The sequence below is a fragment of the Chiloscyllium punctatum genome, chromosome 14 (genome assembly GCF_047496795.1).
Source record: "Chiloscyllium punctatum isolate Juve2018m chromosome 14, sChiPun1.3, whole genome shotgun sequence".
Lineage (NCBI taxonomy): Eukaryota > Metazoa > Chordata > Chondrichthyes > Orectolobiformes > Hemiscylliidae > Chiloscyllium > Chiloscyllium punctatum.
In genome coordinates, this window is record NC_092752.1 from 10,888,267 (window position 1) to 11,010,162 (window position 121,896).

The 121,896-nt window shown below is 41.0% G+C and overlaps 1 protein-coding gene and 1 non-coding gene across 3 annotated transcripts; both read right to left on the reverse strand.

The window, feature by feature from the left end:
* Nucleotides 1-38,676: 38,676 nt before the first annotated feature.
* LOC140485800 (U8 small nucleolar RNA) lies at nucleotides 38,677-38,804 on the reverse strand. Its single transcript, XR_011962463.1, has one exon. It is a non-coding gene; the product is annotated as a U8 small nucleolar RNA (small nucleolar RNA).
* A 12,573-nt stretch (nucleotides 38,805-51,377) lies between these two features.
* LOC140485590 (multimerin-1-like) lies at nucleotides 51,378-116,192 on the reverse strand. Of its 2 annotated transcripts, XM_072583867.1 has the most exons (8): nucleotides 115,815-116,192; nucleotides 104,671-104,790; nucleotides 90,608-90,714; nucleotides 81,717-81,812; nucleotides 80,482-80,655; nucleotides 73,285-75,351; nucleotides 59,132-59,278; nucleotides 51,378-54,756 (listed from the first exon to the last, which is right to left on the reverse strand). In XM_072583867.1, the coding sequence occupies exons 1-8, from the start codon at nucleotides 116,123-116,125 to the stop codon at nucleotides 54,335-54,337; spliced, it is 3,444 nt and encodes a 1,147-aa protein (XP_072439968.1). In that variant the 5' UTR covers nucleotides 116,126-116,192; the 3' UTR covers nucleotides 51,378-54,334. The 2 variants fall into 2 exon arrangements, with proteins under 2 accessions (XP_072439968.1, XP_072439969.1); XM_072583868.1 differs by lacking the exon at nucleotides 80,482-80,655.
* Between the last annotated feature and the right edge of the window lie 5,704 nt (nucleotides 116,193-121,896).

The window sequence follows — 121,896 nt, forward strand, 5'->3', positions numbered from 1 at the left end:
GAGATAAAGTTTGTTTTAGGAATTTCCCTGTATGGTAAGAGGCACAGTCGATGCGAGGTCATGCCCAGTGATGTGTGAAGTTCGATTATTGTGATGGTACTGAACAAGCATGTGGACCATATGAAAACTGCAAACTCGCGGTGCAGGAGTAAAATGTGCCCAGCTCTTGACTGCCTTTCTGACTGTTCCAGAACCTGTGAGTTCTCCATCTCTGTCAAGCATTAAAGATACCTTGGAGCCTGAGATAGACACAGTGGATGTTGCTACCTTGACAACTTTACCTCCTAAAGAAGAGAATGTATTTCTTCCGTGATGTTGCACGCCATCCGTGTCAGAAGCAGAGTTGGAGAAACCTGACCTGGTGCTAAAACACCCCAGGAGGAGCTACAAAAAAACAAGCTTGCTTATGTCCTCGGATTAAGGGGAGAGAGATATAATGATTGCAATGAGGTCAGCCAGGTGAACCTCGCAGAACACGAGTTCACTGATTGGGGCTGTTAATCTGGTCTACTCAGGGAGTCCCGGCTGATAGATACCAAGAGTCAAAAAGTGTGGCACTGGAAAAGCACAGCTGGTCAGGCAGCATTCGAGGAGCAGGAGGTTTGAAATTTTGAGCATAAGCTCTTCATCAGGAATGTTTGCAATCCCGATGAAGAGGTTATGCTGAAAACGTTCATTCTCCTGCTCTTTGAATGCTGCCCGACTGGCTGTGTTTTTCCAGTGTCACACTTTTTGACTCTGATCTCCAACTCTGCAGTCCTTACTTTCTCCCTGACAGATAGCAACAGGAGTGTCAGCCATCCTGTTCATTCTGAAACCTAGCTCTGCGGGAGAGTTGGATCATTGTCAAGGAATCTCCACGTTTAAATAAAGGTGACTTGCTGAGGGGATACTGGCTTCTGTGCAGTTCTTTCAGGTACCTCTTAAGGATGCGCCACCTATCACAACATGGCATGTGCACAGCAACAAGGGGATCCATCTTAAGAATTTTGAATTTTGAAAGGATGTGCGAAGTTTGGAAATGGTCAAGCCAAAATCTTTATTCGTAATAGTTTTGATAATTAAAAGGACCATGTATAGTTGGTTCTGTATGACTTCAGACTGTCCGCATTGGAATTTCAAAGTTCCCCCATATGTTTTAAAGTCTGCTGCAGGTATGCTTAGAGTATTAATTTTATTGATCAATCACCGTTGCAATAAACAGTTATATATGTGTTTTTCCAGTTCTTTTTGCATATATTGTATATGGGATTGTTATCTCAGTTGGCTGGGTGGTTGGTTTACTCTGCAGAATAATGTCAACAGTATTGGTTCAATTCTTGCACCAGCTGAGATTACCATGAAGGTCCTGTCTTCTTAAACTCGCCCTTGCCTGAGGCATGGTGACCCTCACTTAAACCCACTACTTGTCATCTCTTTCTAATGTGAGAACATCCCTATGGTGTTCTGGGGCTATGGTGACTTAATGTTTCTTCACTGTCGTGCTGTGCAATGAAATAGAAAAGCACAGCAGGTCAGGCAGCATCCAAGGAGCAGGAAAATCGACGTTTTGGGCATAAGCCCTTCATTTGGAATGTTGTCTCATTCCAAATGAAGGGCTTATGCCTGAAAACGTCAATTCTCCTGCTCCTCAGATGCTGCCTGACCTATTGTGCTTTTCCAGCACCACACTCTTGACTCTGATCTCTAGCATCTGCAGTCCTCACTTTCTCTCTGTGCAATGGAATAGTTAATGTTCCTGATTGAATGTTGGGGAATGGGCAAGCTTACAGTGAAGAGGATGCTGATTTAATTTACTCAGAATCAGGGAAGTCTAGCTTTCCTTACAAAGACATGTTTATTTATCAAGAAACATTTTACTTTTAAATAATATTGGAGCGTTTCCACTTGGGGCAAGATTGGGAATTCACAATTCAATTGAAATATGTAACCTCAAACAAAAAAGCCTGTATGAACAAACACATTGGAGGGGAGGTGGCATCATAGAATTTAGTTAGTTTTATTTGGCTAAAGTATTTAATTAATGTATTTATGAATGGTTACCTGCCTCAGTTATGTTATAAAGATACAAATAGGTTAAACCAAAAAAAACCATTTTATTAAACAAGTCCAACATTCCATTTGGAGGAACCTGATTTTAAATCAATGAAAGAGTTATGCTCAGGAATAAAGTGGATCCATTAAATACTTTCATTAATTACAACAATCAGTAAGTTAACTATTTTGACAGGTACAGGTCTTTAACATGTGTGTTAGAACCTATCTGCCAAATTAAACAAACTCAATTTGAAGACTCTCTGTGAACATGCAAAAAACATTCTGGTCATTTTGATTTGGAGCTTTGGCCAGTGGGCAAGATTGGCTTCTGTTAAAATCTTTTTGTAACCAGCACTAAAAATCGCAGAAACTCAATTGTGGATAGACATGATGTACACCATGGCAGGCAGTAAAAGTGTGAGAGATTCCCTGTCAGCCATGTGATGGAAAAAGGCATTGAAATCTCTATCATCACAATCCATATCTCCAGATTAAGCATGCATACTGAAGTTCATACTGCAACCGCTACTTAGACTTCCTGACTGATGATCAACACATGACCAACTTCTGCTTGAGTTTTTGTGATTTCTTTGCATTGGTTTGCCTAATTTCACCAAAATCACACTGATAAATCGAGAAGAAAATCTACCCCGTCCATGGAGATTGTTCACATATTTCAGCCAGTTCTTAAACCATCCATGGTATTTCCAAATCAAAGTCTCTTTAAATCCATTGAACACCTGTGCCACATGATTGGCTTCAAAATGAAGTCAGTGGCCAAATTAGTTATCAATGTGTAGTAGACGATTGGTTATTCCATCTTCATTAAGTGCCACTCGACATGGATTGTTAAAAATGCATTTGAATTGACAGGCAGGATTTTTAGTTCATAAACTTCAAACTATTTTAGATGTCAGGAAGCATTTCTTTTCAACGTGTGATGTGTGGTTTCACTTCCAATATTTGAAGGCAAGTTAGATGATTAATCATTTGTTGTGTGGAATTAGACAACATTTTAATTTGTCCCACACTGTGCTATTTAGGCCCAGTGTAGATCAAAGTCAAAAAGCATGGTGCTGGAAAAGCACAGCCTGTCAGATAGCATCAGAAGAGCAGGACAGTCGATGTTTCAAGCAGAAGCTCTTCATCAGGAATAGCTTCCTGATGAAGAGCTTATACTTGAAACGTCGACCCTCCTGCTCCTCTGATGTTGCCTGACCAGCTGTGCTTTTCCAGCACCACACATTTTGACTCTGATCTCTAGCATCTGCAGTCTTCACTTTCTCCTTCCAGTGTGGGTCAACTCTGTGACTTCATTGTAAGGTTGCTCCAGGTTCCCAAAGATCTTATGCATCAAGTACCTGAGTCTGGCCATGATCACTATGTATGGATGATAGGCAGGATATTGACAATATGTTTCTTAGTCACTGTGTTCTCCTCAAAGTTGTTTTGCAGTGACACTGTTTTCACAATGTACTAGATGACATGCTATTTAAGCTTCTATCTGTACTCACACTGGTTGTTTATAAGCTTAGATCTTTGTAAAACAGATACTTACTGAGAGAAGTTTAATTCCAGCACTCTTCACCACTTTCTGGATGTCCTAAACAGGTTTCAAATAGATGAACTAATTCCAAAGTGTGTGTTTAGAATATCAAATCTGTGAGGAAGATGTTTGGGCATTTTGAATTTAAAATTCTGATGGGAAATAACATTAAATCTTTCAGACTGTATGTTACACCACTCTTACACTTAGGAAATTGAAATGAAGTGCTTACTCATGCATCCTTCTCACACTTCAGTGGTTGGATTGGCACTTCATACTACTTCCATTATTTCTTTCTAAAGTCTAACACTTGCTGTAAAACTGTTAATGATGGTGCTTACTGAATCAAATCTCAAACATGCTGCACAGTTGTAGAGAAGCAAAACCTGGTGACGTTCAATGCTTCAGGACGTTGCAAAATTATTTCAGACGCAACGAAATATTTTCAAAGCGTAGCCATTGTTAATATGCAAGAACCCATTTTTTTCATAGCAATGAAATATATTACCAGAACGCCTATGCTAGGTTTCGGTTGAGGACTAAATAGAGAAAGCTGGGAAAACGCGGTCTCCTGCAAATTGTACAGAGCTTTTACAATTACCCAAGAAAGTAACCAGGGATAAAGAGAAAGTGCTGGAGAAACTCAACAGGTCTTAGATTAGATTAGATTACTTACAGTGTGGAAACAGGCCCTTCGGCCCAACAAGTCCACACCGCCCCGCCGAAGCGCAACCCACCCATACCCCTGCATTTACCCCTTACCTAACACTACGGGCAATTTAGCATGGCCAATTCACCTGACCTGCACATCTTTGGACTGTGGGGGGAAACCGGAGCACCCGGAGGAAACCCACGCAGACACGGGGAGAACGTGCAAACTCCACACAGTTAGTCGCCTGAGGCGGGAATTGAACCCGGGTCTCTGGCGCTGTGAGGCAGCAGTGCTAACCACTGTGCCACTGTGCCGCCGTCTGGCAGCATCTGTGGAGAGTGAAACAGAGTTAATATTTTGAGTCCAATATGACCATCATACAGAATGGGTTTTCCAGCATCCGCAGTATTCTGCTTTTATTTGAGGGCAGCTAGGAGCTTGTAAAGGTCTCATCTGAAAGATGGCATTTCTGACAATGTTGCACTCTCTGCTGGAGGGTTGTTTTTCAGATTGGAGGCCTGTGACTAGTGGAGTGCCACAAGGATCGGTGCTGGGTCCACTACTTTTTGTCTATTATATAAATGATTTGGATGTGAGCATAAGAGGTACAGTTAGTAAGTTTGCAGATGACACCAAAATTGGAGGTGTAGTGGACAGTAAAGAAGGTTACCTCAGATTACAACAGGATCTTGGTCAGATGGGCCAATGGGCTGAGAAGTGGCAGATGGAATTTAATTTAGGTAAATGCAAGGTGCTGCATTTTGAGCAAGCAAATCTTAGCAGGACTTATACACTTAATGGTAAGGTCCTATGGAGTGTTGCTGAACAAAGAGACCTTAGAGTGCAGGTTCATAGCTCATTGAAAGTGGAGTCAGGTCGATAGGATAGTGAAGAAGATGTTTGGTATGCTTTCCTTTTTGGTCAGAGTATTGAGTACAGGAGTTTTGCCTTGTACCTGGAGGAGAGATACTGAGCGGTAAAAGATGTGTTATTTACCACTGAATTCCCAGCATCTGACCTAATCTACTGTATATAGCTTATCTAGTTCAGTTTCTGATCAATGGTAATCCCAAGTTTTGATCGTTGGGGATTTACTGTTGACAATGACAATGAACATGAAGGACAGATGATTCGGTTTTCTCTTGTTTGAGATGATTCATTGATTGGTTCTTATGCAACTTGAATTTTAAAAAAATTATGTGTGGCCTTAATGAGAGGCACCAAGCCGAGACCTACTGTGATGGGAGAGGGAAACTACGGTCAAAGTTGCCTGTGACCATTCTTACACACCTCCTGTTGTCTGAGTCAACAACAAGGGCAGAGACTGGAGTGAAGTGCCTAATGGTCATTCGGTTAGATCTTAGAATGAACGCACCACATCATATAAAAAAAGGGGATAATATTCGAAGGGAATTATGCAAGATAATACAATTTACGGGATAATGTATATTCATTTCTATAAAAATTAACATCCACCATTTGAAGAACGAGGAATTCCATTGTAATGTTGTTTGTTGCTGAAGTTATAGAGGGAGACATGTTGTTGACTATTTCAATCACTGTACAATATAAAGAGGATGTGCACGCTACCTTTCGTATTCTCTGGACAATAGCTTCATGTTGTTCTTCAGGGGGAAGTTCTGTGCAGGAGATTTGGTTACCCAGCAGGTTTTAAGCACACAGGTAATAACAGAAAGTAATTGAGGAACACTGATGAGAGTAATTAACTTTCTTAACATTATGTATTAAATCTGGCAGTATGTGGTTTTTCAGGTAATATATGTCCCCATTAATTCAAAGTAAGCCACAAAATGATAAGCATTCAGAGGAGAAATGTCTTTAAGCAAATTACAATAATTATGTAAAACTGCATGAATAAGTGATGAATTCTGAAATAGATAATGTTTGAAAACATGCATATATCTCTATTTGTACTCTTCAATGAGCTCACAGACGCATTATTATTGTTAGTTTAAGAGTGTATGCCTTCAGATTTAGCATCACTTTGGCATTTGCTAAAATATAACTGGGGCATCATACTTTGAAATGTTGTGGAAAGAAATACAGCAAGGTCTGGACAAAGGGAAGGTGGTGAGCTCAGCTCAGAGGAAGACGAAATCTTCCCAAATAACAACAACTTAACATTTATAAAGCATCTTTAACATGGTGAAACTTCCCAAGGCACTTCACTTCACAGTGGGTGTAATTGGATATATAATCATTTCTACAATCAGTAAAGATCTGTCATGGGAAATATAATTAGCCTTCCTTTAGGCAGGAGTGTGCAGTTTCAATTTACATAGCTTTTACATATTTAAAATGATTGTCTGGGTCATAGCTAAAAAATAAGAAGTGCCCATTTCAAACAGGAATAGGGAAAAAATGTTTCCTCTCAGAAGTCTGTTTTTGATTTAACTTGTGTATTATGCACCATCACACCCCACATATTTTTTTTAGATACCAAATATATATTATTTTCCTTGTAAGATTATTATTTCATTGACAGATTTAGATGAAGGTCATGTCCAGAGAGGCAGAGCAAAGCAGAAAGAACTGAATTAACTCAGCATCTGTGTAGACAGAAGTAGAGTTAACATTTTGAGCCTGATATAACTCTTCCTCAGAGCTACAGAGAAAGAAAGATCCGGTGAATCAAAAAAAAGTAATAGTGAGCTGACCATAGCTTGAATTTTAAAAGCCTATAGATTATAGAAAGGAGGAAATCTTGAGGAAGACAAAAGAGTTTGTCAGTTTTGCCTATCACAATCACAATCTAAAGTTATGACAGCCAAACTAGACACTGTTCTGCTTGATGTTGAAGTAAGGTGTGAGCAAGTTCATCTGTCTTTTCAAAGCTGCTCTTTTCATTAATTATTCTCACAATGAATCTCTAATTGAATCCATGTTAGGAATAAAATGAAAACAATAGGTAATGACACATAAAAGAATCTGGGGATTTATTGACAGTCTCTGCTTTATTAAGACTCAGTTGAAAGTTTCTCCCATTTATGTGCCTTATTGCCATATCAATTGATACCTGAAACCAACAACAACATTTGTTATTCTCAGTCTAAAAAAAACTCTGTTGATGCAAAGTCCTCAGCATTTTTGCTGGCATTAGTTCCAGATTTCCACACTGTTTCGTGTGAAAACATGCTTCTCGCCAGGTGAGTAGTTTTGCCCTCCAGTACTTGATCTGCCTTGATCACCTCAACCTACAGGGGGCAAACTTTTCCACAAAGGACAGGTGATTTGGAATACTTGAAACATTCCGTGGCACCGAGGCCAGGCCCATCCTTTGTAACACCAGGGCCAGGTGTAGTGATTCACAGATGCTACCGGCCAGAAACATACTGTCATACACTCCAGCAGGTAATTGAGTGCCATACAGGTGAATACAACATGACTGGTAAGCCACCACTTCCAAACATTTCACCCTTCTCAAAAACTCAAGGGCTTAAGTCAGCTCATCAAAGGATAACAGCTGGTCCAGGGTCTCCCATCTGCTGACTCCTCAGACCTCCATGACAAAGGACAAGAAAGACTGGGAGGGCCATATTGTCTGTGGCTTCATGTCATACAGTCTGGTATAAAAGGAGTTGGTGATCCTCAGGAAGTCAAACAAAGATGACGTGACCGAACGATCCTCTTCCTTCAAGCTGCTGATCATAGTGCTCTCCCTGTGCACATTCTGGTAGAAGAAATGCGAGCACATCTCATCCTGTTCCGTGGAACGGACTCTAGATTGGAAGGCCATCTTGGAAACCTCCAAGGCAAAGAGCAAGGCTTGCTGACTCTTCACCTTCTGAAATTCATCCTTGACACTGACACCTGTGATCTGCAGTGGCAGAAGATCCCATATTCTTTTCTGGAGTTTGGACAGTTTTCCCTGTCTCTCTCTTGCCTTCTGAACTCCTTTGAGGATAAATAATCTCTTGATGATCCCTTTGACTGTTCCCACAGGGGTCAAAATCCTGGAACTATTTCAGAACATTGTAGGCATACCCTACCACCATCATATGAGTTGTTCAAGAAGGCAGCTCACCACCATGACCTTTACGAATGAGCAATAAATCTGGCCCACCCAGTGGTGCCCACATTCCATCAACTATTATCAGAAAAAATAAGAATTTGCTGAACTGGCTCAGCAAACAACGACATGTAAGTTGTGGATGTCGGTTTGCTCGCTGAGCTGGAAGGTTCATTTTCAGATGTTTCATCGCTGTACTAGTTAACATCTTCAGTGAGCCTCCGAATGAAGCTCAGCGAGTAAACTTACATCCAGAACCTCAACGTGAGCCACAAGTCTTCTCAAAACCCGCTAACATGGAAGTTATGTCATGACTCACTGGGTGCACTGGAATTCAAGCCCTACTGTTCCCAGAAAATTTCAAATATTGAAAAGACTTAACTATCTATCCATAGAAATGGCAGGACAGGTTAATAGGGTAGTTAATCAGTCCTGCCATGTATTATAAAAGCAGGGAAGTAATGTTCAAGCTATATAGAACTTTGGTTAGGCCACAGTTGGAGTACAGTGTTCAGTCTGATGTCACAGGAAGAATGTGATTGCATTGGATGAGGCACAGAGAAAATTCACTACGATGTTGCCCGGGGTGAAATATTTTAGCTATGAAGAGAGGATGGATAAGTTCGGGTTTTTTGGAGCTGGGAAGGTTCGGGGGATCTCACGGAGGTGTACAAGATTATTAGGGGCATAGACAGAGAAAATAGAAAACAGCTGTTCCCCTGAAGGGTCAGTAACAAAGGGGCACAATTTTAAAGTGAAAGACAGGAGATTTAGAGCAGATATGAGGAAAATCTTTTTCATCCAGAGAGTGGTAGGGTCTGCAATACATTGTCTGGGAGGGTCATTGAATTGGAAACCTAACAGCCTTTAAAGCATTTGTTGAGCACTTAAAGTGCCTTAGCATTCAGGGTTATGCACCTAGTGCGAGAAGATGGGATTAGTGTAGGTAGCAGAGTTTTTTGGTGCTACAGATTTGATGAGCCAAAGGGCCTCTTCTGTGCTGTGTGATTCTATGATTGTATAATTCGAGAGATATCTGATATCTGCTTCTGCTGTATTGAGCCAACACAAAGCTGTTGCCAGTCAACTCAGGAACCAATCTGGAAGATGGTTTTATGTTGACTATGTTTTATTCATTCCTGAAGTCTGCCTGCAGCACATAGATGCAGTGGTTGAAGAAGGCAGCCTCACCACTACCTGCTCAAGAGCAACTGGGGACAGGCAATCAGAAACACACACAGACACACACACACAAGCATACACATACACACATACACACACACACAAACATACACATACACATACATACACAAACATACACATACACACACAAACATACACACACACCCCACTCCTGATTTAAAAGACTATCAAAAATCACACTTTGACGAGCATCCTCCCCCACTATATGAACTATAGATAAAGTTCTAATAGTCTTACAAGCCTGTAAGACTGTTCCCTCATCAGAGGGATGACTGGTGATGGTTTAACCTGACGATCACCATGTCTCAGGAAAGGGGAGAGGTTGAGAAGGTGGCCCTTTCAGATAACCTCAGCCAGAGTAAGAATTCAACACATTGTGTTGGCATCACTCACCAGCCATTCAGCCAATTGAGCTAACTGACCCACATTGCATATACCACCTACAATGAGATCTGGTAAATGATTTTTCTTAATTGCAGTATCTTCTTTCACAGTCCAGTGAATGCCAATGTTGAAAATTGCTCAGGTATTTTGTTCTGTTCACAAAGCATATCAAGCCAGTCACTTATCACCTTCTCAGTGTACGCTCAAACATTAACAAAGTGATGGAAGATGTCAGCACCAGTATTTCATCAATGACATTCCCTCCATCACAAGGTCAGAAGTGGAGCTGTTTGCTAACATTGCACAATGCCTAGTACCATTTATAATTCCTCAGACACTGAAGAAGCCCATTTCCACATGCAGCATGACCAGTCCAGACTCAAGCTGATAAGTGGCAAGTAACATTTGTGGCACATAAGTACCAATCAATGGCCATCTCATATGAGAGGATCTAAGCATCTGCCTTTGACACTCAATGGCATTACCATCACTGGACACCAACTTTCATGGAGTTCACCATTGACCTAAAACTGAACTGGACGAGTGATTTAAACGGTGTGCCTATAACAGAAGTCAGAGGCCAAGAGTTCAGCAGCTCATTATTAAACCTTTGGTTCCTCAAACCCTGTCCACCATCTACAAGGTACAAGTCAGGAGATTAATAGAATGCTCCACACTTGCCTGGATGATTTAGCTCCCACAACATTCAAGAAACCTGACAGCATCAACTCTAATGACATCTTTTAAAGAAGGTGATTCAGGTATTTCTACAAAACTTGAAACAAATCTATTCTTTTCCAGACATTCAAAACTTAGGTCTTCCAAGGAATATGAAGTACGACGCTTCTTCATTACAATATCCCAACCTTAAAACACCAGGAAAACACCTAAATCTTTGATACTCCTCCTTTGAGTGACAAATGTTAGGGGCAATTTTAAACATTAAATTTTAAATGTTGAAACAAAATCTCTCTTTGTATTCTCACATCTGTCTTTATGCGGAGTGTTTGTCAAATTTCCTTCTTTTTGTTTAAGAAACAATGACAGTGTAATTTCCCTGCACCTTCTATTCACAGGTTCTGTTATTTTGCCAAGACTGCAACAATAATATGGTGAAATAAAACCAGAAGTAAGGTTACTTTCACACACTAATGGAGACACACGAATGGACACAGCAATGGAGATGGGGGGAGAGTGGAGCAAGGAGGTGAAATTGTTTGCAACACAAGCACACTTACAAATATGCAAAAAATGTAAATGTCGAATCGGAATGGATAAAGATATCATTCAATTAGTAACAACTTAACTTCAAATGCCTGTGGGACACTAGTTTAACAATGCCCTTACTTTTAAGCTGAAATCCAAAGATCTAACATTGGAGTTAGCAGTTTGAACTTCCTGTTATATGGATGAGTTGTTTGGCTAGCCAGAACTTGAAGAGTTGTAGCCAGTTTCATCTCTTTAAAATCCCTTATAACATTCTTATGAGGAAGTTTCTGTGAAATGTGGCTTATGTTTCACTGTTTTGACAAAAGGATTGTTTTACTTGCAAAGTGTACAAAACAGGTTGGTGACTTCTCCCTTTCCTTTGTAGCCTAACATTAAAGGTGTTGAATATTGTCAGTCAAACTTGTTTGGAGCAGTTCTGACCCCTTAACTGTCTGTTATTATCGTGTTGTCTCATCAAAAAGGCAACTAAATTCATTACTGTGGGAGTCATGTGACCAAGCCTCCTGTGAGATGAGAAAAAGTAATCACTGAAACCAAGGCTTGCATTGTAGTTAACCAGCTATCTCTGGCCCATTCCAGGGGTTAAGTAGAAAGTCATTAACACATTTTCTTGTATGATGGATATAACTTGCAAACTTATGGTATATTTTATTCTTCTTCTTGGAGACAATCACCTCTGTGACAGATTTTTGTTCAATGACTTGTGTTCCAAATTCATTAGTAAGTAGGACAACCAGAAATTCAGGATTTCAGACAGCATCTGTTGAGAGAGTAGTAGAGTTAACAATTCAAGTCCAGTGATTCTTTCTGAACACCTTCTGTTTGTGTTTCAGATTTCCAGTATCTGCAATTCTTTGTTTTTATATTTCCATTAATTGGTACCTGGGTGTTGATTACTGGGCAGATGGCTTTCACAGCTATCTTTATTGTGATTTTCACTGTGTTTTTAAAACAGTCACAAGATACCTACATGCATTAGCAATGGATTTTATTCTGTTTGTGAGACAAGATTAGTGTAGAGTCAGCCTATCTGATTGATCCTGAGGCTTATTAGGATGAATCTTCTATTTGACGTGGCGTCAAGTTTATGATTAATGGGATACTGTTAGTACACCAGAGTATGCCTAAGAGTTGGAGAGCCTATGTGAAGGGAAACTTTGACTCAATTTGCATGTAGAAACCTTGTCATGAAAGTATTTAAGTGGAATTCCTGTGGAATGCTAACAGTTGTGTTGATTATGAAGAAAAAGTTATGAGGTGTCTTGCAACATAAGAACAATAGGATTAATGGGGGAAAAAATCAATCTTTGCTAAAGAAAAACATTATTCATGACATTTAGAAAGATAGCCTATGAAGACAAATGAGTCATAGATTTCACTGCTGGTGCGTGATTACATGTTTAAGGTCGACTCAGTTTTGTAAAATTGGGTGGAAATGTTCTCTCTGTTAGTAGAACATGAATCCACAGTTCATAATAGAAGCAGAGAATCTTTTAGTGACTTATAACAAAAGCATAGTTCCTCTGTAAAGACAAACTGTTTACATCAGTAAAGAGGAAGTAACAGCAATGTAGCTGCTGCTGTAGGCAATCAATAGTTACTCAAGAGGATTGGCAATGGGACACAAACTAGGAATAACTGATATGGGTAAAATAAAGGATTGAATGCAATCAAACAAAGGAGACCATCAGAGGGGAAAATTGGTGAAAAGTCAGGACTGTGATTATTGATTACTACCAGCCCTTAACATTAGACAGAGGAGGTGAAGTAACAAAACACAGCCTATAGTCAGGTAATGTAGCACAGCTTGATTTAAAATCCAGCTTTAGGTGGAAAATAATCCATTTGAATCATTTCTATTCATGGTTTACGATTAGGATCCTTTTGCATATCAGATTATTTTTCCATAGGATATCATGTGCCCAGTAAACGTTTCAATATTTTGTAATTAACATTATGAAGTTATCACATTAGTAGATTCTGTCACAAACTCTCATTCACTTGACCGGCATCTCCAAATCATTACCTGACTTTGAGTCACAGAACCAAGCTCCAATCACCTTGTTCACTCTCTGTCTAACAAGACAAAACAGTGCACAGTTGAAACCCCATTGAGGTCATTCAAACTTGCCCCATAACACAATTCAGCTGTTAGCTGTGCGCTCGATGGTTCTAAATCCATTTTTAAATTTTCATCTTTGTTTTCAGTATGTATCATGGCCTTCCCTTCCTATCTCTCATCTCATGCAGTTGTATAACCGTCTGAGATATTTGCACTCCTCCAATTCTAGTCCCTTATGCAACCCTGGTTTTGAACGCTCTGTAAACGACAGTCATGCTTTGATTTTCTGAGGACCTAAGGTCTGGAATTGCCTCTCTAACCCTCCCAACCTCTCTCTATTGCCCTTTCTTCTATTTGAAAACTACCTTAGGTATTTGACCAACTATGGTAATGCCATCTCATGTGACTTGCTGCCAATTTTTTCTCTGAAATGCTGCTGTCAAGTGCCTTGGTATATTATAAAGTAACAATGATGCCACATATATTCAAATTGTTGTTTGTGCTGGTATTGGCATTTAAGTTACTCAGAAGACAGCTTTGACGATAAAAATTAATTGTTCATCTCCAACCCTAAAATACATAAGTCAATTATAAGCATTTTAAAAATTCTTTAAAAAAAAGTGAAATGGGGATTGCCAGCACAACCAGCATTTATTGCCTGTCTCTCATAGTACTTGAACTGAATGGCTTGCTTCAGATTTATGGAATGGAATCTTCCCAGCCCCTGAAAGGTGTTGGCAAGCCAGTTAGGAAAAGGTGGCGAGCTCAGAAGCCATGAAAGAAGAAGTCTGATTCTGCAACTAAGTTTTGAACAGCTAGCAAGCAGCAAGAGGTCTATTTGGTTGAATTTGCATGCCAATAGTACCTTATCCATTTGGTTGATTTGCATTTTACCATTTTCCCATGTGCTGGAGAGAAGACAATTCCTGACAGAAAGGTCATAGCAACCCCAAAGGTCATAGCAATCCCTAGCAACCCCAAATCTCTGCTTGCTCCTTCCAGCCTCTACCTTTAGCAACAGTCCCTAACATCTCAGAGCATGCTCCATGGGAAGCAACACTCCTCACTAACTCCACACACCCCCAACCCCCCCATCCAACATGTACCGACCTCTCCACATCCTTAGGGTTCACTTGAGGACCTGTGGGGGATCTTGTAACCCTCAACCCACAAATGTACTAAAGCTGTTACCAATGCAACCTGTTCCAGCTCATACCACTTCACCTCATTTGTTTGAAGGCCTTCCAATATGTGATACTTCCACATTGAACAATGAGACGTTATACCACACTGGGCATTAGGGCAATAATAGCACTTAATTAGAGTGCTAATGTGGGATGAGACTAAGGACAAGTGACTGTTTAGCTTGGTTCTTGTAGCTGCAGTCACGATGACCAGCGATTGGATAAAGTAGCAATACATTAATGTATTTGTGAGGAAATGACAGCTGTGCCACCTAACATTCTCTTGAAGTTGTGCTAAGTTTTTACGCACCGCATCAGCACAGTGATCATGGCATTGACTTCTGGTTCCATGAGTCAGTGTCGCCCATGGGACTCAGAGGCCTGTGTAGCCAGAAAGAAAAGGAGAAGGGACACTAGTGCAACCATTGTCCCCTCAAAAACATTTATATTTTGTTCTCCTCTCACAATATGCACTGACAAGGGAAGTTCGTGGCTGACAGTGTTTGACCTGATGCACAACTGGATGGACACCTCCACTGTTGCTGAGTGCAAAATAGAACGAGCCAAGGGTCCATAGAGGTGAGATGCATATCTAATAAGATGAGCTGCAGGGAATACCGGAAGTAAACTTGCTAAGGCTCACATAATCCCCAAAATTGACAGTTGGTTTCTGATAAAATTCAGTACATGGTTTCCTCCTCAGCCTATTGTAAATTGGCACCAGATTATCTGGCACACATTTTAAATTAAAGCAGTTTATTATTGAATTACTGAAAGGAAGGAGGCTCCAATTAGCTGGAAGCAAAAGAAGTTAAATTAAATTTTGGACTGAAAAGAAATTGCTCATTTATATTCTATTAAAGAAATTATATCCAATTTGGCTCTACCTGGGAGTAGCATGTGTAACTGCCAGCATATAAAATAATCAACATTGTCACGATGAAGTATAGATTTTCAGACCATTTTATTTGAACAGCGAGTGGTTGTTGTTGAAAAGGCTTAACTTTAATTTAGTTTGATTGCTTGAAATAAAATGGCGCAAGGTGCAGCACAGGGAAGACTGAGCATAATTAGATGGTTTTAAAACTTGACCTTCAAAAGGGTCACAGTACATCATGAATTTTGCACTGGTTTCACACTAATGCATCATCTTATGCTGGTGAGGGGTGAGAAATGACAAAATAAGTTCACCAAATCTGCTGAGACCAATTGTCAGAAAGCCCATGTAAAAACATGGGCAAATTTGCCAAAATTGCTTTGCAGTTTTTGCCAGCTGTGTTAGGCTTGCACATGAACATAGCTTAAAGCAACACAAAGGCAATTTATGGGGAACTCAACACATTGGGAATCATTAATATCAGAAATAGACATACAACAAGGCCCGTCTGTTTTAATGGAGAAGCTGTTTACTAAAATCCTATTTCATTGATCATCCCTCTCCCCAGATATCTTAATTTGTTTTTGATGTGTTTATATAACCTTGGTTTAAATGTTGTGTTTGTTACAGCATTAATAATCAAATCCAACAATCAATAGAAATAATCTTTCACTATTCACCTTCTCAGAGTCTTATAAACTATTGAATATCTTCCTTAGATTCCCCTTAACCTTTTCTGCTAAATCAAACATGGGCTATTTTTGTTCATGCTCTTAACTCCTCTGCCAAGCTGCTTCCAAGTAAATCTATGTTGTATTATTCCGTGGTCCCAAAATTCAACTTAAAATGAGATGTCACTAACTTCAGACAATGCTGCAAAAGTGCTATAATCAGCGCTTCATATACAAAACATGAAAGTCTATAAATTTTTAATTTATCTATACTTCCACTTTTAAATAATTGTGTGCCTATACACCTATACCCTCAATGCAGATTATTAAGCCTAAGGTGATGTTATGTTTACATATCTATGTACTATATGGAGAACTCCAAGACATTGAGCTGTTTGGACATTTTCAACATTAAAAAAGATTTTGTTTATCAAAGGTCAAAGGAGCCAACAGGTTTCTTGGAAATGATGTCTAACATAAGCAGTTCTACAATGTCATCCGTAAATTTCCATGCTGTTTGCCATGCACAACCACTTCACCCTGTTAGAGACTCCTGTAATTTGAAACCAGCAGCAAATTTTGTTACAAATCCCTCTAATTAATGTCTAAATTGTCAAAAATAAATTAGGTTCCGATGCTGCTTAGTCACAAGATACTTCTTACTGACTTGAGAATTACTATCCCTCAATAGATGTTGCCATCTAATGTCAACAGAAACCACATATTCGGCATGTGTTCTGGCAAGCATATATTAAAAAAAAGAAAGATTTACATTTATATAGCATTGTTCACCATTCCTGAACCAAGTACTTTACTGTTGAAGCATTGTTGTAATATTAACTGTTAATAGAACATAGAACATAGAACATTACAGCGCAGTACAGGCCCTTCGGCCCTCGATGTTGCGCCGCCCTGTCATACTAATCTGAAGCCCATCCCACCTACACTATTCCATGTACGTCCATTTGCCTGTCCAATGACGACTTAAATGCACTTAAACTTGGCGACTCTACTACCGATGCAGGCAAAGCATTCCTTACCCTTACTACTCTCTGAGTAAATTATAATAAAATAATTTTGGAACTGTGCCATATCCACAACATTTTTATGCTCGTTGAATTGAATAAATTAATCAAGCTCAATTTTCTCTGTAGAATCAAGTTTAACAATGCTTGATCAGTCGATAGCTTAAAGCTCAATGATATGATCCTTCATTACAGGTTCCAACACTTCTGCTCCAAACGGTAAACAAACTGCTCTATAATTACCAGAGCTCATCTATTGTAAAAGACTGTTAAAAGTGACTTGAAATAAAAGCATGTGCTACTTTCTCTGCAGTTCTGGAGGGAAAAAAAGTACAACTTTCTTTTTTCAGAAAATTAAAATAAAACGGAGCAGATTTAGGACTGAGTTGAGGAGGAACTTTTTCACCCAGAGGGTCGTGAATCTGTGGAATTCCCTGCCCAGTGAAGCAGTTGAGGCTACTTTATTGAATGTTTTTAAGGCAAAGATAGCTGGATTTTTGAACAGTAAAGGAATTAAAGGTTATGGTGAGCAGGCACATAGGTGGAGCTGAGTCCACGAAAAGTTCAGCCATGAGCTTATTGAATGGCGGAGCAGGCTCAGTGGGTCAGATGGTCTATTCCTGCTCCTATTTCTTATGTTCTTCTGCTCTTAAACAAGAATCCAGTTTCTGCCACAGACAGAAGTGAATGCAAACTGTAAAATTGATTTTCAGTCATTATTGTTTTGGAGGATTGACATGTGAAGTCAAGAAAATATTTTAATTGATTAGCTTTGAAAATTATTTCAATTTTCTCTCTTTGGAGGATTATGTTTTAGGACAGTACAAAATCAGTGTCAAAAATTGTATCTTTTGCCCCTATTATAATAATGTAATTCAGAACAGGATTCAGACAAAAATGTGACTGATGGCTAACCACCTCTGACAATTGACCTAGTTGTATGACATGATGGACCGAAAGGCCTCTTTTTCATGCTTTAAAACTCTATGACTTTATTACAGTGGCCAAGGCTCCAGCCTTGTTCTATTCTCAATTGCTCTTGACTAAACTCCCCTCCCCCACACCTTCCACCTCTACTTTGATTGATGAATAGATGCAGCCCTCACAATGAAGTGAAAATATGCTGGCTGTTATCTCAAATGGAAATCAAAGGGTCTTTTCTATGTCTATGTCTTTTAAAGTAATGCACTACAACTCCAAGGCTATCTTTTAACTGAATTTGAATTTATTTAAGGAATCATTTGATGTTGGAACTGAAGAAAGGTGAAAAATGAATTTGAGCACAAGGCCTGAATGAAATGTAATGGATGTTAGTCACACTTTACGAAGTTAGCAGGGGATCACATGTGATGTTATAACAGAACGTCAATTATTTTGATTTCTGTCTCTCGGCTGTCACCTCTCTCCCTATACTGATCAATAATCCCAATGGGAACAGATACTTCCATTGCATGAATTTTTAATTATAAACCAACATCTATAGAATTATTCACAACTATAAGGAGCCTAGTTGCTTACTTTTGCATTGGATATTTTTGAAAGCAACTGCACTCTTTGCATTAGGCAGTAAAACAGCAGCATACTGTGATGTCATCAGGAATATTTGTTAGTAATTTTCTCCTTTTTCTCCCCTGAAGGTGCTGACTCCAATTGCAGTAGACTTTCTTGGTTAAGAGGAACTCATCTTCTGCTTCATACAAGATCCTTCACAATGAAAATGTGCTGATTATCCAGTGGCTGAAGCCATTACAAGCAAGTCCAGTCCAAATGTCAAAGCAAATCTTTCCAGCAATATTTCAATTGGAGTGCTAGTTCCTAGGACAGGAGATGTCAATCGTGATCAATTTGCATGTGCCTTTTCTCAGAAAGGAGAAGACTTGTGGGGAAGAATTGCTGGTTAGTTGGAAGTCCCCAGGAGCATTCTCAAAGCATTTACATTATATTAAGCAAAAGGAAAGTTGCCATAGCAATAGAGTCATAGAGTCATGCAGCATGGAAATAGATCCTTTCGTCCAACCAGTCCATGTCGAACATAATCCCAAACTAAACTGGTTCCACTTGCCTGCTCCTGCCATTTCCTATTCATGTATTTATCCGAATGTTTTTTTAAATATTGCAAATGTATTCAAATCTACCACTTCCTCTTAACCTCCTACACTCCAGTGAAATATGTCCCAGTCTGAATGAATAGGCTGGGGCTGTTTTTCGGAGGCTGAGGAGTGGTCTTGTAGAGGTTTATAAAATCATGACGAGCATGAATAGGATAAATAGACAAGGTCTTTTCCCTGGGGTGTGGGAGTCTAGAACTAGAGGGCATAGGTTTAGGGTGAGATGGGAAAAATATAAAAATGACCTAAGGGGCAACGTTTTCACACAGAGGGTGGTGCATGTATGGAATAAGCTGCCAGAGGAAGTGATGGAGGCTGGTATAATTGCAGCATTTAAAAGGCATCTGGATGGGTATATGAATAGGAAGGGTTGAGAGTAAAATGGGCCAAGTACTACAATTGGGACTAGATTAGGTTAGGATGTCTGGTCTGCATGGACAAGTTGGACCGAAGGATCTGTTTCTGTGCTGTAAATTTCTATGACTGTCCAGCCTTTCTTTATAACTCAAACCTTCCATACCTGGCAACATCCTGGTAAATCTCTTCTGAACCCTCACTGGCTTAATAATACCCTTCCTAAAGCTGGGTGACCAGAACTGGACGCAGTATTACAGAAGAGACCTCCTACTAGACCAAAATGCTATTTTTTCATTAGAAAGAGATGTCTGGTGGTGGTTTCACCGCACCCCAGGTGAAAGGAGAGTTTGAGAAGGCCGGTTCTTCGTGGAAACCTCAGCCAGTCTGGGAATTAAACCTATGCTGTTCGCCAGCCATTCAGACAACTGAGCTGTATACTCTACACGCAACCAGTGTTAAATTCACAATTAGTTTATCTCATTTGTTTCCGGCAATACCCAGATGGTGAGAGGTGAAGATATGATGGAGGTGTCAATCATTAAACTGTGGAAGTAATTTAAGGAATTTTCTAGTGTTTTCAGTTAATCACCAAGTGTCACTTTAGTTTTGTGCATACGGGTTCAGTGCTCCACCTAGTGGTAAGGTAGAGCACTGCTTGTTTCATTGTAAGGCAATCAAGAACAGAAATCTGATAGATATTTCAATTTCCAAGTTTAACGATGAAGAGCAGGCAGTTTAAATTGGATTTTAGTCAGGGCATTTTCCCTGACTGGGGTGCCCAGTGCCGGTTAGTCAAGCAGAGTAAGCATGACCTCATGAACAGGAATTCATGCCTGACAAATTTACTAGGATTTTTTGAGAATGTTGCAAGCAGGAGGGATAAAGGGGAACTAGTAGATGTAAGGTATTCCACATAAAGGTAATGCACATAAGGCTATTACATGTAACTAGAGGAATGCCACAGGGATCAGTACTGGGGTCACAATTATTTACAACGTAGATTAATGACTTGGATGAAACAAGTGAAGATCTGAGTGCCAAGTTTGTGAATGACACAGAAATAGATATGAAGTGGTGAACAGTATCACAAAGAACCTGCAGAGGAATAGAGACCGGTTAAGTAAGTGGGCAAAAACTTGACAGGTGGAATATGATGTGGAAAATGTGAGGTTATGCACGTTACAAGGAATAATGGAGGAACTAAATATTATTTAAATGGAAAAAACTGCAGAAAGTCATAGAACAGAGGGATTTGGGGTCCTTATGCATAAATTGCAAGAAGCAAGTTTAAAATTCAATGATTAATAGGGATGGTATTTCGCATGTTGCCTTTCATTTTAGAGTGAGTGGAGAATGAAAGTTGAGAGGTTTTGCTAAAACTATACATGGTAGTAGTTAGACCATACCTGGAATATTGTGAACAGTTTTGGACCCCTTACCTAAGGAAAGATAAATTGGCATCAACCATAGTTCAGAGACCTTCACTTCATCCTTGGTATGGTGTTAGTTTCTTACGAGGAGACGTTGAGTAGGTTGGATGTTCTCATTGGAGTTTAGAAAAATGAGAGACAACCCTACTGAAACATACAAGATTCTTAGGGGGCTTGCCAGTGTTGCTGCTGAGAGGTTGTTTCATTTGTGGGAGACTGTAGGACCAAAAGACATAATCCCAGAGTTATGGTTGCCTATATAAAACAGCAATCTGGAGAAATTTCTTCTTTAAGAGGGTTGTAGAGTCTGGGACATTAGTATATTTATGGCTGAGATACACAGATTTTTAGTCAGTAAAGGAATCAAGGGTTATGGGGAAAATCCAGGAAAGTGGAGGTGAAGATTATCAGATCAGATATGATCCCACTGAACAACCGAGCAGATTTGATGACCAAATGGCTTACGTCTGCTCCTATGTCTTACTGTCTAATAGTTTGATAGGGGACAAAGACTCAGAATACAAGGTAGACCATAGGGGACTGAGATGAGAAGGAATCTTTTTCAATCAGCTGTAGTTTGGTGGGAAAGGGATGCTGAATGTTTGGAATTCACTCCTCCACTGGACTGTAGAGGCTTAGTCATGGAGTAATATTCAAGACTGCGATCAACAGATTTCTAGCTATTGAAAATATCAAGAGTAATGGGGTAAGTGTACAAAAGCAGCATTGAGGTCAAAGATCAACTACAATCTACTTGAATGGCAGAAGGCCATTAATGGGTCAAATGGCCTTTTATTTCCCATGGTCCCATATTCCAATCACCTTCCTGGCTGAAGCCATCAAACCTCACAAATCTGGGATAAATAATGGGCTTTCTGTCATTAGTACCACAACAAGGAGTGAGCTTGCCCACAATGTTGGCCTTTTGTTGGTGGAAGCTCACTGGATAATGTCCTCAAATCTGATAGAAAGAGTTGGGGATTCAATCCACTCTTCAGAGACTTGAGCTTAACACCCAGGTTGGTGCTTCGGTGCAGTACCATGGATGTGCAGCACGGTTTGAGGTATTATCATTCAGATGAGTTTTTTTAAGCTGAGGACCCATCAATCTTCTTGGCCGGTCATACATGATCCCAATTGTTTCAGAGATCAAGGGTGTGCTCCCTGGTGCCCTGGCCTACAGATCACTCAACCAATGTCACAAAAGACAGAATCTGGATAACTCCATATTTCTGCTGTGGAATCTTACTGTGCTCAATTGGGTTGCTGTATTTCTAACATTATAACCATAACTACACTTCAAAAAATATTTGATTGGCTGTGCTGCACTTTGAGATACTTTGAGAATGTGAAGCAGCTGTACAAATATAAATCTTTCTGAAGTTTCTAGGGAACTGCAGGACTTCTGATAGATAAGTCATTGAGAATGCAGCAGTATGGTATGGTGATTCCACAATCCAGAATAACGTACTGCATCATTATCCATTCAGATGTGAGGGATCCTAAAGTCACTTTATAAAAGCCCCAATTCATGACTATATCCTAAATGGTTTCATCTGCCTTCAATATGCTGCACCTGCCCTCTCAAATGATAGTAACTATGTCATAGCCTTGTCTTTCAAGATGTTAATGGTTAATGAAATGGAATCTGAAAGGGTATTATTAGCAGGTTGTTTCCTATTCTAACCATGGGCCATACACTTGGTGTGGCGACAGTGATTATTACTCTACAGGGCATAGCTTAACACCTAAGGGATCATAAAGACACTGGATCACTCTGCATCTCTGTAAAAACAATGACTGCAGATGCTGGAAACCAGATTCTGGATTAGTGGTGCTGGAAGAGCACAGCAGTTCAGGCAGCATCCAAGTAGCTTCGAAATCGACGTTTCGGGCAAAAGCCCTTCATCAGGAATAAAGGCAGTGAGCCTGAAGGTGGAGAGATAAGCTAGAGGAGAGTGGGGTTGGGGAGAAAGTAGCATAGAGTTCAATGGGTGAGTGGGGGAGGGGATGAAGGTGATAGGTTAAGAAGGAGAGGGTGGAGTGGATAGGTGGAAAAGAAGATAGGCAGGTAGGACAAGTCATGGGGACAGTTACTGAGCTGGAAGTTTAGAACTAGGGTGAGGTGGGGGAAGGGGAAATGAGGAAACTGTTGAAGTCCACATTGATGCCTTGGGGTTGAAGTGTTCCGAGGCGGAAGATGAGGCGTTCTTCCTCCAGGCGTCTGGTGGTGAGGGAGCAGCGGTGAAGGAGGCCCAGGACCTCCATGTCCTCGGCAGAGTGGGAGGGGGAGTTGAAATGTTGGGCCACGGGGCGGTGTGGTTGATTGGTGCGGGTGTCCCAGAGATGTTCCCTAAAGCGCTCTGCAAGGAGGTGCCCAGTCTCCCCAGTGTAGAGGAGACCGCATCGGGAGCAACGGATACAATAAATGATATTAGTGGATGTGCAAGTAAAACTTTGATGGATGTGGAAGGCTCCTTTAGGGCCTTGGATAGAGGTGAGGGGGTGTGGGCACAGGTTTTACAGTTCCAGCGGTGGCAGGGGAATGTGCCAGGATTGGAGGGTGGGTTCATTGGGGGCGTGGACCTGACCAGGTAGTCGCGGAGGGAACGGTATTTGCGGAAGGCGGAAAGGGGTGGGGAGGGAATATATATCCCTGGTAGTGGGGTCTGTTTGGAGGTGGCGGAAATGTCGGCGGATGATTTGGTTTATGCGAAGGTTGGTAGGGTGGAAGGTGAGCATCAGGGGTGTTCTGTCCTTGTTACGGTTGGAGGGGTGGGGTCTGAGGGCAGAGGTGCGGGATGTAGACGAGATGCGTTGGAGGGCATCTTTAACCACGTGGGAAGGGAATTTGCGGTCTCTAAAGAAGGAGGCCATCTGGTGTGTTCTGTGATGGAACTGGTCCTCCTGGGAGCAGATCCGGCGGAGGCGTAGGAATTGGGAATACGGGATGGCATTTTTGCAAGAGATAGGGTGGGAAGAGGTGTAATCCAGGTAGCTGTGGGAGTCGGTGGGTTTGGAAAGAATGTCAGTGTCAAGTCGGTCGTCACTAATGGAGATGGAGAGGTCCAGGAAGGGGAAGGAGGTGTCAGAGATGGTCCAGGTAAATTTAAGGTCAGGGTGGAATGTGTTGGTGAAGTAGGTGAATTGCTCAACCTCCTCGCGGGAACACGAGGTGACGCCAATGCAGTCATCAATGTAACGGAGGAAGAGATAGGGAGTGGTGCCGGTGTAACTACGGAAGATCAACTGCTCTACGTAGCCAACAAAGAGACAGGCATAGCTGGGGCCCATACGTGTGCCCATGGCTACCCCTTTGGTCTGGAGGAAGTGGGAGGATTCAAAGGAGAAATTGTTAAGGGTGAGGACCAGTTCGGCCAAACGAATGAGAGTGTTGGTGGAAAGGTACTGTTGGGGATGTCTGGAGGGGAAAAAACCGAGGGCTTGGAGGCCCTGGTCATGGCGGATGGAGGTGTAGAGGTATTGGATATCCATGGTGAAGATGAGGTGTTGGGGGCCGGGGAAACGGAAGTCTTGGAGGAGGTGGAGGGCGTGGGTGGTGTCTTGAACGTATGTAGGGAGTTCCTGGACTAGAGGGGATAGGACAGTGTCGAGGTAGGTAGAGATGAGTTCAGTGGGGCAGGAGCATGCTGAGACAATGGGTCGGCCAGGGTGGTCAGGCTTGTGGATCTTGGGAAGGAGGTAGAACCGGGCAGTGCGGGGTTCCCGGACTATGAGGTTGGAAGCTGTGGGTGGGAGTTCTCCTGAGGTGATGAGGTTCTGTATAGTCTGGGAGATGATGGTTTGGTGATGGGGGGTGGGATCATGGTCGAGGGGGCAGTAGGAAGAGGTGTCCTCGAGTTGACATTTGGCTTCAGCGGTGTAGAGGTCAGTGCGCCAGACTACCACTGCGCCCCCTTTATCTGCTGGCTTGATGAAGTTGGGAGGTTGGGATTGGAGCAGAGGGATTGGAGGGCTGCGCGTTGTGAGGGTGAGAGGTTGGAGTGGGGGAGGGAGGTAGACAGGTTGAGGCGGTTAATGTCCCGGCGGCAGTTGGAAATGAAGAGGTCGAGGGTAGGTAATAGGCCAGCGCGGGGTGTCCAGGTGGATGCAGTGTGTTGGAGGTGGGCGAAGGGGTCCTCGGAAGGTGGGCGGGAGACCTGATTGTGAAAGTAAGCTCGGAGGCGGAGGCAACGGAAGAATTGTTCGACGTCACGGCGTGTATTAAATTCATTGATGCGTGGACGGAGGGGGATGAAGGTGAATCCTTTGCTGAGGACTGATCGTTCGTCCTCAGTGAGGGCGAGGTCTGGGGGGATAGTGAAAACTCGGCAGGGCTGGGAGCTGGGATCTGGTGTGCGTGTAGAGCTGGGAGTGGGGGCGGAACCTGTAACTGGAGTGGGTGTGATGATGGGGTGAATGGGGGTGGAGTTTTGAGCAGGGGTAGTGTTCCCCTTGGGGTTCTGGGGGGTGGGGATAGTGACAGTGGGGTCTGTGGGGGGCATGTCAGCAGAATGCAGGTGAGTGGCGCTGGTGGGGGTGGAAGTGGTGGTGACCACGGCAGTAGGGGTGGTGGAAGTCTCTGAGCATGTGGCATCAGCGATGATGTGAAGGGCAGAAGTGATGTCAGATGTGATGCATGAGGAATTGTGAGGGGTAGAAGTGGTTGTGGGAGTGGCCATGATGGGGGCAGAAGTGATGTCATCAATCAGCGTGGGGGTGGTAGCTGCATCAGCCGCATGGCTAATGGTGGAATAGGTCCCGAGGCCAGGGGAATGTTCTGGAATGTTTGAGGAGCGCTGGTTTTGGAGGTGGGTGGATAAAAGTTTGTTGTACTTACAGTTTTTGATGTTTGAGATGGAATTGAAATACTGTTTGTTGAGAGTATGAATTCTCCTGAGGATGTAGTACAGAGTGGGTCCTTTGCAATTCTGAGAGAGTGTGGTCCTCAGCTGAGGCAGGGCTGACTGTAGAGAGGTTAGGTGCCGGCGCATTGCTGCAAGCGTGGAGCGGAGGATCTTGAAGGAGAACTGTTGCTGGTGTTTTTGAATCTGTAGTCTGTACTATTTGTCCTGTTCAACCCCAAGGCATCAATGTGGACTTCAACAGTTTCCTCATTTCCCCTTCCCCCACCTCACCCTAGTTCTAAACTTCCAGCTCAGTAACTGTCCCCATGACTTGTCCGGACTTGTCCTACCTGCCTATCTTCTTTTCCACCTATCCACTCCACCCTCTCCTTCTTGGCCTATCACCTTCATCCCCTCCCCCACTCACCCATTGAACTCTATGCTACTTTCTCCCCACCCCCACCCTCCTCTAGCTTATCTCTCCACCTTCAGGCTCACTGCCTTTATTCCTGATGAAGGGCTTTTGCCCGAAACGTCGATTTCGAAGCTACTTGGATGCTGCCTGAACTGCTGTGCTCTTCCAGCACCACTAATCCACTCTCCATCTCTGTATGCTTTCAAACCATCTTTGATATGTGATATATTTACAAATTCTACCGCTCAATTGTCCATAGTCTCATGGATGCAATCATCAATGCTATATAACATTCAGGAACATTGGCCCAGCAAGTTATTGCAAATCTGTTAAAGCTGTCCATCTAATAAGTGGATGTGGTTTGAGATGTAAAATAATGGAGTATTTTGTGAAATGCAATCCTTTTCATTGCAGGTGTATGAGCACGGTGCAGCTCAGGTTTCAAAGGAGGGAAAGCAATTGCTTACTACAGCACAGTTTGTAACAGGACAAGTCATGGGGTGCAGTTTGCTGCTTTTAAAAGTAAGTGTTAAAGGCTGCTGTGTGGAAATCTGGCGAATTACATATTTCAGTGAGAATTGCTTTAGTTAAGAGATTGCTACCTGAGGGATTTCTCAGTGGGTTTCCTCAGTTTAATTGTTTGTGAAATAATCCTGTTTGTAAACAGAAGGGCTGAACACTGGAAAATTAATGCTATAAATTCAACTCCATTTTCTCAGAAATTGTTCGAAAACTTCACCTCTCACATGCCTGCTGCCAACCCTCACCTACAATCACCCTGTTTCCTGAAGGCCGAATAAAATCTTCGCTTTACTTAAATGTTTGCTTTCACTTGACTTGAATTTTCTCCCAAGGTCTCCACTACTGATGTATAGTTCCAACAGTGATTAGATTAGATTACAGTGTGGAAACAGGCTCTTCGGCCCAACAAGTCCACACCGACCCGTCGAAGCGCAACCCACCCATACCCCTACATTTACCCCTTACCTAACACTACGGGCAATTTAGCATGGCCAATTCACCTGACCTGCACATCTTTGGACTGTGGGAGGAAACCAGAGCATCTACAAGAGCGTACCATCTACAAAATAAACTGCAGAAATTCTCCAAAGCTCATTTGACCACACCTTCCATATCCACAACGACTGCCATCGAGAAGGACAAGGGAAGTATATGCATGGAAACGCCACTATCTGTAAGTTGCCTTCCAAGCCTCTCAAATATCACTGTTCCTTCGGTGTCAATGGGTCAAAATCCTAGATGTCCCTCTCTAGCAGCAATGTGCATAGACCTGTGCAAAAAATCTGCAATTCCCTATCGCCGTCTCAATGACAATTAGCGATATTGATGCTCTGCTGGTGGGTTGTCCTCACAATCTGCATAAATTATGATGAAAAATGAGAACAAAGTAAATCACATAATACTCATTTACTTCATATAATCAGTTCCAAATTTCAGCATTTCATGAAAGAGACTTATAAAGTGATGGGAAGTAACTTGGCTGTGTTTTATGGTTTATACATTTGATTCACTTCAAAGCTAAACAGAATTGATAATAGGTGTGGAACAATTTCATTTACAGAGTTGTGTACAAGGCTTTAAAGTGTTGTTGGCCTATGCTTCTTGCTCAGCTTCTAGTATTTCAGTTTACTTTCCCTGGAATCAGTGAGCAAGTCTAATCAACCAAGTCCTTCAGAGGGAAAAGATGGTCTGTCATTATGTCACAACACAATTTGTAATATCTTCACATTTCATCTCAATCCAAGCTCAAGTCCCGTTCAGGCATGACTGATGAAGATATCCAAAACCAAAATAGCTTTATTGAATAACCTGGAATTCCATTCTGAAGGCATTTCTTTTAAATGGATTCATCAGGATGTGTGCATAGCTGGTGAGGTCAGCTTTTATTGCCTGTCCCCAATTGCTATAGGAAATTTAAAAATCACACAACACCAGGTTATAGTCCAACAGGTTTAATTGGAAGCACTAGCTTTCGGAGCACTGCTCCTTCATCAGGTGATGAAGGAGCAGCACTCAGAAAGCTCGTGCTTCCAATTAAACCTGTTGGACTATATCCTGGTGTCGTGTGAGTTTTAACTTTTGTACAGCCCAGTCCAACACTGGCATCTCCAAATCATGCCATAGGAAATGTAACAGTATGCCCTCTCTCCTGAATACTGAGTGGCTTGAGAGCAATTAAGTGTCAAGGAAATGGCTGTGGGTCCAGAATAAACTAGAAACCTGACCATTTATGGACAGCAATTTATGTTCACTGAAGAATAATAGTGCAGCAGATGTGTTCTAACAACACGTCACTTTTAATTCACCAGTTACACTGCCTACTGTAGTATTTCTTGCATGATGAAGGTTGTGCCTGTTCTCTAAGAGCTTCAAGGTCATTGAACCATAAAACCATAGGACGATGACAGCACGAAAGGATGCCATTCAGCCCATCACATCTGAATTGACTGTATCAACAAACTCTTACAAGCACCTGGTCCATTGCCTTTTGGCTGACAGTGCTTCAGATACAGTGATCCAGGTTCCCTCCAAATGAATCAAGGGTTTTCATTTCAATACCCAAAAAGGGTGATGATGATATAGTGGTGAGCATAGCTGCCTTCCAAGCAGTTAACCTGGGTTCAGTGCCCAGTCATCGCAGTGTTGTGGTTTCTAAACTGACTTTTAAGGATGGCATGGTGGCTCAGTGGTTAGCACTGCTGCCTCACAGTGCCAGGGCCCTGGGTTCAATTCCTGCCTTGAGCAACACACTGTGTGGAGTATGCACATTTTCCCTGTGTCTGCGTGGGTTCCTTCTGGGTGCTCCGGTTTCCACCCACACTCCAAAGATTTGCAGGTCAGGTGAATTGGTCCTGCTGAATTGACCCTAGTGTTAGGTGAATTAGTCAGGGGTGAATGTGGGGTAAGAGGTCTAGGTGGGTTGCTCTTCGGAGTGTGTGGACTTTTTGGGCTGAAGGGCGTGTTTCCACACTGTCGGGAATCTTAAAAAAAAATTTTTTATGGAGTGGCTCGGTGGTTAGTACTGCTGCCTCACAGCACCAGAATTCCAGGTTCAATTCCAGCCTTGGGTGACTGTGTGGAGTTTGCACATTCTCCCCGTGTCAGCGTGGGATTCCTCCGGGTGCTCCAATTTCCTCCTACAGCCCAAAGATGTGCAGGTTAGGTGAATTGGCCGTGTTTAAATTGCCCATAGTGTTAGGTGCATAGGTTAGAAGGAAATGGGTCGGTGTGGACTTGTTGGGCTGAAGGGCCTGTTTCCATACTGTAGGGAATCAAATCTAATCTAATTACTAACTAGGCAACAAATTCCAGACACCCACCACTCTGTGGCCAAAAAGGATTTTTACTCATGCCCCTTCTAATCCTTCAACTGATCACCATCAATCTCTGTCCCCACTAACTGATTTCTCTGATTGGGGAAACAGGTCTTCACTGTCTCATTACAGTGTACACCCTCATTATTTTGACATCTCAATCTTGTCATCTGATCCAATAATAACAGTGCATTACTTGCCAGGAGCAGATGATTTGGAAGTAAAGGCATGACATTGACAATGGGATTATCTCTACAACATTTGTGTTAGCTTGATTGATTGTTTCTGTCAAGACGCTGGTAAGTTCCAGAAGGTCTCTCTTGTTTGGATCATGATTGTTGAAATGTTGCATTGATAAGGCACGTTGGTAATGTGAAGATTATTTCTGCTGTCCCCCACCACTGATTCTGCCAATTATTCCAGGCATACATTTAAGAAGGAAAGAGAGAGATGCGGTAGAGGTGGCCTTGCTGATGGAATGCGAAGAGCAAGGAAGTGTGATTGAGTGTACATGAAGAGGCACAGCCAATTTCCATCAAATAAGATAGGATTGTAAAATGGGCCATGGTTCTATTTTACTGTCTGTAACAAAAGAAAATAGACATGCATTCACGAAGCCTCTTTCACATCGGTGGAACTTTCAAGGACAAAAAGAAAAGTGAAAGCCTTTTATTTACTTAGCGCCAGCCATGAGCACAGCAATCCCAAAACACAGCAAATGAAATATTTTTGAAGTGTTGTCATCTGTGTAATGTGGGTAATGCAGTAATGACTGATTAATCAACTTGAACAAAATTGCTTGAGGGATTATTATCAACTAGGACTGCAGACGCAAACCTCCTGCACTCCAGCTTCTCTATTCACTCCCATTCTCAATTTCACAGGGTCTTATACTTCTATCTGAGGAAACAGGTGACGGCTAATTCCACATCCCATCTAGAAGATGACATCTCCAACAATGCAGCAATCCCTCAGTACTGTAGTGCCTGCCCAGAGTTTGCTGAGGAATATAGACAGGTTGAGCAAAGACTGATCGGATAGATTTTAAATGTGAAGTGATGCACTTTGTCAGGAGGAATTGAGAAGCTGAATACTATTTAAATGCAAAAAGATTGCAGAAAGCTGTGGAACAGAGGACTTCAGGAGTCCTCATATATGAATCCCCAACAAGCTGGCATCCGAGTTCAGCTGGTAACAGGGAAAGGAAATGGAATGCCAGCCTTTATTTAAACAGGAATGGAGCATAAAAGTAGGGAGGTTTTGCTAAAGTTGTTCAAGACACATGACAGACCGCAGCTGGAAAACTGAACAGTTTTAGGCTTCTTATCTATGGAAATATATACTGGCATTGGAGGTTCATGAGGCTGGTACCAGGAATGGTCAGATTGTCTTACGTGGAGAGGTTGAGTAAATTGGACCTTTACTCACTGGAACTTAGAAGAATGAGACGTGATCTTACTGGACCATAGAAGGTTCTTAGGGGACTTTTCAGTGAGAGGGTTGTTTCCCCTTGTCGGAGAATAGAAGACATGAGGACATAATTCAGAATAAGGGCTCATTCATCAAAGACGGAGATGAAGTGAATTTCTTCTCTCAGTGGGCTGTGAATGGAATATATCACTTAGAGTCATAGAGATGTACAGCACAGAAACAGACCCTTCAGTCCAACTTGTCCATGCCGAATATATACCCAAAATTAATCGAGTCCCATTTGCCAGCACTTGGCCTATATGTCTCTAAACCCTTTCTATTCATGAACCCATCCAGATGCCTTTTAAATGTTGTAATTGTATCAGCCTCCACCACTTCCTCTGGCAGCTCATTTCATACACGCACCACCCCCTGCGTGAAAAAGTTGACCCTTAGGTCCCTTTTAAATCTTTCCCCTCTTGCTCTAAACCTATGCCCTCTTGTACTGGACTTTGACACCCCAGGGAAAAGATCTTGTCTATTTACCCTATCCATGCCCTTCATGATTTGATGAACCTCTATGAGGTCACCCCTCAGCCTCCAATACTCCAGGGAAAACAGCCCCAGCCTATTCAGCCTCTCCCTATAGCTCTGTCAGGAAGAATTGAGAAGCGGTATACTATTTAAATGCAGAAAGATACAGAAAACTGTGGAACACAGGATTTTCAGAGTCCTCATTTATGAATCCCAAACAAGCTGATAACCGGGAAACAAAATAAAGTATTGGCCTTTCTTTCAAAGGGAATGGAGCATCAATTCCATAAAATTCTTCACTCCAGATGTTGGCTGATCAACTTTATTCAAGCCTGAAATAGGCAGTATTTTTTAATCAGTGAGGGAATCAAGGTTAAGGTGAAGAAGAAGGAAAGCAAAGTTGAGGATTATCAAATCAGCCATGATCTCATTGGGATGATCAAATCAGACATGACCTAATTAAATGGTGGAGCACAGATAATGGGCTGAATGGCCTACTTCTGTTCTTGCATCTTATTTTCTGACTTGTCACTTTAGCATAACTTCCTGGCTTTTGTATTCTATAAGACCATAAGACATAGGAGTGGAAGTAAGGCCATTCGGCCCATCGAGTCCACTCCGCCATTCAATTCTGTCCTGCTGTTTATAAATTTCAGGATCTTATATTTTCTAATGACTTTATTAGAACATTCAATGCTTGAATGTTGCCTGGAACAATTGGCTGAACCAATAGTGGAGGAGAGCAGAAATAACCTTCCCATTATCAATGTGCCTTATCAATGCAGAATTTCACCGACCATGATCCAATCAGGATGAGACCGTCTGGAATGTACCAGCATTTTGACAGAAACGGTCAATCAAACTAGCACAAATGTTAGAAAAACAATCCCATTGTCAATGTCATGGCTTTACCTCCAGATCGTCTGTTCCTGGCAAGTAATACACTGTCGTCATCTCTTTGTTAAACCAGAAATTATCTAGTCTTACTTAATGGCCTTAGGCTGCTAAGCATGAACCACTTTTGTGTCACAACAGCTCCTAATGTATTCGATAAATCAAGCAGCATAGCCTGTAAAATCCTGTACTGTAGTTATGTTAGACCTATTTTTGCTTCTTTCCAACATTGACACTGCAATACAAATAATTACCATCTCTCCCTGGCAGAACAGCTTTTTGCTAAAGACTGAAAAGGAGACCGTGCTTTACACCAGTGCCATTGGAAAAAAAGTCTTTCCTTTTAACAGTGCCCCCATTTTTATCGAAGACTGTAACCATGTAAGAAAAGAAACTTGATGTCTTGTGCTTAAAGTTTTGGAAATCTGTTGTTCCAATTTAATTCTGCCTGATGCTTCTGATAGAGACATGATGTGCCTTCACAGAGTATAATCTTATATAAATGAATGGAAAGTGTTCACTTTAATAATTTCTACCACTGAATCACCAATGGCAAATTCTAATCTAGAGATTAGGCAGTGGCATGTTATAACATCTAGGGATTGCTCCATCCATCTGTTGGCTATACTTGGTTAGCTGTAACACTGAGTCAATCACTAGCAGGTGATACAAGATGCTGCTTCTGGTAGGATTAATAACACCTTCGTTCTCAAGACTAACAGGAAGATGCAGAATGATTGTATCAATGTTTTATCCTTGATGTACAACATGAACTAAAAACATAAAGCGTGAATCATCTTTTGTATCACTTTCACAATCCAAATGGACCACCAGTCGCAATGATTATCAGCTGTGCCTTTGACAGCAAGATGGGTGGAGGCTTTAAAATCCTCTAGAAATAAAAAGGTTGAATTTTTTTCAAAATTTCTCCAGTCTGCGTCCATTACTCAACAACGAATTACATTCCATCCCTATTTCTTGAGTGGCAATACGTTTGGAAACTCATCAATAAGAATTAGAGTTTCATCCTTCCTTACTTTGAAATATTGGCAAATTTTCTTCCTCATTTCAGTAACTGTGTGCAGTTTCTGCAGCACTTTGTTGGGAATGCAACCCAATTCCAATGTGGACAATGTTTTCATTTTGAAGTGTCAACAAGCCAATGTGGTCAGAATAAAAACTGAAAGAATTGTGGATGCTGTTAATCAGAAACAAGAGCAGAAGTTGCAGGAAATCCTCAGCAGGTCTGGCAGCATCTGTGAAGAGAAATCAAAGTTAATATTTTGGGACTCTTTCCTCAGACCCTTCAGAGTAAGGGTCACCAGACCCAAAACATTAACTTTGATTTCTCTTCATAGATGCTGCCAGACCTGCTGAGGATTTCCTACAACCTCTGTTTTTGTGATCAGGATAAAGTCTGTTGTTTTGAGCAAAGTAACGTGTAGAATGTAAAATTGCACGTTGTCTTTAGATGAGAAGCGTTCGGGTTGTCACAACATTTTCCAAGAGTATTTCCATTTGCTTTCTCAGTGATTCAAGAAGTTCGAACGAGGCTTTGACAAATATGCAGTTGAACATGGATAATATGCTTTTATTTGTGTGTTTTATTGTTTAAAGTGGAGTTGGAGGCCTCACATTGATACGATATATTGCATTGTTCTTTTGTTTGTGCTGATTCCCTAAGTCGTTTGTTTTGTGTGTAAGGTCAGGTTATGGCCATAATTAAGATTGATAAGAGAATGCAGGAGGCAAGGCTGTTGATAAATTCTACCCTTTATTGAGCATTGTTCTGATTAGATTCAGGAGGGGGCTTTCATTAGGCTCCACTTCAAATCATAGACTCTTTTTATATGATTTTGCATCACTGATGACTTAGATTTATAGTGTCATACACTTTTGGTCCAACCAGATGATTCTGAATATAATCCCAATCTGAATTAGTCCCAACTGCCTGCTCCTAGTCTATATCCCCCAAACCTTTCCTATTTATGTACTTATCTATGTGTCTTTTAAATGTTGTAACTGCCCACATCCACCACTTCATCAGGAAGTTCATTCCACACACAAACTGACCTCCATGTAAAATATTTGGCCCTCACGTGTTTTTTTTAAATCTCTTCTCTCACCTTAAAAATATGCCCCCTATTCTTGAAATCATCCAACTTATAGAAAAAAAAACACCTACCATTAACCTTATCTATATTCCTCATAATTTTATAAATCTCTATAAGGTCCGCTCTCAACCTCCTACACTCCAGTAAAAAAGTCCCAGCCTTTCTTTGTAACTCAGACATTTCATGTCCATATTTAACATTCATCATTCACACTACAAGCCAAGAAGCTCAGCTTTCAAAATGTACCTGCGTAAAGGCCATGCGCAATGTCCACCCTCTAATTTTTCATTTTCTTTAAAGAAGAGTGTTTATATAACATTTATATTATGTACTTCATAGCTACATGATATCTCAAAGCGTTTTACAGCAATGAAACATAATCGCTGTTGTAATATAAAAAACTCAACAATTGATTTCTACGAAACAAAGTCCCACAATGTTCTTGTAATAGTGTTTGCCATTGAAACACAGAATATAGACGTGTCAGATAACAATAATTATCAGTTGTGTCTTTGACAGCATGATGGGTGGAGGCTTTAAAATCCTCTAGAATTATAAATGTTGAATTTGTTCAAAATTGCTCCCGTCTGTGTCCATTACTCACAACAAACTGCATTCCTTCTCTACTTCTTGAGTGGCAATAGGTGGCATACATCAATAAATGTACTTACTTGAATGTGATTTGCAATGAGTGGCTTGAGAGATGCTTGAATGCTCTAGCTGTGTTTTCAAAGGGTGCTTGGCTGATACCATGGTCCATACAATCTGTTCTGGACAGCTGGGAGCTATGATTTGATGGCACTTATGATAATACAGGTAATGTAGTGATGACTACTTAGGCATAACCATGTAATTGTTAACAATTTCATGAGATCCGTGCAAAATTGTGAAGGATTAGGCAGTAATTCCTAAGTCGTCACCACCATTCCCATTTGACATCTAATTGGATATTTGCTCAAAGCCTATTACAACTTTAACATTATGCAAGACCTATCGGGATATAAAGGGATACTTAAGTGGTGACCTGAGTTTAATTAGCTAGAATTCTGAGTAGACAGACTCTGCTTGCAGAAAATAAGCAGTGGCCCGGAGTAAACCAGAAGGCTATTAAATGGAAGACAGCAGTGTGGGAATGTGGCCGAGTAAAATGTGAGGCCGTGTGTTAGACTGAGCACAGACCAAGGAGAGAATTGACAGTACTGACTGCCAAAGGCAATAAGCAGGTTTCTAACACTTGCGGTTTGTCTAAATCCAGGAGAGTTATAATGAGTTCTGAGACTAAAATAAGGACAGTTTTACAGCAGGAGCCACAAAGTAAGGCCTGTTATTTCAAGAATAATACAGACTCAGCATAGAAATGGAGCATTCATCCCCAACTGCTGTAAGCTGGTGAATATGCCCCACACAAGTCCTGTTGACATGGAAAATGCACCTTCCCACACAAGAAATTTCACAATAGTACTCAAAATAAACACAAAAGGTGCAATAGTGAATCTTTTAGAAATTTGTAGTACAGAAAGGTTGTATCTTTGCCAGCCTATTCCTCAAGCAATTGGAATTATTTCTTCTGCTTCCACCACCTTCTCCTCAACTCCACAAAGCTCTATACCTCCCTCTGATTGAATATTGATACAATTTTCTCTTAGAAGACACAATGATCTCTCTCTCTTACCCATTTTCTGTGACCAAGCATTCCTCAATGTAACTGTCTTGTGCCAAACTTGTTCTCACAACCTGTCTCCTCACTCTATTGCTGACAATGTTAACTTATTGACCCCTTGTTATTCAGTCTATAAACATTCCTTATTCACTTTTTTTTATTTAAGACTTTATTAAAGCATTTATTAAATTCCTTCATACCTCTGAATTCTGATTAGACAGCTCCAGTATTTCTAGTTTCTCCTCGTAATTTCTTAAAGATAGGAACTTCCCTATTATTTCCTATGTTCATAAACTTCAGAAGCTCGGAATACTGAGGCGAGTCATTCACCTCCTGACTCCTCAAAGCCTGTCCACCACCTGTAAGGCACGAGTCAGGAGTGTGATGGAAATTCCTCCCATGACGGGATGAATGCAGCTCCACCAAGAAGTTTGACACCATCCAGGACAAAGCAGCTCAGTAGATTGACACCACATCCATACGCATCTGCTCCCTCCACCACTGAAGTATGCACTGCTGCTTCTGAACTATCTACAAGATGAACTGCAGGAGTTCAGTAAAATTCCTCAGACAACACCTCCCAAACCCTGAACCACTACTATCTAGAAGGACAAGGGCAGCAGATAGATGGAAACACCACCACTTGAAAGTTCCCCTCCAAGCCACTCACCATCCTGATCTAGAAATATTTTGCCATTCCTCCAGTGTCACTGGGTCAAAGTCCTGGAATTCCCTTCCTCAGGGTATTGTCAGTCTACCTGCAGTAAATGGGCTGCAGTGGTTCAAGAAGGCAGTTCAACACCACCTTCTCAATTGATTTTGTTTAAGGGTATGTATCAGATTACAAATATTGTGGCATTTAATGTCTTTAAGTATATCTTTATGTTAATGTCTTTAAATGTTTTTTAGTATATCATTAAATATATCCATACTAAATGTATTCTTTCATGGGATGTGGTATCGTTGTCAAGGTCAATGTTTGATGTCCATCCCTAATTACTATTGAAATAAATGGCTTGCTAAGCAACTTCTGAAGGCAGCTAAAAGTTAACCACATTACTGTGGAGAATTGAGGGAAGTGTGGCTAGGTGGTGTCATTGTGTACAATAGAATTTGTGTGCCATACCATCACAGTGAAAAATACATACTCAGGATCTCAATGCCAGTAACTGCACAGTCACAGTTGACCGGGGTGGAGTGGAGGAAGGGCTGACAGTAGCCTAATGTAGCAATGAGAAAGAAAATGGTTTGCAGGCTGTTCACGTGTTTTTTTGTATCACTGCTAAGAAAAGTCCAGTCATGGATGACACACATCCCAGAGAGGCTGAGGGACTTGCAGATGAAAATAATGCAAGAATAGCAGACTCAGAGAATTTGTAAAGGTATGATAAATAAGTCAACAAACACTTGGTGATTCTCATCTCAAAGGTATATACCTTGACCTTCTCCCCCACTGAGCTGTAATGTTACAAATACCTTGCAGTTCTACAGTGAATGACAGAATACTGTAATAGTCCCACCGCTATCTAGAACATAAAATCCCAAATGCAGGTACAAATATACAGAAAGTAGAAATATGTTACTGCTTGATTTCACTTCTGTGCAGTGAAGGATCAGAGGATGGAAGATCCTGTGAAGATGTGAAAAGGTGTAGAAATGACAGTAAAGTTGCCTAAATGTTGAATTGAACAAACTGAATGTGGTATGTCTATTTTTTTTTTTAAAACTGGACAAACCATGTTGGTTATTTGCATTGTTAGACACTTACTTTCACCAGGCTGGGAATTCTATTGAAAAACGGGGAGCAGAGGCCAAGGTGGATTCTGCATTAATTATTGATTCTGGCATAACTCTATGCCACTGAGTACCACCCTGTGTAATCTAAAACTATGTTGCAGAAATCCCCTCAATATACAGAACATCGCAAGTCACAATAAACTTGATGCAGATCACAGATGATCTTTTTGTCATTGAACCTATTATTCTAATTAACCCATTCAGAGATTTTATTACACACATCTGGAGCTGGTAGGTCTTGACCTCAGGCCTCTCAGTCCAGGGGGTAGGGACACAACAACTGCATTACAAGAGGGCCTCAAAATGTTTTAAATCTCAATTTTCTAAAAACAACGGAGAGGCTGAACAGGCTGGGGCTGTTTTCCCTGGAGCGTCAGAGGTTGAGGGGTGACCTTATAGAGGTTTACAAAATTATGAGGGGCATGGATAGGATAAATAGACAAAGTCTGTTCCCTGTGGTCGGGGAGTCCAGAACTAGAGGGCATAAGTTAAGGGTGTGAGGGGAAAGCCGTAAAAGAGACCTAAGAGGCAACTTTTTCACACAGAGGGTGGTACATGTATGGAATAAGCTGCCAGAGGAAGTGGTGGAGGCTGGTACAATTGCAACATTTAAAAGCATTTGTATGGGTATATGAATAGGAAGGGTTTGGAGGGATATGGGCCGGGTACTGGCAGTTGGGACGAGATTGGGTTGGGATATCTGGTCAGCACAGACGGGTTGGACCAAAGTGTCCATTTCCATGCTGTAATCTCTATAACTCTAAATTGTACATTTGCTGCTGCAGGATTTGAACCCAAGTATTTTTGACATGAGCGAAGTCCAAAAATTACTAATCAAGCGACAACACCACGAGGCCACTGTCTCCGTGCAAAGAGCAAAATGGTCACTGAGGGGTTGTTAGTTCCTCAGAGGTGGGAGCAATTATTAATCACCATGCATTCCATTCATAATTTTGTGCAGCTCCATAAGGAGTAACAGGCAAGGATGTACCTTACTGATGACAGCAGACTGTCTCATTTGGCAAATTATATTGGATGGGGGTCTCTGTAGGAGCTATAAAACTTTGAACTGAATTTCAGGAGGGAAATAACCCATGGGCCATTGGAGGTTATCCTGCACTTTGCATGTAAATTAGAATTTATTTACATTCTGAATTTAGTGATAGCTCACATTCTACAGGGATGAAGTGAAACCATTTTGCAACCACAGAGTAATAGCTGATACCTCGACTATCTGGTATCATGTAGCCTGAATTTTAAACAAGGACTTGAGGGGATGGTTTAACAGTAACAGACTCATGTTTGTCTGACAACATTATAATACGTTCATTAAAATTCAAAGGAAAAGACAGCATTCAAAAAATTGGATTGTCTGCGAATGTGCCATCCAATAATATCGTGATGTTGTAAACATTCTTTGTGCTACACAAGCCAGCATTATGTGAGAATGTGACATTCAAGGCACACTTAGTTCCAGGGGATTGTGATATGGTTTTTTTTCCAAAATACAAGTTACATGCAATTTTGCTGGAAACGAGGGCAAGGCTGGCTACATGGTTTTTAATATGCCACTCAGGACAGTTCTAGGGTCACGGAAGAACAGTACAAAGGTGACAGAATGAGACTAGAAGTAAGTAAAAATGTGAGGAGGAGAGAGAAAAGTAAACTCCATGTTGGGCAGATCTGTTAATAGTTATACTGTTGGGAAGGAACCAGATGACACAGTAGGGGATTCTGTGAGATGTTCCAAGCATAATTGCATATCTTTGTGTTTTTAGAACTGAGAAAGAAGTTCAAGAAGTTAGTTACAGTCAACTGTGGAGTTAGCGATCTGAAAAGGTCTTGGTAGCTGTTTAGACTGAGAAGAAGCCATGCACAATTAATGGTACAGCTCATAGTCAGGGTTAAGATACTCACAAACAATAGTTGCTTGACATAACTGATGAAGGTTAGAGTCCAGAGGAAAAAAAACAGTGGCAGTTCTGGTGTGGTGAAGCTAGTTGTTGGTAAAATGTTGGAGATGTGCCTGCAAATAAGCACTGGAGTGCAGCTTCTAACTTCAAGGAAGTGTAGATCCAGGAAACAAAGTGATAAAATGTTAATTCAGGATGTCAGAATATAAATTGTGCATCTATTGTAGGTTATATTAGTGCTTTCATGTTGTGTAATAATTGTTTGCTTTAAACCTTACAATCTTGTTGTTTTATTCTCCTCTTGAGTCCCTGAATTACTTTGACAACTAAAAACAGTTACTGGTCTCAAGCCAGATTGTAACATATTTCTAGTCCAATCTCATAATAATTGACAAATCATTCCCCTTATCCAAAATGGAGGCACCTTCATTATGCACTACTGGTGAGATACTTGGGAATTGAGCCAATCTGAAATAAAAAAATCATACCAAAGAAGTTCTCTTTTACAAGTGCAATTTATACTTCTCACCAATCCTGTTGTCTGTTTAGACCAGGTTCAGTAATTTAAATTGAATGAGCCAACTGAGCTGAACAGAGTTGATAATTAATAGATAATTGATTGAAATGTCAGTTAGTGTTTAGTAGAAATATAATAACCCTCTGCTATCCAGAGCAATATTTTGGGGAGGAGAAACCAAGGTGGTGCAATAACACTCTGTAGCATTTCTGACTACTCTGTTCGCACCTCCAATGCCAGACAGTTAGTCTACATCTGGTGGTGGACTGAAGGAAAGAGAAAGACTTGCAATTCACACAGGGGTATTCCCAACCACTTGAGCCCTTGAAAGACTTTATACCCGAGAAGTACTTTCTCACAGTGTAGTTACAATAGGAAATGTCAGAAATGTACAATAAGAATGTGGGAAATGCAGCAGCTAGTTTGCATACACCAAACACACAAGCTGCAGTGAGATAATAGTGAGATAATCTGTATTTTTTAATATTGACAGAGGAATAAAGATTCGCCAGGACACTAGAAATAACTCCCCTCTCTTCTTAAAAATAGTGCAATGGCATTTGGTACAGTGATCTGACAGGGGAATGGGGCCTTGGTTCAGCATCTCATCCTTTAGGACTACACTAAATCATCCATGATTTATATCAAGCTGTGCAGTTAGGTGGCACAGTGATTATCTTTGCTGCCTCGCAGCAGCAGAGAACAATGTTTAGCACCAGCCTCGGGTGACTGCCTGTATGGAGTTTGCATCTTCTCCTTATGGTCTGTGTGGATTTTCACAATCCAAAGATATACAGCCTGGCTAGATTGGCCATGCTTAAACATTTGTAGAAAGTGAGAACTACAGATGCTGGAGATCAGAGTCGAGAGTATGGTGCTGGAAAAGCACAGCAGGTCAAGCAGCATCCGCGGAGCTGGAAAATTGATGTTTCCGGCATAAGCCCTTTAACAGAAATCAATATTGTTCCTGATGAAGAGCTTATGCCCCAAATGTCGATTCCCCTGCTCCTCGCATATTGCCTGACCTGCTGTGCTTTCCCAGCACCACACTCTCGACCCTCATGCTTAAAAGTTTCCCATTATTTCCAGGAATCTATAGCTCACATAGATTAGCCATAGGTTAAAAACTCATGTGGGGTTATGATGATGGGTTGGGTGTATCTCTGGATGAGATGCACTTCAGAGGCTTAATGCAGACTTGATGGGCCACATGACTCTCTTCCTGCTCTGTAGAGATTCTATGACTTCAATCAAGAACCATCTGCCTCAGAAGCAAGATGGCTAGCTTCCAAGCTACTGCTGCAATAGGATCGGTTTGGATGACCACCATTATGTCATCACCTGGGATGGAATTGTGATCCTGAGTTAACAGCTTGCTTGTTGTGATATGGAAAGGAAATTAATTCAGCTTGGGAGGTAGCAGATGATCAACAGGAAATTGAAACCTGTTCAGGCTGCAGAAAGAAAGAACTTCCATTTATTTAGAGCTGATTGTGAGCTCAGAACATCTCAAAGCACATCATAAGCAGCTAATTAATGTTTAAGGTGAAAATCATGAAACAGTATGAGCTTTGCAGAAATGCCACCCAGTCTGTTGTATATCATATTCATGAAGCAGAAACTGTGGCAGATTGGGGCAATATGGTCAAACAAATGGAAACAGATAGAGACACAAATGTCTTCCCTGCTTCATGTTAGTGTTGTTTCTGTAATTGAGATTGTATTATGATATAAATTATGAGCATCTTTTTATGAAAAGCAAGAGCTTCTTTTGTTGCGATTTACTCATGGTCCATCCTTCAACACAGACTTTTATGAAGCCTCTCGACTAACATGGAAAGAAGATTACTGGGGCTATTTGCAGCATGACACACTGAGGGAAGCATGCTACAGATTTTAGCCAAATGCTACCTCAGGTCTTGCAGAGTCTGATTAGCAAGTCCTTTTATTTCCCTTTCTGTGCAGATCTCCAAGGTCCATGAGTGACAGTGACTTCCCCAATTGTGCGCAGAACATCCCATGGCCTTCTCAATCACCCTGCCCAGCCCAACTGTTGCCTTCAAGGATCTGATTAATGACTGATGCAATTAAAAGAAAGATCTCAATACTGAGTGCTGCCTTTTATGAGTATAACTCAAAATTGGCAGGCCTGGAGGTTAATTTTCAAATTTTTGAGTAAGCTTTTCATTCATGGTATAGAATCTCTACAGTGTGGAATCAGGCCATTCAGACAATCTTGTCTGCACAGACCCTTTGAAGAGTGTCCCATCCATCTTACCCTATCCTTATAAACTTGTATTTCCCATGGCTAATCCACCTAGTACACACTTCCTTGGACGCTAGGCAATTCAGCTTGGTCAGTTCACCTAACCTACATATCTTTACACTGCAGGAAGGAACCAGAGAACCCAGAGGAAACCCACACAGACATACTGAAAATGTACAAACTCCACACAGATAATTGCCTGAGGCTTTTTCGAATCCAGATTCATGGTGCTGTGAGGTAGCAATGCTGTTGTAGAAAAAAGCTTGTATTGCAAATATATTTCACACCAGGAGTACTGATATTCTAGCCACTTCTCGAATAAACTTTGACACTGAGACACATATTGGATGTATCTGATACAATTGTACACTTTCAATAGACATGCGAAGGTAATTTCACTGCATTTCATTTCAAATTTGGAATAAACACCTATTAAAGAAAATTAATACTTCTCAGAAAAAAACAATTTATTCGATGTCAGAATCTATCTTCATTTTCAACATCACTGTTGAAAGGGCAGATATGCAACATGAAAACCCATTCAACACGACAGAAACCAATTTGTAATAAGTTAACCTAGGCTATGTTTTTGCTTTCTGTCACTGAAACATTGTGCACTGCAATAAATTACTAACTGAATTGGATAATAAAGTACACAGATGCACTATAATGTAAACTGATGAAAAAATGCCCAACTGAGACAAATTGATAACATACAGAATTTGAAATTTATGGTAGTCTCAATCCTTGTGTTCTCATCAAGCAGTATTCATTCCATGTATGGATCATATTTTATATGATGGAAACTACATTGGAAATTACACTACAGCTCAAACAGACAGAAGGTACAGAATTTATGTCCTATAATAGTTTATTTCGACAAACGTAAATATAAAATGACCATCCACTTTCATGCAAACCACCCTTGTTGATTTATCAGAAACCCTGTCGTGTGAAGGAGATTTTTTGTAGAAATAGGGCATTGTAGCCAATGTTATGTGGTGTGACACATCAGAATAAATGTGTCTGCAGGTTAAACTAAAATTCATTTGACAAAAACATTATCATGTGTATCAGTTAATAACCAAATTCTTCACAGTCATATTATTTGAGGGAGGGGGTCAAGACTGAAAGTCACTGCTTGAAGTGGCGGGGGGTGATGGAAGAGACTATTGCAGTGAGTTAAGTTTATTTTCTATTGTTTTGTTCGTTTTGGACCACCCCTGACTCTCTCCTGCAGTTGGAAGCAGGATAACGCAATATACAATATATATTCAAAGTTTGTGAGAAGATTTGTAGCTCGGGTGCTCGTTGTTGTGGTTCTGTTCGCCGAGCTGGAAATTTGTGTTGCAGACGTCTCGTCCCCTGTCTAGGTGACATCCAGAAGCGGATGTCTAGGTTGACAACCAGAAGCGGCAGAGACAAACCACTATAAATGCCAGAGGAAACAACACAGAAGCGCTTCACAGGAGGCTCCCAAGCACTGAGGATATATATATAAAATATATTTGTGTTAGTCTAGAGCCCTGTGTCTATATGTATAAAGCTAAGAATTCCATATGTTTTCTGAGCAACTCTATCAAAGTCTCCTGCACCTTCAAGATCTTTGTATGTCTCATTGTCTCCCACCCAAATTTCACTGTTCCCACGTATCATTTCACAATATACCATTGGAGTTCAATGCAGAATTGATGTCACAGGTTTTATTTTACATGGGGAAACAACAGCTAGATACCTTCAGAGTGGAGTCGGTTGCAACACAATTATAAAGGGTCATTATAACTTCTTTCCATGATTCTATTTGCGAATACAACAAGATTCATTGGTGTGTTTGTATTGTATGTGAGTAACAACTTAAACATATTTATGGTGCAGTAGGAAAATATAGATCGAAGTGACTGGTGTATTGATTTATAAGTGCCTCTAAATAATCACTGATGAATACACAACAGAACTTGAATCTTTATTCATCACTGTGTTGAATCGTTATTTATTATCAAAGACTTAATTCACTCTGTAACTTCTTGTGACTAATCTGAGGCATTTTTAATTGCATTCTGTGTCACTGGCATTTCCACATCAGCAGATAACTCAGCCACCGACTTTGTTTTAATTCATTCATGGGATGTGGGACTTGGGCATTGCCAGCTCATTCAGCATTTATTGTGTGTTCCTGGTTGGCCTTGAGAAGGTGACGGTGAGTGGCCATCCATGTATTGTAGGTAGACCATTGCTATGGGTCCATTGGAAAACTAGTTCTTCATTCCTCCCAGCACGTACCCTGCCAAGCTCCCTGTAGAAAACTGTTGCATGGTTGTAAAATTGCATTCCTCACAGCCTTAACGAGGGGAATCCTTCAGTCTTACCTGGTCGGCTTTATATGCAAATGCAGTCCCACATTGACACAACTGGTTGTTAAAAGCCCTGTGAAATGGCCTGGTAAGCCATTCTTTTTCATGGAAAAATTCGAAGACTCCAGCAGTTCCAACATCAGCACCTTTTTTGTGGCAATTAGTCAAGGACAATAATAAATGCCAGCCTGGAAATTGACATCCATCTCCCAAGAATGACTTATAACACAAAAATGCGCTTTTATGAAAGGTAAGTAGTCTTTATTCAATAATTTCTATTTTGTGTGAATTGGAGATTTGAGTTCGAACTCTCATTAGAATGCTGTCGCTGTGTCAATTTCTGTTTTACTCCATGCTGATATCTACATCAAGGATGATGACAGAACAAAATTCACCCTGTAATTTCACACTTCGGACTGGGGTCAGAAAAAGCTTACTGCAGTTATTCAAGAATTACGTAGTGTAGGACATGGAATCACTTAAAATGATTCCACACAATAAAATATGGTCTAACCTCATACCTAGTGCAACCTACTTGACATAATCAAATGTTTACTACCTTCTGATGTCAGCATTAAATACTGACCCAACTGATAATGTTTTAACATCAGTCTCTTCTTGCCAAGGCTAAACTGACCATTTTAAATAACCATGATCTACAGTTTGCAGATGACTGCACTGTCATTGCCCACTCGCGCCAGATTTGCAAGCCTTCAATCTCTTCAAATCTGTGTACAAGGGACTCAGCGTAACCTTGAAATACACCAAAACAAATCTCATAAATCAATTCATGCACAATCAGCCAAATATTTCACTTCCCGTATATGGTGAATATGGAATATTTTGGGCACTTTCCACAATGTGGCAGACAACTCTTCCAAAAGGTCTCCTTTGACAAGGAGATGCAACAACTCACCAGCTTGATCAGTTCAGCCTTGTACAAACCACAGTAGTGGGTAGTTGTCAACAAGTCAACAAAATTCTTTGTGGACAAAGCAGTACCGTGTATTACTGACACATAATAGCAGCAGAGAAATTTTATTCACAATGCCCCCACCACATCCTTTAAATTCAATGGGAGGACCATGAAACAAATACCCATTTCTTGAATCTAGCTCCATTAGTGTTCAGGCCAAACCTCCTTCAAAATCAAATTTGATTGATTGCACATAGCGTCTAGTTGGCTAAAATCCAGCTGTGCTACCAGCTTTAAAAAGGACAAAGAAAAACACTTCAAAAATAATGTGAAACTTTCAACTGTGACAGCATTGACCTTAATGACTGGGATGAGCTTGCCACCCATCATTCAAAATGGTGTCAACCTGTCGATCTTTGAGTCATAATGTCTTAACACAGAGGCCGAATGGCCAGAAAAAGGGAAAAAGAAGCAAAGCCTGAGCTGAATATGGACATCCTACCCAATGTGCCCAAAAGATACAGATCAAGAACGAATATGTTCAGTCACATGAAGACCCATGCCACAAACTCATATTGCTGGGTGGACATCATCTTTGATTCGAGGGATAACCATTGTCAATGATAGGCAACATCAACAAGCAGTGACACCCTGACAAAGGCACATGGGGAGGTGAGAATGATAGTGATAAGCTTCTTCCACCAGCCACTCCAGCGATAACATCTAAAATCTCCCATTTTATACCATATTTTATTTTGCTCCCATCTGCCGGGTTGCAAGAATAACTTGTAGCCAGCTCCACTGTGTTTTGTAGCTGGCGGCTAGGAGATGCATAGACATTGCCAAAAGAGCAGGAGGGAGTAGCTGATCCCCTAAGCATGAACAGCTGAAATTTGACACCTTGTGATGCATTGCATCTGCATTTACAGCATTACTGTGCCATGATAAAAGTACCACATTAAACCAAAGTTTCACTGGCATATGGTAGCATAACATGATGCAAAGGTTCAAATCTTGCTCATATTATTATAATTGTCTCATGCAATCTTATATTAACATACAAATGAACATAAAGGAGACTATATCAGTCATTAACCATACATGTTAAACATGCAGGTTGAGTCTGTGATTAAGAAAGCGAATGCAATGTTGTCTCTTATCTCAAGAGGGTTGGAATTTAAAAGCAGAGATGTACTACTAAGACTTTATAAAGCTCTGGTTAGGCCCCATTTGGAGTACTGTGTCCAGTTTTGGTCCCCACACCTCAGGAAGGACATACTGGCACTGGAACGTGTCCAGCGGAGATTCACACGGATGATCCCTGGAATGACAGGTCTAGCATATGAGGAACGGCTGAGGATACTGGGATTGTATTCGTTGGAGTTTAGAAGATTAAGGGGAGATCTAATAGAAACGTACAAAATAATACATGGCTTTGAAAAGGTGGATGCTAGAAAATTGTTTCTGTTAGGCGAGGAGACTAGGACCCGTGGACACAGCCTTAGAATTAGAGGGGGTCATTTCAGAACGGAAATGCGGAGACATTTCTTCAGCCAGAGAGTGGTGGGCCTGTGGAATTCATTGCCATGGAGTGCAGTGGAAGCCGGGACGCTAAATGTCTTCAAGGCCGAGATTGATAGGTTCTTGTTGTCTAGAGGAATTAAGGGGTACGGGGAGAACGCTGGCAAGTGGAGCTGAAATGCGCATCAGCCATGATTGAATGGCGGAGTGGACTCGATGGGCCGAATGGCCTTACTTCCACTCCTATGTCTTATGGTCTTATGTTTTATTGTATTGTTGAAATCTTGAAATCTGTACCGAACTGACACAACATAGTTATAATTGTAAAATTGCAGCAATTACATGCCAGAGCTTTGCATGCAACTAATTTACAACTAATAACATTAAATAAAATATTCAGGTATCCATAGCTTTTAAGTTCACTAGTTTCTTGAAGTGCAGCTGTCACTTATGTAGTCAGAATAATTACCAGTGGGGTGTTGAGAGAAGGCTATATTATTTCTGTATTCCGACTTAGACATCTTCAGTTGTTATTCAAAGTTACATTGATGTGAATGAAATCTTTATTGAGAACTGACTAACCTGTAAGAGGTTGCGTCGAGACATTAAATTTCTGTGTGTATGTCATCAGTACAGCAGAAACAAGAAAATGTATGCATGGCTATACTGATGTCTATTGTAGCATAATCTCATTTTGAAATGGGGCAAAAAATCTGAGACTCCTATCTGCCCTTGCAGGTGGATTAGAAAGTTCCCACAGCACTATTCTGTATAAGCACAATGAGTTGGAATCATAGAATCAGACAATACAGATGAGGCCCTTTGGCCCATCAAGCCTGTACTACCAAAGTTACACTGATTCTATTCTAGTCCTATCTTCCAGCATTAAGCCCATATTCCTTGAATAGCCAGGTCCCAGTTCAACCTGATATGCTCCAAAAGAAACAACCCAAGCTTATCCAGCTTCTCTTTATAGCTAAGGTGCTCCATCCCAGGCAACATCCTGGTGAATCTCCTCATACCTTCCAGTGCAATCACATCATTCTTATAATGTGAAGAACAGAAATGCACACAGTTCTCCAGCTATGCCCTAACCAAAGTCCAACAGAATTCCAGCATAACCTCCCTACTCTTACAATCTATATTTCGACTGATAAAGGCAAGTTCTTTCTGCTGTTCTAACCATTATATAATCCTCAATTATCATCACAGAAAATAAGCATCAAATCATTTTGGGAACCTATGCACAAATCGGCTGTCACATGTTTCACATTGCCAGCATGGAAATAATGGGCTGGTCATGTCATTCTCATATGACACAATGATATACCATACGATCTTAAGATTGTACCTTCCAAACCCATAACCACTTCCATTTAGAAGGACAAGGACTACAGCTGCGTGGTAGATTACTACCACCTGCATGTTTCCTTTCTAAGCTAGGCAGCATCCGAATTTGTAAATATATTGCTATCCATTCATTGTCACTGGATCAGAATTCTAGAATTCCCCTCCCTGACAACATTATGGGTTGACCATACATGGACTGTTGTGGCTTAAGAAGGCAGCTCGCCACAACCTCTCAAAAGCGACGAGGACTGGCAATAAATGCGGTGCCCAGCTAGTGACATCCACATCCCACGAGTGAACAAAAAAGAACTCACTTCAAAAGTATTTCATTGACTTGGCGCTTCCAGGTGTTGTTGTGAAAGGAGTCTTGTAAATGCTATACTAATAATATCACAGGACTCTTAGACTTCACCGCAGTGTGAAGAAAGTTAGATTTGTTAAATAGACCTGGAAGTAAAAATTAGTCGCCATTATGGTGACCATGTAAATGGCACTAATTATTTAAAAAACTCATCCTTAAAAGAAAGAAATTGTCTGTCCTTTTGCCATGTATCCTGTAAGACTTGAAGCCCACAGTAATGTAAATGCATCCTAATTGCCCTCTGAAACAGCCCAGCAAGGTATTCATTTCAGGGGCAGTTAGGGATGGCAAGGAATGCTGGCTTTGCCAGTGATGCCCTCATTCTGTGAAAGAAAGGATACATTTTTCATTGTCATTTTAGGATTGAAGAATGAGAGCTTGGCTGATTTTCTTGCTTATGAACAGATATAATTTTTTGCTCTAACGGAAATTTTAGTGAAAAGTGATAGATTTATACAATCTAAAAGGAAATGAGAACTGTCTTTTTTTTCTGATTTAAGTGATTACAGTGAACAAAGCACAATTTCTCTTTTGTCATTCAAAGAGGAATTTCACCTTGAACAAAGGAGATAATAGATTTGTCTGATTTTACAGGGAGGTAATTTGCCAGTGAAGTGGGACCAACAGCAGCAACAATAAGCATTTGTTTTTTTTTGTAGAATTAGTGCTACAATGAGATTGCTTTGGATTGAAACCATAAGATTGATTTTTTTTTTGTAAGCACATTTGAACCATGCACCATGTCCTGAGGGTTCGTCCTGAAATCCTAAAATTAAGATCACTTGATGTGATTTGCTTCAGATATTGGTTGAATAAAGACAGATTTAATAACAGGTCCAGATTTTATAAGTTATTGACTCTTGAGTAAAGTGGGAGAAAGCAGTCTATTTTGAATGAGGAATTGAAAGTGGAGTCAGATCTTGATGGATTGTGAAGGTCACACATGTCAATTGTCAAGGAATGGGAGGAATACGATGAAAGAATAAGTTTAGTATTTTTTTTCTGGGGAAACCCAGGACTGCCATTTCAGTCAGATTGACATTGTACCACGATACAGCCACCACTTCTTCTCCAACAAATACACAGAATGTTGGAGAAATTCAGCAAGTCTGTTAGCATCTGTGGAGGAGGGGTGTGTTCTCCCAGTTTATTTAGCAGTCAATAAGCAATAAAATCATAGAGCGGACCATTTTCAAACAATAGTGTACATGTATTTTGCATGTAAGTTTCTCTTTCATCACCATTAATCACCCCCTTGACACTTGCCCTAAGTCTCTACACAAGGAGCACTTGCTCCTTCCCACCTCTGTCAAAAGTATGTATCAAAACGTTTCTCAATACCTTTCAGTTTTGAAGGAGATTTCATTTTGAAATCATTGATTACTCTTGCTTTCACAGTCTTCTTAATTGGGAAGGTGGAGATCATTACCACCTGCATTGTGAACAAAGTTCTTCCTCGTACCCCACTGCATCTCATGCCTGAAACCTCAAATCTCTCTTCCCTGGTCCTTGTACAATTGTTAACAGGAGCAGATTTTTTTTCTACCTTTCCTAAGCCAGTTTATAATTGTTTACTCACTCCAAACCTCCCTTCAATCTCCTTTGCTGCAAGAATAATAGTCTCAGCTTTCTTTTGAATTCTGTGATTTAGGATGTCAGATTTATTTATACTTTAACATTATTTATTTTAGTGTTTGAATTTAAGCTTGTGGCATGTGAGCTTTGATCTATGGTCTGAAGGGAGTTTAATGATTAACTTGTAAGTATTTCTGTAGCCACGGTGATTTTATTTATAAACAGTATGTGAGAGAGTTTCTGGTGTGTCGTAAGTGTTTTCACTGGGAGGGTTTTTATGAACAAAGTTAACAGTTGCACGTTGGGCTTTCAGTTTTGAAGGTCAGAGATTGTTATTTGTATTTTTAATTGCTGAAACTCCCACAGCTTGCAAAAAAAAAGCTTTGGGTTTTAGTTTGGAGCTTTTGTAGAAGTCTTAGCTGAGGATATATGTGTTAAAACAGTTGCTCGTGATGAAAGGAAATGGTTTAGAACTCTTAAGAAACAAGGTGTCCTCAGTGTAAGCAGCTTGAAAGTGATAGAAATGTTTGATTGTACCCCTGAGTGGGTTAATTGAAGCTAAAAAAGTCTAAGGTCAAAAATATGAAGGCTCCAGGAAGAGGCTGTCAGATAGTCAAGATGGGAAATAGAAGCTAACGTTAAAGTCAGGTCTAAAGATATGAAAGAGAAGTGAATTCTCTGGGAGAGCTTTTGGAATTAATGGAATTGTATTTTCCAATAGAATCCCTACAGTGTGGATACAGGCCCTTTGGCCCAACAAGTCCACACTGACCCTCCAAAGAGTAACCCACCCAGACCCGTTCCCCTACATTTACCCCTGATTGATGCACTTCACCTACACATCCCTGAACACTTATGGGCAATTTAGCATGGCCAATTCACCTAACCTGCACACCTTTGGATTGTGGGAGGAAACCCACATAAACACGGGGAGAATGTGCAAACTCCACACAATCAGTCACCCGAGGCTTGAATCAAACCCAGGTCCCTGGCACTGTGAGGCAGCAGTGCTAACCACTGAGCCACTGTGCTGCCCAAATGAATCTAAATCTTTTAACTTGTGTAATCTGCAAATAATTTAGTTAATTCTATTTTATGTTAATTGCTTTCACATAATACACACCTGTTTTATTGTTAAAACCTTATCAGCAATATTGTGTGTTGGTGTTTCAGTGAAAGACCACCTTGTCAAAACTGAGAAGTGACATTTCGACCCAGATTTCAATCTGGGATCTGACGGTAATCTCATCAGCCTGGATCATAACAAGCAAACAAAAGTGAAAATTGAGAAAAATGTATCAGGAGCTGCCGCTTCACCTTTGCCTGCTTTGTAGCGATGCCTAGATAAATTGTATTCCAATGTTTGTTTGAATGAGGGCTGCACTCTTGTTTTTTTTTATTCTTATCAATGAAACAGTTTGGGATAAAAGTGAACTCAAACCCAGTAGATAAAAGCACTACTCAGGAGCATACTAATTTAGACAAAACCTGGTGATACCATTGCCTAAATCCAGTCCGATGGCAAGGTTGACTATAAAACCCCCTTCACAAATTTTCTTTCATGGTGTTTACTCCAAACCTGATTATTCATGATCGTAATTGTTACAAAGTTCATTCACATAGTGTTCAATTTGAATTAGTCCATTGGTAGTCCACAATACCCATGCAGTAATATTTTAAGAACTTCAGAACAGAAGGCTCCACTACTGATGATCAATAATAATGACCTGGATTTTATGCAGGAGTGGTGTCCCATCAAGCAGTCAGAAGGTAGGGACAAGTTCACCCTTGGAAGCCACAACTAGACTTTTACGATCCTCAGGTGAAATGTCCCAAGACCCACAAGCTGTTGGTTAATCTGAGTGCTTGGAACCTGTTAGCCTCAACAGCATCATCAGAAACAGTTACCACCTTGGGGAATATAAGCTGTACCCAGAGACAGCACAAAGTAGGAAGCCTGGAGTGCAGGTTAGTGGGGTCAGGGCTTGCTGGGGTCAATTGTACAGATCTGGGAAATCTATGGGTGCTGGCTTGGAGTGGGGTTGGAACTGATCGTAAGGTTGGGATTTTCTTCCAGCCTGAGCAGTCTTTACCAGCAGGTGGGTGCAGTGAGGCCTCTGTGAGCCATAGGGTACCCCATCATGGAGTACTTCCCCTCTCACCAAACCCAAGTCCTCAGGGACTCTCCTTACCTTTACTGGGTGGCCTTCCTGGTGCTGAAGTGCCCATCAGCCATTGGCGGTATTTCACTTCCAGTTCCAGGAAGAAGTTTTTAAGTGGCCTTTAATTGGCCACAAGAGTCTCGACTGGTCTAGGAGGGGCAGGCTGACCACCACCTGTACCACTGCTGCTAAAGTATCAATGGAGTGGGAAGACAATGGGTACAAGCATCCTCTTGCCATCCCACATAATTATATGCCCCCATTCTTTGCTCCAGCCTCTTCCTGGGAGGAATGCAGGATGATATTCCAGCACGTAGCTTTCAACACAAGGAATTTTCAACTGGAATCAGTGTGATCACCAATCAATGGTTTCAGTCCAGTATCTTGGCAACATGCTTTCATTTTCCAATAGCCTTAAGTGGTGATCAATTATTGTGCATTTAATCTCAGCATTTACTATACTGGTGGGTCATATGATATGCTGTGTGCTCTCCCCATTTATTTGATTTCTGTTTGGTTTCTGCCAAGCAAGGCTCTGGTTAGACCATGTTTAGAATTACTGTCAGCAGTTCTGGGTACAGCACATACTGAAGGATATTAGATTAGATTAGATTAGATTACTTACAGTGTGGAAACAGGCCCTTCGGCCCAACAAGTCCACACCACCCCGCCGAAGCGCAACCCACCCATACCCCTACATCTACCTATTACCTAACACTATGGGCAATTTAGCATGGCCAATTCACCTGATCTGCACATCTTTGGACTGTGGGAGGAAACCAGAGCACCCGGAGGAAACCCACGCAGACACGGGGAGAACGTGCAAACTCCACACAGTCAGTCGCCTGAGGCGGGAATTGAACCCGGGTCTCTGGCGCTGTGAGGCAGCAGTGCTAACCACTGTGCCACCGTGCTGCCCACGAGGAGAGCCCATATTGTCCGCCTTGGAGTAAGTGCAGTGTAGATTTGCCTGATTGATACCTGGATTCTGAGAGTTACGAGGAGAGATTGGACAGACTAGGGTTATTTATGTCCAGTTCTGAGAACACATTGGAAAGAGTGCAGAAGCAATTTACAAGAATGGCTCCAAGGATGAGAAGTTTCAGTTCTGAAGATGGATTGAAGAAGATGGGACTGTTCCCCTTGGAGAAGAAGGAAGCAAAGAAGACATCTAATTGATGTTTTCAAAGTCATGAGTGGGTTTAATAGAGTAGATAAAGAGAAACCGTTCTTGCTCCTAAAAGGATCAAGAACCAGATTTGAAGCAATTTACAAAAAGACCAAATGCGATGCGTGAATAACCTTTATAACAGTGAATAGTTAGGGTATGAAATGTAATTCATGAAAATATGGTGAAGGCAAGTTCAATTGAGGTATTAATTAATGTCTTTCAGTATCTGGTGCCATCAATTATTTCTCAGGGTACAGCAAGGGTTAAAAAAAAATCATTGAATATTACTAATAGATTTGGATTCTCCTCGAAGTAGAGAAATACGTTACAAAATCACTTTAGACATGCAATAGTACAAGATACCCTTGGTGTCTGTTTTATTGATTTCTCAGAGTTTATATATCATCCTGCATATATGTTCTGTTTCTTTTAAGTACGGTACAACAGATAGCCACCAAATGTCGTCACGGGTGGAAACTTTGCTGGAATTGAGCCAGATGTTAATCTTAACCAAACTCTTTGCCCGTAGTTTAGTTCCAGCATTGCGTCACCTGTCACAACTCTGTTGGCAGAGGCATCATTGTTCATATCTTTCGACTGAAAAGCGAGTTTATCCACCCCATCAACCACTAGGTATCCAGCCAAGTGTGGGCTGGAAGACTCAATATTGTATTCAAAAACATACACACCAAGATAAGGAATCAAAAACTTTCCACTTCCTGGTGCATATCCAGCACCATAGTTGACATAGAGATGGTTAAACTTGATTGGACCCGCTGTTTTCATCTCATAGGTATGTGCTACAAAGAATGTCACCATCGGAGCATATCTGTAGGATCCTTTTGAGAAATCTAAGAAAGAATTCAAAGGAAAATCAGATGAAAAGTTTGAGAACAAGAAAAAAAACTGTCCAAGTCATCAAATGTTTCATTATCTGCTGTTATTGTTGCATTAAGCTGTTAAAAGGAATAAGCATTAGCTATGGTAATCATCAATATTTCCAACAGGGAATTCAGAAGGAACCCCTTTACCAGTTGGCCTTCACTATCACATGGGTTAAGGTGAGTCAAAAAGTTGCCTTTCAGGAAAAACTTGCAAAAGACAAAAGGAAGTAAGGAGGAGAAAGGAAGGCTGAAAGATTAGATGGAGAAGGGTTTGAGGAGGTTCTTGTGGAAGATAACTGCTACTTGGGCTCAGCTGGGCTGATGGGCTGTTTCTGAGCTATAAATTCCACTGACATTTAAATTTTAGCAATTTTGGTCTTCTGAATCTAAGTGCTAACTTAACTAAAGGTAACATAGTTAAGGGGGAAGTTAATCATTGTGAACAGCATTATGTGAAAGGAAAGAATGTATATTTCACACAAAATACAGTCACATTTAACCTCAACATCTCTCTGTTATATAAGAGAAACTTTACAATATGAGTAAAAAGGCGCATTGCTTGAGCAGAAGAGGACTTTGTTTTTTCTTGTGACTCCAACTTTAAAGGGGTAAACAAATGCAGATTTGACATTTTTCTTACACTGGATTCAAATTAGTATCTCAGCTTTGGAATATGGCCTGATTCTTGCTTGGCACCAAATCAGCCTGCTCTGCACATTCCTATTTATCACTTCACTTAAATAAGATACAGGTAAGAAAGAGCCTTTAAATATGGCTTAATCCTTTGTTAAAGCAAAATAATTTCACTTTGATTCTTTTGACAAAAGTTTAAAGTGATATCATTGCAAAGGAAAACACAAGGCAGATTCTGCAACTCCTGCCAATTTATCCACAACATGATTGAATTTTACATCCAAGAACTAAGGCTATTATTTTGAACTTAAATAAGGACAACTATGTTGTAATGAAAGCTTAAATGAATTAGCTGGTACTGGGCTTGAAAATAAATCAATAGAGAAGTAGTGGCAGGCATTTAATAGATGTTTCAGAACAGGTCTATTACTACATAAAGAAAAAAATTCAGAGGGAGAACTCATCATCCACAGTTAATTAAAATGACAAAAGCAGGTAATTATACAAAGGTGAGGGGCAGATCAGATAAATAGTCAGAATATAAAAATTGTCAAAAGTACTAACAACTGAAACCGTGGAAGAAATTAGACAATGAAAGGAAGCTAGCTTAAAATGTAAAAACAAATAGCAAGAGTTTCTGTAGGTATAGAAGGGTTCTGAAGAAGGGTCATTGGATTTGAAATGTCAAGACTGATTTATCTCCACAGATGTTGCCAGAACTGTTATGTTTCTCGAGCAATTTCATGGCTTTTGTTTCAGATTACCAGCACCTACAGCTCTTTGTTTTATTAAAGAGTTACTGGAGTCAGATGGAAATGTAGAATCTGAAACACAGACAGATCAGCCATGTGCATATTGAAAGGCACAGCAGGCTTGTAGAGTTGAATGGTCTATTTCGACTCCTAAATCATCCATTTAGAAAATATGTTTTGTTTAAAAGTGTGAGACTGGAAGGTAATGTTTGGCACTTGACAGAATTCCAGCTTCCAGTTCAGAAGGTTATGAGTTTAAGTACCACTCCAGGATTTGAGCATCTAATCTATGTTGACACTTCAGTGAAGTATGGAAGGATTACTGCTTTCTTCTGAATGAAATGCTAAACTAAAGCCCTCTGTACATGCTCAGGGAAACATAAATGATCCCATGGCTCTTGTTGAAAAGCAGGGATTTGTCCCAGTGACCTGAAAACCACTCATCCCTCAATCAATATCACCAATAACAGATAAACTGGGTCATTTATCTCTTTTGTTGTTTGTGGGACTTCGGCTTGTACATCAGCTGCAATTTTGCTGCCATCACAGTGACTGCACCCCACAAGTAAAGCTGTTTAGGATGTGTTCAACAGTGTAGAGACTGTGTACAAATGCAAGCATTTCTTTCTTATGTTAAAGGCTTGTGGCATGTTATTGACTGTCAAGAAATAAATGGGCCACTATTGTGAAAACCTCTGAGCTAATGTCTTGAATCCAATCAATATATTTCTTCTAAGAATCTGACTAAGCCTTTTCATCTTTTGAAGTTTGGTCATGAGCAATTCTGGGCTTAGAATCTCTTCATATACAATTGAGTACAATCATTGAATACTCATGCTGTCCAAATGTTCAAGAAATCCTACATTTTTCAAATCTGAGTAGTAGATGGTCATTAAATCATAGAATCCTTACAATGTGGAATAAGGCTATTCAGCTGTTTGAGAGACCCAGACCCAGACCCAGACCCAGACCCAGACCCAGACCCAGACCCAGACCCAGACCCAGACCCAGACCCAGACCCAGACCCAGACCCAGACCCAGACCCAGACCCAGACCCAGACCCAGACCCAGACCCAGACCCAGACCCAGACCCAGACCCAGACCCAGACCCAGACCCAGACCCAGACCCAGACCCCTGCATTCTCCATGGCTAATCCACCTAACCGCGCACACCTTTGGACTGTGGGAGGAAACTGGAGCACCCATAAGAAACCCATGCCGACCCAAGGAGAATGTGCAAACCTGTGTCCCTGGCACTGTGAGGCAGCAGTGCGAACCATTGAGTCACCATGCCGGATTTTAGTCCTTAAATGTTGAGATATTGTTGCATATATTCTAATTTAAGAAGGAGCAACTTGGAAAATCCTCAAATTATTTCGGTTCTCAATACTGCTGAGGGCGATGGTTTCTCTGTGGAATACAGAGTTCATGTTACTCAAGGTGTATCACTTGTGCTGAGAGGTAGTAAGTTTAAGAAAGCAATAGTGACATGGAATTCTTTAAGTGGGGCAGGGGGTGGCAGTCAGCATGTGAATCAGAATAATGCCAAGAGTATGGGGTTTGATCACCTCTCCAGCTGAGGCACACTTGAGTCCTGACTACTCAGCACACTCATAGTAAGATATCATGGCATTATGATGCTTCAAGAAAACAAAAACAACAAGGATTTGCCTTTTGACAGAGAACTGGTAGATGTTAACTTACTAAATGTTTCTTTTTGGAAGGGATGGGTAGAGAGAATCCGAATATAAATACTGAAAACGAAGTTCAGAATCAGCAAAGTCAATGTCACTAACTGAGTTAAACACCGAGAATAATTTACTTTTGGGTCTAAATTAGATGCTGAATTAATTGAGTGTCTAAAATTTTGTGATTTGGAGGTGCTGATGTTGGGCTGGAGTGTATAACGGTAAAAATCACACAATGCCAGGCTATAGTCCAACAGGTTTATTTGGAAACACTAGCTTTCGAAGCGCTGCTCCTTCATCAGGTGGTTGTGGAGGATAAGATCATAGGACACAGAATTTATAACAAAAGTTTACAGTGTGATGTAACTGAAATTATATAATGAAAAAGACCTGGATTGTTTGTTAAGTCTCCCATCTTTTAGAATGATCATGTTGGTTTCAGTTCTTTCATATGTAAATCCCAGAACTTTCTTAAAGTTACATTCTCAAGTGCACTTTAACAATAGATGCCATGTTGGCCCAGATAATGCATTGAAAGTGTGGGGTGCCCTGTGTGAGGCTGTCTGTGCCCCAATGTTCAGACTGATTCTAATCTAAAGAAGGGATTAATAGAATCTTACATGGATTCATTTGGTTTTTTGATCAAAATAAAACAGAATCAAATCCTAGCTGAGCTACATCCAATGTGATAGAATCAGTTTGTAGTGCTAGAAATGTTGGTTGTGATATAATGTTTTTGTACTGAAACAGTTGGCTTATTGAAACCGTACAAAAACATTAGAATATGGGAAATTGGAGAAGGAATTAACTGTTTCGCCTCTAAAGCCTATTCTGCCATTCATTTCGATCCTGATTGATCTACTTCAGTGCCATTTTCCCACATTAACTCCATATCCCCTGATGTTGTTAATATCTAGAAGGCTAAACTTTTTCTATCATGAACATGCTCAATGACCATATTCCCAAGACCTCCTGGCATAGAGAATTTTAAACATTCATCATCCTCTGAGTGAAGAAATTATTTCATATCTGCGTCCTAAATGGACTGTCTAATATTTTAACATTACCTCTCAACTTTTCAATTTGTTGAGATCTCATTGATGGGTTCTATTGATGCAACAGCCCACTGGACTATTAGGAGCAAAGAAAGAACTCATTTTGGTCAACTTACTTGGATATTTCATTTGTTAAAGCCGTTGCTTTCTCTGTGGATCTGGCATTGTCCACTGTGCAGGAAAAATATACAGAAAGAAAATTAAAGAATCTCACCTGTCTTCAAGGCATTTTCATCCAGTAGCTTTTCATCACAGGTAGGACCACCAAATGGGGGACGGCAAGCACATACAAAGCCTTTTCTTTGGTTAATACATGTTCCACCATTTTGGCATGGGCTACTCTTACAGCTGGTGGATTCCACTGCAAATACAGATGCCAAGAATCAATATAAAATAGCTGAGAATTTTACAGTACTCTCTCTTCAGCACAAGAACATTTTGGGAGCCTTTGGCCACCTCAAAATGAGTTGTGTTTGTCTGACTGGATGAACCTTGTCCTCTGATGTAGCCATCAACTTAATTGAATCTGCCAATCATCAGCCCCTACCATTGCTATGTACCAACTTTCACTTTTTCGAATAAAACAATAAATGTCAAGGAAAGAATTCAGAAAAGATTTACAAGGATGTTGCCAGGGTTGGAGGATTTGAGCTAGAGGGAGAGGCTGAATAGGCTGGGGCTGTTTTCCCTGGGGCGTCAGAGGCTGAGGGGTGACCTTCTAGAGGTTTATGAAATCATGAGGGGCATAGATAGGGTAAATAGACAAGGTCTTTTCCCTGGGATGGGGGAGTCAAGAATTAGAGGGCATACGGTGAGAGGGGAAAGATATAAAAGAGACTTAAGGGGCAACTTTTTCACACAGAGGGAGGAGCATGTGTGGAATGGGCTGCCAGAGGAAGTGATGGAGCTGGTACAATTGCAACATTTAAAAGGCATCTGGATGGGTATGTGAATAGGAAGGGTTTGGAGGGATATGGGCCAAGTGCTGGCAGGTGGGACTAAATTGGATTGGGATATCTGGTCGGCATGGACGAGTTGGACTGAAGGGTCTGTTTCTATGCTGTACATCTCTATGACTATGATTCTAGTTGTAAACCCAATGGACCAAAACCTGATTTTTGAACTTGTCCAACCCAGTCCAACACTGGTACTTCTACATCATTAGTATGTACTCAATGGCTATGTGTGCCATGGATGGGAAACATCAGTTAATATGATAGCAGAGTATAGCTGTTAGCAAGTTTGTGAGAAGATTATTTCAAGATGATGTTTTTCAAAACTGTTGCAGCATCCCCTATGCACATCCACCCCTTGTCCAGTGACTCTTTACTTTTGAACTGTTCATGCTTATATCCAAGTTCCACCACAGACTCATCCCTCCCTATTTCTGTAAACTTCTTAAGTAATCTCTGAGCTCCTCCAGTTCTCTGGAATCGTTCTCATCCCAATACTCATCCTGGACCATAAGCTCTGAAATTCCCTTCCTAAATCTTTCCAGCCATTTATCTCCTTTCCTCCAAACCTGATTACCTTGATTTTGGACACTCATCCAATTATTTATTTAATATGTGGCTCAATGGCAAATTTTGCTTGATGAAGCTTTTCTGAAGTGCCTTGGGGAGCTTTATTATGTGAAATATGCTATGAAAATATATGTTGTTGTTTTGTGGAACACCTGAGTTGCAAATCTTCCATACTCTAATGTCACTCAACATTAGTCACTGCTTCCGTAGAAACACAGAAGGAGGATATTTGACAGAAGAAGGAGCAGGAGGAGGATATTTGACCCAATGAGCCTGATCTGCCATTCAATATGATTATGTATGATCCTTTATCTCAACACCATACTTGCACTCTTTCCCCAAAACCCTTCATACCCTTAGCTTTTAGAAACCTACTTATTTCTTTCTCAATTATAATCAGTGATCTCCACAGCCTTCTGTGATACAGAATTCCATAGAGGCGGCACGGTGGCTCAGCAATTAGCACTGCTGCCTCACAGTGCTAGGGACCCGGGTTCAATTCCCGCCTCGGGCAACTGCCTGTGTGGAGTTTGCACATTCTCCCCGTGTCTGTGTGGGTCCCCTTTGGGTGCTCCGGTTTCCTCCCACAGTCCAAAGATGTGCAGGTCAGGTGAATTGGCCATACTAAATTGCCCATAGTGCTGGGCGTAGGGGAATGGATCTGGGTGGTTTGCTCTTCAGAGGATCGGTGTGGACTTGTTGGGCTGAAGGGCCTGTTTCCACACTGTAGGGAATCTAATCTAATTATGGATGGCTCAGTGGTTAGCACTGCTATCTCACAGTGCCAGGGTCCTGGGTTTGATTCCCGCCTGTCTGTGTGGAGTTTGCTCATTCTCCCTGTGTCTGCGTGGGTTTCCTCCGGGTGCTCTGGTTTCCTCCCACAATCCAAAGATGTGCAGGTCAGGTGAATTGGCCATGCTAAAATTTCCCACAGTGTTAGGTGGTTAGTCAGGGGTAAATATAGGGTAGGGGAATGGGTTTGGATGGGTTTCTCTTCAGAGGGGTGGTGTGGACTTGTTGGGCCGAAGGGCCTGTTTCCACACTGTAGAGAATCTAATCCAATCTAATTTAAAAATAAAAGATTTACCAGCCTGTGAACAAAGACATTTCTCCTTATCCCAGTCTGAAATGTCCTGCCATGTAGCCTAAATCCACAACCCCCTTTCCTTGGCAGCATAATCCATTTTGTCACGAAATCAGACCTTTGGTCTCAAATCGTAACATCTTTCCCTGTGTTCTTAAAAACATTTTAAAAGAAGTCTAACTTCCTTTCACTTCTGAAAAGTGGACATCAGCCTGTAATTTTCACACACATTCTCTCTGCACAGTTGCTGCTTGACTTGATGGGTATTTCAAGCACACTCTGTTCTAGCTTCAGATTTGTTGCGAACATCTTGCTGACTTTGTGAACGTCTGGAGTGATGTTCTATAGCTGTGTTCAAATCCCAGCATGGTAACTGAGAGGATTCAGGTTCAGTTAATTGATAAATTTGGAATTAAAGTCTTGTTTCACTAATAAAGGCCATGAGCCCACTGAATTGTTGTAAAAATCTATTTGATTCACAAATGGCCCTTAGAAGAGGCAATGTGTCTAAGTTACTGCAGAGCCATGGAAATGTGTGTTATCTAACTCCTCACCAGGGAACCAGGGAAGAAACCATCATGAACAGCAGCAGCTGAAGGAGGCAACTCACCATTATCTTCACAAGGGCAAGAGAGGAAGAGGCTAAACATTTTGGCCTTGCCAGTGATGCTTACAATCCAAGAACAATTGAAGAAGAAATGCTTTTGCTTGAAAATTTCAAGCAAATTTTGAAAAGTAAAAGTGGAATTAAAAAGCCACAAACTAACAGACTGTTGCAAACAACTGACTGCTTCACAAATATTCAGCTAATGCGTGACTCAAGTTTTACACCATTGTGCTTGAGTCCAGCAGTTCAAGAAGGCGGCCCAGTACCAGCATCTAAGGGCAGCTATGGTTAAAAATGAATTCAGACATTGCAAACAATGTTCAGACATAAAGAACGAGTTGTTATAACATCTGCCTACATTCAGCCAGGATGACCCCATCGTCTATGCTTAAGCTACCACTCTTCACTGAATACTTGAACAGTCACTTTATTGATAAGGAAACCTGGTTCCAGAGGTAATTACAATGGGAGGAGGCTTATGTGCAACGGAACTGACAAAATAAGTGAGTTGAACTGCATGGTAAGTTATGTGCTATAGATTCAGCGTTGTTCTGGGGAATAATTATGTTCCTGTTTACAAAGTTCTTCAAGGCCTCATTTATTAAATTTCTGAAAGTTATTTTAATGCTATACTTTCTGCAGAACTATTGGTGGCATAGTCTTCAGCCACTAAATGGAAATTTATTTTAAGCCTTCCTACCTTGTCATATCCCTTCCAATTTTTTAAACCCACCCTCGTACCTTGACATGCGATTATACTGTTACTCACATCACCTAACTCGCTTTTTTCCTGTTTACTAACATCCAAACTCTGACTTCTAATAAAATCTATCAAGTTCTGTGGCATCTACAGCAGAGAAGAAGAAAGAAAGACTTGCATTTAAACAACACCTTTCATTTCTTACAGGTGTAACTAAATGCTTTACAAACAATGAAGTACTTTTGAAGTGCAGCCACTACTTAATGGAAGAATTGCGGCACCCAATTTGTACATAGTAAGCTCCTACTAAAAATAGTACAATAATAGCCCAGGTGAGCAGATGTTTGTGATATTGAATATTGATAAAGACCCTCTGGTCGTCTTCATAATAATGCCACATGATCTTTCAAATCTACCTGAGAGGGCAGACAAGTCCTTAGTTCAACAACTTGTCTGAAAAATAGCACCACCAAAAATAGCATCACTCCTTAATACTTCCTCAGTCTTGATTTCAGTGCTCCAGGCCTTGAGTGGAACATGATTCCACAGCCTTTGAACTCTAAGACAAGCCATAGCCCACAAAAGGACAGAGAGACAGGTTGCCTTCCTTAAGAATCATATTGTTCCTCCACATTATGTTTCTCCTGGTGTGAAGTACTATCATTAACAAATCCACGGTTACCTTCACTGCCAACATGCATCCCTTCCCTGAAGACACTACCACCCATCTCCCTTCTCCAGCCTCCATCACACCCTGAGAGGACAACATAAGCAAAGTTGGAACAACCGGTTGTCCTTAATTGAACATGAAAGGCAGAGACAACCAATTGTGAATGTGCCTCCAAGAAGATTGGGTCTGAGTGTGCACTGCAGAACTTTGCAGAATTAGGACCCAAAAATGATTCCGAGCTTGAAGCCAATCTAGCAGCTGATTATTTCATTCTTTGTATTTATACTCCACAGATCAGTACTAGCTGCAGATATGATCAATACTGAGCACATTGTAATGAAATCATTTATACCAGCTGCCTTTCTCTTCGAGAGAGTTACAGGTGACAATTTATTACCACAATTATAATCTGACAAGGTTTTAATACTAAGGCTGCTGCAATATCGAGAAGCTCTTCAGTATCTCTCCTGTGATGGATCAGTGTGCTAACATCTGGATTCAAAGGAAGGTCAGTTCCTTATAAACTTCACACAATAACATTGCATTGCCAGCTTCTAATAACATTGCAGCTGTGATTTCAAGGAGGATACGTGACAGTCAATCCATCTCATAGGGAGAATTGAGAGCAGGTAAGTGTTCTTTTCCTCCCACCCATTCCCCATGAAAAAGATTTGCAAACAGATCTGTCAGACAGAAAGAAGGAGAAATGAAAGCAGTCTGATAGATTTTAATCTTTGCTGCCTGGGTGGTAATCTAGCAGAGCAGATTGCCCACCTTTTGGAGAACACACCCAATTTTCATCGCACTGATTGCATGCTTGATCAGAAGAATACACACAAGTCAGTGTCAGTTTAGCCTTTAATGGACATTGTAGATGGTAAAATAGTGTGAGCACGTTCAACCAATATCTTGCAATTGTTTGCACTGATAATACCTGTCAAGACCTCAGGTTTCCATTTGCTGAGGCTCAGAACCCTGAAATTTCTTTCCAAACTTTCTTTGAGTCTCAATTTAATACTTGGACTTATGCTTTTGGTCACCAATCCCAGAGTCTGTTTCCTTGACTCTGCATTAATTTTTTACCTAATTATGCTGCTGTGTTTATTTTGTTAAATGTGTTATATTAATGCAACTTGTTGACATTACTGGAAATAAATGCCCCCTTTCCAAGTTTCTTTTTAAAAAAGAAACTACACAGTTTATTTAACATTACAAAATCTCGTCCAACCAGAGAAACAGGAAGTGTGGTCTTCATAGGAACACAAGGAGGTCGTGTAGCCTCTTTAACATGTTCCCCTGTTCAATGAAATCATGGCTGATTTTTGACTCAATTGCTTGTACCTCCATTTGCTCCACATCCTTTAAATAACAAAACACTATCAGCCTCTGTTTTAAAATTAACAACTGATTTTGCCTCCAGCCAGAGACACCCAATCTGCTGAAACTGGTTCTCCCAATCTAACTGTTGCTGCTCTTAAAATCTTGCAAACTTTGGTCAAATCATCACTTAACCTTGAAAGTTTCAGTGACCCCAACTCCAGTTTGAGTAATACTTTCCCAAAGTTTAACTGGAGGCATCCAGATATCATTGTGGTGAAAATACACTGCACTCCCTCTAAGGAAATATGGCTTTTCTAATGTGGGGTGCCTAGAACTGTCCACAGTGATTCCAACCATGGTCATCCCAGGGCTTTGTTTAGATAAATGAGTGACTTCTATAACTTTTAATCTAATTTTCTGTATCCATAAAGGTTAGTGTTACATCAGCCTCATTTCTTTGCATCTTGGACACACTGCCCAAGACTGTTTCAACCAAGGATACTGATAATTACATCTAATTCCCTTTTCCTGTACTAACCTATTTTATGAATCATTCACCCGAAACTGCTGGTGAATTGAGATTTTTTCATGAGATCACATAGCAGGACTTTGTATTATTCAGACAAGTGTATGTGTGTGCTTCTATTAAGGCATTTGTCACAGACTGCATTTCAATCACTCCCACTTTTCTGATAGCAAGTACAAATCTTAGCTGTATTTTATCTTAAAGGGAACTGCCTGCTGTTTGACACTAATGCTGTTTGCACAGCAAATGAATGACTCTGCCTGAATGCAAGGATAATTTTAAAGTTGATTTCTTGCACACGCAATCAATAAGAGAATTTTCTTCAATTGGGAAATTTCATTGGGTAAGCAGTTCTGGGACCCTGGGTTCAAATCCTGCCATGGTTGAATTTGAATCCAATAAATATCTGGAATTAAGAATCTAACGATAACCATTAATCCATTTTCGATTGTCAAAAAACTCATCTGGGTCACTAATGCCCTTTAGGGAAGTAAACTACCATCCTTACCTGGTCTGGCCTACATGGGACTCCAGACCCACAGCAATGTGATTGACTTGTAACTGCCCTCTGGGCAATTAGGGTTGGGCAATAAATGCTGCCTAGCTAGCGATGCCCTCATCCCATGAATGAATAACCAAAAAAGTATACACTTGAGGGAAATATGTGGTGGATTTTGTGAGTTGCTGCTCTTTGTGTGTGCATCAAACTATTTCAGTTTCAGGTCTTTATAGACCAGAGTAAGGAAACACAAATACTGCAAGACAGAATATTTCTGACATTACAAAATATCATCTTTTGGGTGAGACGTTAAACCATGTATCTGCCTACCATCTCAGGTGGATGGAAAAACTGCCATGACACTATTTGAAGAGGAGTACTCCTGTCTATCCTCACTACATTTTACCCATTAACCCCCAAAATCATTAAAACTGATGGTGTCCACAAATTGGCTGCCACATTTCCCACAGCAGTGATTATAGTTCCAGAGTGCTTTAATGCTGTAAAGCACTTCAGATTTTGAAAGACACCATATAAATGCTCGTCCCTCTCTAAAGTATCATTCATTGTGACTTATTTGTCAAGAAGATTGTTTGAGTTCACCCATCATCTTACACGTATTTTGGTAATATTCTTTCAAGTCTAATTGAACTTTGGAACACTGCTTGATCAAACAGCTTGCCTTTCACTATTCCTGCCATTATACTTCAGTTGGAAGTATATTATAACAATTGGCATGAGGCTGGTAATATCCCAGTTTCCCTTCTCTTTCCTCACTTTCAAATCCCTCAAAGGCTTTGCCCTCCTCACTTCAGTAGTCTCCTCCAATTCTACAACCTCCCAAGTTTTTGTACACCTCCAATTCTGACTTTCTGAGTGGTGGGAATGGGTAGTAGGGAGAGGTCTAGTTTAGGATCTAATTACAGAACTACAGGTTCCTACACTGCATCTCCAGAAGAAGGTGATTGCCTTGGGAAGAATACAGCATACTTTTGCTGGATTGTCCATCTGTGCTCCTGTCTTCCTTGCCAAGGGTTAGGCTACATGGATTTCCATTACATTTTGTCTGTGTTTGTGGGTGAAGTAATGCAATGGTTCAATTATTGCCTTCTGCAGGATGCCTGACCAGAAAACTCTCCCTTCAGCCATCAAATGATTTACAGATGGAAATTCGACCTATTTGGACACATTACAAATCACCTTCCATGGTCAACAAGACAAGTGACATTTGGAAATCCCCATCCCAAAATACTGCTGATGTTGCAGGTCAGCTGAAAACACCAGAGCTGAGATTGATAGAATTTTGTCAGATAGAGGTAGTCAGGGATCAGAACCAAAGCAGGTTGATGATTAAAGTGTACTGTTCAATGAGATGGAAATGTGTCTGCTTAGATTCCAGAGCCCTGGTCTTAATGTACATTGAGAATTTTGGTTTACTGGGAGGATGAGTTTCATCCTCAACAAGTCTGGTCCGGTTTTCTGTCAGAGGACAAGAAACATTGGTCCCCCAAAGAAACTTCCTATAATGCTCAAGCATTCCACCTTCTGGCTAGTCAGAGAAAATCATTAGTGGTGTTCAAGACGGTATTGTCAGACTGGGATACTCTGTTGAAGAAGGATAGATATAGATAGAGATGTACAGCACGGAAACAGACTCTTTGGTTCAACTCATCCATGGCGACCAGATATCCCAAACTAATCTAGTCCCAATAACTAGAGTCCAAGGCAGTATATTCCTTTTGAGGTGATGGGAAAGTCTAGCAGGTTTGGTTAAGGAAAAGAAGGAAGACATGTCAGGTATTGACAGCAGGTTTCGAGTGAATCCTTAGAAAAGTATATAGGCAGTAGGAATATACTTAAGAGGAAAATCAGAGGGCTAAAAAGGGACATGAGATAGCTTTGGTAAATAGGATTAAGGAGAATCCAAAGGGTTTTTACAAATATATGAAGTACAAAAGGGTAACTAGGGGGCGAATAGGGCCCCTCAAAGATCAGCAAGGCAGTCTTTGTGTGGAGCCACAGGAAATGGGGGAAATACTAAAAGTGTATTTTGCATCAGTTTTTACTGTGGAAAAGGACATGGAAGATATAGAATGTTGGGAAATAGATGGTGACATCTTGAAAAATGTCCATGTTACAGAGGAGGAGATGATGGATGTCTTGAAATGCATAAAAGTGGATAAATTCCCAGGATCTGATCAGGTGTACCCTAGACCTCTGTGGGCAGTTAGGGAAGTGATTGCTGAGCCCCTTTCTGAAATAGTTGTATCATCCATAGTCACAGGTGAGGTGCCAGAAGACTGGAGGTTGGCTAACGTAGTACCATTATTTAAGAAAGGTGGTAAGGACATGCCAGTGAACTATAGACTGGTGATCCTGATGTCGGTGGTGGGCAAGTTGTTGGAGGGAATCCTAAGGGACAGGATTTATACGTATTTGGAAAGTCAAGAACTGATTAGGAATAGTCAACATGGCATGGCAAATCATGTCTCACGAACTTGATTGAGTTTTTTGAAAAAGTAACAAAGAAGATGGATGAGGGCAGACTGGTGGACATGATCTACATAGACTTCAGTAAGGCATTTGACAAGGTTTCCCCTAGGACACTGATTATCAATGTTGAATCTCATGGAATACAGGGAGAACTAGCCATTTGGATAGAGAACTGGCTCAAAGGTAGAAGACAGAAGGTGGTGGTGGAGGGTTGTTTTTCAGACTGGAGGCCTGTGACCAGTGGAGTTCCACAAGGATCGGTGCTGGGTCCACTACTTTTCATCATTTATATAAATGATTTGGATATGAACATAGGAGGTATAGTTAGTAAGTTGCAGATGACACCAAAATTGGAGGTGTAGTGGACAGCAAAGAAGGCTACCTCAGATGACAATGGGATCTTGATCAGATAGGCCAATGGGCTGAGGAGTGGCAGCTGGAGTTTAATTTAGCTAAATGTGAGGTGCTGTATTTTGGGAAAGCAAATCTTAGTAGGACTTATACACTTAATGGTAAGGTCCTAGAGAATGTTGCTGAACAAAGACACCTTGGAGTGCAGGTTCATAGCTCCTTGAAAGTAGAGTCACAGGTTGATAGGATAGTGAAGAAGGTGTTTAGTATGCTTTCCTTTATTGGTTAGAGCATTGAGTATGGGAGTTGGGAGATCATGTTGCGGCTGTACAAGGACATTGGTTAGGCCACTTTTGGAATATTGCATGCAATTCTGGTTTCCATCCTATTGGAAGGATGTTGTGAAACATTAAAGGGTTCAGAAAAGATTTATAAGGATGTTGCCAGGGTTGGAGGATTTGAGCTATAGAGAGAGGCTGAAGAGGCTGGGTCTGTTTTCTCTGGAGCATCGGAGGCTGAGGGGTGACCTTAAAGGTTTATAAAATCATGAGGGGCATGGACAGAGTAAATGGACAAAGTCTTTTCCCTGGGGTGATGGAGTCCAGAACTAGAGGGCATAGGTTTAGGGTGAGAGGCGAAAGCTATAAAAGAGAGGTAAGGAGCAAGTTTTTCATGCAGAGGGTGGTTCATACATGGAATGAGCTGCCAGAGAAAATGGTGAAGGCATCTAGATGGGTATAAGAATAGAAAGGGTTTAGAGCAATATGGGTCAAGTGCTGGTTAATTACTCTTTTATTTTGAGTCACTATATTGAGCAGGATGCCTTTGGGAGTGGTGGAAACATTCTTCTATGCCAGAAGGAAGAGGGGTCAGTGAAATTCACCCTAAATGAAGAAAAATAAAGCTTAGTTTCACAAACAGAAGGGTGCTTGTGGTGCACTGGTAGTGTTTAAGTCCCACCTTCTCCAGTCATCATATCTCTACACTGGTTGACTTAAAACATCCAGACTAGCAGGATCTTGTGGCACTGTGGCAGTGTCTCTGCCTCTGGTCAGGAGATCTGGGTTAAGCTCCACCTGTGTTCAAACAGGTTGATTGAAAATACTGAGGGCTCTCAGGGCACTGTCGTAGTGTCCCTGCATCTACGTTTTAAGTTTCACCTACTTCAGTGGAATGTCATAGCACATCTGAACAGGTTTATTAAAATATATTGACTTCTTAGAGGTCAATACAATGCCTGGTTTCAAATAAAGTGAACAATAATGGGGAGATCCAAGCATGACTCTAAATTTGTTCTTGTTAACTGTTAATTGACAGCCAGCTACATCTCTGGGGTCTGGTAGGTTTAAGACCCACAGCTTAGCCTGTAGTCAGAGGAGGATGGACAATAATTTGGATCGGGTTAAGCAACCTAGCTAACTGCAGCCACAGAATGAAAGTAGAATCAAAAGAAGCTCACCTGCTTACCATAGCTCCACTTCAATGCAATTTAAAAAAGAAATACCTGTAGGCTTTCTTCCACAAGGAATGATTGTGGACATACAGAACAGACAATAGGACGGTGAACCTATCAACAAAGACGGCATACTCAAACTACTGAACCTGTGCCTCACAACACATTTCACATTCAACAACCAAATATATGAACAAATCAATGGCACACCCATGGGCTCACCCATCTCTGGACTCATAGCAGAAGCGGTAACGCAAAGATTAGAACAAACAGTCTTACCGCAAATTCAACCCAAACTCTGGGTCAGATATGTGGATGACACCTTTGTAATCATTAAAAACACAGAAACACACCGGATCATCAATGCCACGCTCACAGGAATCCGATTCACTAGAGAAGAAGAAAAGGACAACCAACTCCCATTCCTAGACGTGATGGTACAGAGAACACCGAACGGAGAATTCACCACAAAGGTATACAGGAAAGCCACACACACAGACCAAGTCCTGAACTACGAAAGCAACTATCCCAACGCACACAAAAGAAGTTGCACCAAGACACTGTTCAAAAGGGCCACAAAACACTGCAGTACACCAGAACTGCAAAAAGAGGAAGAAGAACACCTCTACAACGTATTCGCCAAAAACGGATACCCGCGCAATTTCATCAACAGATGCCTAAGGGAAAGACAACGGAATGAGGACATGCTGCACCCCAAAGGACTAGCCACACTACCATACATCAGGAGCATTTCTGAACTGACAGCCAGACGACTGCAACCACTAGGACTCATAACAGCACACAAACCAACAGCCACTCTCGGACAACAACTCACCAAGACGAAGGACCCGATACCCAGCATGAGCAAAACCAATGTAGTGTACAAAATCCCATGCAAGGACTGCACAAAACACTACATAGGACAAACAGGAAGACAGCTAACGATCCACATCCATGAACACCAACTAGCCACGAAACGACACGACCAGCTATCCTTAGTAGCCACACACTCAGATGACAAGCAACATGAGTTCGACTGGGACAACACTACTATTATAGGACAAGCCAAACAGAGAATAGCCAGGGAATTCCTAGACGCATGGCACTCATCTACAGATTCAATCAATAAGCACATTTACCTGGACCCAATATACCTGCCACTGCAACGGACAGCTGGAACTGACAACCGGAAGCAGCAGATTCAAACCACTATAAATGCCGGAGGAAACATCACAGAAGCGCTTCACAGGAGGCTCCCAAGCACTGAGGATGTCACCTAGACAGGGACGAAACATCTGCAACACAAATTCCCAGCTCGGCGAACAGGACCACAACAATGAGCACCCGAGCTACAAATCTTCTCACAAACTTTGAACAACGAATGATTGGTCAGGCCATAGTCAGAGCTAAAAATATAATTGGAGCTTTGGCAATGCAAAATCTGGATACTTTTAACCAATTATACAAACATATTTGGAAATCAGAGCAAGGGTTTCACTTCAATATTACAAAGGAAGGTGTGCATATTTCAGGCACTTGCTGCCTAAAGAAGGGGATGCCAAATTCAGCAATGAACATCCAGCATGCAGGCAAATTGATCATGCAATTTCCTACCTCTGAATTTGTCAATTAAGTACATTTTAAGCATTTGAAAATTGATATCATTACATTTCGATCCAGATTAATTTTTAAAATGGGAAGAATACATAATTGGATCATGATGGTTTTAATATATCATGTTCCCACAAGAGCATCTACAACTGGAAATAGTTGGATGCCATTCACCTCCTCTGCTTTGCCATTCAGCTAAATCTTGGCTAATCAGCATCTTATAACCATCTACTGGTATTGGCACCATTACCATTAATGCCCTTGGCTAAAAGAATCTCAGTTTTGACACTTTCAATAATCTGCAGCTGTGACAGCACTTTGTGGATGGTACCAGTTTTCCAAAAGCCTTTGTGTGAGGACATGCTTCTTGACACCAACTCTGAATGCCCCTTCTCTAATTTTAAGATCACAATATACTGCCATATCACCTTTTCTCTGTAAATTACCCGTTTTTGCAACATTACTGCTGTGATAAATATCCTGTGTCATACATACTTCCTGGGTATTTTAACTAGAATTAGAATTAGACTTACTACAGTGTGGAAACAGGCCCTTTGGCCCAACACGTCCACGCCGAACCTCCAAAGTGTAACCCACCCAGACCCATTCCCCTACCACTCAGCATTTACCGCTGACCAATCTACCTAATCTACACATCCCTGAACACTATGGGCAATTTAGCACGGGCAATTCACCTAACCTGCACATCTTTGAATTGTGGGAGGTAACCATAGCACCCAGAGGACACTCATGCAGACATGGGGAGAATGTGCAAACTCCACATAGATAGTCACCCGAGGCAGGGATTGAACCTGGGTCCCTGGCATTGTGAGCCACCGTGCCAACTAATCAGTTAATACAATAATCTGAATTTCAGTCACAGAATGATCTGTAACAAAAATAGAAATTCTGCAGAATGTCAGCAGATCTTATAGAGAGAAAGCAGATTTAACAGAGTTGCGGAGCTCGTTTCTGTAGTGTAGTGGTTATCACATTCACCTGGGATGGTACAGTGGCTCAGTGGTTAGCACTGCAGTCTCTCAGTGCCAGGGACCTGGGTTTGATTCCAGCCTTGGGTAATTGTGTGGAGTTTGCACCTTCGTCCTGTGGGTTTCCTCCCACAAATCAAAGGTGTGCCAGTCAGGTGGATTGGCCATGCTAAATTGCCCATAGTGTCAGATGCATTGGTCAGAGCAAAATGGGTCTAGTTGGGTTATTCTTCAGAGGGTTGGTGGGGACAAATGGCCTGTTTCCACATTGTGGGGAATCTAATCTATCATTTTGGGTCCAATGACTTATTAAGAATGGTCATTGGACTTGAAAATTTTATTCTGCTTTCATCAATATCCACTGATACTGCTTGATTCTGTTGAGTTTCTCCAGAAATTTCAGATTGTGTTTCAGATTGTCAGCTCTTTGTTTTGTTTTATGACAAAATGTTCTGTGTCTCTTGTCTGTCGCTGAGTAAGTGCAAAAGCACCAGTAGTGACAAAAAATGAAAGAATAACATTTGAAATATACAGTAGTTACCTGGAAAGGTGTCCTTGTCAGCATTTCGTTGGCTTCTCCCTGTGTTGGTTGTAATATTGGCTTTGTTAATGATTCTTGGTCTCCTAAATAACTGCTTAATTTGCTTCTGGAACTTTGTAAAATTCCTGACAACATTAGAAATGCTCCTATCTGTATAAACTGTAATATTAGTGAAATGCATGGCCACAGTGGCTTCACTGATAGATTGCATGAAGTCTCTCAGATCCTCCTGAAGAGCTGTGATGTTTGGCTTTAGTACTGGCACTGCAGCCTTTGAAATACTGGTATTGACATGAGCTATCAACAGAGACAAATTCTGACAAAATCCCCAGGTTTTTCCAGTCACCTCTTCCACTTGGGAGAGCCTCTTGTTCAAGTTAACCCATTTGGACTGTAATCCTGTCACTTTGCGACTCAACACCTGATATTTAGGAGGTGCAGGCTGGACTTCGCCTTGTGTTATTTTGGATGCTTTACTTTTGGTTGATGATTTCAACCTCCCCATTAGAGAGTTCAGTTGTGATTCAAGTGCTAGAATTCGTGGTTCATAGTCTTTAGGTTCTGGAGGGGAATGAAAGACAGCTTCTTCCAGATGGTGAATCATCTGTTGGTGATCTTCAATTGTAGCCACAGTTCTATTCAACAACTGAGACATCATCATTAGATTTGGAAGTACGCTTATCTCACTTTCCTTCAGATCCTGAAGGCCACCTATCGTTTCCAAAGCAAACTGGTGTCTCACCAAGTCATCCAGCATTGCCTCAAAAGATGCATTTAACTGAGTTAATTGTGGAATCACACTCAAAACATCACTCTGTTTTTCAATATTCTTGTGATACAATTCCAAAACATATTCCCGTAGTTCTGTGACATTATTTTTCAGGATGTAATAACCATCTCTCATGGAATCAACAGCATCATTAATGACTGTCATTGTATCATTCAAACCATCCTCAATTTCAAGACGGCATTCAGCTAGGAAGTTGGTGAGTGACTCATCTCCAGCTTGGTTTTGGTTTCCGAGCGGTGAACCATCTCCTGCATCTTTGATAGATGCCGCCAAGCTGTTCACGGTCACACTGAGATTGTTGAAACGCTCAATGAAGGAGGCGAGTTCAGCACCGCGGACAGCGTCACTACGGTCAGCGAAGGCGCGGTTAGCAGCACCATGGACAGGGTCAGCGGCCGCAAAACCATAGCCAGCGGTGCCTGTTTCATCCACTGGCACGTGTCCTTCATTCACAGATTGAAGGATTTCCACATCATATGACAAAATGCTGATTCTCTCATTCATTGAGGCCAAGAAGTCCTCTAATGAGGTGAAAATATCAGTGAATGTATTATTTAAGTTATGCAGTTTATTCTCCATTTGGTCCAACTGGTCTGTATTACTCTTGCATTCTTCAACCATCTCTTGGCATGTTCCAATCACCATTTCCTGCTTGTCACCAACTAAATGTGTTAAGTTGAAGAGCTGTAACCTGTGCACATTTACTTCAGCATACAGTTGGGATATCATGTGGCCCTGAATGTTGACATTTTTGGTGATATTCAGCAAATTCTTTTGGAAGCTCTCCTCCCACTGGCCTCCTTCCTCCTCATAAACGGTGGCATTTGGGAATATCTGATTGGAGTCCAGCCTGTCCTGAGTTTCTCTTACCTGTGAAAATGTATGGTTCATCGTTTCATAGAAAGCATCAATTCTATTGCTTTCTTTTTTCAATTCTGCTTGAAGCGACTTCAACTTTTCATTCATTTCCTGAGATGTGCCATTACAAGCTGCTGCTATATCAGTTCTAAGCACTTTCATTTCCTCCCTGATCTCTTGGAGTTCAAGAACAGCTGTATAATTTTGCTTCAATGTTCTGGACTGAGAATTCTCAGATAGTGATAAAATGGTGCTGTTTAACTGATTGATTGCATCTTTGGTGCTTTGAAGTTCCTCAGTTAAACCTGAAATGGTTTTGTAAAGCTGAGTTACCATGTCCTGCGTGTTGTCTTGAAACAACTGAATTTGTTGCATCACCAGGTCTTTTACCAGCTCCTGAATCCCTTTTGATTTTGTTGCTGAAACAAAGAAATTAAATCAATTTTTAGAACTGATTCCTCTCCAACAAATCATTGGGAGAACATTAGTAACATGGTGACTGTGTCAATTTGCAAGCAAAAAAGGCCAATCCACTTAATTATGCTAATTCTCTCTCATCAACATAAGGCATAATTTCAAATGGGAAGATCTTCTTTGTCAGTAAAGATGATGCTTCATTTCTCCCCTGCCCCAAATATTTAATAATCTGTTGAATGGAATTGGATCTTTAGAAATCATCCATTCAGATTTTACCATTATAGAAAAGCACACACACTGCCCCATTTTTAATTCAAGGAGTAAATTACAATTTTGGAACCTTGTCTTAGGTATTCTCAAGGATATAGCACCATTGTTATCACTCAACTGATCTGATCTTAAGCCTTATGTATAACTCCTTGGTAGAATATTGGTAATAACCATTGTTGAGTGGAAGCATGATTACCTGTAAGTCAAAGGTTAATGGGATTGAGAAGAATATTTGAGAATTGAGCACATAATCTTGATCTACACTTCAACAGAGTGCTGAAGGAGTGCCACATTGTCATGGGTGCTGTCTTTTGGCTGAGATAGTAAACTCAGGGGGAGGTACATGACACTATCTGAAGGGAAGAGAACTTTTCTTGGTTTCTGACTAATATTTATACCTCAACTAACATTACTAAAACAGGCTATCTAGGTCATTGTGTCATAGTTGCCTGTGTACTAACTTACTACATTGGCTATTTCTTCATTCTTGAAGAAATTAATGCTTTAACCTTCTGCTGCCTTCATGTTTATTTTTTTAAATTGTGAATGTGCATTGCTTTAAAACTGAGTATTCAAAAGTAATACAGTTGCCAAGTTCTTTCTGTGGGGAACTGGTTTATCAAATTCAAATAGAAAATGGAACATTATAACTATGGAAATCTATTGTCTTGCATATGTCATTTTCTCAATCATTGCAATTTTTACGTATTGTAGGATTTGATTCAAAATTCAGAAATTTGTCTGCCACATCAGATAATTCTTGCATTATGCCCACCAAATCCTTAAGGACTAACATATACTTAGGGCATGCTAACAAAAAACCCTTCCACTTCTTCCAGTAATTCTCATTAAATAGTATTGTACTGTTTTACTGGATCTGAACAGGCACAATCTCAAAGTGTCACCATCTTGCCATTTACTGTCACTTTTGAAAACTCTCCCAGTTACTAACATCTGTTCTCAGACTTGTTTTTACTTTTTTTTAATTATTGCTTGAAAAAATCTGTTTCTCTTTATTGTCTGATAATGACCTTATGTATCACTCTCTTTAATTTTCTTTGCTTGCTCCTGTTGTGAACCTGTTTCCTCAATACATTTTCCACCTTCTTTCCATCTTCCACAACTGCCTTGATTACTTTGTCTCCTTTCCCCCACAGACAATATTCCTTGTGTGTTTATTCCAGTGTATCTCAGGTCACCTTGGATGGAATTGTGTTTCGAGAAGATGAAATAGATTTGATTTTGTATTTTACAATTTCCATGCAGCACATTCTGAAAGAGCACATATTCGACAAAAAGGGAGAAAGCTCTCTGTCACAGTGCTGCACGCCTTTTAAAGCAAATTATTTAAGCAGTTTCTTATCTTTGGAATTCACTAAACAATGAAAACCTTAGACAACAATTTCCTGTTCCAAAGTCTTTTGATAGCCCAGCCCGTTTAGAGCCCTGGGTGACAAATATATCTGACTATGAAACAAGGCAATTTAGGCTTGGTGCTGTGGACTCAATTGTACTGGGACCAGACTGAGCCCGATACATAATTTAACAGAAGACCTTTGACCTTTTGCAGCTGCAAAGCGCAGTCAATTTCCATTGATTGCACAGGGACTCAAGGAATCTGCGGGGACGGACAAAATACATTCGCAGTGTGGGCCAGCTGAGCTAAGTGCACCGCATCTTAAAAGAAAGAATGAGTTAACAGTGCCACACGAGGTTAATAAAACTGACAGTTGTATACATCAATATTGCAGCCCACTGTAAAATTTACAACCTATTTGTCTGCTGTCAGGGTAGGCATGTCAAAACAGGACACAGGCATCTTTCTTGGATGAGGAAGAAAAACTCACCAGCTCATTTTGGAAAGTTTTGGGTTATTCTTGAAACAGATGGGAGTGGCTGGGGTGAGGGTAAATGGTCATGATGATAAATTTCCTCAATCATACCAAAAGATTCACAACAAAGCTCTAACAGTATTACCTCAAAAAACAATAAGAAAATCAGGAACTGAATGTGTCCAGTGGCCATTTTAATTGCATTTACTCCTTAGTTTGGAATTGGATTTGTTTTTTTTAAATAATTAATCTTTTTGACTTGATTAAGCAAGTGAGGAACTAAATTACACTTTATCTAATTGTTGCTATGTGTAATACACTCTCTGTAAAAGAAGAGAGCTGTGTAGTCCAGATCAAAGGTAAAGTCATTGATTTTTTTTAATGTTTGGTTTTAAGGCTTAAACTAATGCAAACTATGAAAATGGGGATGAAAGGTTTTTTACTCAAAGACACAGCTATTTTAAAAGCAAATTGGTTTAGTTTTGAAACTTAAAATATGTAACAGAATATGTGTATTCATATTGTTTTTTTTAGCTTTAATCTGTTTTAGGCATCACCAGTTTTGTAGTCACACACTGACTTTTCTAATTAAATGATATTTATAGATCTTGAAGAATACATAAATATATATGTTGAGACATGTGAAGTGGTAATTACTCATTGGGAGGTGACATTGTGTTCTATTGATGCATTTTGTTTTGATAAAGATCTGAGGAATTGATAAGCTTGGAGAGACAAGCCATTCCAAAAAGAATGATCTTACAAAGTAATTTGCATGTCAAAGAACTTATGAGGATGTAGGAGGGAATTTGTCACTAAGTTGATCATTACTTTTAAAGAAGTCGATCATGAATTGGGCAGACACTAGCTAGCTAATCCAAGATTGACTGTCCATGCAATACTAAGCCATTTAGTGTTCCAAAGTCTTTAATCATTTACAGGAGTAATGGCTAGCAAAGGTTAATAAGTGGTGATTCTTAATGGTTAGATGTACAAGAGAGGAAGACCTGAAAACAGAAGGAAGGTTTCAGTAAACAGAAGAGAACCCAAGATGTGTGCCCAGTCAGACAGAATCATGATCTGATGTCATTAAGTGGATCGACTGAAAACCACTGCTTTATGAAATTTTATTCATTTTGTACTTGCAATGATAAAAGTAGTACATTCTCTGAACTTGTGAAGACATATTTGTACCTACATTGAGTCTTGTAACGAACTAATCAAGACTAGGAAATTTTTAGATTCGATCTCAAATTCAATTTACAATGATAATTGACTTGAGTCTTACAATTGAAGTAAACTCCAAAATCTTACATTGGTGAGCAATGTAAGATTTTTACACTACCGATGGCTTCTGAAGAAGGGTGTAATGGGGATGAATTGCAGGGTTAGAGGTGGTTGCCAAGGCTGGGAGATTCTATTTTTAATCACCACTAGTTAAGCTATTTTCACACTGGTGATCAGTGCACTGAGGAAATTAGACAGAAATAGAGAAAAGGGGATGGGAGTGAAATTCTTAAAAACAGTTCCAATATCTGCCATGGAGTTGCAAGCGTGTTTGTTTTGGATGTTCAGGATAATGTGACAAAGAAATATTTACTGGAATGAACCAAATACGAAACCTATGGGAAGGGAAAATGGAAGATAGAAGCAGCTGTTTAACAATTCAAGACAATGATATTTTCTGGGGATCACCTTGTGATTGATGAGAGCTTTTCTTCTGTATATAGTTGTGCTTAGCTTAGTTTTGTCATTGGATTTGATTCATTGAATGACTTATATTTCATGTTTATTTGTGGATGTACACCCTAGTGGTGGATGTGGGGAAGAGGTTTGAAAGGATGGATGAGTGAATGGTGACAGTACATCTAAACTGGTCTTGAGGAGGTAAATCCCAGCACAGTATGGGCTTTGTCATTTGAAAAGCACAGTCATAGAATCATAGAATCCATGCAGTATGGAAACAGACCCTTCGGCCCAACAAGACCACACCAACCTTCCAAAGAATAACCCACCCAAACCCATTTCTCCACATTTACCCCTGACCAATGCACCTAACCCACACATCCCTGAATACTATGGGCAATTTAGCACGGCCAAACCACCTAACCTGCACATCTTTGGGCAATGGGAGGAAACCGGAGCGCCTGGAGGAAACCCACAGAGACCAGGGAGAATGTGCAAACTCCACACAGACAGTCGCCTGAGGCTGGAACTGAACCTGAGTCCCTGGCACTGTGAGGCAGCAGTGCTAACCACTGAGCTACTGTGCCGCCCCCAAAAAATAAAAAAAGTTATAGAACCATTTACAGAGCCTCAAGATGTCTAAAAGTACTTTGCAGCCAATGAAGTACTTTTGATGGGTTATTCGTTGTATTATAGCAAAATAAACAGCCAATTGGTGCAAAGCAAGCTCCCACAAGCAGAAAAGTAATTGTGCCTAGTTTCTCTGGGGATGTTGAGTGAAGGATTAATATTGACCAAGACACATGTGTCAACATCTCCACTGGAGGCAGGTGGTCTTTTAAATCCAGCTGAATGCTAGCAGACAGGGCATCAGTCATCTCATCTGAATGACAGCACCACCATGATGTAGCATTTCACTGGAATATACAGCCACAACTTTGTGTTGAAGTCACGGGCCTGGGGCTTGAACTCCAATCCTGAGGTGCAATTGAGTCACAGTTCATACTGGGCAGCATAGTCTGAAATCCACATTGTCAGAATCTGAAGTCTGACTGTGCAACCTCAATTGGCAGTGTTACAGATAATGATAGAGCTGACTTGATCTATTCTGAGCACCCTGAGGACCCATGTCAATGAGCTTGATATGATTCGTGTTTTTACTAATCATTCATAGGATGTGGGCATCATTGGCAAGGCCAGCTTTTATTTCCCGCCCCTAGCTATCCTTGAATGGAGTGGGCTTGCTGGCCTATTTCAGAGGGCAATTAACAGTCAATTATCTTGCTGCCCTGTTCCATACTCTGCCCAATTTAAGAGGTTGCAGGCTAGAAGCATTCGCCATACCTTTTGAGGTTGACTGCAGATTTTTCCCTTGATCTTCATTTATCTTTCCCTCCAGAGAGTACAGCACACTCCGTACATCATTCATGTTGGCAGATATGTTTTCCACTTTCCTTCGCAGTAAGCTCAGCTTAATTTCCTGATTATACAGCTTGTCACTGAATTTTGCTGTTAATGCTTTAAAACATCAAAATGAGCCATAACCATTACAATTCATTGGGCTAAGACCACACACACATTTCAAGGATGATATCTAATTATACAAACAACAGCAGGAGGAGGATTACCCCCTCTGTGAGGCACTATGTTTACTCTATCAAAAATACAAACTTCTTCCTGAACAAGAGCTCTTTCTCAGCTTTGTGCCTTCCACATGAAAAAAAAACGACTACACCTGCAACGTGGAATCTACATTTTGAACATAGCCCTTAATAAAGTACAGATATCTTCCCTAACGTTACGAATGCACTTGATTTGAATGTCAAGACACTCTAAGGTGAAGTATTCCCTGAGGTTTCCTGAATAAGGGGCTGACTGTCAATCACAATTACACTGGAAGGGACTCAGGAGTTGGAAGCAGCTGGTTAACTTTTTAATTCAGTGACATTCTCCTAGTGCCCAGTTGTGATGGATTGAAGGAGTCCCTGTTATCAGATGATTTAATTATTTTTATTGATTTTTTTAAAGCCATTTATCAAAATATATTATCTTTACAGCCCCCAACTCCAACATTTCAACATAGGAGTGGAATGCAGGGCAGGCAAAGACAATCTCAAAGCATCCACAGAAGATAAACATGAATGGTGGACTCGAGAAAGATGCAATGAGAAAATAATATTTATTTACTGAGCTGTGTTTGATCTTGGATTTTCAACATCTGATTTTGTAAGGTGACAGACAGTTTGAAACTCAGAACTATAATTCTGTCAAGTCAAAACAAAATGTGGGATCTGTTTTTGTGGAATTATGTACATGAACAGCACAGTGGAATGTGTTTCAATAAGTAAACCGTTTCCTCTATCTAACTGGTCAACTTCTTTAATTATCTTAAACACCCCAATTAAAATACCCCTGACTACCTTATCAATGTATAGCATGTGTGGTTAAAGCTCTGGAACTGAATAAATGTAACAAGAGATTTGTTTATGCAAAAAGGTCTTTCTCCATGACATGTGTTCAAATAACCCCATTTAATTATTCGGTCTCAAGATAAAAAGATAATGCAGTGTTTTCCAGACCTGGATCATGAGGTTGTTGAGGATCCTGGGGCACACCAGCTCCAGTTATCTGACTCTCAGCTTGTTTCTCTTCCGCTTGTCTCCTTAAATGTTGGTCTATGAATAACACAGCAGTTTGGAACTTCTCATAACAATCACAAAACAACATTGCTTTGTGGAGGAAGCACAAATATCCTACGAATCATTCACAAATGCTGCAAGAATGCAAAGTCTGGAGCAAGCATCCTTCTCCTTCACCATGACCACATTTATTGCTATACAGTTGGCATTGGCAAGTCTCCAGGATTATGCGGACATCCAAAGGAATTGAAAATTGACCTCCCGAACACTGCAACAACCAATCCAGGAGATAATGCATGCAGGCATTGAAAAATGTTGGGTAGCTTTCAATTTTGTTTTGTAGTTTTAAAATATTTTTTCAAGGATCAAAAACATGGCACTTTGAATATGTAGGTGGATGCAGAAGATCATTTGGTAATATCATGGATGGGTACACCGAGATTTGGCAACATGTGAAACAAAGGATGAGGCTCTATTAGCACAAGGAAGTCATCAAAAATTGCAGCTGGTGTTTGACAGCTTGACTTTAGCAACTAATGGCTGTCATTTAAACAGGAAACACCAAACTAGAAATGAACGGCTGTTGCCTGTTGTATTGGATTGTGGCATAGTCCAATGAATAAAGTGTACTCAAATTAGATAAGTAAACCTCACGAATATTCAGTGGCCTAATCTTGCGCTGGAAGTGTGCCCAATCTGGAGCTAATGTCGGAAGGGAAAATTTAGCTACAGAGATATTCCTTTGACTCTGACAATTTACATTGGAAATGACAAAGACCGTTTGAATACATTCAGCCCAAATATTCACTGTAGGTTCTCCAGGTGGGCAGGAAGGGCTTTTAATTCTAAAGGCTTCACTTAAGTAGTAACCTGGATCACTTCAAAAGCATTAATAATTTCCGTGAGGAAACTGCAACTTTGAAAACACTCCTTTGGGAGTTTCTGCAAGATTTTTATTTTATTCATACATTAGAAGCTCTGGCTGGGCCAGCATTTCATAGAATCCTTATAGAGTGGAAGCAGGCCATTTGGCTCATCAGTTTCACACCAACCCCCTGAACAGCATCTCACCCAGACCCACCCTCCGACCCTATCATGTATTTCCATAGCCAATCCACCTAACCTACACATCTCTGGACATTATCGACAAGTTCCCATGGCCAATCCATCTCACCTGCACATCTTTGGACTATGAGAGGAAACCCACACAGACATTGGAAGAATATGCAAACTCCACATAGACAGTCGTTTGAGGCTGGAATCAAAGCTGAGTCACTGGTGCTGTGAAGCACTGGTGCTAACCATCGTGCAACATTTATTGGTCATCCCTAAATGCTCTGGAGAAAGTAATGGTGAAATACCCTCTTCAACCACTGCAGGCATTGGCACGTAAGGATACCTGCAGTGCTATCCTCGTTGACTGGCACTGTGGTTACCTTGTTACCTCACAGGACAAGGAACCAGACTCAATTCCAACCTCAGGTGACTGTCTGTGTGGATTTGCACATTCTCTGTGTGTCAGCGTGGGTTTCTTCCAAGTACTCCGATTTCTCCCACAGTCCACAGATGTGCAGGTTAGGTGAACTGACCATGGAAAATGCAGCGATAGGGTCTTGATGGGTTATTTTTTGGAAGGTTGATGTGGAATCGATGGGCTGAATGGTCTGCTTCCACAATGTAGGGATTCTCTAAAGCTTTTACCAATCCAAAGAAAAGAAGCAAGGTGAGGGATTGGGTGTGTAGGTGTTGTAAGGAAATGCAGGGGCACCAAGGCTAAATTTTCAAAAATATCTGGTGATGATAGAACATCCAAAGGCTGTTTTACTCAAAGCAGGTTGGCAGGTGAGTCTTCTAATTATTGAAGTGGAACCCATCTTTAGAATCCAGACTTCTCATGTGGCCTCAAGACTTTGCAATCCTTGTACTTTTGGTAAACGATTTCCAACCTTCCAGTGCAGCTTGCTCATGCCAGAACCCCAATATAATAATCCCCCATTAGCAAATGAAATAACTCAAACTGCATTTTATGATTTATCAGAGTTGAAGTCTGAGGTACCTCTCAGAGCATTTAGGAGAGTACCTGATATTGCTGTAAAAAGACAACCTCCAGAGAACCCCTGATCCTCTGGGATCAGTACAAGAATTTTTAATAATAGTTGAAGATGAAGAACAAAAATCTCATGGGATCAATAATTGACACTGGAAGAGTTGAGAGAGGTGGAAAGGGAAAAGTACATTTAAAAATATAAGCAAGAATAAAATGCAGCGCGGGTAAAATAGGGGATGTTAGCATGACTGGTTATCATGTCTGAAAATTTACTGATCTCATTAACAATTTAATGGGAACAGACTGAAGTCTTGATCTTGATGGTCTGTATTTGTCATTATCTGTGGAGCTGTTTTGGCAAAGCAATTAGAGATGGAATGTCAGGCTGCAGTGAAAGTGTGGATGACAATAAGTACACAAATGGCCAGGAGGAAACCAAGGGTTAGAGGTTAGTAAATCTGTTCTCACTCCCTTTTTCTTTCTCACATCATGCGTTTCGCTTTCTCATTCTTAAGGGAGTTGTTTGCAAACTGAAGTCACAGACTGAATTTTTTTTGGCTGCCAACTCCCTGCCTCAAAAGGTGTAACAAATACGGATGCTCTGAAGTGCTCATCAGGCAGCCTATCAGCTGAAGGATGTTGCTCCCAATGTCAGACATTTTGGAGGATTCAAACTCAGGGTGCACAGAAGTGACCCCCATGGCGTGGGCAGGGAATTAGGCTCATTATGAACATTGTAAAGCATGAGTGACTGGAACTTTCCAGCCAGCCTCCACTTTCCTGATGCCCCTATGGGCAGCTGCAAGTAGGCACCTATGACAGGATGGAGTGAGGGGCTGTCCTCCAAGCAGGCCTGCAGATCCTTCTGTGCCTTCAAGGGTAGTTGGATGCAACTGAAGTCGGTTTTGTGGAAGGGCCTGACCAATTTTCCTTTTGTAACTAATAATGTTTTTTTTAAAAGGTGGTTGAGAGGGGCATCTTCTTGTTGAGCTGCTCTTATAGTTATTCACATTGTACTGCAGTCAGTTACTCTTGGCACTGACCTTGTCATTACAAGACTCCACCTGCCAATTATAATTGGATAGGAAACCCATTTCCTGACCAGTCAGGGGTTTCGTAAAATGAAAATCTTCACTGTATTCCATCCCTCTGGAAATTGACGTTTCCTATCTCCATCACTGAGTCCTGAGGCTTAGCTCTAAGTTTTGGCCTGAGATTACATGGTAAGGTAATAGGTGACAAAATAATTGTCTGACCATGCATTGCATAATATATTGTATGAGATCAATAAATTGGTGCTAAGTCTGTTCACCCATTTATGTTTTCTCTTAAATGATGGAGAATGTTGGAATGCACCGTGTAGAGCTTAATCGTCAATATCTCTAGCAGTTCTTCAGGCTGGATTTTTTGTCTTCACTTCCAGGTACTAATTTGGTGGGACAAATGTCAGGTTTTTTTCTGTACAGCCCACCTGATTTTCGTTCCATTGAATTCAAGGTCAAATCTATCACATCATGTTCACGCAGTTGGCTTAAAGTGCTTCACTTTAAAGTTAGGTGCAAAGGGTATTGTGGCAGGCATGAGGAAAACATTAGCTTCCAGACAGAAGTCAAGAGGACATTCAGAAAGAAACATGGGAGGAAGTAGAGAGTGAGCCCCAAAGGATAAAAATACAGTGGCTAGACAAGTGGCTGACAATGGTAAATATCGGAAGATTGAAGAGTAGCCTAACATTGGAGCTGGTGTATAAGAACATGTAAGGCTTGAGGAATCAATGAGGCAAGATGGGGGTGTAGCTGTTGAGAGATTTGAAAGTATGGATGGGAATATTGAAATCCATTGGAGCGCAGGGTAAATCGAAGGAGCTGGCAGGGACTGGGATATCGAGTGTGCAAGGCTGGGCCTGAGAGAGATGGTGTTTTCTGCAGGTTGTAGACAATGAAGAGTTGAGGTGAGAAGGCTGCTAGAAGAAGTAGTCAAATACTGAGGTGATGGAGATAATGGATTATGGTTCCAGTGCGGAGTTGGGAAGTGATAAGGGTCAGGGTGAGGTATATTGATTCTGAAGAAAGCAATCTGGTTAATAGAGTGGTTGTAGTTGAGAGCTCAGATTCGAGAAGTGTGTCAAGAGTGTGCTGTAGTGGTAATGTCACCAGGCTGACAATCTAGAGGCTATGGTTCAGGGTCTTGGGAGCTGGGTTCAAATCCTGCCAGAGCAGTTGGTGGGATTATGAAATTCAGTTCATAAGTATTTGGAATTGAAAGCTAGTCTTAGTGATGGTGATCATAAAAATATCACCAATTGCTATTTAAAAAAGGCTTCATCTAGTTCATTGATGTCTTTTGGGGAAGGAGGTCTGTCATTCTTATCCACTCTAGCATTCGTATGACTCCAGATCCACAACAATGTGGTTAACTCTAACTGCCCTATGAAATAGTCTAGCTAGCTAGCTCAGGGCAGTTAGTGATAGGGAGCAACTCCCACATCCCATGAAAGAATAAAGCAGAATTCCTCCTCATTTGATTCAAATCTTCTCTAAAAATGACAATCGTTTAAAAGAATGGCAACTTGTACCAATTTGTCATAGATTTTAGGTTGGTAGAAAATTATTTTGTCCCAAACCCTGGAGCAGAACTCACAAACACCTACACTAAACTAAATGTAGTCAATGGTTTGCCTAGTTACAACAACTTCACTTATGAAATCTCCAAGGCAGTGAAAATACCGGACTGAGTGAGATGTAAAAACTTTTGTTACAATTGGTTCCTTGATGTTATTTTGTGCAAAGATGTTTTGCTTTTCACATCTGATGTCATCATTCAAAATACAATGCCTGAAAGAGTGGGGGGTTGAAGCAGATTTGATAATTAGAAGGAACTGGTTGAAAAGTTTACAGAAAAAAACAAGTGAGAGGACCAAATTGTTCAGCTCCTTCAAAGACCAGGCACATTCCAGTTATGCTCCTTGCTGTAGTGTTACATTCCATGATAATTTAAATTAGATTCCCTACAATGTGGAAATAGGCCCTTCGGCCCAACAAGTCCACACCAACCCTCTGAAGAGTAGCCCACCCAGACCCATTTCCCTCTGACTAATTCACCTAACACTATGGGCAATTTGGCATGGCCAATTCACCTAACCTGCACATCTTTGTACTGTGGGAGGAAACCCACACAGACACAGGGAGAATGTGCAAACTCCACAAAGACAGTCACCCAAGGCTGGAATCAAACCTGGGACCCTGGTGCTGTGAGGCAGCAGTGCTAACCACTGAGCCACCATGCCACCCAAAATCCTCACATTGACTTCCTGTGACATATACCATAAATCACATTAAAGGCAACCATATGGTACTTTTTGTTGTAACCACAGAGGAGATCACTAAACAATGTTACCGTCTGGTTAGGAACAGGCCACCATTTTTTAAAAGTAGACTAAAGCTGAGTTCCAGGTTAATTATTTTTGGGGGATCTGTTGTGAAACAGTGGTAGTGTCCCTTCCCCTGGACCAGGAGGCCAGGTTTCAAGTCCCATCTACTCCAAAGAAGGGTAATAACATTTGATTAGAAAAATAGGTTAAGAGAATAATGTCACAAGTTTTCATAGACATTGAACAATGATAATTTGTAACATTAAGCCTTAATTATTGACATTTTATTTTGCACATTTTTAGTCTGGAACTGAGTTGAAGTTGAACTTTGAACATTGAGCAGCAGCTTATTATGGAAAAGAAGAGAGACAAAACAAACTCATGTTTGTTTGTGGGAACTGGCCTGGAGAGATAATTGCAGATTGGTTGCTGCCACTGCGAGAATACTACAGACATTTTGGCAGTGAGATGTGTTGTTTGGGGACTGGCAGCTGGTTGGATGTTGAATGGGTCAATCAAGGATGGAATGGTGTTGGCCAGTCAATCACAGAGAACATTGCAAAAGAAAGAAAAACTATCGTTTGAATCGGTTTGGTCTGGGTTTTGGGCAGCAGCTGTGTGCATGGAACCTGCTGGATTTGAAGTTGCAGTTGAGTTTTACTCTTGTCTAGTTTTACACCCAGCTGAAGAATTTCTGAAGATTTTGAGGAAAGAATCTCAATCTGTAAGACACAAGTAAAATTCTCCAGCATTCTATGGAAGTTTATGAGTTGGTGACTTCGGAATTCAAGAAAGATGCAACCCTATCTGAAGAAGGGTGACTGGACCTGAAACATTGACTCTGCTTTTTCTCCACAGATGTGGCCAGACTTGAGTTTTTCCAGCAATTTCTGTTTTTATTACAATCCCATGTGTCTGGAATACATTGTTTTATTCAAGGATATCTGAAGGTCTGGCACCTAAATGGGACTTAGATCATAGATATTAAGAAGATTGCTTTGCTGTTTATCTGTGTTGTGCTAAAAATAAATCGTCAATTTTTTTTTGTTTAAGAAAAATTTTGATTTCTGACATCTGTTATTTACAGAGTATGGTTGGGAACAGTTCGGCAATTTTGAGGGTCATAGTGTCATAGAGATGTACAGCGTGGAAACAGACCCTTCGGTCCAACCCATCCATGCCGACCAGATATCTCAACCTATTCTAGTCCCACCTGCCAGCACCCGGCCCACATCTCTCCAAACCCTTCCTATTCATATACCCATCCAGATGCCTCTTAAATGTTGCAATTGTACCAGCCTCCACCACTTCCTCTGGCAGATCATTCCATACACGTACCACCCTCTGTGTGAAAAAGTTGCCCCTTAGGTCTCTTTTATATCTTTCCCCTCTCACCCTAAACTTATGCCCTCTAGTTCTGGACTCCCCGACCCCAGAGAAAAGACTTTGCCTATTTACCCTATCCATGACCCTCATAATTTTGTAAACCTCTATAAGGTCACCCCTCAACCTCCAACGCTCCAGGGAAAACAGCCCCAGCCTGTTCAGCCTCTCCCTATTTCTCAAATCCTCCAACCCTTGCAACATCCTTGTAAATCTTTTCTGAGCCCTTTCAAGTTTCACAACATCTTTCCGATACGAAGGAGACCAGAATTGCATGCAATATTCTAACAGTGGCCTAACCAATGTCCTGTACAGCTGCAACATGACCTCCCAACTCCTGTATTCAATACTCTGACCAATAAAAGAAAGCATACCAGACACCTTCTTCACTATCCTATCTACCTGCAACTCCACTTTCAAGGAGCTATGAACCTGCACTCCAAGGTCTCTTTGCTTACCATTAAGTGTATAAGTCCTAATAAGATTTGCTTTCCTAAAATGCAGCACCTCAAGTTTATCTGAATTAAACTCCATCTGCCACTCCTCATTTAATGTTTTAATTTTACTTTGCTGTGAATCCACTAATCGAGGTGCTGATTTGGTTTGGCCTGCTGTACCTGTGTTGTAACAACCATATGATGTTAGTACAGTCTACGATACATGTGCAATTTGGTTCTAACTGTCAGAAATAACATGCAGTAAAAATGAGTATTAGATTGTAATTGAAAACCCTGTAGTACACATGAAATAGCAAATATAATCAAGACAGATCCCTTAGATTTCTCAGCAACTCCTCCCTGATATTAATGACATGATTGCTCACCAAATCTCACAAAAGTTCACAAAGGATCACAATTGTTTATTTTTACTGATGTGGCCTTGAAACCCCCTCTCAAGAGTTATCCCATAATGACCTGATGGACAACTGTTTCTGTTTTAGTCAATCACATTCCTGACCTAAGTTCATGTTCTCCTTGACTCCAAAGCTCCATTTCAGTAATTGTTCACAGGCTCAACTCCAGCTTCTTACTAACAACTAGCTCAACAAAGCTAAGTATGTCCCTAGGTTTTCCTTGAGCTCTAATTTTGCTCAATTGTATGAAGCAAGTACTGTGTATAGGTTTTCCAACACTGTCATGCCGCCTCCCCCCCCCAGTTACACTGAAATATCAATGCTCAAAAGCAATTCCTGAGCCCTACATGACATTCCCCACATAAAGACAGTGACCTTTCCACCTTTTCAGTTCTCCAGGGCTTCCTTTGAGTTTTGACTCCAACTCTTAGCTACCTACTAATTCCTAGAACTTCTACCTGAAACTGCTGTAACCTCACAAAACTGCTCTTGACTCTTCACTTCAGTTGCTTTCCCAGCAGTACATCTGACTGCCGCACTCCTGAAGTGAAATCTGCTTTAGTCTCTGTTTTGGTCTCCAAATATACTGTATCCACAGAACTTCTTCTCAGTAATTCCTGAGCTGTCTTCAGTGATCTATTAAAAAACTTGTAATAATATCTGCCCAATCGCAGAGCAGAATTGGATGTTGGCACCTAACAACTTTTGGAAGAGTCTGTCCTCTCAATGTTGCATTCTCACAGAATGCTGGAAATTGATTTCATCACATAAGCAAGACATAGAGAAAAGTGAAGGATATGCAAGAAGGTGATAGAAGGCATGCTCGAAAGAGAGATCTGAAAAAAGCCCTGAAAATCGTGATGAAGGTGACAAGGTTTGAGGAGTGGGAGCCAAGTGAATAGCGAAACACAGTTGGAGAATGGAGAGAAATTGCAAATTATGGGCACAATTCTAAGTAATTTAAAACCCATCTTTTTACACAAGGTTTACATTTTTACCCAAAGATCAAAGCATCATGTGCACACCAGAACTAAGGACTGGTTGAGGTCAAAGAACAGTCAGAAATTAGGCTCAGGTTGGATAGGAAAGCAAAACAGAGGAGTCAGTGACAAAAGTTAAATATGTGACTTAAATATGTGTCTGGGTCAGGAACTGAGACACATAAACTTTACACTGACCTTTGGGTTGACAGGTAGCTCCTGTATAGCCAGGACAGCACTTCCATTCCAATGAAGTCACTATCTTGTGCCTCATTCTGTAGGTTGGGCGGTTCAGGATCTGGTATCTATGAGCAGAAACATCCAGAGGATTTAATACTGACAACAGCATTGATTTTCTACTTCCTTCGACAAAGCAATCTCTTTTATTTCAAATTTAGAATATGAAGGAGGTACGTAATGAAGAAGATGCCATATGCTGACAATTTACCATAATAGAATCCAATCATTAAGCATAGGCCAGTAGTCCGTGCCTTTGTTACTTTCAATTTGACACATTTATGGGCAGCCTCATATAATCTACAATAAACCTGAGGACATTCAAAACTCAACTGTCCATGTGTGATTTTATTCACACCAGTTCCCATTTATCTCTTACCTCAGTGTCTCTGACTTACATTGGCTCCTACATTTGACAATCCCCTCAACTCATGACGTTATCCTTTTCCAGGTATCTTGATGGGATTTCATGCTGATGAAGCACTCCACTGCCTGGTGCATTTAAAGGTGAAGATTGTAATCATCTAATAAGTTTTGGGAGGGATAACTGAGATCAAATGGAAATAGGCAACAGATGATGATTACAGATGAGTTAACTGATAAATGGGTGAGCACTTGATGTGCTGTAGAGATAGGGAAAAGAATAAACAATGGCTGTTGGAGTTTTGTGACGTGCTGTTTGGATTAAAACTCTTGACTAGAAATGTATATGCCTTGGCTCTGAAGATGCAGTGGTAATGTCCCTATCTCTGAGCCAGGAGGTGCAGGTTCTATTCCCACCTGCTCCAGAGGTATATTGTAACATCTACGAACAGGTTGATTACAAAATATCAAAGTATATTCCTGGAATCTGTCTAAACAATCTTAAACCTCAGGTATTTCATAAAGATCAAGGTCCACTGAGAATGGTGGCCACTATAAGGGGTAGTTCAGAGCAGTAATGGGGGTCTAGGAACAAAGGTGAGTGGGATTGACTCACCTAAGTCACTTCAGGCCCCTAAAAGGAAGGGATAAGAATTGCTGTGGAGGGTAAGGGTTATCCTTCAGTGGGAGGGGGAAGGCCTTGGTGCTAATGGGACCCCCTGTGAGACACTGGCTCACCATCGCTCTTCTCAAGGGCAACTATGGTTGGATTAGCCTATGATGCCCAGAGGCTGACAATGAATAAAAAAGCACAACAACACAGATACCTCCTGTTGTTAGTAGAATTTAATTTGAATTGAATTGAATTTTTTGTCCTGCGTACCGAGGCACAGTGAAAAGCTTTGTCTTGTGAGCAATACAGGCAGATCACAGAGTTAAGTAGCATAGATAAGTAAATAATAGGTAAACAGTGGCAAAAACAAAAACACATATACAGACAAATGTTAAGTGTTTGTGAGCCCATTCAGTATTCTAACAACAGTAGGTTAGAAACTGTTATGAAACCAGCTGCTGTGTGTATGTTCAGGCTTCTGTACCTTCTCCCCAGTGGTAGAGATGGTAGAAAAACGTTGCCAGGGTGGGATAGATCTTTAAGAATGCTGCCAGCTTTTCCTTGACAGCGGGCCTGGTAGATGGATTCTATAGATGGGAGGTTGGCCATTGTGATTGTCTGGGCTGAGTTCACCACTCTCTGTAACCGTCTGATATCTATTTATATCAAGGTAATCATGATTTGGAGCACCTGGTATTGGACTGGGGTGGACAAAGTTGAAAATCACACAACAGGTTATAGCCCAACAGGTTTGTTTAGAGGCACCAGCTTTCTAAGAACTGCTTCTTCATCAGGTAGTTGTGGATTCCATCACTGCTGTGAATTGTGTCATAAACTGCAGTGAAACTTAAACTTAGTTTAAACAAATTTCTAGAAGTGTTTGCTCTCCATGTTAATTAATAATAGAATTCCTACAGTTTTGTGGACAGGCTAATCAGCCTATACTAATTCTCCAAAGAGAAACCCACCCAGACCCAAACACCCTGGCTATAACTCTGCATTTCTGATGGCTATTCCCCCTAGCCTGCACATCCCTGGACACTAGGGGCAATTTAGCATGGCCAATCCACCTAACCTGCACATTTTTGGACTTCAGGAGAAAACCAGAGCAGACACAGGAAGATCATGTAAGCTCCACACAGGTGGGCAACCAAAGCTGGAATTGAATCCCAGTCTTTGGCACTGATAGTCAGTAGTGCTAACAACTGAGCCACTGTGCCTCCCCTCATTATTCTTTATATTGGTAGTTTGTGTTCATCTGAACTTGATTATGAGCAATTAGCTTGTGCTTTCATGGCAAATTAATGCACCTTTCACACTGGAAAGGTTACAAATACTAGCACATCTTATGAATAGAGCAAGACTAACGGGAGCTTAATTCAGCACCACATTTGAGCCAGCAGTGGAAATCCGGAAGCCAGCTGTCAGAAACCGTGCAAGAAAATGAGGAAAACAAGTACCTTCATCACAGAGCTTAACAAATAGGCAGCTGCAATGACAATATGGTTCAGTACACAGCAGGGTCTGGTGACAGCATTGCCATCAGGGTGGTATTAAATGAATGTCAAATTGGAGGGGAGATGATTTACCCCACTCCAGCCGATCTCCTCAGCAGTGATGAGGGAGGCATTTAAAAAGTCAGTCAGCAGGTCAACACACCCCAGCCCCCCCTCCCCACTACCCAGCTATCCATCCCACAGCAGCAAACAGTATTTACTCAGGCTTAAAGTGGGGCAAAGGGAGGAAGCGAACATCCTCCCAAAATAGAAATAAAATTGATTTTGATAAATTGCCTGAGAGATCTTTTTAATTGCAAGGATTAGAGAGGGAACAAATACTCACCCCACCTCAGCAATTAGAAAGTAATTCATTATCACATTGCAGCAAGAGGTTTGGAACATCACATGTTCCTCAGCATTGGGAGAAAAGAGTCAGAGAATTTTACAGTGCAGAAGGAGGCCATTCGACCCACTGTGTCTGTACCAGCTCTGGGTGTAGAATTTTGATGGCCTTACACTGTGTTCTGAGCCCTAGCCTTCAGTGTGATAGATAGGAATGAGCACATGCTCATTGTAAAATTAGAAATGTGATGTTTACTGCATTGTGCTTGGTCCAAAATCTTGTCCTGTTTGAACGGTCCTATAAAATGCTGGGCCACTGGCAACACAGACAGTGTGAGGCCAGCTGTATTCAGCAAATCCAGCTCTAACATACAGCCTGAATGCTGGTCCCTAGAGGATTCCTGAAATTCTCCGGCAGAAAGATAAAGTGTGTTTTTGGCAAAAAAAAAAGGCTATTTCACTAAGTGTGGGGCTGAGAGGTGAAGGAGTATCTTATCCACTGCATTCACACCACAGTGAGCAGCAAGTCATCACTTCACCATATTACACTTCACTATTTGCCATGGCACCGCTCTTGCTGCTCCCAATCTCCAAATACATTCACTCTTTCACTTCCTCCTGCCACCAATCACTGCCACCATTAGCTTCTCACATTAACATCACCCCAGCACTGAGCAAGTGCTTCCTTGTCACTTTCTCTTTCCCATTAAAGACTTGGCTTTCAACTGCTTGTCAGTGAGCACCCAATGTGCCTTTGCAGTTTCCTGGTGTATTTTAGAAAGAAACTCTAATATTGGGCAGCATAATGGCTCAGTGGTTAGCATTGCTGCCCTCTAGCACTAGAGAACTGAGTTCGATTCCAGCCGCAGGCAATTGTCTCCGTGAAGTCTGCACATTCTCCCCATGTCTGTGTGAGTTTCCTCTGGGTGCTCTGGTTTCCTCCCACAGTCCAAAATGTGCAGGCTAAGTGGATCAGCCATGGAAAATGTTATGGCAGGAGGCTGATTCTGGATAGAATGCTCTTTGGAGGTCTGTCCGGACTCATTGAGCCAAATGGCCTCTTTCCACACCTGTGGGGTTTTATGACTCTAATATCAGGTGCAGCATGGGTCTATTCATTTCTATGTATCATTCTGATTTCACCCATGAGCCAACAGATGAATTTCTACTTCATGAGGTCTACAACACTGGCACCTGCACTCAGGTTGAGGAAGGGCTCTGAGTGTTATCCACCAATTTCCATATTGTCTTTGGGGACACTGTATCTTCAACATCTTTATTTTTTCTCTGGGGTCTTAAGGGCAACTATTCTGGTCATGATGTTACTTCAACTGCATTCTGCCAACTCTACATAGCTGGAGAAATAGCCGTGCAATTTTCCTTTTCTGTATGATTAATCCTACACCGAATGGTGCAATTTATGGTGAGTCATTGAGAGGTGAGGTTAAGTGGGGATCTTTGTCAAATTATTTGATCCCTGATTCTCTAAAACAATTCTCCACATCTACAAAGTACAAGTCAGGAGTGTGATGGGACATTCTTCATTTGCCAGGGTGAATACAGTTTCAAACAATTCTCCAGAGCTCAACATATCCAGGACAAAGCAGCCTACTTGATCAGTATGCAATCCATCAATTTAAGCATTCATTCGCTTCACTACTTATGCACAGTGGTAGCAGTGTGTACCATGTGGAAGTGACACTGCAGTAACTCATCAAGGTTCCTATGACCTAAGCTACATCAGAGGACAAGGGCAGCAGATGCAGGAACACCTTCTTTTTCCCTCCAAACCACACATATTCTATCTTGGAATGACAGACAAAATCTTCCAACTGAGGTCTCTTCGAAGGATGAGGTGACTGATTTTCTGTCAATCAAACAATTCTGAGTACTCTGTCATATCTTCCATCTGATTGGGGTAGAAGTTCTGCTAGCCAATAGCTGCTGGCCAATCAGAGGCTGGCAATTTCAGTGCTCAACAGCGCCATGTAAGAGATGGTGGCTGCTACTGGAAGATCCATACCAAATCCCAGGATTGAGGAGCAAAGGAAGTTATTTATGAGGGGGTGGGCTGGAGTTTCCAGGTTTGCAGGGGAAGGGGGTTGGGATCGGGAGGATCAAAAGCAAGGATGGGGTGTCCCATCAGCAAGAATCCCCTAACCCTTGGTCCATGCTCTTGGTCAAGCACTCAGTTATTTTGATGGAGGCCTCCCCACTCCCAAGGAGACAGCCAGCCCATATTCTTTTTGTCTCCAGGACCTTCCCACTCTGAATCTAGATCCAGTGAGGAGAGAAGGTGATGGAGTTCAGGTGTGCAACCTTCATGCAAAATCAAATGCCCTTCCTGCCTCCTACCTCTCCACCTTCAGGAGCACAAGTTCTACATCATCATTCCAGTGCTGACCAGGGGCCAAAATCCTGGAACGCCCTCCACAACAGTGCTGTCTGTGTATCTAGACAATGTGACCTGCAGCAGTTCATAAAGGCATCTCACCAGTGTCTCTTCTGAATCACTTAAGAATGGACAATTAATCCTGGCTGACCCAGGTTTACCACAATCTGTGAATGAATGAAACAATTCTAGGTGCTAGACCATTGCTTTCTTTTCACTGACATGTATTCCCTGTGTTCAAATATCCACAGTTCTCATGATTTTAACATGATTTTACAGGATACTCAGCGTAAATGCCCCATACATGTATCATTTTCTTAGGTACAGAAATGCTTGTAAATGTCTAAAAGGATGAGAGAGAAAACTGAAAGACACACTCAAGGAAGAATTATGGGCTGTAGTTGGAGTTTGCGATATTGTGCAAAGGCTTTGAACATAGTGCAGCTATATAAAATGCACTGATTAAGTATAAAGTGATTAAAATATAAAGTGTTTCAATGGTTCAAAGAAGTGACTGCACTAATAAGCACAGTGGCTTCGTGGTTAGCACTGGTGTCTCACAGCACCAGGGCGCCAGGTTCGATTCCAGCCTCCGGCAACTGTCTGTGTGGAGTTTGCACATTCTCCCCGTGTATGCATGGGTTTCCCCTGGGTGCTCCAGTTTCCTCCCACAATCCAAAGATGTGCAGGTGAGGTGAATTGGCCACGCTAAACTGCCCATAGTGTTAAGTACATTAGTCAGGGGTAAATGGGTCTGGGTGGGTTGCTCTTCAGTGTGGGCCTGTTTCCACACTGTAGGGAATCTAATCTAATCAGAATTCTGACTAAACCATGATATTATATCATAAACATATGAGGTTTTATTCAGTGTAAGAATCAGCAGATCTGGTGTCAGCAACATCTGCCTGATGTTCTGATGAGGGTAAATGATGCATCTGTCTGCTTGATATTTAATTATTTCCTCTTCACTCAATTTCTGCTGGAAGAATGCTTGATTTGATCATAACCATTTTCATTTACGTCTTAGAGAATAGATTCAATGTTTTTTATTGTTTCAAGGTGAACGGATTTGATTGAATTGCAAGTAGAAAAGCAGATAGCACAAACTTGGTTAGACTAATATGTCAGTGTCGCTGATGATGTACTGTATTTTGAATAGCGCTAACAATTGTAAGCTCATTGCTAGGGTTTCCAAATGATTTCTCTTGCACTTGCTACCTCTGACAGAGAAATCCTATTGAGGTATGGTCCCAAGGGCAGGAGGCACTCCCCCATACTGTGCCAGTTCAATCTCACTCAGCATTAATCGTTCACCACAAACTGAATCCACAGAAAAAAAGCTTGCATTTTTTATATCTCCTTTCATGACTTCAGGATGTGTCACAGGGGGTCTACAATCGATCAAGTATCTTTGAAATGTAGTCATTGTTATAATGTCGGAAAAGTCAGTAGAAGCACAGCAAGCTCCCACAAACAGGGATAAGATTAATGATCAAAACGTCTTAGTAAGGCTGGTTGAGGGATAATTATTGACACAGGATTCTAGGAAAATCTTTACTGTCTTTGAATGTCTTTGAAGCATGACCATGGAACTTATTTGCTTCCACCTTAAAGGGTGAAAGTAAAAATGTTTAAGAAGAATTTAGATGTACACTTGCGATGCCAAAGCATACAAGACTATGGGCCAAGTGCTAGAAAGTAGGATTGGAATAGTTAAGTGGTTGTTTGTGGCTTGCATAGACTGGATGGGTCAAAAGGCCTTTTTCCTGTGTGGTGGATCTCTATGAAAGCAGATGGGTTCTCACTGGAAAGCTGGTTCCTACAGTGGTCTGTCGGTCTCACCTAAAATACCAATAATTTTATCTGCTCAAGCATCTTGAACAAAGTTTAAATCCACAACCCTCAGTTAAAAATCACACAACAACAAGTCATAGTCCAATGGGTCTATTTGGAAGTACTAGCTTTCGGAGTGCTGCTCCTTCATCAGATGGTTGTGAAGTATAAGATCGCAAGACACAGAATTTATAGGCTATAAATTTTGAGTCTTACGATCTTATACTCCACAACCACTTGATGAAAGAGCAGCACTCCAAAAGCTAGTGCTTCCAAATCGACCTGTTGGATTATAACTTGGTGCTGTGTGATTTTTTTGTTCATCCCAATCTAACACCGGCATCTCTAAATCATGACAACCCTCAGTGTTAGGGATCACCCTGTTATCCATTAGTGACAGCTTTGTGACCTATTTCTCTTGTATAAGGGTATCAAGGTTTGAAAGTGTTAATGTTGAGGCGTGCTTTAAGCACCACACACAATGATGATGTCATTATAGACTTGTGGGCAGAACAGTTTAGAATTACAGAGAGTGAGACTTAACATTCAGGTTCTCCACATAGTCTCTGAAACAATGTCTATCAAATCAAAGGAACTTTTAACTAGTTGCAAGTATGCAATAAATAACTTCTTCTCCACTACAAATGCCTCTTTTAGTTGGCCCAGTTAATGGTTTCCTCTACCACAATAGACCAAGCATATCCTGTCGCTCCCTGCACTTTAAGAGGATCGTGGTAGCAAAGCTACCCCATGGTTGTATCTACCTCGCTTGCTACAAGCATCACCTTGGGAAGCTGAAGCAAGCATTGGCTTGATTTTGTCTTTTTCTCCTTTCCATCATGTGGACAATTTGTACTGCTCAGCAGATTCCAGAGGTTCAGAGCGGGAGATGAGTTAGGAATTTTCTTATGGAGTCTTGCTGTTGGCTACCATGACAACTCAATGGGAATCTGTTCACACCTCTGCACAAATAGCGACTCTGGTCTGCTACCAAATTTGTGTTGGATAATCAGAAAATTTCAAAGGAAATATTATTGGAATGTATAGGAGAGTACCAGGCCATTTGGTCCATTGTGATTGTTCTGGCTATTTGAAAAAGCTATCCAATTAAACCCGCTCCCTAGATCATTCCCCATAGCTCTTCAAGAGTATCTTTATCAAGTATATGCACAATTTCCATTCAAACCTGACTGTGTTTCCACGATCATTTTGGATTGTGTCAAGTCAAAGTGTCAAAGAGTTCCCTATGTTTCCCCTTTCATTCTTTTGCAAAACACCTTAAAATCTATCCCTTCTGCCAGACAACACAATATCTCTTCTTTTACTCCATCAAAATGCTCAGTATCATGTTGATCCTGTTTATCTATCACTGGAATTAATAATCTTGAATCATTAAGTCTTACACCACTAAAGTCGGTAGAGTAGTGGACAGTGCAGAAGAGCATTGCAGGTTACAGGGGGACCTGGGTAAACTACAAATTTGGGCTTAGATGTGGCAAATGGAGTTCAATGCAGATAAACGTGAGGTGATTCACTTTGGGAAGAATATTAGGAAGGCAGAATATTGGGTCAATGGAAAGATTCTTGGTAGTGTGGATGTGCAGAGGGATCTTGGATTCCATGTACATAGATCCCTGAAAGTTGCTGTAGATAGTGCTGTTAAGAAGGCATACGATGTGTTAGGTTTTATTGGTAGAGGGATTGAGTTCTGGAGTTGTAATGTCATGCTGCAACTATACAAAACTCTGGTGTGGCTGCACTTGGAATATTATGTACAGTTCTGGTCGCCCCATTACATGTGGAAGCATTGGAAAAAGGGAGATTTACCAGGATGTTGCCTGGTCTGGAGGGAAGGTCTTATGAGGAAAGGCTGAGAGACTTGGGTCTGTTCTCAGTGGAAAGAAGAAGGCTAAGAGGGGATTTGATAGAGACACACATGATAATCAGAGGATTAGATAGGGTAGACAGTGAAAGACCTTTTCCTCGGATGATGATGTCAGCTTTTACAAGGGGGCATAGCTACAATTTGAGGGGTGATAGATTTAAGACAAATGTTGGAGGAAGGTTCTTTACTAGGGACTAGTAAGGGCGTGGAATGCCCTGTCTGCCAATGTAGTTAAATCAGCCACATTAGTGAGATTTAAACAATCCTTGGATAAACACATGAATGATGAAAGGATATTGTAGGGGGATGGGCTTAGATTAGTTCACAGGTCGGCGCAACATTGAGGGCTGAAGGGCCTGTTTTGCGCTGTATTGTTCTATGTTCTATATGTAGTTATGAATTTGGCTATCTAACATACCACCTATTTGATACATTAAGGTGAAGGATTACCCAGCCCTGGTACAGTTTTATATAAGCTGCCAGCAAAAACTAACTCTATTGAAGGTATCACTGCAGGACTGTATGCTTGGTACTGGATCAGGGCACAGAGGTTATGAACAAGAAGGTAGTTGCAGCAGTGAGGAATTCAATGAACAGAAGTAAAGGAACACCATACAGAGGAAGAATGATCTCTGGGTATGGGGTTGGGGTTGGGTTTGGGGTTGTATACCACCCAATGGAGAAACAGGATCAGTGGAACCCTGAAACAGAAATCCACCACCTCCTTGGTTATCATAGTCTAAGAACTTAAAGCAATAAAAAGTCAGCAAACGGTGACTTTAGAAAAATAATATCAATTTATAGTTAGATTAAAATCACAGAAGACACAAGAAATGGTTCCACAAAATCATGAGAGTACCACCTTGTAGAATTTTTAAAATTCTAACTCAGGAGAATAAACTTGTGATTTGATTCCATTGTATCAAGTAGATTGATAATTACATTTGACCCATCTTCCTCAATGATTGCATTGGGGAAGATATTCTGGCAGCCGTGGTCATTGAGTTAGATACATTAGAGACATTTAAGTGACTCTTGGATAGGCACCTGGAAGACAGTACAATGAAGGGTAAGTAGGTTAGTCTGATCTTAGAGTAGGATAAAAGATCATCACAACATCAAGGGCTGAAGGGCCTGTACAATGCTGTACTGTTCAATGTTCTATGATTCACTTACTTGTGCACAGTGTTCACAGAGTTACTTTGTTCAAAGCAAAAAGTAAACTTGGACTGTTTTACTGCTGCAAAGGCTAAGTAGGACAGTGAATCAGAGCATTCACAGTGAGTAACAGGTAGCATGGTGTGGAATCAGGGTTTGGGGCAGGGAGAGTACAGCAGAGCCCAAAGATAGGCCTGCTTAGATGGAAGTGAACCAGGAGAAACACCAGGGCCCATGAGTCCTGATGTCTAAAGTTCTTGCGCTGATTTTGGATGCATCACAAAGCTGATCCTCATTTTGAAAAGCTGTTCCTTTTCTGAAGGATACTGTGTCCTTGGTTTTTTCAGAGGGGTTGTAAAACATTCCAGGCTCCGAAATGGCTGGTTTGGTACAGAGATGAAGGGTATTGGGGAGACCTTTTTGTTTATACGTAAACAGATGAGACTTTAGACCAAAGCTTATGCTTTAGAAATGACCTGTATAATGAAAGGAGAGTGGTCATTCCTAAGAGCTGAAGTCTTGATTGAGTCAGTTTAGCTGTGGGCTATGTGGAAACAGGCTGCTAGACTCTCTCTCCTACTGCCCTTCTAACCTCGACCTGTCACTCCTCATTTCATTTTTTGCTCTGTGTTTAAGGGTTTGTATATTGGGACTGCTGTACATATTCAGAACAGCATAATTAAGTCTAGTTTGGGATAGTCTGAGTTTTGTCAGTATTCTATATTCTGTTCTTTGTGTTTTATTCTGTTATTTTGTGAATAAATTTTTGTTGTTTTTAAAATCTGGCAGTCAACCTAGCTAATTTACTCTGGGTAATTTTCACTGTACACTTACCAAAACAAATTGCAAAGTTACGGTCTGGGCTGCCTGCTTAAGAACGTTTTGAGTCGGTCTGGCCTAGTCCACAACAGATGTCACTTGTGTAAGGTCTTTTCGTTTTGTCACAGCTGATTGACTGAGGTTAGATGAAAGACACTGCCGCTTTTGATTGAATCAACTGAGACTACTGCTCACTCATTGGAATGTAAGATCTGAAAATGGTGACAATGACTTAGTTGGAAATGTGAGTGTTCAGCAATTGACCAGTATAGTGTTCGGTAAAGAAGAGGTGTGTGTGTGTGTGTGTGTGTTTGTGTGACATTACATTTAAATCTGTTTCCTCTGCTTCTTTATTCTGACCGAGCTCCCATGACATTATTGCAATATGGCGTGCTTACTCTCCTTAGTCAGGTAATAATCCTTACACACAACAAAGCCTGTTTACTGTTCCATTCGATCATGGCTGACCAACTTTAAACTACAGTTAGCTACTTTGGTTCTGTAACCTTATCATCCTTATCAAGCAAAACATCTATTAATCTTAGTTTTGAAGCCTAATAGACAAGGGTGTCAATAGGAAAGGGGAGCAGAAAGACAAATGGATTTGAGAACATAATTGGGGCAGCCATAGTCTTATCGAATAGCAGAATGGCTTAAAGACCTCCGATTGCTCCTATGTACCTCTGGCTCAGTTGACACCCAAACTCAATGAACTTTTGGGAGAGACAATTTGAGATTTTCACTATCTTGTGTCGTACATACTTCTGGCATCCGAACGTCTAACACTAATTTTTAAGGTTATGCCCTTTGTTTTGGTGTCATCTACCAAAGGGAATAATTTATGACTGTTTACCCTGCCAAATCCTTTAATACCCTTAAATAACTCAATTAGAGCACCCTTAAATCAGATTTACATCCATGACACATGTCTTCTGGCATGCACTTGGTCACAATTAGGCTTGAATTGTTACTTCATAGAACATAGAACATAGAAAAGTACAGCACAGAACAGGCCCTTTGGCCCAAGACATTGTGCTGAGGATTAATCCTAATCTAAAATTAAATAACCTAACCTACGCACCTCTCAATTCACTGCTATCCATGTGCATGTCCAGCAATCACTTAAATATCCCAATGACTCTACTTCCACCACCACCGCTGGCAACGCATTCCATGCATTCACAACTCTCTGCGTAAAGAACCTAACTCTCACATCTCCACTATACCTTCCTCCTAACACCTTAAAACGATGACCCCTTGTGGCGGTCAATCCTGCCCTGGGGAAAGTCTCTCACTATCAACTCTGTCCATACATCTCATTACCTTGTACACATCGATCAGGCCACCTATGTTCCTCCTTCTCTTCAGAAAGAAAAGTCTGAGCTTAGTCAACCTCATTTTGTAAGACAGGCTCTCCAGTCCAGGCAGCATCCTGGTAAATCTTCTTTGCACCCTTTACAATGCCTCCATATCTTTCTTATAATAATGTGACCAGAATTGGACACCAGGGTTTTGTAGGGCTGCAGCAAAACCTCGCAGCTCTTAAACCTGATCCCTCTGTTAATGAAAGCCAAAACAACATATGCTTTATTAACAACCCCATCCACTTGGGTAGCAACTTTGAGGGATCTAAGCACTTGAACACCAAGATCCCTCCCTCTGTTCCTCCACACTGCCAAGAATCCTGTCTTTAATCCGAAATTCAGCATTCGAGTTCGACCTTCCAAAATGCATCTCTTCACATTTGTCCAAGTTGAACTCCACCTGCCACTTCTCAGCCCAGCTCTGCATCCTGTCTATGTCACACTGCAGTCTGCAACTATCCTCGATAATATCAACAGCACCTCCAACTTTTGTATCATCGGCAAATTTATTAACCCACCCCTCAACCTCCTCATCCAAGTCATTTATAAAAACTACAAAAAGCAGAGGCCCAAAAACAGAGCCCTGTGGGACACCACTCACCACTGATCTCCAGGCAGAATACTTTCCATCTACAACCACTTTCTGTCGTCTGTCAGCCAACCAATTCTGAATCCAGAGAGTCAGATCTCCCTGTATCCCACACCTCCTGAGTTTATGAATGAGCCTACTATGGGGAACCTTATCAAATGCCTTGCTGAAGTCTATATACACCACATCCGCTGCTCGACCTTCGTCAACCTCTTTTGTCACCCCCTCAAAGAACTCAATAAGATTTGTCAGACATGACCTGTCCCTCACAAAGCCAAAGTAACTGCTTTTAATCACGCAATGTTTTTCCAAATTGTTATAAATCCTATCCCTCAGAATTCTTTCCAAAATCTTGCTGACCACAGATGTAAGACTGACTGGTCTGTAATTGCCAGGGATTTCCCTATTACCCTTCTTGAAAAGAGGAACAACATTTGCCTCCCTCCAATCCTCTGGTATGACTCCTGTGGAGAGTGAGGAAGTAAAGATCTTTGCCAGGGGTTTAGCAACCTCCTTTCTCATTTCCTGAGGCAACCTTGGATAAATCTGGTCTGGCCCTGGGGACCTTTCAATCTTAATGATTGCCAAACTTTCTAGTACATCAACTTTCTCAATCTCGATCTGTTCAAGCCTGTTTCCCAGCTCCTCAAAGTTCTCATTCAAAAAAAGCCCCCTTTCCTTCATGAAAACTGAAGCAAAAACTCATTTAGGGCTTCCCCTATCTGCTCAGACTTCACGCACAAGTTCCCTATGCTATCCCTGATAAGCCTTACCTTCTCCCTGATCATTCTCTTCTTCTCACATATGAGTAAAATGCATTTGGGTTCTCCCTAATCCTTCCTGCCAAGCCTTTTTTGTGCCCCCCACTTGGCTCTCCTCAGATAACATTTGAGCTCCTATCTAGTAAGCCTGTAATCCTCTAAAGCTGTGCTAGATCCTTGCTTCCTCTACCTTACATAAGCTGCCTTCTTCCTTTTGATAAGAAGCTCCTCTGTTCTCATCATCCAAGGCTCCTTAATCTTACCCCTTCTTGCCTATCAAGTTTCACTTGCAACAACTGCTCCTTAAACTGTTTCCACATGTCTGCAGTGCCCTTTCATAGGTAAACACTTTCTATAATAGGTAACGTTGCAATGTCCACCAATATTGACAAGGAGTGAGACATACCTTGGCTGGCAGTATCCCAATTTCAATGGACATGGGTTTGTTTTCTGCATCACAAATGTCTGTTCATTCTCTATTGTCACGGTAGGCGAGAGTCTTGTATGAACGTAAGCACACCAGTTCCTTGGAAACAAAACAGGAAGCATTAGATATAGTTGGAAAAGGGCTAATTTATTCTTTGAATCTCCTGCTCACTTAATATTATACACAACATGCAGGACCAGCAGAGGAATATGTGAAGTGCTAATGAAACTCCACTGAAAATTACAAGGAGTGAATTAGTTGGAGAGAAGTGTGCCCACCTGGATCCAATCTATTAAATTCACTATAGTTTTGAAGGAATGCTTCAGCAGAAACTCACAAGCAATAAGAGTTGTATTGTGAGTTATGTGTGCTGAATATTACTGAAATATGACAAATGTTGTTCAAGCTCTTTACTTTGCAGTCATCAGAACAAATGCAATGATGCCAAATGTCAAGCAATCATGACAATTTATACAACAGGAGAAAAGAGTGCCGATTGTTTGACAAATCAAATCTGATTGGCAAGGAATTTGCTATGGAAAGGGCACCAAGGAAATAAAGGCTTCCTAAGCTCCTGGATAATTCAATAAAGGCAGAACGCTTTTGAAAATTTCCTTCCTTCTGATTTTTTTGTTAGATGTGATTGGGAATCACTCGCAGAATAATCTTGAGTGTGCTAATTGCTTTACAAATTAATTTAATTAGTTGAGCTCCTAATGAGACTTATTTACAGATGTTTGAAGTAATATCCATTGAGACCTAGGGCAAACAAAAGAAATATGTCCAGACCTTGCACCATTTTTGAATTACTTTTGAATTCCCTAGGATCTTGGAGATCCTATATTTCTGAATTGGCCAAAATACTACCATGGATAAAGCATGCTATTCTCCCGTAGCATAAATTTTTGTTTAAAATTTGACATTCTTGCATTTGTCCTGATGAGTGCAAGTCAAAAAGTTTCAACAACAAAGTTTCAACAACATGTCTGTCTTTCCAACAATGTTCAAATGATTTAATCCTTAGATTTTTAGGACATTTAAGTTTCTAAAATGGTGTGTTTCATTTTGTTGGGATCGTTCTCTTTGTGAAAAGGACATTTCAAATTATCTATCCCCTGTATCCTAACAAATATAGTTTGCTTATTACTTTTAACTAAATGTATAGATATTTGCTAGGATTTAATATTGGACTGAATGGCTTCCTCCTCTACTGTAAATTACACTGAAAAGAGAAACAATTTGGTCTGCTGTGGAAATCCAGAACTGGAGGGAGGTCACAGTACTAAAATGAAAACCTGCACATTTAAAAGGTGACATAACCAAGCATTCTTCCACACAAAAGGTAATGAAGATCCAGAACACTCCCTCAGAAGAGACTGTAGATACCGAAGGACAATTGGAGCTTTGAAGACTAAGATTGATCAGTTTCTCTTTGATAGGGATATTAAGAGATATGGAGAGTTGGCGAACAAATAAAATGCAGGTAGAAAGCAGGGCCTTGATCTAACAGAATATGAGAATAGCCCTGAGGGGCTGAATGGACTCCTCCTTGTCTTTGGCTCCAGTTTGAAGAAAAAATTCACAAAAGACTGCGTTGTCACTTGCTGAAGAGATTTTTTCTTCAATAAAATGTAAACTAGAAAGAGTCAATGGTGTTTGTTGACCTTGACCAATTATATTGGCCCATAGAAGATTATACTTACTTGTTCAAATAAATTCATTTTAGTGGAAATTTGATCTGTAACCTAACTCACACAATTTCAAACCCACTTTATTTTCAATCTGCCAATTTTCTCCAGAACCTTTTACCTTCTAAATAAGGTAACTTTTTCTTTCACTTTATCCTGGCTTCAATTGCACTTGCTATCATGACACATAATTGTGTACCTTAAACTGATGCAGGGCCTAGGCAGGGGGTCATTGAATTCCTGTTGAGTTATCAAACAGAGGACAGAACTGTGGCAATTAAGCCCATTGAACCCTCATTGACCCTGCTCTGCCATTTAATAAGACCATGGCTGATCTGATTGTGACTTGAAATGCACATTCCTGACTATCGCTGATAACCAATCACCCCCTTGCTTATCAACAATCTATCCACCTTAACCTTAAAGATATTGAAAGACTTCTGCTTCTGTTGTTTTTCACCAAGAGAATTCCAAAGACTCATGACCCACTATGTGGAAAAATATTTGCCTCATTTCTGTTTTAAATGGATGACCTCTGATTTTTAAACAGTGATTTCTAGTTCCAGATTCTCCCATGACAGGAACTGCTTCTCCACATCTACCATCTCTAGATGACCCCTCAAGATTGCTCTTGTTATATGTTTTAATCACCAATCATTCATTGTGATGTGGGATCAAAAACCTAAATGCTTTTAGTTTTGTTCCCACAGAAGGTTACAGCCAATAATTTCCCCCTTCCTTCCTCCACATAATTCAACTTATAAATTTCCAACTCATGGCCAGTTACTCATCCTGCACAATGAGAGGGGTTTAGCCTTTATGTGCAGCAAGAGTGGTTGACTGGAATTGACATTGGGAGATTGCAGTTAGCCTCAATATCCAGGGAATTGTTGGATTGGACGGAAGATGAGTGGGCGGCACGGTGGCACAGTGGTTAGCACTGCTGCCTCACAGTGCCAGAGACCCGGGTTCAATTCCCGCCTCAGGCAACTGACTGTGTGGAGTTTGCACGTCCTCCCCGTGTCTGCGTGGGTTTCCTCTGGGTGCTCCGGTTTCCTCCCACAGTCACAAAGATGTGCGGTTAGGTGAATTGCCCATGCTAAATTGCCCGTAGTGTTAGTTAAGGGGTAAATGTAGGGGTATGGGTGGGTTGCGCTGCGGCGGGTCAGTGTGGACTTGTTGGGCCGAAGGGCCTGTTTCCACACTGTAATGTAATCTAATCTAATCTAATGAAAGGCATCATCCAGCATTCCCACACTTCATCACTGTTCAGTGACTTGTTTTAGAAAAGCGCATGTGTGGTTGGTCAGAGAATAGCATCAATCTTGGGTATCAATAACCTCTTCAGCACAGTCAGAGCTGGCTCAGTGATTAGCACTACTGCCTCACGTGCTGTTCAATTTCAACCTTGGGTCTGTACGGAGTTTACACATTCTCCCCGTGTCTGCGTGGGTTTCTTCCCCATGTTCTGGTTTCCTCCCAGTCCAAAGATGTGCAGGTAAGGTGGATTGAACATGCTAAATTGCTCATAGTGTCCAAGGATGTGCTGGTAAGGTGGATTGACCATGCTAAATTGCTCATAGTGTCTAGGGATGTGCAGGCTCGGAGGATTAGGATTTCAGAGTATGGGGGGTGGGTTTGGGTGGACTGCTCTTCAGAGTGTGGGTGTGGACTTGATGGACCAAATGGCCTGCTTTCACACTCGAGGCCATTCTTTGAATGGTGTATCTGGAGCAGTCCCTCAGTAATAAATCAATCTTTTCAGAAGAGAGGGGTGGAAATTAATTAGCAGGAACATATTTCCAATCCCGAGTAGTTCCTAACGAACGTAAGAATTGTCTTTTGGAATGCATTCACAACTGAATTTTGCAGTTGACCACCTTTGGAGAACCCCATTATGTTTGCTGCTATTGTTTCAGTTTCGTTCATGCACTCATGGACCAGCAGATGGTAGCATTGTACAGCACAGGCCAGGTTAGGTTCACTTCACACTCACTGAGATTTGTGTATCTGGGAGTAAACCATGAGGACTTGTTGTAGTTCCGACTGCATAACAGTCTCATGCCCAGAGTGTGCAACGTAAGTGAAAGCACTGTCATATACATCACTGTCATTAATGCTGGGGATGCCAGAATTTCCATAGCATTAAAAACACTTCATAAGGGAAGGGCGAAGGTTGGGGATGGAGGTGGGGTAAATTAATCAAGAGGGAGTTCCACCGGATTTTGGACTGAATTTTATCAGAACCTGAATGATGTGGGCTATGCTGAGAAATCTTGGAGAACCACCGAAATTCAGTGAGGCCTTTTTGACATAGTGAATAACTCATTGCATTTTTTAACGAAGTTGTTTAGATTAAACTCCCTACAGCATGGAAACAGGCCATTCAGTCCAACAAATCCACACCAACCCACCCAGACCCTCTGACTAATGCAGCTAACACTATGGGCAATTTAGCATGGCTAATTCACCTGACCTGCACATCTTTGGATTGTGGAAGGAAACCCACACAGACAAGAGGAGAATGTACAAACTCCACACAGACAGTCACCCAAGTTGGGAATCGAACGAGGTCCCTGACACTGTGAGGCAGCAGTGCTAACCACCGATCAACCCCCAAGGGGCGTAACAACAAACACAGACCCTGCAAGTGCGAACCTGCCACTTACGAACCCCAACACTAAACTGGTCGGTGTGGGGATTGAACCCACGACCTTGGAGTTATTGGCACTGCTCTAATCATCAGAGCTAACTAACCAAAACCAATGATTATTTCTGGAAATCGAGGTGCAATTCTTATTAGGCAGCCGCGAGTTGCCTATTTAGGGACATTATTGCTTAATAACTGCAATTCTACCTCATTAATATTCAGCTTTCTGTCCTAACAGCTGCCACAAGCAAACTAAATGTTAACAGTTCTCAATGTGGAAGTCAGAGTGGGCATCTGGTTACTCCAGCTCATTGTTTGCTCCAAAGGACCACCCTGCTGGACATCTGGTGTCAACATCTGAAAACATGCTCCATGGGCACCAGTCACATCCATGGACATTGGCACCAGACGTGTGTCAGCCTCTAACAACCCTCATGGCACATAAATTATTTACTTACAACACACTTCTGCATTTCAATACTGCACTTTGTCTCAACTCTCATTGTAATATTGCAGCAAGGAAACTGTCTGCTCAGGGACATGCGCCCAGTGCATGGACTGGACCAGGTTGCATCTCCAGACTGCTCACTCGTTCTCTTGGCACTCAATCATTTGGAACCTACTAGGATGCTTGCAACATCCTTGCATTGCTTCACCTTGCCTTTTTGCACCTAGCCTCTCAGCCAGAGTTACCACACACACGATACAGCCGTCTTACTTTGCCATTTGACATGGAAGCGAAGGATGGAAGCATGTCACACTGGTCAGCAGTCTTCAGTCAAATTCAGGAGGAGAGCTTTTGGTCCTGGGCACAGTATGTCAAGGGCAGTCTCCAAGACCAGTCCATGGCTTTGGACACAATCAGTCAGTGGTTTAGGATGAATAGAGTTAGCATTTTTGCCACGGGGGAAGGACCTGAATGTCAGGCAGACTGCCATCTATCCTGACTCTTTCTGCCCTATGATGAACTGTTTACTTGTTAGATTGAGAGAGAGGTGGGAATGAAGGGGCAGATGAAAGGGGTTGGCACAGCTGGTATTTCCAGTGCAGGTGGGCCAAGTGAGTGAGTGGGCAGTGCAGACACTGTGTTTTGTTGGGAGTTAAGGTGGTGATAGCGAGTGATGGAAGGTGTTGCTGGCAATAGTGAGAGCATGAGGTAAAATCAATGACTGCAGATGCTGGAAACCAGATTCTGGAGATTAGTGGTGCTGGAAAAGCACAGCAGTTCAGGCAGCATCCGAGGAGCAGTAAAATCAACGTTTCGGGCAAAAGTCCTTCATCAGGAATACAGGATTCCTGATGAAGGGCTTTTGCCCGAAACGTCGATTTTACTGCTCCTTGGATGCTGCCTGAACTGCTGTGCTTTTCCAGCACCACTAATCCAGAATAGTGAGAGCATGAGCCTTAGTAGGCAGAGATACAGTGAGTGTGAGGTATTGGAGAGAGCATGTTGGCAGCCATGCTGCTAGAATAGAGAACTTTCTTAACCTTCTTCCTACATTCCTCCGGATGGCTGAGACTGCACTGACTTGATGACAACCACAGAGCAGGCTGGCATTATCTGGTGTCATGGCCTCCAGTAATGATCCTGGGGGTAGAGACAGTCCCTGCTCTGCACCACCCTATTCATTGGGGCCTCCAGATCCTTCTCCGGAAAGCGGAGCACCAATTTCTCGCTGTGTGTCCAGAGCAAATATCATGAGTCACACAGGACAATTCTAAACTGACAATGCTGGGCTGTGTGCAGAACGACCTTTTAAAGGGATGCAGTGCAGTTCAAGATGTCCTGGTGATAGCCAGTTGTTCTGAGACCAGCAAGTGGTCAAATGGAGGAAGAGTCAGATGAGAGGTGCACCGTAGGAACAGGGGTAGCTGGCTAATTAGGTGAGTTTGATCAGAAAACTCACTAGGCTTTGGGGAGAGAAATCCAAAATGAAACTCAATTAAACAATTAGTCAGAAAAAGTAAGATTCGGCCCAATGCATTTTACCAGTCTTAGTTGAGAGATGAATATTAACCATTGGAAATGGGGGAGAACCCTAAGCTTTTTAAAAATAGTGCAGTAGAATTGTTTGTATTCACCCAGGAGAACAGACTGCATGGTGTGGTGTGTCCTCAGGCATACAGGACAGAAGGTGCAGGTTTGGTAAAGGTCAGGTGATGCAGGGACGAACCATGTGCAACAAAGTGAGGCTGTGGCCAGCTGGAGAGATTGAGAAAGGGACAGGAAGTTCAGGGAATAGAGACTGAAAGGAGTGCTGCTTCTCCTGCCTCCACTAACATTCAGCAACTGTGGAATGGACAGCCACTCCCCAGTGCCTCTCCTCACCTTACTATGGGTTAGTGTTTCACTGGGCTCCAATCTACCTCGTGTCATTCTCATTTGTATTGAAGTACCTTCAGGAACCTCTAAAAGCAGTGGAATCACTGAATTGTTACACTGCAGGTGGAGGCCATCTAGCCCATCACATCTGTGCTAGCTCACCAAATGAGCATAATGACTTCATACTACTCACCCTCCCTTTTTACCATAACTCTGTACTTTATTTATATGTCAATAATTATTTAAAGCCCCCTTGAATGCATCAATTAAACATCTCCACCATATTTCCAGACAGTGTATTCCAGACCTGAATCAATCACTTGGTGAAAAAGTTAAAAATCACACAACACCAGGTTATAGTCCAACAGGTTTAATTGGAAGCACACTAGCTTTCGGAGTGATGCTCCTTCATAAGGTCGCAGTGGAGGGCTCAATCCTAACACACTGAAAAAGGTTTTCCTCACTTCGCATTTACTTCTTTTACGAACACTTCAAATCTGTTCTTGATCCTTTTATGAGACAGAACAGATTCTCCCTGTCTATTCTGTCCAGCCCTCTCATGATTTTGAAATAATGATTCAAATCTCTTTTTCGCTTTCTCCTCTACAGGGAAAACTGTCCCACCTTCTCGAATCTACCTTCAAATCTGAATTTTCTCATCATCCATTCTTGTAAACTTCTCACTCTCTCCAATATAACAAGCAGAGAAACAGAATCCTTCCATTTTAACTGCACTCCCATTCCAGGCTCAGTGTGCTGATTTCCACGGTCAAGTAGCCCATCTGTACTTTGGACATCCACTCACACATGAAAAATGGCCCTTTGTAGAAGATACCATAGATGTACCAGCACTCACTGATACTGGACTGTAATCAAATCAGTGGCTTCATGAAAGATAGAGCTAACAGAAAGGAGAGAGATATGAAAGTAAAACTTTGTTCAAAAGCAACAACAATTTGCTTTGAGATACAACCTTCCATGTTGTAAAACATTCCAAGGCGCTTAATAACATTGCTACCAAATTCAATTTTACAACACTACACAAATACCATTTAAGGAGATATTAGGTTTGTAAGGAAAGTTTTAAGGACTATTTTGAAGGTAAAGGCTAAATCAGAGAGATGGAACAGTTGAAGGATACAGTTTAAGATCTAGACTGCTGAAGACCACCAATGGTTTAGTCACTAAAACCACAGACGTGCCAGAGGTGACAATTTGGAGATTCTCAGTTTCATTTTATCTTTCCTTCCTTTTTTTCTCTTCCTCTTTTCTTCCCTTTCTTTCTGAGAAAGAAAGAACAGGGTATTTTCAAGATGGTGAGAGGACTGGAACTGTGAGGAGAGGTTTAGGAGTGTCGAAATCTTTAAAAACTAAGTCAGACTCATAGATGTTTACAGCACGGAGGGAGGCCATTTGGTCCATTGTGTCTGTTTCAGTCAATAAAGATCTGACCATAATGTTCCCAATTTCGAAACCTGGAGGATACGGTAATGTAAGCGAATACCTTAATATTGCTTAAATGTTATGAGAGTTTCTGACTCAACCACCCTTTCAGCAATCAGTTCCCGACTCCCACCATGTTCTGGATGAAAAAAACACTTCTCAATTCTCCTCTTGAGCCTTTTATCTTTTAACTTAAATCTCCACACCTTCTGAGCATTGACGCCTCTACTAATGCAAAATATAGCTTCCTATCCATCTAACTCTGCCACACGTAATCTTATTTACCTCTATCAAGTCCCCTCTCAACCCTCGCTGCTCCAAGGAAACCACCCCAGCCTATCCAATCTTTCCTCTTAACCCAGACCCTCCAGCCAGGCAGCGTCATGGGAAATCTCCTCTGTACCCTCTCTAGTGCAATCACATCCCTCCAATAATATGGTGATCAGAACTGCACTCATCACAGTTGTGGCCTAACTAATGTTTACTGCACTTCCAGCATAACCTCCCCGTTCTTGTAATCTATACCTCAGCTAATAAAGGCAAGTATCCCACTTATCTTCTAAAGCACCTTTTCTACCTGCTTGACTAGCCCCAGGGATCTTTGGATACACACACCAAGGTCCCTCTGATCATTAGTATTTTCCAGGATCCCACCATTGATTGTGTTATCCCTTGCATTGTTCAGCAAAATGAAATCACTTGAAAGTTTAGAATGTTACAAAGAGTTCTGAATGTTCTTTCATATCATTGACAGTTCTTTGTCATCCCTGACAGTACCAATGAAGTTACGCACCTTTCAGTCTTGTCTGCTTTTTAACAATCCCAAGGGGAGCCCAGCCTGCTTCAAGTAGTGTCTGACATCTCTCATAGATGTGCCAGGACCATATTCAAGAGGATACCTCACCTCTCCAAAAGGGTACTGTGGCTTTCCCAACAAACCTGCCCCTACCAAGCCTAGCCTGCACACTTTAGCTTTCGGTCACCCATCTCACCAAAATCGCACAGAAACAGAGGAAGTTGCTGCTTCACATGGGCAGCTGACCTCAGAAACTAAAGGTGTGCAATTCAGAATTGGTGTCCATTTTCCCCTCACTCCTCTGCCATACCCTGCACAAATCGAAGAGGCTGAGATTGGGGATGGGTCCTCCAGAATCACCCTCTGACAACATCTCCATGCAACATAAGGGGTCTTGGAGCAAGGGTATGGTAGCCCAGTGGTTATATCACTACATTAGTAATCCAGAGGCCTGTAGTAATGAGGCAGGAGCAAATTACTGCAGATGCTGGTCCTACACTGGAAACAAAAAAATGCTGGAGGTCACAGTGAGTCAGGCCTCATCACTGGAGAGAAAGCAAGCTAAAGTTTTGAGTCTAGATGACTCTTTATCAGAGCTGATGAAGAGCCATCTGGAAGCGAAACGTTAGTTTGCTATCTCTCCATGGATGCTACTCGACTCCTGTGATATCCAGCATTTTTTTGTTTTCAGTTCTTACCTGTAATAACAATCCTGAGTTTAAATCCTGACAAGATAACAGGGGAATTTAAGTATGAATCTGATCTTCATAATGATGACCATGAAGCTATCAGGTCACCATAAATGTCGCTCTTTCACAAATCTTGGCTGTTCTAATTGGTTTGCTACTGTAAGTGACTCCGGATTCAGAGCAATGTGCTTGATTCTTAACTGGCCTTTGAAATGGTCCAGCAAACCATTCACTTCAAGGACATCTGAGGATTTGGTCTTGTGCTGGTATTGTCAACAACACCCACATCCCACAATAACAAGCTGACGCCTGTCCATAGTCAGTGCATGCGATATAAAGTGGGAAATAGAAAAACAAATATTTTTAAAATAATAAAAACACGTTTCCTTTCCAAGGTGATGATTTAGTGGTGTTGTCTCCAGACTATTAATCCAGAGACCCAGGTAATGTTCTGGGGACCTGGTTTTCAATCCCACCATGGCAGATGAAGGAATTTTGAATCTTAAAAAAATCTAGGATTAAAAGTCTAAAGCTAACCATGAAATCATTGTCGATTGTCGGAATTACCCACCTGATTTAATAATATCCTTTAGGGAAGGAAACTATTGTCCTTAACTGGTCTATGACTCATGTGACACCAGACTGCAGAAACGTGGTTGACTCTTTACTGTCCCTTGGGCAATTAGGGACAGGCATTGAATGCTGGCCTCACTGGTGACACCCACATTCCATGAATGAATAAAACGAAATAGAGTATGGCTCATCCTGTTGAACTGTTGCAGTGTTCATGATTTTTTTTTTAATGAAGTGCTTCAGTTCAATGATGCATATTTTCAGAGAGTAGTAAGCCTTCTAATGTCAGATCTGTGCGTCACTTTTTTAGGGAAGGGGGGATATCCGGATTTAGATAACAATCGGCAGTTGGAGCCCTGTCAGTTTTCCGTTTGCTGCTCTGGGAGTAGGGATACCAATTGTGGCGTTCTCGTACTAGTGGTACCACACCAAGCACTTCTTTCTGTTCCTTACGACTTAGCATTGTAATACATGGTCACATTAGTGACTGAGCCATCTCACTCTACATATGCTCTTACATTGACAATTAAACTCTGAATCATGGAAGTTAAAGTAATGGTCTTGTTTCCTGGATACTTGTTCCTGCTTGGATAATGTAAGATAAAGTCTGGATAGTGCAACCTGCAATGTAAACAATGATAGGAATTGCTAAGTACAAATAGATAGAGACTACTAATTTAGATTTCTCTGTGCAGAAAGACACAGGCAGGTATCGAGCTTCCAGATTTCTGAATACAGACAGATCGTGAAATAGAGAGAGAGCCTGAAATCAACATGCCCTATAATATAAAGTTTCTTCACTGTTCTAATGAAGAATTACTGGACTCAAATCATTAACTCAACTCTCTCCACTCAGGTGCTGCCAGGCCTGCTGAGTATCACCAGCAATTTCTGTTTTTGTTTCAGATCTCCAGTATCCACAGTTCTTCATTTTATTATGCAAAGTTTTTGTTGTACTTACTTTCCCCTGGCTGTTTCAAAGTTTGGATGGCTGCTTCCAGACTGACTGTAAAAAGGACGTTTCAGCCTGGAGCTGGATTTGTACACTCCTTTTTCTGCACGGTAATCCACTTGCCTTGGAGATCTGTTGGAAGATGCACTCTGATCAATCAGCTTTCCAAGCCCATTTTTCTCCTTCTCTGTTGTGCTAAAACTGCTTCCATTCTTAATCATTCCAAATACTGCTGACCTTACTGGGGATTTTGCAACAAGTCCCCCATTGCAAACTACTGAAAAAGGAAAGGCTATCCCCAAAATAACAAGTGACCACATTCTTGCAGAATTGAAAATATAACTCCTTCTTTGTGCAAATTCCACCCTCCGTCTGGCATCCCCTGCTCACAAGAGTCTGCGAGAACAGGATGAGCTTGCTTTTTTGCCAGCTTTTATACCTTGTTAGAAAGGAAACAACATCTGCATTTTGGAAGTGACATAAGGAAACAGAAGGGCCCTTCCCAGGAAGTTTGGAAAAAAAAGTTTGATGCTGTTTCTGTAAGCCCCACAGACAGAGGGGAAAAAGCATTATTGATTCTTGTGAGGGAAATGAGAAATTTCATTTGCATTATATTAGAGATGAAAGGTGAAGATGTTGATATCCCTTGTTGTCTGAACTCCTCCTGCTGCAACAGCCTTCAGGAAATGAATGGAGACAAAAGAATATTCTTGTCAAATTTAGATTATTGTTGCAAAGCTGAAAGTCTGGAATTGAGTTTTTTTTTCAAAAGTTCACTATTTTCCAGAGATTAGTGGCTGGGTTGCTTTATTTATTTTTGTTAACCTTATTTGTAGTAATTAATTTGTATTGTAATTAATTAAATTTGGAAATAATAGCTGATTCTTGAGTTGTGAGTAATTTATTTTTATAAACCTATTTCTCTAATCAATCTGTTCAGGGATGTTACTACACAGCTCTGGAGCATGTAGGACTTGAACACAGGCCTCCAATTTCAGGAGTAAGAATACTACCGCTACACTACTGAACACCTGAACTTCAAGCAGCTGGATGGGATGTTCATTATAGGAACTGCCCAATGTTACTTTCTGTTGACCTCAGTGAAGAGGGGAGAAAAATATTGAACATTTTACCGTTGGATGGTCTCCAAAAAAATTCTAAAGCAAACTTCTAGTCTCTCTCTTTAATACTATTAGATCTACTGTCCGTACATTGTGAGAAATACATTTTATCTATTAACCATTTTAAGCTGAATAATGTTTAAGACCAGCTTTTGAAAGCCTTATTCAATATCTTGGCAAATGGTTTTGCTTCAGTTATGTCCATTATGAAGTTGCTTATGTTGTACTTAAGCTTTGAACCAGAAGGACATAACTTTGTTGTGCAGCCTTTTTTACAGAAAGTAATACTAATGCATCTCACTTAGTTGTAATCAGATCTTTCCCTGATTGCTTTCTTCAGGACCATAACCTTTAATGTGGAATTGGTCCCTATCCAGTCATTCCTGCTGTAGTAATAATTCATGCACAAGATAATTTTTTTTATATAAAATACCTCTTTTATATTGATATGCCTTTGTCTGATTGTCAGTTCAGTTAAGAGGATTTTTCCATCCATTTTTACCCTGCATTATAAAAATGTTTGACCATCTTAGTTCTGCTACGATGTTGACACCTCTTTGGTTTTGTATATGTAGCAAAGGCTTTGTAATGCTAGGTGTGACAATGTGAATTTCATAGAATCAGACAGTACAATAGAGGCCCTTTGGCCCATCAAGTGTGTTCTGCTAAAATTATGCTATACCTAACTCTAGTCCTACTTATCAGCATTAGGCCCATAGCCTTAATTCTTTTGGCCATTTCAAGTGTTCATCCAAAGGTTGTGAGGTTACCTACCTCTATTACCCTCCCACGGCAGTGCATTCCACACCCACACCACTCAGAATATTTTAAGGGATTTGGGCCATCCTCAATAAAAGCAGAAAGGATAACCATAGATGGGGAACTGGTGTTACCTAGTGGGCAAAGGACAATAATGGTTTCTATAATAATCTTTTTTTTGTACTGTACTATTTGAACACTGATATTATGCCTCACATCCTAAAATTAACATGCCAATAAAGAGTCAACTTTGAATCATTGAATGTCAGTCCTAAAGGTCTTCACCTTTTTTTCTTACATAAGGCCTAAGTTGAGTCAGCTGTTTCACCTTTATTGGCAGAAGATATTTTAATTTGTTCAGCTCTCTTTGCTATAACTGCATTTTTTTCTGTAATTAATCTTTGAGCTGTGGAAAGCTTGGAGCTTCCTGTCAGATTTGATTGCTTATCAGATGTCTACTTAAGGTCTGTTTGAAGACGAATGGTGTAGCTTTGACATTTGTGGCAGGATTACTATCTGGTATCTCCACAAATTGGATTGAAATAAGTTGTAGGATGTAACAGATGACCTGCTGTTATTTTGTGGAACTGAAGCTAGGATCATGCGAGCAATTTTAATAGGAAATGAGATTGCCAGCAACCTTTTGGACACCTCTTCTGAATTAGGGAATTGATTTATCTGAGGTTTGTCTGACCCACGGTCATGTGATCTCTCTTTTTGACAGCACCAGAATTTTTTTATTAATTGTAAAGTATTTTGGTTACAAATAAAAGTTGTTGGTACATGAAGACCATACAGTACAATTTCAGGATAACAGTTCTCTTACCATGTTACTGATATACTGTTACTTGCTTTAACCTTCCACCACTGGGGTGGATGGTAACAGCCCCAAAGAGAAGCTCTGGTGAAAGACCATTGACCTGAATCATTCAGTTGATTTTTCTTGCAAGAAATAGGAAACTGGTTCAGTCTAGATTGTGAAGTTAGAAGTGACAGTGATTGTCCATGAGTTGGATTCTTACTCAGGTAAGGGATATACCTGCCATCCAATTACACTGCGTCACGATGAGTATAGATCCTGCAGGATGACTGTCTTTTTAAAATAGTTCTCAAAGTATTCCTGCATCTAAGACAGTAAAATTGTGGCTTTCAAACCAATCACTGACATACACAATTCTCTTGGTAAACTCATTTCTACCTTCATTGAAGCCAATACCAGAGAACAAATCAGTGCATGCGCAATCTTGGATGTGTTTAAGGTAATCTTTGTGTGTAGAACTCATCTGATATATTTATCTCCACATAGACCACTACCTTGTGCTTCTTATCACCTTAGGTAGCTCTTCTATTGTTTCCTTATTCTATATTACTCTAAGTAAGATGTGTAACTCAATTCAATGTTTTACACCATGCCACTAACCTTCATAATATATTTTTCTCTCCTGTTTTACCCTATACACAACACAGTATTGTTATATTAGTCATAGAGATGTACAGCATGGAAACAGACCCTTCGGTCCAACTCTTCCATGCTGACCAGATATTCTAACCTAATCTAGTTTAATTTGCCAGCACTTGGCCCATATCCCTCTAAATCCTTCCCATACATATACCCATCCAGATATCTTTTAAATGCTGCAATTGTACCAGCCTCCACCAAAATCCTTGGGCAGTTCACAGCTACCAAACCTTCTTCCTGGTATTAGTCTAAGCTACTGATACCGTGTAGGACAGATGTCCACATGAAGTTTTTGTCAGAAGATAGGGATAACCTTGACGAACAATGAATTGGTTTATTATGTATTACTTAGTAGTTAGTTACATTACATCTGAGATACATGACGCTCTCTTGTGATACATCAGGCTCAATTTATAAGTAAGTTAACTTTACTGAAATAAAGCAACAGCTTTATTAACAAGCACAGAAGGGCTAGCTCCTCCCAGGATCGATTCTTTTATCCCTTAGGGTTGGTGCTGATCTCATTGTGTCAGTTAGCCCTTTCAGGTACTAACTGCCTTATACAACAGTACTTTTGCTTCTTCCAAACCATATCACTCACACTTCCCATCTGAATTCCTATCTAGACCTATTTCATAATAACATCCTGAAAAACAATAGCCACATCAAGCAGATAAATCTAATTGAACTGATTGTAACACTTGCTTTGCAGTGCATATATGAATGAGTTAGAGAGATTCTGTTCAGGTAAAATCACTTCGCTACTGGAACTCCCATCATGAAGATAGTAACAGGTAAGGTTGCCAAAGTCTCAGAGAGAAACGGTTAACGGTGGTTTAAGCAGAGGTCACCATGTCTCAGGGGAGGGGAGAAAGTGAGAAGGAGAGTACTTCATGGTAACCTCAACTGGAACCAGAATAGAACCCAAGCTGTAAGCATTGCTCTAGACTGCAAGCCATGCACACGGCCAGCTGAGCCGACCAATACATGTCACTAAAATAATACAATATGCCCTATTGAAGTGGAATTTTAGTCAAGATGTTTGCAATCAAAAAAAGTTTAAAATTCCCAGAAAAGCTCAGCTGATGTGTCAGAATTATTCAAAAGATTTCATGGCAATGTTGATGTTGGACACTGGGGCACGTTGAGTCCCATGAAACCAATTTCCTTAATTCATTAACAGTACAGGCTAACCTTCAAATTATAATCATTTGTCATGATGCTGATTTAAAGTTCGAATTGGTCAGGTCTCTCTAACTTTACAAAATCTATGAATGAGCATTTCGTCCATGCCTATAATACCATATGCCTGTACCTAAATTATCATGTCAACTTGTGATCCTCATTATACAGGTTGAGGAAACCAGCTCAAGTGAAATCGGATATACTTCCTTATTACTGTCATTTATCATATCTCCTCAGTGTTAAAATGTAATTATGTTTTTTCTTTGAGTTATGAATTAGAATTTACATTAACTCTTTAACTGGTCACTAAAACATATGAAGATATAATTGAGGTAGTTGGCAGAATGGTGAAGAATTCACAGTTTTATAACAAACAAGCTACCTGTGTCTTAAGAATCCCTGCAGCATGGAAGCAGGCCATTTAGCTCATCAAGTTCTCACCGACCCACTGAAGAGTATCCCACCTAGACCCATGCCTCTAACCTATACCTTTAACCCTGCATTTCCCACAGTCAAGACACCTAACCTGCATATCTTTGGACTATGGGAGGAAACTGGAGCACCCGGAAGAAATTCACACAGACACAGGGAGAACATGCAAACTCCACAAAGGCAGTCACCCAAGGGTAGAATTGAACCCGAGTCCCTGGCACTGTGAGGCAGTAGTGCTAATCATTCTTGCATTGTATCACCCAAAGCTGAATAAAACATAACAATGAGACTCAGAACAACAAACAAGGATATTCAGCAGCTCATAGCTCTCTTGTGGAATCAGTCTATTTCTTTTTAAAGTGTTCACTGTTTAGCTAGCTATGTATCAACATTAATTTTGGCAAAGCAATTACTAAAGCTGCTTCGGTGAATGATAATTGAAATAAAACTGTTCTCAATCTATGCATGAAATAAGGAAGTTGTATTTTCTCATTAGGAAGTCTTATGATAACACCAGCACAGCTTCTGTCTCTCTGATATATTAGCTCGATATGATTCAGCATTTTGTTTTTAAACAAAGGGTTCCAATCAGAGTCAGTTCTCAGTCAGAATAGTGTGATTTCTTTCTGTTGTTTTTAAAGTTCATAAACATGAAATAAATATCCTTTGAATTCCTAGTTCAACTCATTATCAACAATCACTGGTAATGTGTATGAAACAACTTATTAACTGGATGGTGTTGAGCTCCTTGATTGTGTTCTGGATGTAGGTTTGCTCACCAAGCTGGAAGGTTCATTTCCAGACGTTACGCCATCCTATTAGGTACCATCTTCAGTGGGCCTCAGGCGAAGCACTGCTGAAAATTCCTGCTTTCTATTTATATGTTTGGGTTTCAACCAACTAACACAAAGAAACCCAAATATATATCCCCAGACACGTGAAGGGTATTCAAGTGCCTTGTAAATGGTGGTCTGGATCTCGAGAGTCAGAAAGTGAGTTACTTACTGCAAAATTCTTACCCTCTGACTTGCTCTTGTAGACACAGTATTTGTATGGCTAGTCCAGTTAGTTTCTTACTTGTGGTAACCCCAGGATGTTGACAATGGGTGATTCAGTGATGGTAAAGCTGCTGAAC

What these genes read in the sequence shown, in the direction of transcription:
- LOC140485590 (XM_072583867.1), bottom strand. Translation starts at nt 116,125, where the DNA reads ATGTGGTCACTTGTTATTTTGGGGATAGCCTTTCCTTTTTCAGTAGTT. An exon ending in TTGGGATACTGCCAGCCAAG is followed by an intron (nt 90,715 to 104,670) that starts GTATGTCTCACT and finishes TTCTGCTCATAG; the next exon opens with ATACCAGATCCTGAACCGCC. An exon ending in TGAAAATGCCTTGAAGACAG is followed by an intron (nt 54,757 to 59,131) that starts GTGAGATTCTTT and finishes ATTCTTTCTTAG; the next exon opens with ATTTCTCAAAAGGATCCTAC.